This window comes from Chrysemys picta, chromosome 20, assembly GCF_011386835.1.
Source record: "Chrysemys picta bellii isolate R12L10 chromosome 20, ASM1138683v2, whole genome shotgun sequence".
In the NCBI taxonomy this organism is placed as follows: Eukaryota; Metazoa; Chordata; order Testudines; family Emydidae; genus Chrysemys; species Chrysemys picta.
Genome location: NC_088810.1, coordinates 21147399 through 21287832, shown reverse-complemented (window position 1 = coordinate 21287832; position 140434 = coordinate 21147399). Strand labels below are relative to the sequence as shown.

Here is a 140434-nt window from a genome sequence, read left to right as displayed (position 1 = left end):
ACAAGGGAGGAAGATGCCCTGGAAAAAAATTTGCCTTCAAGCTCAGCTGAGTTCCTGACATCCTCCTCATTAAAACTAGAGGCAAAGATACAGGTGGTTGTCTCAGCTGTAGCCTGTATTGTTATCTTGGCCAATACCCAACCACGATTCCTGGAAACATTCTTTCAGACGTAGGATGATTTCTCTCTTGGCTGGTATATTTCACATCTGATGCTGGAAATGGACAAGACAACTCCAGCTCAGAGGAGACCTTCATTGCTCTAAGAGGAGCACTGTTCTAAAAGGACGTCGGGTGGTTCTCCAGACCTGGCGTATAAAAGCAACTTTGCAACTCAGTAACCTTTGCAAGTGCTGTCAGAATGTATTTCGCGGTGGATCGAGGTCATTTTCCCCATTCACAAGCCAATGGGCTGTAGTCATTTAGATTAAAAGCAACAACAACAACAAAAGGCCGTGAAGGTCTTGTAAAGACATCGCATGTCAATTAAATACCTTTGTAAACAAAGCAAACAGACAAACCAGAAGACGGAAATTAAACAATTCTAGAGCCGCCATGAAGGAGGGAAAATGAGCCCGATTCTTATTTACTATAAAGCCTGCTCATGTAATGGGGGCCTTACTACGGATGTGAGTTATAGTTATGCACTGCCAGAGTGGTGTAAAGTGGCCGTAGTATAATTGAGAGTCAGGTCCAATGCGTAATTTGTTGTATGAAAAAAGTAATTAAAAAATCCCTCCCAATCCTAAAAGCCTCCATGTTGCACCTAAAAGGGTGAATTTTCCCAGGTCTGGGAAGGGATACAGCCAATGCATACAGCAATGTAGAGCTTGTGTGTTACTCTCCGTGAACTGTGTACCCCACGGAGACAGGACTGAACCTCAAGCCCCTGATTCTACTTTGCTACATTCTACAGAACACTAGAATTTAATCCTCAAGTGTTTAAAAAGAAAATCCAAACAAGTGTGTTAAAAAAAAATCATTAAAAAATTGGTAAGTGTTACAAGGGTAAATTTCCTAAATGCTGCTTCCGATTGTCAATAGAAAATGGCCTATTTTAAGTTTAGAAGGGGGCCAGCTATTAGAGGAGACAGGTGAAGATACCACATCTGCCCTACAATTACATGGTTTCACTTGAGCAGAAGTAACAGCTGTGATGTGTCTATGGTCAGTGTGTCCCTGGACCCCTTCAGTCATCTTCTGAAGACCACGATTCCTGGTCATCTTTGAGCTGGAATTTCAGAGGCTGGCTGGGTCCCAGGTGAAAGACATCGTCTCCAAAAGGGGATGGGACAGCGATGGTCTGAGCCTCAAGGTCCTGTCTTTGCATGTGAGCACTCTGCATCATGTCAGCGAATTTGCTGTTGTCGGTTTCATCGGAGACCTGGCCTTTCTTGGAGGGTTCTTCTCCAGCTCCACGGCCTTCTTCGTAGTCTGGCGTTTGCAAGGGGCTCCGACTTAGCATCGTTTCCAAGATGGGGAAGGCCTCTGGTTCCTCTCTGTGTAATTCCTGGGTGATGGTGACCTTCCCAAAGAATTCATCCCCAGAAGAGCTCACCTCGTGCCCTCTGGATTTTGCACGGTCGTTCTGATCGGTGAGTGGCTGCAGGTCTGAGATCCCATTCAATATCTGCTCTCCATGCAGCCCATTCATTTCTCCGTTGGCATTGCTCTCCGTCCACATGTGGCTGGACGTCGTCAGTTCCTTGGATTGCGGTGAGGAGTCCAGGACAGTCTCCTGCAGACCCCCTGTCTCACTCATGCCGCCGTCTCTCCCCACCTCCTGGGTCTGGTCTGACACCTCAATCCTGCCTTCAATCTGCTGTTCATCTCCAGCGTGCAGCTCCGAAAGCCTCGCGCCCAGCATCAGCTCTTGGTTAAACTCCAGAGCTTGCTCTACAATCTCCAGGATGTCCGAGTCTTTCATGACATCTGCCGGAATCTTTGCTACCATCTCCATGGAGTGGTCCATGCCACTTTGATTCATCTCTGTAGCATCCTTTGGCTGCCCGGGGTGAAGTCCTCCGCTGACCTCTGGATCAGAACCCGGATGGGATTGGGTGACATTGGGTGACTCATCCTCCGAGGAGAGAGGACTGCTAGAATCTGGGCTTCCTTTCTGGCTAAGAGGCAGTTGCCCTTCCAACAGGATCTCTCCTAGGTCAGCCATGCTGGTCAACGGAAAAGCCTTCTGAGCATCTTCATGGTGTACGTCACCAGGCTCGGGAACATCCAACGTTCCATCGCTCTCTATTTGAGCACCACCTGCAATGCTGCCGCAGTCGCTTGCTTTGGTTGGGAAACCATCCTCCTTTTCTGGCTCCCAGGTGAAATCCGAGCAGTGGGGCTTGCTCTCCTCTGGAGGAAACTCTCTACCCTCGCTTTCTTTGCCCGCATTGCTCTCCTGTTCCACCTCCTCCTCCGATTCAGCCTCCAAGAGTCTCTCATCCCTTGGCACTTCAGACAGCGCCATGAGCATTTCTGGATCTTCTCCGGTGAGATTTGATGTTTCGACCTTGATTTCTTCGAAGTCCTCCAAAACCTCAGTTTCCTCCAGACAGGGTGTCTCTCGGCTGGGTGCCGAAACCATGAAATAACCTCCTTCTTCCTCTGCGCGCTCTGATGTTCTTGCCAACACCGGGCCAGATTCATCCTCCTCATTGCTTTCCTTCTTTTGGGAGCTTGATGGTGCGGCCCTGCTCTCTAGCTGTCCTACGTCATCTGGGAAAACTGCAGTGCTTTCAGGGGCTGGTGGTGAATCTCCACCGTCATCACTTACTGGAGGTGGTTGGTTGGACATGGCATCAGCCAGCACCTCCTTTTCATAGAAGCGCAGGGGTGTGCTATCTGGCAGCGTTTCCTCCAACATAATCCTCTTGCTGCTTTCCAATTCCTCCTCCTCCATCCCTTCCATTTTCTGGGAGGCATTGGGGGAGACATCCTCCAGGGATCCCAGGGAGTCCTCAGATTCTGAAAAGTCACCTGGTGCCTGGGAGGCCATGTCTATGTTCTCTGGCCTCTTAGGTTCTTCACAGAGTTCTCCCTCAGCTTCACCCACAACGTCTACCTTCTCCCAAGGCTCCTCCAGCACCTCGGTCCGTTCATCGCTGATTTCATGGCTTGGGGAGTCTCCAAGCTGTGGGGCAGGTTGGCTCTGGATGTCCTCGTGCTCTCTTTCACTGCTGTAATGGTCTTCTTCCATCAGCTCTGTGCCGGGGCTGGCCTCCTGCTCCGCTTCGTTGCGTGACATTGGATGCTCACTGCCTATAAAGTGACCTGCATCATCATCTTCATCATCATCTCCCATTATTTCTTCCATCTCTGCACCCAAACTGCCCTTTATCTGCTCACGTTCATTTTCTGTTACTCCTGTGCTGGTCATTATAGTGTCCGTCCAGGCTGGTTCTTGCAAAGCAATGTCAGCAGCTTCCCCTATCTCCGGATAGCCCGCTGCATCTTCCTTACTCTCCCCTTCCTGCTCCTTTGGCAGGTGCCTTTGATAGTCTTCTTCCACTTCTTCCTCTCTGCCCAAGGACTCCAGTTTCTGAACATTCTCCAGACCTTCGTTGGCCAGCATAATGTCTTGTTCAAAGCCGTTCTCTTGCAGATCCCCAACCTCCTCCTCCAAGGTATCTTTCTCCTGCTTTAAGTTGTCATGTCTCAAGCCGTTCTCATCTGCGTGGAGATCCTCACGTCCCAAAGTGTCCTCTTCCAGCTTTGCCTTGTGTTCTTCACTGTCCCCTCTTGTTCTGTCCATGGTCTCATCCCCCAGGATGTTTTCTTCAGCCTTTGACACAGTCTCATCCCCAAAGATGGCCTCTCTGATGCTCAAGAGCTCACGGTCGGAGAACATCTCTTTCCTCCCGTCCTCTCCTACTGCGGCATCAGTCTCATGAAGTGACATTTCCTGCTGCTCAAACTTTTCCTGCTCTTCTTGGGGGCTTTCCACAACCAAAGTTGGGTGACTTTCCATGGGAAAAGTTTGAGTTGCTTGTATTTCCGCCTGCAGAAATTCACTTTCCAGCATCTCTGCTTGGAAGTTGTCTTCTTCATTCTCCCTGGAAGGGCTCCAGAACTCTCGCCTTTCCTCGTCTTCTGACAGATGCAACGCTTCTGTGCTCACCACCTCAAGGTCTTCTTCTCCGCGGTCAAACCCTTCCACATTCCCTTCCGTGGCAGGTAGGTGACTGTGGCCACTTATTCCAGCCTCCCAACTCTTTCCCTCTGCTCCTGTTAAAACCAACCCACCTTCATCTAATGGACTTCCCCGCTCTGTGCTCTTGCAAACTGCAGCAGTCTCCCCGCACATGTCTGCGCTCTGTGACCTTGGTGTGTCTTCTTCTTGACTCTCATTCTGCTTCCAAGATCTCACTTCCTCCCGGGTCTCTATTTCAGGCCTTCCCTCAGTGGCTAGAATATCAGGGATGCTTTCTTCATTCTGCTTGGTGGAAGGACCCAGCCCTGACTCTTCTCCGTCCTGCTGAGCAGAACTTTTCACATCCAGGAGCTCCTGGATGGCTGCTTCCCTGGTCTCCTCTTCAAAATGGGGCTCTAGGCCACTGTCCATTTCATCTGTAGCTTCGGTGCCTTTGACTGCCTTGAGCTGCTCTGCTGAATGACTGGCTTCCATCTGGCCTTCAGAGTCAGTCTCCTTTCCTTCTTCCAATACCTCTGCGCTGGGAGAAGCAGCTAGCCCGTAAGCCTCTTCCAGGGGAGCAGAGACATGAGAATGCACGTAATTTGGGGCCTTATCTGCTTGCAGAGGGCCGGAGTCCACAGCTGGTTCGGAGCGATCTATTACTTCCTTCAGGGCATCTTCCAATGCTTCGTTGACCAGTTGCCTGGGACAGAGCGAATCCTTGGGAGACAGCTTCCCGGGTGGTTCTTCGCTGGGATCTTTCTCGACCTCTTTCCTGGCTTCCTCATGACATTCTTCCTCCTGGCCAATGTCACCTGCTTCCACCTGGCTTGCAGGTGGATCTCCACCTTCTGCTGCCGGGCTCCTGCGTTCCGTGTCTGGATCGGACCGTCCCAACAGCCGTGGCTCCGGCACTGCGGCACGCATGGAGTCAAGCTGCTCGAACGGCTCCCGGGAGAAAGAGTGGGCCACCATCTCTGCTTCGGCGGCTTTGATCATCTCCCCGGCGTGGGACGAGCCCAGCGTGACGGGGATTGAATGGCCCGGAGCGGCGATATCCCTCACCGCCGGGGCACTTTTCAGGAGTGGGGACTGAAGGACTGAGTTGATTTTCTGGAACTCTCTAGCAACGGGGCCGTCGCTCTTGAGGAGCACAGCGGCAACTTGCAGCTTGGGGGAATCGATTTGGTTTCTCAGTAGCTGTGTCTTGCTCTCTCCCTTCTGGAAGGTGGTGGGGCTCAGTCGGTGGTCCCAGGAAACCAGTCTCCTGCTCTCGGGCGTCACAGCTTGGAGTTTGCTGTTACTCACTTCCAGCTTGGCATCTGCAAAGAGCACAGAGGAAAACAAGCAGGATCAATATCCAGAAGTGGATCCCCAGGGAGAAAACACCAGCTACTCAATGGGTAAAGAGTTAGCCAAGAGAGGCAGACCGGGAACTGAAGTCTGGAGGCTGAAACCAGACAAATTCCAGTTAGAAGGCACGAAAACGAGGGTGATTAGCTCTTGGAACAAACTACCAAAGGAAGTGGTGTATCCTCCATCTCTCAATGTCTTCAGGTGAAGACTGGTTAGCTTTTTGGAAAGATGCTTCAGTCAAATGCATGACTCCAATAGAGATGCAGCTGCTTATACCACAGGGATTATTTTTATTTAGCGTCTTTCAGAAGCGCCGAGTTTCTGATTTCCCCTGGGGTGCTCGAACCCCGCTCTGTCCCAGACCCCGCCTCCCACTCCACCCCTTCCCCCAAGGCTCCACCCCCACCCCACCTCTTCCCGCCCCCGCTCTGCTGCCCCCACCTCTTCCTGCCCCGTTCCACCCCCTCCCCTGAGCATGCCCCGCCCTTTCTCCACCTCTTCCTGTCCCCCTCCTCTCCTGAACAGCTGATCTGCAGCGGACAGGAGGTACTGGGAGGGAGGGGGGAGGAGCTGATTAGCGGGGCCTGCTGGTGGGAGCTAAGCACCCACTATTTTTTTCCATGGGTGCTCCAATCCCAGAGCACCCACAGAGTTGGCACCTCTGGCATCTTTCCTCCAACCAGCGGGTAAAATTCACCCCACAGCAGTGGGCCAGCACCACCCGAGTCTCAACTATTTTGAAGCCTTAAGTGGGACTTAAGTGGTGCAAAGTACTTGTTCTGGATGCTGGGCACCGGGATGGGTTTCGCCCCGTAGGCATCCAAGAATCGCCCATCTTTGGAATGCAGCCACCTCTGGGGTGGAACGTGACAGCGCACAAGAACGCTTCTCAAGCAATTAGGTATGGGATGGGAGGATTAAGAGCCAAACTCTACCCTCCCTTGCAAGCCTATTGACGTTTAACAAGGTGGTACAGCTGTAACTAAAGCAGAATATATGGATAAAACTTAAAAAAAATCAATTTTTTTTTATACACAAGGAAGATGACTGTCCTATTCCACCTCAGATGGGCATAGTGACAGCTTGTTACTTAACAGTAATTGAAAACAAAAATGCATCAGATCTTTTAAAAATGTGAATGAGGCCTACTCTGAGGGCTTAGAATTACATTGCAGTATCTCCCCTAGACGCTAGCTTCAAAGACTTAATAATCTTTTCATGCAGATTGTTAGATGAATGAATTAGAAACACGGGGCTGATTACCGGGCTCCAGAGGAATCCAAACAATAATACCACCTTGTCTAATATCCTCCACCCGATGCATGTCAGCATTCAACTGACACCTATTACACCTCCCAACACCCTAGGTGTGGTGGTGTTTTTCTTAAAGCCCCAGCTCCAGGAGTCCTGTGATTATCTCAGCTTTCATTTGGGGAAAAAAAAGTTTCTAACCTTCGTAGTGGCAGAGAAAACCTTGGAAACATGAGCCCTAAAGACTCAAAAACCAGAAGGAGAATACAGAGAACCTCAAAAATAGTATTTACAAAAAATAATCATGATTTTGGAGAGGGCTGACTCCTGGTTTTTGAAAGCTTGGGGCTGGCAATGTTACAAATGGGGGGGACGACAACGAAATGAAATAACTAAAGACCCCCTTTCTACTCCCTGTGCCCCCATCCTTCACCGTGGGGGACGTTACAAGGGTGCTCCCCATCGGCTCCTCTGAGAATCCCACAGGCTTGGTTCACACTCCTCGGGGATGAGAAGCTACTGCCCCAGAATAGGAAAGCAGGCGTGTCCACACTGGTCAGCGTGTGCTGTGTGTGTTCCATCTGTGACCGATCCACAGAGGATAAGTAGATGCCACCGATGGACGACGTCTACACTGCAAAGACTGGCGGCATGGGCTACAGGGTTATAAAACTGCAGTAGAGACATCAAGAGCCTAGGCTCTGGGGACCCCGCGAAGGGGGTAGGGCTCAGAGCCTGGGCCCGAACGTCGACAATGCAAGATTTAGCCCGAGCCCCGCGAACCTGAGTCGATCGACCCGGGCTCCGAGATTCGGCGCTGCGGGATTTTCGATTGGAGCGTGGAGGTAGCCACAGAGCCTCGGCTGGCGAGATCAAGCCGCAGCAGCTCATGCGGCTAGCTCTGGAGGCCTCCGGATCACGGCCTGGTGCAGCAGGGCTGGCCTACGTAACAGGCACGGCCCAGACGGCGTACGGGAGCTGGCGGGGAGGGAGGAAACCGTCTTACCTCTGAACCCATTGACCAGTTTGTACTCTGCTGAAGGCATTTGCAGTCTGCTGCTCTCAGCTTCCAGGAGCGTCCTGAAAGGAACAATCAGACGCCGTATTATTCATAGAGTACAGCAGCTCCCTGAAGCCCCACCCGAGACCAGGCCCTGCTGTGCAAGGTGCTGTATGTAGACACCATAGGAGGCTTGTATAAGTTGTGCCCTGACACGCTCCAGTGGGGCAGGTGCTGTCACCTCTCCAGCCATCGCAGGGCTGTGGGGCTGCCACAGGACCCAGCGATGGGCCGAAGCGATCAATAGCCGTAACCTCCCCCAGGTAAATAAATACGGAGCCCGTCCTAAGGCGGAAGAATCATCGGGGGGGTGGGGGGGGAAGAGCGAATCAAACACAAAGAGCTGCTACTGAAATTCAAAGGGACGTGGGGTGAAAGGATCCAGTTTTGCTCCATTTCATCAGGGAGGAAACTGAAGCCCGGAGAGGGAAAGTAACTGGGGGACGGTCACCCCCCTTCCCCGCAGAGAGGTTGTAAAAAGAACAGAGTAAACTCGCTTTGTCTTGTCGTATTGACTGCACGAACACAGCCTCCCAGCGTGGACCTGGCCTTAGACACGTCTGGAAACTCAGAGCAACTCGAAGTCTCACATCCCCCCCCCGCCCCATAGCGAAGCAGGGCAGTGCGACACACGGGGAAACTGAGGCACACAGCAGCTACACGACTCGCCCAAACTCACACGGGGAGTTTGTGGCAGAGCCAGACATAGAACCCAGCGAGTGTTCTGACCACTAGACTATCCTGCCTCTCACGCTGTCTGCTAGTTGGAACGTGCCGGGAGGGGGTCTCTTGCTGTGCCCCCCCCCAGATCTTTGCTGATGGATGCACTGTGACCGCTATCGCACCATCACAACCCCCACATTCAGCATAACCCTGGGGGCCCTTACGCGCTGGGATGTAGGTCATCACGGGACCCTCAACCCGGCAGCTTTGCCCGTGGGACGCGCTTTGCAATGCTATGTGCGCTCCGTCGCTCCCTTTCTCCTTTGCAAAATAGAACCCTCCCCTCCAACCGCCCACCCCCCCGCCCGCTCACCCACCCCCTTTCATCCCCTCACAATACCACCCGTGCACACAACACTACCCCGCTCTGCAGCGCTAGGGGAGAACCACCTATTCTTGAGACCCAGGCCCTCGATGACATAATGACTAGTCCTGGAGGGGCTCCCCCTCTCCACGGAAGACACTATTCTCATGCTAATCCCTCCCCTCCCAACTATACATTTGTCTGGGAGCCATCTGGATGGGGAAGGTGGGGGTAGGAATGCAGCTAGCCAGCAGGTTCCCAGGGAACGTCCTTTGCGGAGGGAGGGAGCAGAGAAACGGACAATAAAGCCAAAGGCGCCTTTTGCACCCGGCCAATAAATGCCACGTTTCATGTATTTATTTATTTCTTAATCCCTTTGCAAAAGGGGCTTTAAAAAAAAAACAAAAAAACAAACCAAACCACCCAAACTCTTGTGAGGTCCGGAGGCTCCGTATCTGCGCACGCTTTATTCTCACCCACAGGGAGCTGCCGGTCCTGGCTTTTTTCACGTCTACACTGTGGGTGCAACCGTGGGTCAGATGCTTGCTACAGCGACGGAAAGGATTTTTCCATCAATGCAGTTAATCTGGCGCTCCGAGAGGCAGTAGCTAGGGCAACAGAAGATTCTTCCATCGATCTAGCCCTGTCTACAGTGGGAAGCAGGTCGGCTTAATTACGGCCCCCAGGCTTAATTACGGCCCCCCTGAGCGTCATTGCAACGTTGACTTTTAGGTACAGAGAAGGCCTGGCAGAGCCCTGTAGTGTAGATGCAGCCTCTGCCGACATAAGGGTTTTTCTGTGGGGACAGGAACACTGTCGAGAGTGTGGTTTTTTTCACACCGATGGAGCCATACCGACCTAACTTTTCTGTGTCGGCCAAGCCTTGGAAGGCTTAATAGGCAGCAGGTTTAAAACAAACAAAAGGATGTACTTTTTCACCCAGCGCACAGTCAACCTGCGGAACTCCTTGCCAGAGGATGCTGTGAAGGCCAACACTATAACAGGGTTAAAAAAAGAACTAGATACATTCACGGAGGATAGGACCATCAATGGCTATTAGCCAGGATGGGCAGGGATGGCGTCCCTAGCTTCTGTTTGAAGCTGGGAATGGGCGACAGGGGATGGATCACTTGATGATTCCTTGTTCTGTTCATTCCCTCTGGGGCACCTGGTACTGGCCATTGTCGGAAGACAGGACACTGGGCTAGATGGACCTTTGGTCTGACCCAGTAGGGCTGTTCTTATGTTCTTATGCTTTGCCAGCATAGCTATATTGCTACCCTGTACCGGCAAAGTGCTCCAATGTGGACGCAGCTTGACCGGCACTGCTGCGTTGCGTTGGTAGAGCTGAAGTGAAATATGCCATGCTGGGAAAAGAACACCTTTGCCAGTATAGCCAGCATCTGTGCTAGGCGGGATCAGACTTCTTCACTCTCCCCCCACCCGGCCGACAGAGCTATGCCGGCAAATATTGGTAGCGTAGGCCTGGCCTATGAGATTTAGGAGCCTAAATCTGCGCTAACTCAGTCCTGGCCTACACTTAAAATGTCGATCTTCAGGGGTGTGATCAATTCATCCCCCTGAGCACCATAGTTATGCCGACCTAGACTAGGGGTCTCAACCTTTTTCTTTCTGAAGGCCCCACAACATGCTATAAAAACTCCCGTGCTACAATAACTGGTGTTCTATATATAAAAGCCAGGGCCTGCGGGGGGGGGGGGGGGTAGTAAGCAGTGCTCCATGCCACAAGGAACACCACGAAGCTACGTTGCTCAGGCTTCTGCTTCAGCCCCAGGTGTCGGGGCCCAGGGCTTCAACCCCATGCGGTGGGACTTCAGCTTTCCTGGTTCTGCTTGGCGGACCTGAAACCGGCTCGCAGCCCTCCAGGGGGCCCCGGACCCCTGGTTGAGAACCATGGTGCTGGACCATGACCACGGGACACACAAGGGTTGGGTGGAAGGAGCAGAGCAGTGGCTGTCATAGAATCATACAATATTAGGGTTGGAAGGGACCTCAGGAGGTCATCTAGTCCAACCCCCTGCTCAAAGCAGGACCAGCACCAACAAAATCATCCCAGCCAGGGCTTTGTCAAGCCTGACCTTAAAAACCTCTAAGGATGGAGATTCCACCACCTCCCTAGGGAACCTATTCCAGTGCTTCACCACCCTCCTAGTGAAATAGTGTTTCCTAATATCCAGCCAAGACATGTCCTACCATCAGCACACCGGAGCCTGTGATCCTCTGCTCCACCATCCTCTCCTTCCTCACCCAACAGATTCCAGAAGCCACCTGATGTGCTCGGTACCAGCTGACTGGCCTGGCCCACTGCAGGAAGGGGTGGAGAGCAGCTGAAAACACTCGCTGCTCCACCTGCATCCTCGCTGAGCCGCCTTGGCCACGTGAGCTCGCTGGCCCGGTCAACGAGCCGTGTCCTCATTAGCAAGTGGCACAGCCCATCATCTGCCTTTCGGCCACACACAAACAAGAGGGAAGCAGGCGCGAAGCAAACCGGCGTTGGCCTGCCCCAGAGACTCTCACCCAGCTACCCCCAACCTGAGCCCAAAACCTCGTGTTTGGCTAAAGCATCTTCCAGAGATGTGAAGATTTCAAGAGGTGGAGAAGCTTCCACTTCCCTAGAAGCTGGGTATTCTGAAGACCCTCTCTGCCCTGGTTGCCCGGCATTGGCTGGGAGACCGTGCGGATGACTGACATGCCAGGGGTGGCTGTGACCTGGGTGAAAGGAGCTGGCATCGCTCCATTTCCTAGTGGGGGGGTCCCTACAGCCACCAGATTGGCAGCCTCACCACGGACTGAGTGGCTGCTGGGGGGGAAAATGCTCCTCCAGCCCCTCGAGTTAGTCTCTGACGCGCAAAGTGTGTGTGGGGGAGACATTGGGGGCCGGTGACAAGAATCAGACCCGGAGCCTTCGGAAGCAAAATGACCTCCCGTGCTGGGGCACTGGGGTCAGTAGAGATTCAGAGGGGAGAGCGCCTCCTACTGACCACCCACCCCGCTCCCTGCAGCACAGCGCCCCCCCAGCGCCATGACTCAGAGGGGAGAGCGCCCCCTACTGACCCACCCACCCCGCTCCCTGCAGCACAGCGCCCCCCCAGCGCCATGACTCAGAGGGGAGAGCGCCCCCTACTGACCACCCACCCCGCTCCCTGCAGCACAGTGCCCCCTAGCGCCATGCTGAGGCACTGCAGACAGCCATGACTCAGAGGGGAGAGTGCTGCCGGTGGCCGAAAGGGGAACAACTCACCTGTAGGTTGCCACCTCCAGACCGAGGGACATCTTCAGGTGCATGAGCTGCTGTCTCTCCTCCAGGACGTGAGCAATCTGGACTCCCAGGGCCTCTTTCTCCTGCTCCAGAGACTCGAGGGCCAGCTAGAAACGACAAGCAGGAGGGAGCAACGGTCAGGGCGCTGGCGGGTGACCCCAGCAGCGCTCTGGGACCGTGCCCACTAGCTCCCAAGACCAAAGCCTCCCACGAATGAAGATCTGCTCGACTGGAATCTAAAAGAAACGAACCCAGCTCCCCTTCCGCCAGTACCCGAGCACCTCCCAGTCTGCAAAGTACGTCCGCCTCTCTGCGAGGCAGGGCCGTGCTGCTATCGCCATTGGGCCGACGGGAATGGAGGTGCACAGAGGCAAAGGGACAATCTCAAGGTCAGGCCGGGAGTCTGTGGCAAAGCAGGGACTTCCACCCAGCTCTCCCGGGTGCTAGGCTAACACCCCACCCGCTGCCCCATCCTCCTTGCCGTGGGGCTCAGCGTTGAGCACCCTCAGGCTTCAGCGCTGGCACTGGGAGGGGGAGCTGCGGTGAAACACGACGGGCACGGCTGCTCTATCAGATGGCAGCTCCTTGGGGGTTAGGTGCTGTCACTTCATCTCTCCCATTTCAGGCGGCCCTCTTCAGGGCTGAACCATGGGCATCTTCCTCCCCACTGCTGGAATCCTGTCCGGTCCCACCACCCAGTCCTAGAGTCCCAGGCCAGAAGGGACCTTCGTCTGGCCCCCTGGCCCTGAGACCTGCCCCAAAGTATTCCCTAGTGCGGGTCTTTGAGAAAAACGTCCCATCTTCAGCTAAACATCACCAGGGATGGAGAACCCACCCCACCCCTGAATAAACGGTTCCCGTGGTTAATTACGGTCATGGCTAGAAACTGACGCCTTATTTCCAGTCTGAATTTGTCTGGCTCCAACTTCCAGCCATTGGCTCGCGTCAGACCTTCCTCTGCTAGATTGAAGAGCCCGTTAATTCCCCGTGTAGGTACCTATAGACCGCAATCAAGTTACCGCTCCCCCTTCTCTGTTACCTAAAGAGACTGACATCTTGCGTCAAGCCCATCCCATTCCAGATATCGAGGGTTCCACCCCCGACTGTGGCCAAGGACATTAAAGGACAGGCTAGACCATTCGGGGCCTGCTCCCGTCACTCGGACAGGAGAGCTCTTAGCACCACCCAGGATTGGGCCATAGATGCCCCGTCACCCCCAAGCCAGAGAAGGGCAGGCAGACATGGGGATCTCCCCACCCCCACCTCCGCCGCCAACCCTACCAAGGAAACAATGTCCTCCAGTAAAGAAGGCATCTGCCTGGGATGTCAAAGAACTGGGATCTAACCATTGCTCTGCTGTGACTTTGCAGTGGGACCCCATCTAAGCCCCTCCACCCCTGCGTGCCTCAGTTTCCCCAGCTGTACAACGGGGGAGGCGAATACTACACCCCCCCACCCCTTGTGTAAAGAGCTTGGAGATCTACAGACACAAGGAGCTCGGGTTTATTATTACACAGGGAGTGCCTAGCTCAAAAGCCACGGGCCGTGGCGGGTGAGGGGTTAAGGCTGGGTCTATTCTCCCAGTCTTGGGGTGCCGGCCGGGCCTCGGAGAACAATGTCTGGGGGGTGGGCGGGCGGGCAGGGCTGGCACCGTCTTTTGTAGCCACCAAGCGTTGATTAGCATCTAAATCAGAAGCCGGAAAGTGAAAGGATCAAAAGGTCACTTCGGCTCCTCGCATGCCTCAGTGGGCCGCCCGGCGTGCGGCGACGCTGATGGGAGACCGCAGCGGAACAGGAGGGAGGAGTACGGAGAAACACCAAGGCCTGAGTCCCAGGCGCCCCCATCCCAGGGTGGGGCTCCCCCAGCTCCGATCTCCGTTGTGGGGGGGTCATCCCCCTCTCAGGTCATTTACCCAGTCTCCGTCTACGATCATGAGTGAATTCATCCCTCTGCAGCGGGGAAGTGCTTTTCTCTCATTTCATAGATGGGAGGCTGAAGTGCAGAGAGCCAGATTTCCAAAGTGACTTCGGTGAGGGAAGATAACAATAAGCCCTGGCTCCTAATTAGAGCGTCTCCATCCCTAGATCTCAAAGCACTTTACAAAGCAGGTCAGTGTCACAATCCCCGTTTCACGGATGGGGAAACTGAGGCACGGAGCAGGGACATGACTTGCCCCAGCAATGACAGGAATCGGACCCAGGCATGACGCTTTCTCGAAGTGCCCCAAACCACAGGGCGCCACGTAAGCCCCCCGCCTCAGCGGGAAAGAGATTTGCTGATGCTCAACTGGGGGACCACTCCCGGCCACCCCGGGAGTGCTTCTCAGCCCTGTGCCAGCCCTTACTTTGCCTTGCAGGTAACATTCAGTGCGCCCCAATTCCTGAACCCCACAAAAGAGCATTCCCCCGGAGCATCCAGCCCCCCGTCACTGGACGCTCCCAGCAATTACCAACCTCGCTGTCTTCAAAGACACAGCGCCCACACTGGCTTGTTCGATTCAACTAAGAATTCACACAAGGCTTCGCATTACGGCACTGAGATCTACTTATGAGCAAACAAAGAAGCCTATTAACAAAGAGAGTTTTAAGGGATACGGAGAAAGGCCACTGGAAACAGAACTGGTGACAATAGAACAAAAGTAAAACAAGCTTCTAAGAGGATAAACATAACGTTAGGAAGCTACAAAAGGACTTTGAGGGCGAGAAAACTACTCTAGATTTTCCATGAATCACTCCCCTCCGCCTGGAGTGTTCCTCGGGGAAATGGAGAGCCAAATGCCTTTTTGCTTCTCCTTCTCTTTCCCCCAAACTCACCGTTTTGACCCAGAGACGAGACAACCCCAATGTGGGTTTAGTCTCCAATGTCTTCCCATGCTAATTTCACATCCCTTCCCCCAGCCAGCCTGGCTTTTTCGGTTGACTTACGTGCAAATGGTGTTTGCTTTGTGTTGGTTTCCCGATGCTTAACTTAGAGTAGAGTCAACCCCATGCTCCAGGTGTCGCTACACCTCCCACTAGCAGACGCTGGGTCTGGATGACAGGGGATGGATCACTCAAAATTACCCTGTTCTGTTCACTCCCTCTGAAGCACCTGGCATTGGCTACTGTCAGAAGACAGGATGCTGGTCTGGATGGACCATTGGTCTGATACAGCATGGTCGTTCTTATGTTCTTATGAGAGAACTATCTTCCCTCTTGTCTGGAAAAAAACCCTCTTTTTCTCTGTGTTTGGCAACAGACTTCAAAGCATAATATCAATGAGTATCCATAATTCCTCATACAGCATTCATACATACATTTCACAATGATATTCGTGACCAGTGTGTCAGCGGCTTTCACTGGATACCTTACAAGACACTTTCTGGATAAACACTGTGACAGCAATATACTGGGCCTCTGTGTCCCACCAGATCTCCTGGGTCCCAGTCCAATGCACCATCCCCCAAGCCCCGCATTTCAGTGGGACCGTATCTGCTTAGACACATCTGCAAATCCCACAAGGCACCTAAATACCTTAGAACGCCCAACCCACCGAGACTAAGTGACTTACCCAAGGTCACACTGGAAAACTGTAGCAGAGCAGGGAGGTGAAACCGGCTTTCTCCAGTGGCAGGTTAGGACACCAGCTACTGCACCATCCTTTCACCCTGTGCTGGGCTCTCTTCTTTCTCTCTGGAGGTTTTCACACTTTCCCTTCCCTGCTATCCCGAGGCCCGACCCCCAGTCAGAACCACTGAGGCAGCTGTCCTTGTAAAGCAAGGCCGTACCGTAGGAAGGCGGAACTGCTGCCAAGCCAGAGTTTGCAGCAGTGCAGTATATGCTGGTATCAAGCACGGGGGAGGCTGCGCCAGCAGATCTCAAAGGAGGCTGGTGTCATTATCCCCATTTGTCAGATGGGGAAACTGAGGCACAGGAGGAGGGAGTGACTTGCCTGAGGTCAGGTTGGTTAGTGGCAGATCTGGGAATACAACCCAGGAGTCCTGGCACCCAGTCCTCTAGTGGGATGGGTCCTTTGGAATACATGATCCTGCCACTCCCCTCCCCCTGTTCCACTGACAAGTCACAGGATCTCACTGGAAAAATTTGTTGGGAGAGGGAATAAATTTTTTCCCCTTTCGAACCCTGCAAAATGGAAACAACTTCAAAGTGTGGACCAGCTCTGGGTTATACACACAGTGTGAGACACAGTCCCTGCCCCAAAGAGCTCTCAGTGGTCAAGGGGTGGGGAAACTGAGGCACGGAGCGGTGCAATGATGTAGCAGGCCAGTGACAGAGCTGGGTGTAGAATCCAGGTGTCTCGGTGCCAATTGTAGCTGGCCCTCGAGGCCCCAGGGACCGTAGCTGCCAGAGCCAGCTGCTGCATAGAGTGACCAGATGTCCCGATTTTATAGGGACAGGCCCGATATTTGGGGCTTTTTCTTACATGGGTGCCTATTACCCGCCCCGATTTTTCACACTTGCTGTCTGGAGTCCCACGCCCGGAAACACCTCCAGCGAGCCCTCTCCCCAGCTCAGATCACAGCTCCTCTGTCTCGAATGGCTCTTTCCCATGTGCCTCTTCGCTTGTGGTTTGCAGGCAAGCCACTGGTCCCAAGCCAAGTTCTCCTATCAGATTTCTCACCGCCCTTTCCCCATACAGGAAATAATCACTCACCCTTCCTTCCCGAGGGATAGGAATGAGGGGCTCATAAGTCATCACTAATGATCTCTTCCTCCCCAATCCAATGGGGTGAGGGAGGGAGGGGAAAGAGACATGCTGCCTGGCATAATCACCTTCTGCCCAAAATGCGAAACCGACAAGGCTGCCAGAACCCCTGATCCAGTGACACCAACATCTTGTTGAGAGTGACAGCTTTCCCCCATGGGCACAGGGCAAAACACAGAGCCTGTGGTTTCCTGCTCAGAGGCATTAGAAAATACTATGGCAGTAGGTTTAAAAGCACCTAAAATCGATTCTTCCATGCATGGATTAGGGACAGAAGGAAGAGAAGGATGAATGAGAAAAAAGCAGAAGAGAAGAATGAGAAAGAAGAAAAAAAAGGAGAGAGGGAGGAAGGAGAAAGAGAAAAGAAAGATCCTAAAAAAGAAAAAGGAAGAAGATAGAAGAAGATGAGTGAGAGTGAAAAACGAGGAAGAGAAAAGAAAGGCGGAAGAGAAGAGTGAGAAAAGAAAGAGAAGAGAAAGAACTGGATTGGAGTGCTAGGTTGCTGATGAAGCCAGGCTGTGGGGGTTCAGGCATGTTTTTGGGGAGCCAGCGATCCCAGAGGGGAGGGGAGGGTGAGTAGGGTAGAAATCTGCTACTACAAACCCAGCAGGAGGAAGTCTATAAAAAAAAAAAAAAACCCTGCACTGTTCTAACCCCATTCCTCAGTCATGAAACAGCCTCCCACCCAAGAGCCTTTTTTTATTCCTCTAACACACCAGGCTGAGGGCCGCGGGGTGGGGGGGAATTCCTGGCTGTTCAGATTAGCGGCCCCTAGTAAAATTTAGCCCTGAACTTTCACAGCATTCCTTGACCCTTTTCCATGCTGATAAAAACCCAGCGACATCCCTTCTCCACTGAATTATTTTTGCAGCTGTTCCGCTGTACAAAGCCAGGCGAGATTTCTTCCCCTCCTTCGTCCAATTTTCTGACCACAGTTACCTGAACCAAACAGCTGCTAGGACAACTGGGACTAGAAGATGATGGGGGCATATGGAGGCCACGGGCAACTCGATCTCTTTTCCAAATGAGGTCTGGTCTCTTTCGACGGGGGTTCATTTTGCAGCATTCTCCATGGGGGTGCAGGAGAGATCAGAGAATCAAAGAGCTGACTCTGTGAGACTGGCCCAGTCAGCAAGTTGTGAGCCAGATGCCGATCGCGTGAATCTGGAGAAACTCCATTACAGTCAATAGGGTTACTCTGGATTTACACCAGTGTATCTGAGATGAAAAATCTGGCCCTAGTCCCGTTAGCGAATAGTTACTCCAGATTTACTCGGATGTGACCAAGATCAGAATCTGGCCCTAACGCCATCAAAGGTAGTAGAATTCCTCCAGATTTAGACAAGTGTATTTGCGATCAGAATTTGGCCCTTGGACTTCCAAACCAGAAATGAATCCACCCGAAATCCTCGTGGACCAATCACACCTCTGAACGCTGGGGCCAATTTCAAACACCCTCAAGATCTGAATTTTGGAAACAGCCCCAGACCTCATCCAACCTCCTGGATCCCAAACCTGATGTGCCGGGCCCGGTTCTGATCCTAGTTACACTGGTATAAACGCAATGGCGTTACTCCTGCTTTCCAAGCAGCCAGATTCTCGCTCCTGCTCAAAATATCCCAGAAACCTAAGATGCTCACTGCAGCCGCCTTTGTTCCACCGAGATTTTGCGGTGGGAGGAATTTTTTTTCTAGACAGCAACACTAAGCAATCGAAGCATCTCTCATTTCAGAAAGCTTGGGGAGGGGAGAGTGCTGGCATGCCCGGTCCCTGACGGTTGTATCCTCTCTCTCGTTCTGAAAGGGATGAACCCAATAACTGGGGCCATGTTGGATCCAGAGTGTGAGAACCTAACTTGCATACTGTGGTGACGAGGGATAGACGGATGGGTGAACTGATCATCTACGACTGTGAACAAAGCAGAAGCTGTGTCCATAAACTCATCAGTGACGCTGATTTGTACAGGAGTTCGAAGGGACTCATTTATGGCCCAACTCCCTGTGAGCGCAGGTGATCCAAGATTTTAAAGCAGGATGCACCTGTCAGTTTGGTAGTTAAGGTAAACATCCCCATATGCTCCATACCCGGAGATTGGCAAAACCAGGGCTAGGCTGGGGGCTTGCCACACGCTTTTGTTTCTGATTCCAGGAGTTGCTGAGAGTTTCCCCTCACCCCCACATCGGACAGTCCCACGTTCACACGCTAAGAAAGCCCCAATTCCAGGCCGCATTAGTCGCTTGTTGTTGTTCGCAGAGCTCGACTGACGTCCAGTTCACGGACTGCGTCCCATTCCCAGCCCCATAAATGCTACCCTGTGAATGTTAATTGGACTCTCATGGACCGAGGGAGGTAAGTGTCCTTGTCCCACTGTTAGGGAGGGAGAAGTGGAAGCACAGAGAGGGAGTGACCTAGAGGTCTGGGCCTCCAGGCTTGTACCTTAGCCACTGACCCACCCACAGATTGGTGCAAGGCTCCGATCCACAGGGGCCGGTTTTACTGCTGAGGCACACAGAGGTGGGGATAGAACCCAGGAGTCCTGCCTCCTGCTTCCTCCTGGATGTAACCATTAAATCACACTCCCTGGCATAGAACCCAGGAGTCCTGGCTCCCAGTCCCCCCAGGCTCTAACCACTACAGCACATCCCCTTTCCCTACCAGAGATAGGAATAGAACCCAGGAGTCCTGCCTCCCACTGCCCCTGGATCTAAACCATTGGAGAACATTCCCACCCAGAGATGGGGATAGAACCCAGGAGTCCTGCCTCCCACTGCCCCGGGATCTAACCATTGGAGAACACTCCCACCCAGAGATGGGGATAGGACCCAGGAGTCCTGCCTCCCACAGCCCCTGGATCTAACCATTGGAGAACATTCCCACCCAGAGATGGGGATAGGACCCAGGAGTCCTGCCTCCCACAGCCCCGGGATCTAACCATTGGAGAACATTCCCACCCAGAGATGGGGATAGGACCCAGGAGTCCTGACCCGCAGGCTCCCTGATTCTAACCCTCCAGCTCACGCCAGGAGTCCTGTGTAGGGAGCGAATGGCTCCGTAAGCGCACGGTGTTCGCTCTCCCTTCTCCCACCCCCACGCCCGCCTGCAAGAAGAACCCTGACCCACCTGGAACTTCTCGGCCTCCCCTCTCTGGTCCTGCCACTGCCTGGAAAGACTCTCTTCCAGCATCCCCTTCCGTGCCTTCAGCCCAGCCAGCTCCTTCTCCAGTTGCTGCAGATGCAGCTGGTTTTGCCGGTTGCCTTCCACCGCCTTCCAGAGGTTCTCCTTGGCCTGGCACAAGGAGCTCTCCAGCTGGGAGACCTCACTCTTGTAGGTCTCCACCGCTCCCCTCCAGATCTCCGAGAGCCTCTTGGAATAGTCCTCCACCTCCACGGGCTGGAAAGCCACCGGCACGGCACGGAAGTTCTCTAGGCTCTGGGAGAAGCTCGCCATCTCCTGCTCCAGCCCGGCTTTCTCCTCCTCGTGAACGTCCACCAGCACCTCCACTTCCTTCTCCAGCTGGGTGGCTTTTTCCCTCAGCCAGATCTGAGCCCGTCTCTCCTCCTCCAGCTCCTTCTTGCTCAGGGCCAGTTGCTTCTTGGCTTCTTCCTGGGCCGCCCGCTCCTTCTGGCAGCGGCTTTTCACATGCTGGATCTCCTCGGAGAGGTTGTCTCTGGTCAGCTCCGCCGCGTGCTTCTCCCTGAAGGCATCATCCAAAGTCGCCCTCAAGGCGCTCAGCTCCTCCTCATATTTGCACCGCCAGGAGCTCTCCGCCGGCCTGTCCTTCGCGCTCTGGATCTCGGCTCTCAGCAGCTCATTCTCCTCTTCCAGGAACTTGACCCGGGCCAAGTAGGCTTCCAGACGCTTGTTGAGGTCCCACATCTGGAGAGATTCCTCCCCTAGGGCTCGGGCTGCTAGGAAGCCCTCCATGCTCTGGTCCACTCCCGGCGCGGCTTGCCAAGAACGGGATCTGCTGGACGGAGAGGAAACAGAAGGGAGCAAGTGGCTGGGAAGGGAACAGAGCTGAGCTATTCATACTCCCGGGCGGCGGAGTGGGAGGCCCCTGAAAGTCAGCGAGAGCATGCAGTGGGCTTTAACCCTTTGCTGCCTGGGATGTCTTCAGCCCAGGCACATTTCTGAGAAGCAAGTTGGCCAGTGCTGGCTGGGGAGGGCGCAACATCTCTTCGGTGCCCCCGACGCATGACTCCGCTTTGGAGCGAGACACTTTAACCGCTGATGGAGAGGCTTAAGCATGCCCCAAGCAGGGGCTCTGCTTAAACTGCCAGGGTGTCCCAGGCAGGAGAGACGGCTCGGGAAAGCGGGGGGGGGGGGAAATAGATATGAAAAGAGGCAGCGCACAAGGCAACGGGCTGGGAATCAGGACGCCTGGGCTCTGCTATCTTCCTGCTGTGTACCCATGCGCAAGTCCTCTCTCTCTGCCTGTTTTCCCTTCCGCCCTTTGCCTGGCTTGTCTGTTTAGACGGCAAGTTATCTGGGGCAGGGGCGGTCGCTCATTATATGTCTGTACAGCGCCTGGCGCAATGGAGCCCTGATTGGAGACGCTACAGTAATGCTAATAATCATAATAAGCAACTCACGGCTTTGTCACTTTCCTTAGTCCATTGTTCCCTAGAGGCCAGGAGCTACTGAAACTCACCCATCTGCAGAGGGGACACCCCCCGAATCCCCACTTAAGCCCCAGGGCTTGATTCTAGTGGTCTCGTGTTCCCCAGGCCTGGACTGGCCCTTGGCACATCGATTCATTTCACTGTAACAACCTGGGGATTTAAAGGGGGAAAACATCATGGGAGACGTTCTCCGTGGAAGTATTAGCATTAAGGTGGCACCTACGTCTCAACATCCTTAAGGCTGAAGACTGGGCTGAGAATCCACCAAACTCATTTCACACAGGGCACTGGAAATGGAGGGGAAAGAACAGTAGATCGTGTGTGTATACCTAGAGAGAGAGACAAAATACCCATTAAGTAGAGCAGGGCAAAACAAGGGGGGAGGAAATTATAAGATGTTTTCCAAGTTGTTCCCTTTTTTAAAAAAAAGAATGTTTCAATTAATTCCTAAACGTTGACTTTTTTTGAAATTAAAAAAAAAAAAAAATTGCCAGGGGAAAACTTCATCGATGATTTTCCTGATTTTTTTTTTTTTTCAAATTTCTGTCTCATATTTCAACCAGCCCACCCATTAATCCAGTCATCTCTCCATTTCAGCCACTTATCTGGCCCTCGTTGCCACAACGCTGAAGGTGTTTATCCGCACAACACCACTCTGAGGCAGGGCACTGCTGTTATCCCCATGGCATAGATGGGGAAACTGAGGCACAGGAAGACTAAGTGCCTTGCCCAAGCTCCTCCAGGCAGTGCACTAGCTCCTAGGGATCTAAGCACAGGATCATCCTTGTTAATTTGGTTCCAGTCAATACTCTTATGGAGGCAGTGGTGCTTAGTGGCTCGAGCACGGTTCTGGTTTCAATTCCTGGTTTTGCTACTCGTTTACTGGCCTCTCTGTGCCTCAGTTTCCCCCTCTGTACAAGGAGGACGGTGTGTGCTGTTAGAAAAGCTAGCGCGCATTTGCAAAGCTCTTTGGAAACACAAATCCCTAAGTAGCCTAATTACTTTTCACATTATTTTCCTCCCCAAACTCAGAAAAATCCTTCTAGCCAAAAAAAAAAAAGCGCCCGGCTTGCAAACGACACAGGGAATTCATCTCAGGAGTCTACGGAGCTGGATCCCTGGGTACTACTCTCTTTAGCACCTTCCCCTTCGAACTTCGAGTCGGCCTCAGCCCTGCGCTTCCACCTCTCTTCGCGCCACGCCGGCTGGGAACCGCTCCCCTGAGCCTTTGAAACTCCCCCATTTGCAGCATTGCCTGCGCTCCCTGAGGCCTCTGGAGTGGAGAGCCCCTCCCCCCCGCCAGCCCCCCACTTCCCAAGGTGACAGAGGCCTCTTCCAACAGGGAATGGGGGCACATGTCTGAGCCGTCAGGATCCTAGAGCGTTTGCCTGTCTCTGGGCTCAAGAAGATCAAAAGGGGTTGCTTGGAAACAGCCACTGGGAGTGGCGGGGAGAGTTACGGGGGGCCGGGGGGAAGAAAGAAAGGAGAGAGAGAGAAAAAGTTTCCCCAACGATGGCTGCAGAATCCCCACTCTGCTCTTCTGGGCCAGGCAGGATTAAGGCCGTTCCCAGATCACACCCTGGGCTGACAAGGCCGTCACGCCGCGCTCTCCCTCCCAGCCGCCACCTGCTTCTTCGAAGCCTTTCTCCTCGGCCGTGGTGCCCCCGGGGAAGCAGAGAGCCGTCGAAGCCCCGAGGCTGGGCACGTGCCATAAAGCTTGGCACACTGATCTTGGGAGCACCGGACGTTGGCACTAATAGCGCCCAGGCGGATGCCCCAACGGCACCGTGAGCTGGGGCGGCCGACCGGACGGTGTTCCCTAGGGAAGGGAGGTGGCTGCCGCTGGGAAAGTTGCAGGGCCGTACACCGGGGGGGGCGGGGGGGCATAGATCAGTGTTCTTCATTGCAAGGCCCACGAGCCGGGGGCAGCTCCCATCGACCCCAAGCGCAGCTCAAGTTCCCTGCCGCGCAGCAGCTGTAAAGGGCCTCACAGCAGGGACCTGGAGAGGAGAGAGGTGGGGGGTGGGTGGGAACTGGGGAGGGGAGCAACTGGGGCTTGCAAGGCTGCTGTGGGCCTCTCCCCCAGCCCCGGAGCCCCTGGGCGGGCTGCCTGCCGGCAGGGGGGAGAAAGAGGCCTCTGCCCCCGGAGCTAGCTGCTGCCGGCAGGGAGAGGGCTGGGGGGAGTCCTCTGGCCCCAGCCCTAGGGCAGCCTGAATGCACCCCAAACCCCTCATCCCCGGCCCCATCCCAGAGCCCTCACCCCCCCGCATCCCAACCCCCTGCCCCAGCCCTGAGCCTCTCCCACACCCCAAACCCCTCATCCCCGGCCCCATCCCAGAGCCCGTACCCCCAGCCAGAGCCCTCACCCCCCCTCCACATCCCAACCCTCTGCCTCAGCTTTGAGCCCCCTCCTGCACCTGAACCCCTCATCCCTGGCCCTACCCCAGAGCTTGCACCCCCAGCCAGAGCCCTCACCCCCCCCCTCGCAGCCCAACCCTCTGCCCCAGCCCTGAGCCCCTTCCTGCACTTGAACCCCTCATCCCTGGCCCCACCCCACAGCTCACACCCCCACATCCCAACTCTCTGCCCCAGCCCTGAGCCCCTCCCACACCCCAAGCCCCTCATCCCTGGCCCCACCCCAAAGCCCACACCCCCCGCACCCCAACCCTCTGCCCCAGCCCTGAGCCCCCTCTCGCACCCCAAACCCCTCATCCCCGGCCCCACCCCAAAGCCCTCACTCCCAGCCAGAGCCCTCAACCCTGCACCCCGCCCTACCCTGGGCCACCTCCCACACTCTGAATCCCTTGGCCCCACCCCGCGTGGCTCTCACATGGAAGGTTTTTTGTCAAAGTGTCCCCCACTTCAAAAATAGCAAAGAGCCAAGCTGGAGAGCCAAGCGAGCCCCAGGGCAGCGGAAAGGGTCAATGCAAGCCACGACCCGCAGCGATGCGGCCACCTTCAATCCGCAGCTGTGGTCCATTGTGCAGCTGGGATCAAAATAGTCCCTTGTGTCTTGGGACCTGCAGCCACTGCAAGCGACTTGCGCCGGGACTTATGGGGAGGTCTCTGCGCAGGAGCCTCCCAGCCAGTGGCCAGCATGGCTCTAGGTTGCAAACTTTGGGTGCCCCTGCAGCAAAAGAGAGAGATCCATCATCCCTAGTAATGTCCCCCCATACTGTGCATCCCAGCTGCAAATTCCTCTCCTTCCAGATGTTCCAATGCTGATAGCACCAAGACAGAGACTTCTAGCGCTAGTCAGGAAATTAAACGAGTCTATAAATCTTTTCAGGTTTCCACTGAAAACCTGGAAGAAATTTTGGTTTTGGGCAGTCCCAAACTGCAAAAAGTCAGCCCCAAACATTTCGTTTTACTCCAAATTTTCTCAAAATATTTCATTTGCCAAAAACCAAAAGCATTTTTGTTTTTCAAACGGTTCATTTTGGGAGGGAATTTTCATTTTTTGTTGGCTGAAAACAGAAAAATGTTCAGTGTTGACAATAAAACCGGGAAGATTTCGTTACAATTTCCCACAGACATTTCCACGTGAACCAAACAACCAAAATCCGCTCCCACATCTAACAGGGACCATGGCACATTTCACACCAGTGTACGGCTTTCAGAAGGGGGATCATGTGATCAAAACACTTTGGGAGGTGTATCTCCTACAGTCAGGTGTATCCTGAATCTGCTAATCCCTCAAAGTGAAAATCCAAGAACACAGCAATTCGCACATGGAAACAGAAGCATAACTGGGCATTGAATGGTTGCTTTCCCATAGGTAATCAACACTGCCCTCTGCTGGGAATGATAAGGCAGAGCACCGTACGGGAAAACTGGAGGTACCCACCCATCAATGAAAACCCTGTTCCCCTCCTTTAATTACATTTTGTAGACCTCATGGACATTTTGTCTCATCAAGGGTTTGCCCCAGAAAAATTAGAGAAAGAAGAGGAAAAACAACAACTCTTGTTGGATCAAGGGATGGGGCCCAAGCCCATCCCCGGCCTCCTGGGCTGTTCAAACATCTGGATTTGTGCCCTGGTCTCCGATTAGGTCACCTCTATAGGCCATTATTTATTGATGTGCATTACAATTCGACTAGAGGCTTCAGCTGCAATCAGGGCCCCCTTATGCCAGGCGCTGCACATACACGTACTGAGAGACAGTCCCTGACTCAAACAGCCTGCGTAGACACAAGGTGGGAGGGGAAACCGAGGCCCGGGGAGGGGAAGCAGCAAGCAGAATCAGTGATTTCTTATGGTGTATTGCCCAGTCCAATTTTTAAATGCTCTAAACCCAGGAAGCTTTGCCACTTCCCTTGGGAGTTGATAGCAGATGCTAAGAGCTAAGGTTGCCTAATGTGATAAATACATTCAAAGATCATGAAGCACTTTGAGATCTACTGATGAACAGTGCCATATAAAAGAGCTAGGGATTATTATTAACATTTAGTCGTTGGTTAATTTCACCCAACGCGCCTCGTTCTATCCATCCTGTGTCATTCTACCCACCTGTCTCCCTCCTTGGCTTTTGCACCCCACAGGTACTTGGGGGCTGGCCTCATCGCTCTCTGGTTCCTCCATCTTCCCCCCCCCCCCCCGTCTTGTTCCTCCATCCTGTTCCCCCCCCCCAACTTCACAGCAGCCTTCTATCAAGTTGTCTGAAGAGATCGGCCTGGGAAGAGAACAGAATTTCAGGAAACCAGCAGAGAAAAGTTTGACTTTTCCTCCTGGCTTGAAGAGGACGACGTACAGGCATTTAGTGATATTTCCCAAAAGGCTTGGGGGGTGGGAGGGAAATAGCAATCCCATGGGGGACATTGTCCCTCTCATGTATGTCAGTCCACTGGGCTTGATTTATTTTCTAGTCTGACCTCCTGTCTAACAGGCCAGAGAACGTCCCCGAATTCATTCCTGTTTGAACCAGCGCAGACCTTCCAGAAAATCCTGGTTTTAAAATTGCTGGTGAGGGAGAATCCACCATAGCCCCTTAACTGTCTCTGCGTTACACTAAACAGACAGAGCTCCTTGAGTCTGTCACGGTCAGGCCAAGCTTTTAATCATTCGCGGAGCTCTTCTCTGAGCCCCCTGCCATTTATCAACATCCTTGTCCTGGTTATCTGACGGGGACGTCCCTTGAGGCCGATCAAGGGGCCTTAAAGTGGGTTGAAACAATCCCCCCCCCCAGAGTCTCCTCACTGGCTGGTGCAGAGCGCTGCATCCACCCACCCCCCAGCGTAGGGGGGAGGGAGATAGGGGTGGGGCTGGAATGCACTGCATTGGGGCTACTCTCTTCCTAGGAGCCATCTCTGAAATATACAAAGCCAGCCCCTGGGAGATTGGGCTCCCTTCTTCCTTGGCTTTGGGCCTGCTTGGGCAGTGCCGCGTAAAGATCCTCTGCTTTAAATGCAGCAAAAGCTGCTCCCCTCAACCCTCCCTCCACCGCTTTCTTCACTCGATAAGGAGGCTTCTCTGGGCATCCCCTGCTCCCTCACCGAGCTCCTTCCAGCGGCTTGAATTTCCACCAAATCTCTGCCAGACTTCCTGTCTGGCTGCCCGGCTCCCCCCGCTCTCTGGTTTATTTCAGTGAGTCGGTATTGAAATGCCATTAAGCGATACGGATGGCGCTGACCGGCCCAAAGGGCTTGTAATTCATCTCCGGCGCTCCAGACGTCGAGAGGTGGGTCCGTGAAGAGGAGGAGGAGGCGGCTATCGCTGGGAAAGACGTGGCTGAGGAATTGGGGTCGATAGAGGTGGAAGTGGGGGACGGGACTGTGGAAGCAAATTGCGAGAAGCTAGCACGAGCTGAGAGATGAGCTGGTCCAGGTGACGTGCCACCAGGGGACCATATCTTTTGCTGCTGGTTCAAGTCCAGGCCAAGGCAATGTAGGAGCCCCAGTCCTGACTCAGGACCCCGTCGGGCTGGCTGCTGCACAGAAACAACCACCACACTCCCCAGCTCTTCTCCTCCATAGATCTCAAAGTACTTTCCAAAGGAGGGCAAGTATCATTGGCCTCATTTTACAGATGGGGAAACTGAGGCACCGAGCAGGGGCCTGACTCGCCCCAGGTCACCCAGCGGCAGAGTTGGAAAGAGAACCCAGATTTCCCAGCTCCCCCACCAGCGCGCTATCCCCTCAGCCCACGGATTGCACGCTCTGCCGAAGACAAGAGACAACAGGTGGATAAAAGTATCCGAGGGGTGGCCGTGTTAGTCTGGATCTGTAAAAAACAACAGAGTCTCCTGTGGCACCTTTAAGACTAACAGATGTATTGGAGCATAAGCTTTCGCGGGTGAATACCCATTTTGTCAGACGCATGCTTATGCGCCAATACATCTGTTAGTTTTAAAAGTGCCACAGGATTCTCTGTTGCTTTTTACAGGTGGATAAAGTCAGCGTCTCAATGACTTATAGGAGTCATTCCCAGCTAAGGCACAGGGCAGATGAAGTGTCTTGTCCAAGGTCATGCCAGGAGTCTGTTGCGAAGGTGGGATCTGAACCCGGCTCTCCTGAGTCCCAGTGGTAGAAGCGGGCAAATAATCCTTCCTTCCTCTGTCCTGTCTATTCAGATTGTAATCTCATGCGGTGTCAGTGACACTGGGGCCCCGACAGCAGTCAGGGCTTCCGGGTACTAGTGTCGTGCAAGTAACAACAGTTCCGGGCCCGACGTCAATCAGAACGGAGTGACTCCCGTTTACACGCGCCGAGGCTCCCGCTTGCCTTGTTTGGGAGTAGGACAGACTCCGGAATATGGCAGCGAGCGGGTGCAGAGAAAAAGTCCTGGTTGCTCTATGAAGTATTCAGCAAGGAATGCAATCCAGAGGCCAGCCGCCTCTGCCCCGTCTGGGGCCGACATCATGTGGCTTTATTGGAAAGGCGAGCGGAGCTTTGGTTGCTGATCCCAAGGACCGGGGCAAACACAGACAGGCCTTCTGAGGCAACGGCAGCAATTCACGCAGACAGTTGAAAGAGAGGAGCTGATCGCTGCGGTAACTGTGGGCCAGATTGTCCAAGGTATTTAGGCACGTAGCTCCCAGGGGAGTTCGGCACCTAAGTACGTTTGAGGATCCAGGCCTGAGCGCCTTGTTTCATACGGAGTCAACGGAGTGATCAGTGTCTCTTAGCAAGACAGGGCCTTACCAAAAACAGGGCCCCATTTTGCTAGCACGCATATTGAAACACAGCAACTCGGCCCTAAAAAGCGTACAGTCTAAGCCAACAAGAAGGGGAAACTGAGTCAAGGAAGGCCAGCAGGGCAGTGGCAGAGCCAAGATGGGAACCGAGGTCTCAGGCCAGTAAGTGCTCTTTCCACTAGACCGCACTACTGGTCCCGCCTAGTCAATTAACGACTCCCAGTTTACACCAGCACTGGGGACAGCGCAACGAGGCCCTTGTGGTTCTTCAGATCCAAACTTTTGCTGTCGGTCAGAGCTCTTGGGTTTGGAGTCCCCCTGCCCTGCAGCTTAAGAGGTCAGTTACCCTTGTGCTAAGCCACTCCCGACCGGTGTCACGGAAGCCAAGGTGCGGGGCAGGGCCCTGCTAGAAGGCAGATATTACCCACAGTTCACAGATGCTGCTGATGTGCCCTGGGGGTTGCTGCCAGAGATGCGACGGTGGACTCAGAGCTGCCCTGTCTACCAGACCTCCTGCAGAAACTCCAAAGCACTGGCACGCGGTGATTCTGTTCCTGCACGTGGGGACTTCAGCCACCTTTGCCCTCCCTATATTCTTGGCTGTGCAGGGGCCCTGCCTCGTGAAGGGACTCTGGACCATGTGCTACCAGCGTAGTAGGTTGTTATCTTCCATGGGCCAGCAATGGGGGACACAGCCGGCTTTGTGAGCATGCTACACGTGTGAGTGTGTAACCCCTTGCTACTCTTTGCCTCCCTCTAGTGGCGGGGCCACGTAAGAGGTTCAGGAATCTCATCATCGTATTTTAGTTCTTCAGTGCAAGTGGGACAAGCTTGTGCTTTCCTTGCAGAAGGGCCTGGGGTTCAAATCCTGACGTGGATCCAAACGGAGACAGTTACACAAGCAGTTCCCGGAAGGGGCAACACTTTATATTTAAAGCCGGGATTTGGATGGGGGCAATTTTGGTTTTGACACAAACCAGGCTCGGCGGCTCAGAGACACGCTGCCATTTAAATCTGTGCAACGCGACACAAACCATGGCACATTCTTAGTCCTTTACTGAACCATTCCAGGGGACTGTCGCCAGCTCCGGCGGGGTGAGGGGCAGAGTTAAGGTTGCATTGAGAGGCTGGGGATACAAATAACTTGGTTTTCGGAGATTTAAGCTGGTGTTATCTTAACTTTTCATTTCCTGGCTTTCAGTGGGTTCCATTTAGACGCTCTCCACATTCCAGCAGGGCAGCACCGGGCAACCTGCGTTAAAGAAGTTTTGGGGGCAGTTAATTTTTATCGGGGCAGCATTATTTCTATATATATTTTTTCACATGATATGGGATAATCGGCTCTCCCAGTCCTGGCCAGCTCTGTTTTTACCCAAGTATTTTTCAACCAACAAACTCCCATCTTCCCCCTCTCTAGCGCCACATCCGGGGGTGCTTTCAGGTAGCTCACGCCTCAGCAGCAGCTGTACCGACGCCTGCAGGTGGGCATCTTGGTTAGGATGGAGGAACCAGGAGACTAACGATGCTCCCGAACGGAGCGGAGAGTCGCAACACATTTCTCAGCGGATGTCACAGGGCTGGCCCAGAGGGACATCTGGGCAGAAAGGCCCAGAGCCTCAAAGGTTTTTAGGAGCCTAAATACCTTTGCAGATCCAGACTCACTAGCTATTGGCCTCTGTGTGTTGTGTTGATATTGCTTAGGAATGACTGTGTGCACGCGCACACACACACACACACACACCATGCAGCGGAGCGTCACACCCTCATTGTGCTGGCATAAATGACAGCACAAGGCAGAAGGCGATGGGGAAATTGGGCCTTAAATATTCCTTTCTGCCACCAGGAGGCCCTAGACTCTCACAGCTGAGTTAGCAGAGCCGCAGCAGGGCTGGATCCATCTCCGCCTAGGGGCTGGATCCCGTCTCTCCAGCCTCTCCCACGCTCCTCCTCCTTTGCCGCTTTCCTAGGCCCTTTCTTCTTGTTTCTCTCTCCTTTGCTTTCTGTGATTCCCCTGCCGGAGAACTGCCCAGGATCTTGCCAGCCGGAGAGTTAAACAGAGGTTCAAATCCCCATTTGGGATAGAGGGCAAGAGAGACCAGCTGATTCCAAAATCCTGCCAGTAAAGGAAGACTAACAAATGCCCCACCAGCTGAAAAGACCTCCCGGCTTTCCCCGCCTGGAGGGGACATGGACCCACAGGCTGGGTATGGCAGGGGAAGCTGAGAGCAAGGGATACTTCATGGGAGGCTAGGAGCCTGTCAGTGCCGGATACAGATGCACTGGGGAGAGGACATGCACTTAGATGCTGTGTTTATCATAGAAACCCAGGGCCAGCTCCAGCCACTGGGGGCCAATGCCCCTGCTTACCCCAGGGCTGGATTTGGTCCCTTGGGACTGGTTCTCCATCAGCCTGCACCTTGGTTACACCAGTGCAAGGCGGGTGTAACGCTTTTTACACCCACTGTGGTAGCTGGCCTGATTCTCTTACATGCGGCTCTGCAGCGTAAAGGGGCCTTAAAGAATCCCCTCCACGCAAAGGGTTTCCCTGGTGGGCAAGGAGCTGTCTAAGGGCCTGTGACAGTGCAGGACTCATCCCTGCAGCGCCTCCTGCTGGTTGTCCATGGGAATTAGCTCTCCAGCCATTAGAGCACCCTCTACAGGCCGGTGTCCCACTACCGCTTGGCCCCCATGTCCTTCCCGGACCCAGTGCCCTGTTATCTGGGGCACTGCCCCCTGGCAGTAACCCCTCCCAGCTCTGGGTCTCCCCCTCCCAGGGGACCCACTATCCCCACTTCACCTCAGTCTCAGCTACTGCCCAGTCTCCATCTAGCCCCCGTTCCCTGGGGCAGACTGCAGTATCAGCCACTCATCACAGGCAAAGGGGTTTGGACCTGCTGCTTCTGCCTACCCACGGGCTGCCCCCTGGAACCCAGTACTTAATAGGCCTTAAGCCTGGGGCTTTCCTAGGCCAGAGCTCCCCAGCTCCCTTGGCCTTTCCCCAGCCCTGCTCCACTCCAGGTACTTGGTTAAGCTCCCTGCAGCCAGGCCCTTCTCTCTCTGAACGCAGAGAGAGACTGTCTGCTTGAGCTCCTGGCTCAAGCCTTTATAGGGCCGGCTGGGCCCCAATTGGGGCGTGGCCCCAGCTGAACCTGCTTCCTCCCAATCAACCCAGGCCCCTTGCCCTTCCACAGCCCTCCTCCAGGGCTGTTTTAAACCCCTCAGGGCAGGAGCGGGTAACCACCCCGCTACGGGGCCCTGCTCCCAGCCCCTGGCGTGAGGCAGATCGGGGGTATGGCTGGAACGCACGGCCCTAGGGAGAGTCACTGCTGCCCAAGGGCCAGAAAGGGAAGCAGAACGTAAATCAGAGCAGCCCTGAGGCTGCTCTACTTTACCCCACCGACCCAGGAAGGACCCTGTGGAGCTGCAGAATACAGGAGGCCCGGTTCTCAGTTACATCAAGGCTCCTTTACAGGGGTTAACGCCCCGGGTGGGGTAAAAGGGTCAGTCCCTTTACATGGCCAGAATGGAGAAACAGGGCCCAGGGAATGCTCAGACGGCTTAAAGCTCCAGTCACGCACCCCCATCCCCATCCCAAGGGCAGGAACAGAGACGCACGACACCCGGCCCAAGGTGACTCAGGCCCCCAGTTCCACCTACCAAGGATTTGCTGAGAGGCCGGGCGTCTGGGCTGACCCAGGCGGGGGCTGGGATCTGGGATCTCCAGAGTGCTGGTTTCATGTTGGGGCTCAGCAAGGCATTGGGAGCGTGTTCCGCTCTGGGGCGGGGAGGTCTGATTTAAAGCCCCCTCCTGCAGCCGGCAGCGAAGTTAATCAGCCTGCCCGCGTTCCCATCAGACACAGAGCTGCCTCCAGCCCCCTTTGACCACGGCTGTGCACTGATCCAGGCTGCTTATCCTCCTCGGTGGGGCTGGCAGGGCACGGCTCTGCCGTGGGCTCGCAGCCCGAACCTGCCGCAGGTGGAAGCGAGTCCACCTCTCCCTCGACTAGCACTCCAGGCTCTTACCTGCCCCCTGGATCAAAGCACCTCGCAGTCATTGCGGAGCTGAGCCAGTGAGGTGGGTCAGAATCCTAACCGCCCCTTTTTCTATGTGGGGAAACTGAGGCACAAAGACTTGCCTGCGCTCACCTAGGGAGCCTGTGGCCAAGCCAGGCGCCTGAATCCAGACATTCAATGGCGCAAGATCCCCAGCTGGTGCAAATCAGCGTTACTGGATGGGCGCCCATGTACCAGGTCCCCATCTGGGGCAAGGGAGCGCCGCCCCATCGTGAAGCCAATGCAGCTGCTCTGAGTGATGCCAGCCGAGGATCTGGCCCGGAGTTTCCAGCGGCCACGCTTGGCATGGGCGCCGGAAGCGGGTGCTGCCTACGTGGGGCTTAGCAGGGGCCGAATGAACAAAGAGGAAGGGCTCCTGCGCCAGGCATCTTGGCGCAGTGGGGGGAGGGGGGCTTTCAGCTGCTCTGTGAATGCTCCAATTCAGTCGTGAGCTGAGGGAGCATGGGACAGACCCTGCCCATCTGCAAGAGAACAGCTCTGGGGCAGCCCTGGGCAGGGGGTTGCGGTTACCGGAGAGGGCTTCTGGTGGCACCGCATCTCTGCAGCGCCTTTCCCCGCACCAGGGGCTCTGCACAGCCCTGAGTCCCAGCCAGGATCGCAGCGGGGTCCGGAGTCACACAGCCCCATACTGCGGAGACGTTTGCTTCTCAGAGGAAGCCTCGTTGCACGGGGTCGGCTGGGCAGGGCGCCGGGGGCACAGACATGGCGGGAACCCCAGAGGGAACGGAGGCAGCTTCCCTGAAACATCTGCTTCAGGGCTTCCCTGATGTGAGGCCTTGTCAATAGCAAAATGTCTTTGCCCATCTCGGGCACTTCCCAGCCCAGGTCTCCAAGCCCTCTGCAGACAAACACACGACACCCGAGAGAAGGAAACTGAGGCACGGAGTACACAGAATTACTTTAAAAATAGTCCAAACCCAAGCTACTGCATTGCTCATGCAATTCTCCCCCAGGGATCAGCTGCCCTCAGTGTATCATACACCCTACTCACATACACCCCCCACCCCCCAGCCGTGTCTTGCACCCAGCCCCGAGGCATTCCCACCTTGCAAACAGGAGACGGGGGCTGGACTCCCTGGTGGGGGCCTGCATTTACCTGGGGGCGTGGTGGATTCTCCATCACTCGCAATGTTTCAATCAAGACTGGACGGATGTTGTTCTAAAAGATCTGCCTTGGGAGTATTCCAGGGCAGTTCTCTGCCCTGTGCTATCCAGGCCGTCGGACTAGATGACAAAGCCCTGGCCGGGATGATTTTGTTGGGGTTGGTCCTGCTCTGAGCAGGGGGTTGGACTAGATGCCTCCTGAGATCCCTTCCAACCCTGATATTCTGTGATTCTGTGATTCTATGCTAGATGATCACAGTGGTTCCTTCTGGGCTGGGAATCTCGGAGTCTGTCGATCACAGAGCCGGGCTGACGCTGCCGGAGAACGGGCCGGGCACAACGGAGAGGGAGCTGGAGCAGCCGGAAGAGACCAAGGACGCAGAGGGAAAGAGACGGACGTAACTCATGGCCTGCGAGGTGGAGCCTGCCATCGTTCTTTTCCCTCCCGGTCCAATGCTGTCCAGATTCCCGGCAGCCCCACAAAGGGGACACAAAGGGGGCTTAAACCCACTTCCCCTGCCCCTTCCCCCCGCAGTCCTCGCCCTAAGCACAGAATCAAGAGGAACTGAGAATCAGTTCAAAGGGGGCCAGGGCTCTACCGACCCTATTTTGAAAGCCTGGTGAATTCTCCTGTCGAACCAGAACCTCGTGGGCCTTCTCACCGGAGAGCCAGCTGACCATCCTGAATGCAGGAGGCCGGGATTTCTCCCCCTGCTGCAGGGCAAGGATCAGTAATACCAGGGTCACGAGCTTCCGAGCCGCTACGGACCCCCAGAGTGGCATAAGATGGGCCTGGATTTCGGAGGCCCAGGAGATCAGCCTCGGGTCCCTCAGCCTGCTCCCGCCCCACCGCCACCTCTCTCCAGTGCGATGCGTTGATTTCAGCAGCGATGCTTCGGAGCTGTGCGCTGCCAGCAGAGAATCGGATGGGGCTCCCTCTGTTGCAAGGTCTGGCCCTGGTGGAGGGGCTGGATTTGTTCCGGAGGGGGGAGCCCTATCAATCATGCCAGGGAAGGGGGAGCTGGAGGGCCCCGTAAAGGAGAAACTAAGGAACGCGGCAGGCAGAGCGGGCATGGAGGGGGAGAGACGTCTAATGGGACAAGCTAATTGGAAACAGCAGGATGAGATGATCCCGTGATGAGACAAAGGGACGAGCGGCGCAGCCAGGCGGCCGGGGTAGAGAGGGTGGAGAATTGGATGGGAAAGACGTTAGAGGGCAGAGGAAGATAGAGACAAACGGTTGTGATACAGGGCCAAATCCTGAGCTCCCTACCCCGGTGGCGGCTGAGCGAGGGCATCAGGGTTTGGTCTATGGAAAGGAAGGGGGACAATGGGGCTCAGCAGGGCCTGCTTCCCAGTTACTCCATTCTCCTGCCTGGCGTTATAAGCCCCCTTTGCGCTCCCTGGGTTCCAGAGCCGTGCAGGAGCCTGGCTGGCCACTAGTGTCAGTTAGAGCAGCCTTGGGGCTGCTCTGACTTTACAGTCTGCTCCTTATGGGCCCTGGGGAACTGGGAATAGCCACAGTACAGTGCGCTGCAGCCACACCCCCGATCCACTCCCCTGCACCAGGGTCTGGGAGCAGAGCCCTTACTCCAGCTTCACACTGGCCAGGGAGGCTCTCCCCCGAGAAAGGGGGATTGCCACCCACTTTGCTTGACCTTTGAGCTGCTCTCAGCACAGGGGTGAATTTCACCCCTGGAGGAGCAAAAAAACCAGGAGGCCGATAGCGGCGCACAGGCCAAGCAGGGAACATTTGCTACCAATTATGGTTTAACGTCTCTTGCTGAACATGCAGTTCAGGTTTCCCCTCTTTGAGCGTTTTGCCACAAATGTACCGACTCAGGATGTGATCTCATGAGCGGAGCAGAGACTGGCTGGGTCAGGGCTTGGATGGGAGACCTGCCGGTCATTGCTGATTCAGGAGATGGCAGAGAATCGGTGCAGAATGAATGGGCCATTGTGGAGTTTGGGGGGGCGCCTGGATGTCAGGTGAGATGCAAGCCCAAGTCTCTGCCCACTTGTGGTCATGGCACCTGTTGGCATGATGGGACTGTGAGATGTGGCGTCCTGGCTCTGTTGCATTAGGGGAATCACATTCCGCAAACGCCCTGTCTGGTTCCAGTTGGACACAGTATTTTCCTCCCTCACTTCCTGTCCTAAAATCTTGTGCAGTGTTGCTGCGGGATGTTAAACAGCTACCACCCTCCACTCCAGAGGTGGCTGCATTTCAGTGCTTTTGGAGTGATCCCTGTGCGGTGCTGGGAAACAGTTGCCACATCCCTACACAGAGAGGAGAGAAGTGACCCCCTGTATAGATATATCCCTTGCCTACCTGTCTGGGGTGTTTAATGCTTGTCAAGCGCTTTGAGATCAGCAGCTCTTGCAGGAACCCAGAGTACAATTAGCATCAGATGAAAATGAAGGCCAACAATTAAGTTATACGGTAGGAAAACCCTTCCAACTCTGGGGGGAAAACCAGAGCTGCCAAAGGAGCTTGTAGAATTGCTGGCCTAGCAAATAATCCAGGCCGGAATAGACATCCGTCTATTTCAGATGGTTTAGGAAAAAATTAAGTCGCTTGTGCTATGACTCAGGGTGGGGACGGGCTTAGGTTTAAAATGTGCTGGGTTAGCTAGGCTCACACACCGAGCACCCCGGCCCTAAAGGAGAGGGGCTGCAGGAGAAACGGGTCATTTGTGTCGGGCAAGGGGAAGGGTGAGATGTCAAGGAAAGATGGCAGCATCTTCCAGACTCCATCCACTCTGGGATAGAGTATTTTCTAGTGCCTTCTCTATTCGGAACAGGGGAAAAGGTACAGCCACATTAGATTGACTGGACATTTCTAAGGGATACAAATCGGACTCAGTGACGTTTTTGGGGCTGAAATTGTTTTCGGCATAAAGTACGGATTTGACGACACAAAAAAGACGTTGCGAGTTTGTGTCAGTTTTGCTGAATTGTTCGGGTTAAAAAGAGCCTCCTCCCCATCCATTGGAAAAAATCTAAATGTTTTGTTTGGACATTTTCTGAATGAAATGTTTTGATTTTTTGGCTCAAAGCAACTTTTTGTTTCAACATTTCCTTTCATCTTATTTTTTAAACCCAAATACAATAGTTGAAATCAAAACAAAACATTTCATTTGACCTGAAACAGGGTTGGGTTGGTTTTTTTTTTTTTTACTTTTTGATTAATCAAACATTTTGAAAAAATTTGTTTTCTGTTTGACCTGAAACAATATTTTCCCGGAATTGCCAGAGAAGCAAAAAATCCATTATTTGCACAGATCTATATGCAAACCCTCATGCTTCAGGGCAAAACCCTAGAAGGGGTCAGGAAGATACATCCCCTATGGGCTAACTATTGTCCAGGCTAGTGGTTTTTCAGCTTTCCCTCAAGGAAGATCGCATTGGAGACAGGACCCCAGACAAGACAGACTATTGGTCTGATCCAATAGATTGAATCCTTGGCCCTTATGCTGCTATTTATTTTGGTCCAAGACACATGTTTGCTGGAAATTGGGCTTCTGTGCAGCTCTGGATGCAAATCTCACTCCTGAACTTCTTTTTAGGGCTGGTTAAAAATGGAATTTCCATCCCATGGGCAATTCCAAGATTTCAAAATCTGTTTGAGCCCCGAATCGGGTTGAAATCTCAGAATATTTCGCAAAGTGAAATATGCCAAAAATGTGTGTATATGCTACATATAACATCAATGTAAATTCATAATATAGTCTAACATATAATATAAATACGGCAGAAGATGGTAAACGTAAATGCGAGATACAGGCCACATTGGGGAGCGCTGGAAGAGTGCAGGATAACATCTCAAGGGAGCGCATGATGAGTGCACGCCACTGACACTAAAAAGTCCAACTATATAGCACAACGGGCCCCCACAACGCTGTACGGCACAGAAACACGGGCGACAGAGAAAGCGAGTTCAACGCCTGCCGGTGTTTGAGAGGAGATGTCTTCACAGCATACGACAAGATACACAAAGGGACAGATTTCAAAATGGGAGTATGAGGATGTGGCTGAGAAAATCCAGCAGGCGGGGCTAGGCTGGTTTGGGGGCCGGGGGAGGATGAACACAGGGGAGCTGGCGAAGACGGCCTGGCAGAAGAGGGTGGGAGGAGAGAGCCCGAGGAAGACCAAGGAAGCAGTGGCCGGCCTGCATCAAAGGTGGTCAGCAGGTGGACCGTAGCGCTGCCTGGGACAAAGGTGCTCGATACTTGCACAACGCCCCGACCCCAGTTGATGGGAAAAGGGGAAGAAGAAAACAGAACATATTCTAACCTATAATATAACCCAAAAGTCCAAATAACAAAGTCAAAACCCAACGAGTTCTGGAAGGAAGAGGTTTTGATCGTTTCCTGCAGAAGTGTCCGTGAAATCGACATGTTCCCATGCAAAGTTCTGATTTTGTCGAATGAGCATTGTCCGACAGAAAACTTCCAACCACCTCGGCGTATTTTACTCGAAGGTTTTTGAACCCAGGCCTCTGATCACGACAGCTGCTGCTGGAACGCTGCTTTGAGTCCAGAGCTGGCCTCTCTGTGGGTTTACACTCTCACACAAGACTTGCTAGCAGACTCTTCCACCTTGGTACCCACGGATCTTTCTAGTGGTGAAGACATGGCTCTTTGCCTCTCCCCCACCCCACATCCGAGGAAGCAATAGCACCAGGCAGTTCATTAAATGGGAAAACGAACGAATGAAATTCCAGCATCAGTCAATGACAGCCCAGTTACTTCTTTGGAAATATAACGTCTAGCTCTTATACACTGAGATCTACGGGGGCAAAAATACCCCCAAGTTCTTTACAAAGAAGATTGGTATTATTTCCCTTTTACAGACAGGCAAACGGAGGCACAAAGGGGTGAAAGGACTTGCCTGAGGTCACCAAGCAGGCAGTGCTGATAATAGAATCCAAATCTCCCGAGTCCCAGTGCAGTGTTCTACCCACTAGGTCACACTGCCTCCTGAGATCATTGCCTGCCCGGGGATGGGCATTAGGACAGTCTCTCGACTCTGCTAGTGGAACCCAGTGTTTTTATTGGTGAAGCAGATTTTTCTTTCTTGTTTATTTTTTACTCTGTAGGGAAATCTCCATCTCCCCTCTCCTTTAGCCTTCAAGCCCGGGCTACCCTATTGGACTGGAGTCTCTCTTCTCCTGTCCGTTTGCCTGCAGTCTCAGCGCAGATGGTTTTTTCACAGTCGCAGGAGCGTCGACAGACAGCTCTGCTCTCTCTGGAGGGTAATGTTGATTCATGCCCTACGTGTTTGGATTGGACTCCGGCAAATCACAGGTCCTCCATCAAGTCAAGCTATGGCTGCTTAATGTCCCATCCCGTCTGCTAACCTTCTTAAAACAAGGTCACCTCTCTCCAGGCTCTGTATGCTTCCACCTAGCCAAAGCGTGATCTCGTGGTTAGCTTGTGGGCTCAGACCCTGCTTCCGAACACACTTCCTTGGTGACCTCGGGCAGGTCACGTACTCTCTTTGCCTCAGTTTCCCCACCTGTAAAATGGTGATGCGGGCACTGTGCTACCTTTCAGACATCACTCCAAGGTACTGATATGGCCTGCACAGGGGTCACTCACCCAGCACTGAAATGCTGCCACTCTGGGGCAGGACGCAACAGCTAACAGAGCACAGCAACACTGCACAAAGATCATTCACCCAGCACCAAAATGCCACCACCTCTGGGATGGAACCTGGCAGCTGCTTCACAGTGTTCAACCAGCACCGCTAACTAGATCTTAATTCTAGTGATAAGTGATTAATCCCTGTCAGGTGCTGCTGCTCTCTGTAAACTCAATGGAGCAGTTATCCAACAGGCCCCTCTCCTGCTGCCCTCTGGTAAGGGATGTTTGAGAGAGATCTAGTTATAAAATACGGAGTTCTACTCTGGAGCCTACTTGCAGGATATAAGACCTTTCAGAGTAACTTTTATCCTCCAAAGAGAGCCCAAGGCCGTCCCAAACGAAGCGCACAATTTATGCCTGTAGTTACTTCCATGAAATCCAATTAACTTCTAAAGACGGGGTGGCCCAGTGACTAGGACACTAAACCAGGACAGCTCGGTTCTGTTCCTGGCTCTGCCACTGACCTGCATGTGGTACGTACAGCCCCTAGCAAAATGCGTCTTGATCCCAGCTGGGGCCTGTAGGTGCTACCGTAATCATAAAAGAAGATGCCTTTGTATAAACCATGGCAGAATTTGGCTCTACCGTTGCTGACATGCAGCCAGCTCTGGGGTGGAAGTCTGCAGCCAGTTGGCACGGAGCACCAACATTGTGGCTTAGGAGAGATTCCCGCCAAGCATAACGAAGGCAAAACTCCACTCTTAGGAGAAACGCCCTGAAATACTTAATGGCCATGTAGGGCAGACAGACAGGAGCTTGATTTTTAAAATGCTCATTCAGTGAGTATCCAGCAAACACCAAACAATTTGCCTGAAATAGATTGATTACTCTGCCTTGCCAGGATTTGAACCTGTGGCTGCCGGGAGGACAGAGTCTTTACTCACCAGCACAACCAAACCACACAGATTCTAACGGAGCAACTCCTGATTTACCCCTGGAGTCAGTTCAGAATCAGGCTCCACTGAACTGACAATGTAGTCCCAATACTTAGCCCCTGCATGGCCTTATCCAGGATTTCCAAGCACTTAAACAGGACCCCTTTGTGATTTCATTAGGCCCTTATTCTCCTCCTCCTTTTCCAGATGGGTAAACTGAGGCACGGAGGGTTCCACTCAAGGCCTGGAAGGAAGCGGGTTCTCATGGGGGAAAAGCTACCTAGTCTTTTCTGCAACTGAAGCCATCCAGGAGGCCTCATGGAACGTACTGCACTTGGGAACAGCGAGGCTGACAGACGTTGTTCCATTGTATTTCCCTGTCGGGCTCTCTGTGCCATCGGTTGTCTCTTATACTTCGGGCACATCTACATTTGAGCCGGCAGCTGTGATTCCCAGCTCTTGTGGACGTACCTGCGCCATCTCTGCTTGCGTATCCACAACAGGATAGGCAGCTTAGGGTGACCAGATGTCCTGGTTTTATAGGGACAGTCCCGATTTTTGGGTCTTTTTCTTGTATATGAGGTTCCTATTACCCCCCACCCCTGTCCCGATTTTTCACACTTGCTGTCTGGTCACCCTAAGGTAGCTGCTCAGACTAGCTGCCCCAAATACAATCCTGCCGGACCCAGTGGTCCACTGGCCCAAGCCATATAGAGACATATGGACAGATACATTTATCGGCGCTGGGAATTACACCTCCCAGCTCAAATGCAGATGTGCGCTTAGACTGGAACCTCTTTGGGGGAGGGACTGTCTTTCCGTTCTGTGTCTGTACAGCACCGAGCGCCCTGGGGTCCTGGGCCATGACCGGGACTCCCAGGCGATATGGTAAGAAGGATAATAAAGTGAACAGGATTTCCTTCCCCACCCTGCACCACTGATGCCAGGTGCGCATCGGAGCTGAACACCCGCTATTAAAGCAGGAAAAAAACCATCCCAGGTTCTCGACTGTCGCAAACTTTGCTGGCGCGAACTTCAGCCAAATGTGTCGCTGGAGCCGTGTGGGTCCCAGGATATTGGAGAGACGAGGCGGGTGAGGTCATATCTTTTATTGGACCAACTTCTATTGGGGAGAGAGAGAGAGAGAGAGAGAGACGAGTTTTTGAGCCACTCGGATCCATCCGGGCTCCCCCAACGCTCACAAAGACTCCGGGTAATTTACATTACAAAGCAGCAGCCCTCCATCCTGCCCCTTTGTGCCTTCCGCCAAAGGCTGAAAATAACTCAGTCCGGGGTCCAAACTGCCCCCCCCCCCCCCGAAAAATAGGGATAGGGCAGGGCGGGTTTGTGCATTTCTGCTTGCAATCTGAAATGATGCATAAAGGTATCGACTAACATCCATGCTGCTGGCTACGGCAGGTAGCCACGCGTGTGTCTATTTAAACCCCTGTGTGTGCAATGAGGAGACGAGCAGGATAAGGGGACTAGACAGGGAAAAAGAAAACCTGCATTTCTCCAGAGCAGAAGCAGAGGCAACTCAGGGGCATCAGCAAGTTTTGGTGCATTGGATTAAAAATCTACCCTGCTTCAATTTCCCCCTCTCTTCTTGGGATATTCTGCTGGGCTTTGCCAGTTGCAAAGGGGTGGGGGGGGGGGCGGATTTTGCCAGCACAGCGTTGAATTAGAAATACGTTTGTCAAGCTGTGTAATTTCTTGGCACTCTTTTTTTAAAGGGGGGGGGAATAAAAGAAGGAGGGGGGAAGGTTTTGTGTGTGTGTCTGTGCATCAGGGAGCTTGTTTCAAACTGGGTCCTGCCTCGCCTGCTGTCTGAGCTCCTGGCTGTATATGTGATCTGTGCTCTCTCTTGGAATAACTGCAGTTCACCTCTGCATTGGCCCACTGCAAGATCCAGCCCAGCTCCGGAGGAAAAGTTCTCACTCTCCGTCTCCCTTCGCAAGATCAGCACCCGCACGCCTCGAGTGAATTTCCACCCTGCCAGCCGGCTGCCTTCTCAGGAGAGGTGAGTGAATGACTTTGATTCAGCTGTTTCCTCCTTGGGAACAGGGGGGACAGAAAATTGCTGCACTTGGATCAAGGTTGGGCTCTTTGGTTTCTTCTGGATTCTTTTGGGGGCTGGGTTGTGAATCCTTTCCCAGCCTCGCCAAGGAGCAGGCAGCTACCCCCATGAGTGTTCCCCTTGATGTAATGGGGCGACGGGGCTCACCCATAATAAAGGACTCACGATTTGGCCCTTGGGTTTGTTTTTCCAAGTGCGAATAGATTTATTGTTCAGTCTCTTCTCTTTTTTTGAATGACAGAAAGTCAGAGGAAAGCTCAGACAGGGAATGAGCTCTCAGTCTATTGCAGAGTTTGACATGCAGATCCATTTTCCAGTGCAAACAATTTTTTGTTAAGGGGGGGGGCGTGTGTGTTGCAATTGATGCACGAGAGGACATGCTGTAAATATGCCACTTGCAACATTCAGCTATGTGCAGCAGGCAGGGAATCAAGGAGGGACGCTCGTCACTTCAGCCTCGGCCCCTCACGTGGCTACTTCGGGGATTTGTCCTTGGATCTGCGATGTTCCAGGGTTTCTCTCTCCGCACTGAACAATTTTATTTGTGGGCGAGCAAGCCTTTTAATAGACTGCCTCCTCCTTTGTGTTACGTGTGCAAACTCCCTCGTCCTCTCACTCCTTCCCGGCTCCAGCCCTGGGTTTTCATTATTTTTATTTCCCTTTTTTTTTTTTAAAGTGGCACGTAAGAGAGAATTTACCACTGGCCCGTGTTCCGTCTACATTAACAGCCCTGGAGCTGGCACCTGCTGTTCGTACCTAGAGGGCTGGCACAGTCTAGGCATTGGCAGGGCAAGCCTGTGCTAAACTTCTGCTAATGCTCCTCTGAGCTCTGCCCCGGCCAGACTGTCTATAATGGAGCAGGTTCAATGTAACTCGCTCCGTGGGCTTTCTGCTGAGACCGCCAATTGTGTGTGTGTGTGTGTGTGTGTGTGTGTGTGCGTGCGCGCTAAGGGCTAGTGGCTCCGGCACTGGGCTGGGATCCAGAAGACCTGGGTTCTTGCTGTGTGTGACCTTGGACAATCCACTCCATCCACCTTGTGCCTCAGTTCCCCCCCTCTAAAATGGGGGATGCGGCTGCTCTCTTCCCCAGGGGTGCGGTGAGGCTAAATGCACCCATGCTGGAGAGGTGATTGTCTACTGTGGTGAAGAGGCCAGCTAAGCGGCTGGAGAGCTTGCTTGGAATCAGCTCTCAGGTGTTGGGTTTGATGCAGAGGTTCTTCTCCCTGCGTTATGCAGCTGGAAGGAGCATAGCGGCCTGGACATCAACAAGACACCCTTTGCAGCCCTTCTGCGGCAGAAGCCTAGTATGTTTCCTGGAGGAAGGTTTTGCAGGGAAATGGGGGGGAAGGGAGGGAGGGGGGGGCTGGGCTTACTCAGTTTCATGAGTTTGCAAAACAAAACCCAGCATTGCAGATTCCCTAGTGGGTCCACGGAGAAGCACGGAAGGCCAGCCGCATCCAACCCCATGTACCTGGTCAGTTGCAATGACCCCCCAGAAACTCCACCTGCTAGCTCACAACTAACCTGCCCCATGCAAGGCAACGGCACGTTTATTGTCTGTGATACAACGAGCCGGAACCAACCTGCAAATACACCCTATGCCCTGCGAGCCCCATCGTGCAGCCTGTGTGGAGCTAACGGACCCAGCCCAGAGTGGATGTGATTTAAATCGCTAGTCAAGAAGACTCGATTTGATTGTGGATTTCTACACAAAAGTGCATTCTGGAATATGCTGCTCAAACAGTTTCACTTTTGTTTCTACTGCCTGTCCCTCCCGTCTCACATTTATCTCCAGACTTCTTCTCCTTGTCCAGTTCTATTCCGCCTCCAACAATCTTCTAGTCATTGAACTTTTTGAAACTTTGCACTTTTAGAGAGAGGTAAGGGATTGACTCCGCGTACACAAATTTGCAGAGGGACAATAGGGTTGAGGTCTCATTTCTCACCTCTCTCATTTATTTATTTATTTAAAAACAATATTGCTGTTAACAAGCATGTTATCTCTGGAGAGACAAATCCACAGTTTGAGAACTGCAAAACCAAGCGTCTCTGATGGTATCTTCTAGACTGAGCACCGAAACGTCTCTGTACCACAAAAAAAAAAAATCTACTTAGAAAACTGACTTCAGCCAATGCTGATGTTACGCAGAAGACTGGCTGTGTTAAGGCAGTTAGCGCTCTAGAGATCTGGGTTTAATTCTCACTGGTGCTACAGTCTTACTATGTGATGTAGAGTAAGAGACCTCTTCCCTCTGCACTTCAGCTTCCCACATATCAGCGGCGGCTCCAGGCACCAGCTGAGAAGAGGCAGCTGTTTAACCACACATGGTCCATCACGATTTGGAGCAGGAAGTGATGAAGAATACTGTACCCTCTGAAATGGCAGGGGGGGGGGGAATTTGTGGTGATCTAAGTGACTCACTCCAGAAGTGGCTGCATGTACAGCCATATACCTTACAGTAACACTCAGGACTCTGCTGCCAATACCCTAACTCTTATGAAAAACAGCGACAGGGTCGTTAGTAATCACAGGCGGTCGCAATGGGGGAGATTCTTGCTGGGCAACACAGAACTCAGAGCTCATAAGCCAACGTTCCACCTTAGTTCAGTTGTTCTCAGCCTTTGCCATGCCAGGTCCCACCTTCCATCTGGCTGGGGATTCTCCCTGCCTCCACTCCCTTCTGTTGAGGGATACGGGGAGGGGAGGGTTGTTAATAATAATAATTGGTATTGCAGTAACCTCTAGGAGCCCCAGTCACGGTGCTAGGTGCTGTACAGCCATAGAATAGGGGACTCCTAGCCCCAAGATGAAGCCATGTGAACTCTCCACTGATCTAAGATATTGTAGCCTGGCTTTAAATCCCCCATGAACATTGTTCAGCATAGGGTGACCAGACAGCAAATGTGAAACATCAGGATGGGGGTGGGGGGTAATAGGAGCCTATATAAGAAAAAAACCCCAAAATCGGGACTGTCCCTATAAAATCAGGACATCTGGTCACCCTAGTTCAGCAGGGGAAGAGGTGGCCCCGGGTTAGCCTTGCCACATGTGCCCCACCTCTAAGAAACTTGTCTAAGAAGAACATAAGAACGGCCATACTGGGTCAGACCAAAGGTCCATCTAGCCCAGTATCCTGTCTGCCAACAGTGCCCAATGCCAGGTGCCCCAGAGGGAGTGAACCTAACAGGTAATGATCAAGTGATCTCTCTCCTGCCATCCATCTCCACCCTCTGACAAACAGAGGCTTTACACATCCTGGCTAATAGCCATTAATGGACTTAACTTCCATGAATTTATCTAGTTCTCTTTTAAACCGTGTTATAGTCCTAGCCTTCACAACCTCCTCAGGCAAGGAGTTCCACAGGTTGACTGCACTGTGCGAAGAACTTCCTTTTATTTGTTTTAAACCTGCTGCCCATTAATTTCATTTGGTGGCCCCTAGTTCTTATATTATGGAACAAGTAAATAACTTTTCCTTATCCACTTTCTCCACATCACTCATGATTTTACAGACCTCTATCATATCCTCCTCTGAGCACCTCACAATCTGCAGTGTATTTATCCTCACAACAGCCCTGTGAGGTGTAGTAAGAGGAGGCCCTGAAACATAAACCCTTGTTTCAGAGGCCAAGTATGAGGCCTAAGGCCTGAACTAAAGTAATGGTCAAGACTTTGTTAACATAAAGCAAAGTTAAGCTGTGAGCAAGAGGCAGGCCTTGTTCAGAGTCTGGCAAGGACAGGGCTGATGTTGCAAAAAAACACAGGGCTGATGTGGCTAAAAGATACTGGACACTAGAGATATAAACATGTGCCAGGATGGTACCGAAAACTCCGATACGTGCACATTCCACACAGATAACAAGGAACAGGCTGATCCATCCTAAAGACATGAGCAAAAGGGTAATATGATGGATGGGGTACAAGGTGGCACCTTACTACATAGAGGGGTTGTATCTCAATACGTCAGGAGTGATGTGTAACTTGCTTGTATCTGTGTATAAGAATGCACCCCTGAGGGGTTGTCTTTGTCTGGCCTAGGGGGCAGTGGTAAATCCCGCCACTGACTGAGCTGTGTCCAGTGTCAGGGAGCACATCTGTACTAGCAGAACTGTAGACATCTGATCCGGGAAGCTAGAGACTTGCTTCATTTGACAATAAACCTGGCCGGGTGCCTTCGTACCTTATCGGAGTCTGTGGTCATTGGGGGTTCTCTCGGGTTTGCTGTGCCAGCGATCTGCGCAGAGCCGGGGCCGCACACAGCGGGAACACGCGCACGCCGCCGACCGTTATCAACTTGGAGCAGAGCACCACACCGGTGACATCGGACGACATTGCTGACCCTCACTGCTGATCTGGTGAGTAAGCGAGGAATCGCGATGACAGAAAACCATGAGCTAGGGAACCCCCTTATCCCCCTCCCTTCAAATCCCCAGAGTTTGATAACTCGGGGACCCGCTGGATTGCCAGTAAAGGGGGTCCATATGAATTTAAAAAAGAAAGTGGGGAAACGTGGACTGGCATATGTAAAGCAATGGTAGAAACAGAAGCTTTAAAAAATAATAATAAAAGCAATAAAAGTCCATAGCAATACGATGGCTTAAACAACACGCCACCATCCTGGCCAGGCAAGTAATGGAGAAAACCAGGTAAGTAGAAGAGAGAACTAAAGCCCTGGAGGAAGCAACCCAGGCAGTCGAGCACTGGAAAACCCAAGATCTTCTAACAGGGCAACAGGCAGTCCAGACCCATGATACGCTCGAACAGGTAAAGCAGGAAAACAAAAAATAGGAGACAGCTGTGGAAAACCTGCCGAAGAAAAAGGTACCGTCCCCTGTTGCTGAGCAGGCTTCGAGTGCTCTGACAGTACCTGCAGGATAGGGGCATCCTTGGCTAAATTCAAAGATGGAAGACGGGACAACTGGAATGGAGATTGCACTGGGGACATGTGGAATGACCTAGCTGGATCATCCTCTCTTGACCCGCAGTTGTTAAAAGCAGCGGGAATTGACATGTTACAGGAGCCAGTTCTAGTACAAACCCCCTGGGGACCACTGACTTGGTTTTGATGATGATGTTACGCAAACGGTTAAACGTGTGGCTCGAAAGCATGTTAAGTTATCCAGTGGATTAGCTGCACTTAAAGGAATTACAGGAATGCCAGGAGAGGCTCCGGCCAAACTGGCTGACTGACTATAAATGTATGTTAGGCTAACAGCACGGGATACCGGTCTCGAGGGTTTGAAGCAACTTGTGTTGGAGGTGATAGAACGGAGGCATGCTTGGCGTGAGAATGGAGGCAGACACGTGCCTTGGAACGAATGGATTGAAAAAGTGGAGACGGCAGTTAAACGGCAGGAAGGAACTCTGTCAGTGAGCTGCGAACACGGTTAGGACAGTGGAAAACAGAGGGTCCTGGAGACTCTCCCCGTGGCCGTGGTTGGAGAGGTCCTGGAATGATCAGAGGTAGAGGAGTAGATAGAGAGAGCGAATGGGTGTCGCCTGAAACGCTGAAACAGGAGAATCTAGATCTCAAAGGAGAGAATGAGAAGCTGTGGGCACAGCTACAGGCACGTCTGATTGGCAAGGAGGCTCAAAAGCAGGCATAAAAGGCAGTGATGAAGGTGGCCGAGGGGCCTGTTTTGGCGTCTGGATTGATTGACCCGATTGCTACTAATTCGGTAGCATAGGCCAGCCCTCCCTGCAACTCGGAATGCATTTTCCAGCAACCCATAACAATAGATGTCTGGGGGCGCCCCCATTTAAGCATCCGAGTCGGGAATGGGCTTGCAGATTTTCTACTGGACACGGGGGCTGGAATTCCTATAGTAAAAGAGGTATTTAATGTACAGGACTCCTAGGTTCTCTTCCCAGCCGTGGGAGGAGAATGTTGTCTAGTGGTTAGAGCAGACGGAGAGTCAGGATTCCATCGTACCTCTGCTACTGTGTGAGCGTGGGCAACTCACATCCCCAGCAACACCACGCTTTGTGCCTCAGTTTCCCCCACTGTCAAATGAGAATTTGTAAAATGCTTTGAGATGAGTAAAAGCAAGAAGATAGGAGTATAGTTTGAGGGCTCTCCTGAGCGGCTGGGTTGATACCAAGGACCACACACTGCAGGGGGTAAGCTGCACTTTTTCATTCCCAAAGGAGACAGGCAGGGGAAGCACTTTAATATGTTTTTAAACACGAGCCCGGATATCTGGCCACGTTCCAGTCTGGGTAATTATGTTCGGCCTGCTTAAATGTCGCCAGGGGCTTTAATGGGATGTGGTTTCCTTCTTCACTTCCTACCTTAAATGGTTTAGCTGGTGCTGTTATATGCGGCCACAGTGACCCATCCCAGAGGTGGCTGCATTTCAGCAATCTCTATTTGCAGATCGCTCTGCCCAGCACCCAGACGCTTGTGAGACCCAACAGTGATGACCGTTGTGACCTTAAGCTTCCTATGTTGCTGCTGGTCTGATGCAATCCCTGCTTTTATCCCAGCATGCCCCAAGCCCCCTTCTAAAAAACATGTATGAGAAGAGCTACGCCCTGTGCCGTATGCTCCCTCATCTTATTGAGTTAAAACAACAAACTCCTGTTGCTCTCTGCCTGAGGTTAGCACAGGGGTCCTGGACTCCTGGGTTCTATTCCTGGTTTGGTCACTCTGTGACCATAGGTAAGTCACATTCCCTTCCCGTGCCCCAGTTTCCTCATCTGCAAAATGGAGCTAATACTCCTTCAACTCCCCGGGGTGCTGTGGGGATGTCCTCGCAAGTCCTTGGAAGATGCTAAATGCATATTAATGGACTGAGGTGGGAGATTGTTTTAATAGGCATTTCCCCCTGGCAGGAAGAAGACCCATTTCTGCTGTGAGTGGGTAGCGCTCCGGGGCTCTTAGAAAGGGAAGCCAGGGCTCGTGGGTGAAGCCAGGGCTCGTGGGTGAAGGCCCCCCCCCCCGCACCCCCACTCCACCCCTTCCATGAGGCCCTGCCTCTTCCCACCCCTTCCCCGCCCCCATTCCAACCCCTTCCCCAAAGTCCCCGCCCCAACTCCGCCCCCTCCCTGCCCCTATTCCAACCCCTTCCCCAAATCCCCACCCCAGCCCCGCCTCTTCTCCGCCTCCTTCTCTGAGCATGCCGTGTACCCACTCTTCCCGCCTCCCTCCTGGAAAGTCCTAAGCGCCAGGAGGTAGGCGGAGGAGCGGGGATGTGGCATGCTGGTGGGGGGAAATGGGGAGAGGGGAGTTTGGCTGCTGGTGGAGTTGGAGCCTATGGGGAGGCCGCATGAAATAACCGCGGGTTTGAGACCCCTGAACTAAAGGATCAATGCAAAAAGAAAAAGAAAAGAAAAATCGCTCCAAGATTTCTGGAACGAGGTCTAAGGCACTGGCTGGGGGCGCAGAAGCCTGGCATAGCGGGAAACCCGTACAGTAATAATCATCATCCCTAACTCTTCTAGAGCATTTCTCATGTGTAGATCTCAAAGTGCTTTACAAAGGAGGTCAGTATCTACCCCCACTGTACAGACAGGGAAACCGAGGCACGGGGCGATGATGTGACTTGCCCGAGGTCATCCAACAGGCCAGTAGCAGAGCCAGGATTCGAACCCAGGTCCCCTGCTGTACCCCCTAGGCAAGATGATATAAGAGAGCAGGATCTTACCCTGTGTGTACATATGTCTGTATAAGTGTGTGTATCTCTGTGTCCATATGTATCTACGGGTGCACTTGTATGTCCGTAGGTATATACATGGATGTGTATGTGCTTGGTTGTGTGTTTATATGCATATGTAAGCATTTGTACGTGTGTGTGTGCATACTGAAGTATGTGGGTGCATGCATATAGCTGTACGGGGTGTGGGGGGGCCATGCTCGTGTTTGTACAGGTCTGTGTGCATCAGTGTGTACATGCCTGTGAGGGGGATCTTCCCACGCTGCTGTTAGATGCCACCTTCCCGCAGATTGTGTTCTGACCTTCCCCCCTTCCTTGGCTCTCCGCACAGCCCTCTGCCACGCTGACTCTCTGCCCTTCACCCAGCGCTCCCAGCCGCGCTGACTCAGCACGGGTGAGAGCCAGGTGAGGGGGAAGGCGAGCCCAGGATGCCGACAGCAGCCTGCCCTCTCTAGCAAACGGACCCTTTCCAGGCCGGAGATCTCACAAATCCCCAGGAAATCTGGACTCTATTAGGATCTGCAATATGATAGCACCTAGGGGCCCCCAACTGAGATCGGGACTCCATTGTACCAGGAGCTGTGCATGAACACAAGAAAGCTGCTGCCCTGAAGGGCTTTCAAGCTAAAGACGACAGTCAGAGGATGGGAGGGGAAGCTGAGGCCGAGAAGGAATGGGACTTGCCCAACATCGCCTGGGTGCTAACCACTGGACCACCGCTACCTGCCTGACTCCATTTCAGAATGGAAAACTCATTCGAGTGCCCGCTTCCCGCACCCGCCTCGGATTTATTCCTCTTCCATAAACTGTCCGTCTACCCGGCCCGGGCGGCTGGCTGCCAGCCACAGAGGAGACATCCCTGCTGGTGGCATGACAAGCCGTCAAGGGGAGCGGGGGCAAAATCCTCCAGCTGGACCAGGTGCTGCTGGAAAAGGCTCTTTCTTCTAAATTGACGCTTTCCGGGGGAAACAGGCTGATTGGGGGGGGAGGGGGGGAGAATCACCGCAAAAACAAAATTTAAATACGAAAGCATCTTGATGAGGCCGGAATGGAACTTTTTGATTTTTCCTGTCGAGAGGCTCATAGAATATCAGGGTTGGAAGGGACCTCAGGAGGTCATCTAGTCCAACCCCCTGCTCAAAGCAGGACCAACCCCAACGAAATCATCCCAGCCAGGGCTTTGTCAAGCTGGGCCGTAAAAACCTCTAAGGATGGAGATTCCAGCACCTCCCTAGGGAACCCATTCCAGTGCTTCACCACCCGCCTAGTGAAACAGTTTTTCCTAATATCCAACCTAAACCTCCCCCACTGCAACTTGAGACCGTTACTCCTTGTTCTGTCATCTGGTACCGCTGAGAACAGTCTAGATCCATCCTCTTTGGAACCCCCCTTCAGGTAGTTGAAAGCAGCTATCAAATCCCCTCTCACTCTTTTCTTCTGCAGACTAAATAACCCCAGTTCCCTCAGCCTCTCCTCATAAGTCATGTGCTCCAGACCCCTAATCATTTTTGTTGCCCTCCGCTGGATTTTCCAATTTTTCCACATCCTTCTTGCATTATGGGGCCCAAAACTGGACACAGTACTCCAGATGAGGCCTCACCAATGCCGGATAGAGGGGAATGATCAGATCCCTCGATCTGCTGGCAATGCCCCTACTTATACAGCCCAAAATGCCGTTAGCCTTCTTGGCAACAAGGGCCCATTGTTGACTCATATCCAGCTTCTCGCCCACTGTCACCCCTGGGTCCTTTTCTGCAGAACTGCTGCCTAGCCGCTCAGTCCCTATTTTCAAAAACGGTATTTTACTGCCTATTCTGCGGACAGGCGTGAGGCCAGGGAGTGGCTCTTGGGGGTGGCTTTGTATAAAAAAAATTAAAAGAGGCCCCCCACCCCCTTTGCACGGGGCGGTTGGAATTCGAAGGCGGCAGGTAGAGAGAAGGTGGGAGACGTGCTTGGAAAATACCATGGGAGCGCTCAGCAGGTAGCGTGGAAATGACGGGCTGGTCGTTGCAAAGCAGAGCGGCGCTTTTCCTTTGCAAGAGCATTCTACAGCGGTCCTGGGAAAGCACATTCGGGCAAGCATATGCACGTGGGATTGCATGCGTGTGGGTGCGTGTGGCAAGCGTGTGAGCATTGGTGGTGTGCAGGAAAGTAGATGCATGCCGTTGCCTGTGTTTATACGCGGGCACAAGCCCGGGGGAGATTAGCCGTGTGTCTGCGTGTGCAGGGACATGCCTGTGGGGAATGTGCACGCATGCACGGTTTTGCACATGCACGTGCGTGTGGGGCACGTAGGCATGCAGGTGCAGATGTGTGCAAACACAGGCATGCACATCAAAAGCAGGACTTTACAGGAAGGATTTCTTCTCTTCCCTTGCTCCTGGGAAACGTGCCAGGGCCGAGGATGTGCGGCTGCTGACTCATCCTGCAGCCAAAAAAGCCACCTCTCGGTGTATCTCCTTTGCCTCCTGCCGGCTGACAGTGACTAATCATCACATGGTGTGGCGGGCTGGGGGAGCCGGTGAGAAGGCCTTGAATGGGGATCAGAGCAGGTGACCCTCCAACAAGGAGACACGCTGCTGGGAAGGTGGAGCCGGCTTGGGGGGCAGGGGAGGGGCCGCGCAAATGGGGGTCTCAGAGGAGATGGCAAAGCTGAGGACAAGCCAAGCAGCCACCAGACTTCTCTGCTTCTGGCCAGGGGCCCTGGCATCTCATCACGGCCTCGGCTAGAAGCGCCGGGGGGAGAAGGGGGGGGGGAAATGGGAACAGGGACTCAGCTGCTCCAGCCAGCTCCCTCAAACTTCCCCACACAGCTGCTAATACAGCCAGCCCGGAGCGCTGCTGCTGGCTCTGGGGGTTCCCATGAGCCCCACCATCACCGCCTGGGGATGGGGGAGGTGGGCCCCCAAGGCTGAAACGCTGGGTCCAATCCTCCAGCGCCCAGGGGGTGCACAAGCATCCGGGTCCCCCATTCCCGCAGTGTCCCAGCACCTTTAGACTCTCAGCGTTAGAAGGGACTGCAGGGGTCATCTAGGCCAGTGGTTCTCAACCAGGGCCCTGGGGGTGGGGGGGCATGAGCAGGAGCACTGGTGCAGGCTGCAAGACGCCGTCTCCCCCTCAGCCAGCCCCGCCCCCGGCCAGACCAGAGCGGCAAATTTTGAATTCAAGTATCAGAGGGGTCGCTGTGTTAGTCTGGATCTGTGAAAAGCAACAGAGGGTCCTGTGGCACCTTTAAGACTAACAGATGCATTGGGAGCATAAACTTTCGTGGGTGAATGCCCACTGCGTCGGATGCATCCGACGAAGTGGGCATTCACCCACGAAAGCTTATGCTCCAACACATCTGTTACATTTTGAATTGTTTTTTAAACACACAGCTGGGCCGCAGGTTGAGAACGGCTGCTTGAAACCTTTCCCAAGCCCTCTCGTGGTGCTCCCGGCGGTGCACGGTTTGCCAGGCGGCCACACCGCTCTGGGATTTGCCCCGGGGAGGATGGCTTAGGGTTGCCAACAGCCCCTTATTACGAGAGACATCCCTTATTTTTTCCCCCTTCTCTGTAAATTGCTGAAATGCCCCTGGTAAACGTAGGGCGAGTGCGGCTTCGTATGATTCTTAATCAGAACGATAATGTCAGGAATGGGGGTAGGGCGGGGGTGTTAAGAAAACAGTCCCTTATTTTTGAAATACAATGCTGGCAAGCCTAGATAACGCGCCTGCGTGGAGAGCCGCCTGGCCAACGCTAAATGTTCAAGAAGCAGGAACCAACCCTCCTGATTTAGGTCTCTAAAAAAAATCCTCATGATTTTTAAGCTGATTTGGGGACGTCTTTCGTTTGCTTTCTGATTGCCGGGCCGTTGGGTGCATGGGGGGTCACACGTTTCAAGGTTCTCTTTGCAAATATGACCCTTACTACAAAACACCCAGCTGAGTTTCTCCCATGGTCACGTTCTCCCAGGAGCTGGGACTTTAAGGAAAACCCTGACTCTAGCGAGCCTCAGAATTGGCAACGCCAATAAGATGCAACACTAACGTGGCCCAGGGCACTGAGATGGGAAAGGGGCCAAATCCCTTGTGGTCCTGATGTGAGGATGGGTGGCGGGGAGAGGGGAAAAAAGAAAAAAAAAAACCTCAACTCGGCACCAGTGCTTTTTGTCACTCCCTTTCTGGGGCTGAAGCTGTCTCGAGAGCAAATCACTCAAGCTGCGATGGCGCCTTGGGAACGGGGGGAAAAAAAATCAACAAAAGCTTTCTAGTTTCACAGGCTAAAGGCAAACCAGCCCTGGTGGGGTTGGACTGATCCCATGAGCGGCCGGCTGCTGGGGTTGAATCCCAGCCATGGCTACAGAGCGATGGGCTTTGTATTTTTATTCCTTCTCTCCCCAGAGTTGTGATCTTGAATTCCAATTGATCCGGAGAGAACAACAAAAGCCCCAACTTGGCTCCGGCACCGTTAAGTTTGGAAAGCAGCAAGAAAGCTGGGGAGGGGCGTGTGGTGCTCAGAGATCTCTCCCTGCTCACAAGAAATCTGGATTATTCTCTGTCTGGGTCCAACTGCCTCTGTAACGAGACCCGCACCGTGTATGGCCCAGTCTCTGTCTGGGGAACCCAACCTTTAAAGGCCATCTCCAGTATCATCCGTTTGTGTGTGCGTACAATGAAATCGACACCTACCGGCATTTGCCTATAAAAATCTAACCCTGCCAACCAAATTCAAATGATAAAACCGCATTGAGTTACAGCCATCCGCCCTTGTTCCACCCAACAGATTGGCTTTAGAAAGGGAAAGGGAGTCACTTCTAAGCCTAAAGACCTAAAGTGTTTAAACGGTGCAAGCATCCCCAGATGCTAAACTCCTCTCAAGGCAAGCGTGACCGATAACAAACCAATATACTTGGCAGGCAAAGGTGGACTTCTTCCTTTGTATCTGATTGGATGCTAAAAATAGAAGTGTTGGTGATTTCATCGGGGGCTCTTCCCTTCAGCTCTTAGGGTACGTCTACACTGCAATTGGAAGTGCAACTGCAGCATGTGTAGACGTACCTGAGGGAGCTTTAAGCTAGCTAGCTCAGATACCAATAGCAGGGCGTGGCTGCATGGTTAGGGTTGTTAATAATAATTGGTATTGCAGTAACCCCTAGGAGCCCCAGTCACGGTGCTAGGCGCTGTACAGCCACAGAATAGGTGACTCCTACCCCCAAGATGAAGCCATGTGAACTCTCCACTGATCTAAGTCACTGTAGCCTGGCTTTAAACCCCCATTATTCAGCAGGGGAAGAGGCGGCCCCGGGTTAGCCTTTCCATATGTGCCCCACCTCTAAGAAACTTATCTGAGCACCTCGCAATCTGCAGTGTATTTATCCTCACAACAGTGCTGTGAGGTAGGGCAGGGCTGTTATTCCCATTGTACCGCTTCCTCAGGGAGACTAAGTAACCTACCCAAGGTCACGGAGGGAGTCCGTGGCAGAGCAGGGAATGGAATCCAAGGCTCCCAAGCCCCAGGCTAGCGCTCTAACCGCTGCACCAGGCTCCCTCTCCCTGCAGAGAGAGCTGCAGCTCGACTCACACTGGCGGTCAGCAGAGAGGGGGAAAAAAAATCACCCGGCACAGCCAGCATCAGGCCTCGAAAAACTTCTTCGAGATTTATTCATTGGGAGCAGTGGGAGAGATGGGAAAGTCTCTTTGTGCCAAGCAGCACTGAGAAAAGGCCGGGGATATAATAAGGTCTTTGGTCAGCGCTCGGCATTCACAGCCTGTGAGCAGCGAACCCCCAGCGTGAGCGGAATTTCAAAGGAAGGCCATCTTGGGCCTCCCACATCACTGAGACGTCCTTTAACTAATCCATGCCCTCTCCCGCACCAGCTCCCACCCCGGTGGTTCTCGTAGACTGTCTGGGGCAAACAGGACCTTGCAAAACACACATTAACAACATGCATCTCGGGTTCGTAACCACGCCGTCGCCCACAATAACGCCCGGCCACCCCGTTCTCACTACATTAGGGTTTTTTTTCAGCGTCCCATGAAGCCGGGAGCTTTCCGGTTGTCGCCAAAGGCCAGGCATCCTGGGGCAGGGGTGCATGAGGCTTGGGCCAGAACCAAATCCCTAGATCCAAATGCCCTCCCGCCCACCGTGCCCGCCAGCTTCGGGACAGTTTCAGAACCTGGCAAGCGCCAATGCCAGTTTTACGGCAGCATCGCCAGTTTTATGCGGGGATAAGAATTTCTCCCTTAAGATTTGGATCATGCCTACAGACCCAGATTCTCATTTACCCTACGGACCCTTGAACTCCAACTGATGTCCTCTTAAGGCCCCTCTACTCTGCCAGAGTTGGGTACAGAGGTTCAAATTAGAACCCATTTATTTCCCTACAAGACCCTTGCTTCATTCAGCGTCCAGGAATGAATCGGGGCTTGGTAGCAAAGGTTCGTAACGACAGCCCCGAGCAATGAATTTCTTAGCCGCTCTGAAACTCTTTAGTTAGACATGGAAGGAAGGTAACTGAAGTGAATAGCTTCATTTCTGCAGAACAATCTCACCCAAGCAGAGAGAAAGAAAAACCCGACCAACCCCGTGTTTCTTTCAGGGGTGACATTTCTCCCCACCGCGGGTGACTTGCAGAGACACTGCGGTTACCCCTCGGCAGCTATCGCACAGTATGAAAAAAATCCAGAGACTAATTGTGTCTCCTCTCCGGGTGCACTGGGCGCTGTTAGCTGGTGTGATGAAGTGTGGTGAAGTGATGGCAAGTTACTGCCACAGGGAGCAAGGAGGGAGGGGCGTTTGGATATGCGAATGAGGGGTAGAAATCTCTCTCTTTGCATCTCTTTCCAGCCATAAGATCGATCAGTGAGGGCAGGGGAAGTGTCAAGATGGGATCTAACTAGTCATCTTTCTCTCTCTCCTCCCCTCTACCTGTCTCTAGCCCGCTTGGTTTTCCTACCTACGCTGGTCTCTGTCCATAGATAGACCCTTATCTCTAGATCTATTTAACCTCTCCTCAATCTATCCATCTCTTTCCCTGTCCTTGTGGCTGGTATTGTCTCTCTTGTTCCTCTGTATCCTGCGCCTCTAGCACTAAACACCCGTCATGGGTAAATGCAAATCTTTTCAGGCCCCTTGGGGTTTTTCAAATGGGGGGAGTGGAAGGGTTGGGTTTTCTTTAACCCTACTGCACAGCTTTAACTCATCTTTATGGCCCTTCAGCTTCAGTTTTTAGTTTATTTCATTCCCCCCTGGGAATTTATCAGTGTTTATTACCACCACAATAAAAACAGGCGAAAAATCCGTGCAAAACACGATTCATAATTTTTCTGGGTAAATATCGGGATTTTGTTGGATGGAAAGACAGGGGGAAAAAGTCTTAATTAATGCTTTGAATTCCGTTCATCGATGTGGATTGCTGCAGAGCTAACACAGAACTCAGAACACAAGGCCACCACTGAGTTTAAGAAAACAATCCCTCTCTAATCCCCAAATAAAACTTCTCATTTGAATAAAGCGTTTACTGTTGTAGACTCGGAACTATTAGCCTATAAATATTTACATTTAATAATTGGGCCGCACCATTTGCATACATTCAACTTCATCTTTTTTTTTTTTTTTTTTAAACTTTCCGATACCTCCTTGTGTTCTGAACCGTCTTCCGGTATAGATTTTTGTTTTCTTCCCATTTTAGCGGGTCAGCTCTTTAAACCGTTTTCTGCTAACAGCTTGAAATGTGTACGTGGTGAGCGTGAGATTCATCAGTTCGTTCAGATGCGCCCGCACTTCAGAGCTCGTGTGCGTGCCTGTGTTTATTGCAGGGGTAGGCAAGCTATGGCACGCGTGCCAAAGGCGGCACGCGAGCGGATTTTCAGTGGCACTCACACTGCCCGGGTCCTGGCCACTGATCCAGGTGGCTCTGCATTTTAATTTAATTTTAAATGAAGCTTCTTCAACATTTCAAAAACCTTATTTACTTTACATACAACAATAGTTTAGTTCTATATTACAGACTTATAGAAAGAGACCTTCTAAAAGCATTAAAATGTATTACTGGCATGCAAACCTTAAATGAGAGTGAATAAATGAAGTCTCGGCCCACCACTTCTGAAAGGTTACCGATCCCTGGTGTATTGTGTGTAGCTTCTAGACTAAATACATATAGCCTTGCTTCATAAACAGGGAACTTTGCATATCCACACAGACTAATGTATGATCAGAATACAGATCTCATGCAATGTATTGTATTTTCCTAATAAAACAAGTTATTTTTTACATATTTGAATTATACAAAAGTAGGGTGAAAAAAAAATCAGAAAAAAACGGAATTGCAAAACCCGGGAATTTTTCGGTACAAATTGGTTTAAACTGAAAACGAAGGGGCTTGCTCAGCTTGTCTATTTCCTCCCTCCCAGGTGGAGTGATGACGGACATGCTACTGCTGTTTTGGGTATTTGCCCGCCTTGCTTTTACAGACGCATTTATCTTCGGGGACAGTGCAGGTAAGTCGGACACCCTCCGAGCCGGTCAACAGGCAGCTTTGCGATGGCTGCAGCCAAAATCCATTCAAAGCGGATTTGACAGGCAATAGGATCTAGTGCATTAGGGCACTGGGCTGCCCCTCCAGAGACCTGAGGTCTAGTCCCGACTCTGCCTCTGACCTTGGGCCAGTAACTTCTCCTGGGTCTGTCTTGTCTAGCTGGATTCAAGGCAGGGACCGTCTCCTGCTATGGGTACGTGCAGAATGAAGCCCTGATCCTGGCTTGGGCCTCTAGGCCTTATTGTAATGCTATTACAGGCAAGGCTGGTAGTACCGCCTCTTATTAAGGTTGCCCAACACTTTCCATTATAAGACCCTGTTTTCAGTTGCTTTTAACTTTGCCAAACTTAAACCACCTGGGCTGCAAATTTTCCATGCCTGGTGTTTGTCTTAGGCTGAATTTTTTTTTGGGGTGGCGGGGGGGATTTTTGCTGAAATAGATCAACCAGTTCTGAAAGCAAGGTCAGGAATAGAGACGTTCTTTGGCCCATGTTACAGAAGTCAGGCGACCTTTCTTTGACAAGCTTTAACACCCCCTCCCCCCTGCTTTGGAGCAGGGACATGAAATGTGGTAGGGGGGCGGCCTTTGTATCCGGGAACTGCCTTTTGCAGCCCCTGTGAAAATCCACTTGAATTTGACCAAGTCTTTGGTGAGAGAGGAGGGGAAGTTTGCACATGCCACGCAGAGACTTAGAAAAGATGGGCTGGAAGGGACCTCAAGAGGTCACCAAGCCCAGCCCCCTGCGCTGAGGCAGGACCAAATAAACCTAGACCAGCTCTGACGGGGGTTGTTAAAAACCTCCAATGATGGGAGATTCCACAAGCCTGCTCCAGCGCTTACCTGCCCTAGAGTTAGAAAGTTCTTCCTAATATCTCACTTCAATCTCCCTTGCTACAGATTAAGCCCCTTACTTCTTGCCCTGCCTTCCACGGACACAGAGAACAACGGATCCCCATCCTCTTTATAACAACCCTTCATTTATTTGAAGACTTATCCGCCCCCACTTCCCAGTCTGCTTTTCTCAAGACTAAACATGCCCAAGGCTTTTTTTTTAAGTCTTTCCTCCTAGGTCCGGTTTTCTAAACCTTTGATCACTTGGGTTGCTCTCCTCTGGACTCTGTCCACATCTTTCCTAAGTACACCCAGTATGCCCGCTGGGGTCTCACCAGTGCCGGGTAGAGCGGGACAGGTACTGCCTCTCTTTTACGGACGACACCTGTTCCTACACCCCCTAAACGATATTTGCCTTTTCCAGGACTCTGTCCCATTGTCCGCTCATTCAGCTAGCGATCCGCTAGAATCCCCCGCTCCTTTTAGCAGTATGCCCCTTAGTCCCCTTTTGTAGGTGGTCTTAGATTTTAGCGTTAAATTCCCTGAAGATTCTGCCTGCACCGAACGAGAACTTGGGGCCAAGCAGGAATTTTCGTGCCATTACAGCGCTGGGCTGCTACAGGGGGCAGGCCCCTGAGCTGAGAGCAGGCAACCTTGTGCTCTCAACGACCTCCCTGCTGGGCCCATGCTAAGCTTGCAATGTCAAGCCCTCGAGAGTTAGGAAATGCCAGAAAATGCCCCCCTTGGTCATCTTTATTATGAGACAATCTTTAATTACATGATCATATACTCCATTGTCATTATCATATATCATTACATATATGACAGAACAAGGAGTAATGGTCTCAAGTTGCAGTGGGGGAGGTTTAGATTGGATATTGTGAAAAACTTTTTCACTAGGAGGGCGGTGAAGCAGTGGAATGAGTTACCTAGGGAGGTGGTGGAATCTCCTTCCTTAGAGGTTTTTAAGGTCAGGCTTGACAAAGCCCTGGCTGGGATGATTTAGTTGGGGTTGGTCCTGCTTTGAGCAGGGGGTTGGACTAGATGACCTCCTGAAGTCCCTTCCAATCCTGATATTCTATGATTCCCCCATCCCAGGGCCCCTGCCTCAATAGAGGGATAGAGGGTGCTCTGGGGACGTATCAGAGGGTCTGTAGGACCCCTGTTGGTGCAAAGCTGGCTTCAACCAAAGGTCGCTAATTGGTGTTCCTCATTTTCTGGATGCCTGACTCAAGGCCCTCGGGCGCGACCAGCAGACGTGCCAGGCGCTCACAGCGACAATAGGCGTCAGTGGGAGCTAGGCTTTGAGCCTATGAAGCTACACGATGCTAGGTCACATGAAAAAACAACACCAGGTGCCTCAAGTCGGGCACCCAACATTAGCAGCTGCTGCTGAACTTCGTCTCTGTGCGCCTCAGTTCCCCCTCTGTAAAATGGGGATAATCGCACCCTGCCCCCACACGGGGGGCTTGTGAAAATAAAGTCATTAACATCTGCCAAGTGCCCCGATACCACAGTGATGGAGCACCAGGGAAAAGACCCCGAGCAATGTCACAGGTTCCTTCAGGGCTTGGCAGGCCACCTCTGGGCTGGGCACAGCTCCTCTGTCTCCAGCACCTCCCATCAGCCTCTCAGTGGGTGGGGTCTGTTCCAGCTTGCCACCCACTCCCCCAGCCGGCCAAACCCCAATCCAGGTCAACAGGAGAGTCCAGATACAAACTCTGTGGTCCAATGTCTTATACCGGGTCTTCAGTCTGGATGCACCCCGTTCGTGCCAAAGCTCTACACGGCCCATCCTACAAGGGGCTGTATGCATGGGGAAGGGTAATAAGGGAACCCCCCCTCAGGGTGCCAGCCCACAGCCCTTGTGTTAAGCAGCTAGGGTCTGTCATTTCTTACAATCCCTCACCTGGACTATGTCCTACCTTGGCCTGTCTGCAGGCGTCTCTCTCCCAGTGCTGCATTCTCCAAACCTTTCTTTCCTTGGTGCTTCGGGGCTTTGTGTAATTTCCTCTGTTGCTGACGAGCTTTCTCCCAGCAACACTAGTGTCTCTGGCACCTAGCCTCCCCTGCCAGAGCTGCAGCCTTCCCCCCCCCCCGCACCCACAGCTGTGGTTAATGGGCCAGTGAGTACCAGCTGGAGAGGTAACTGGCCCATCTATTAACCCCTTCCTGGCTGCCACAGCGTGAGCTCTGTACCTCCCAGCACAAGGCAATCAGCCCTTCTGTCTTCAGAGCAGGGGCTGAGCGGCATTGGGTAAATTAGGGCCTGGGGCCGTGCAGTGAACAACAAGCAGAAAGCAAAGCACCCAATAGCGGCTGGCTGAGTGAGCCCTGGCATTGAATAAAGCAGGGGTCCTGCAGGGAGGGGTGTCAAACCCACGCATGAAGGCTGTGGGGTTACCCCCAGGGTGAATTTGCCCCACAGGGAGGTTTCCTGAGCTGTCCCTGGGCATGTTTTAGTTAGTCTCTCCGGGTACCTCTACACTGCAGCCTCTACAAGGCACGGTCTGAACGTGGGTTAGTTAACTCGGGTTAAAACAGCAGCGGAGACACAACAACTCAGCTCCCAACGTGGGTTTGTACAGCACCGAGCACATGGCGTCCTGGTCAATGACTATGTGCTAAGGTAATACAAATAATAATATAAGGGAACCTGGAGTTGAACTTGGAGCTGCTAATCCGACTGTCCATGTTTTCATTGCTCGTTTAACCCTACCTGGGAGCTAACCCAGCGCCCCACATACACGCAGGGCATTCCAGTCAGGGCTCTGCGCTCAGCCCCGTTGTCAGTGCGACTTTAAACGGAGCAAGGTCCAAGCAGACAGATGTCACACTGAAATCCGGGTCCAGAGGGGGAATCACAGGCAGTTAAAATGACTGAGGGATCAGACGGGGAGCAAAGACAGCAAAGCAGCACTTGATGCACGGGGTGGCGTAAGTGTGTTTGTGTCCATGTGCGGGTATGTTACCAGTGACCTGTGATGGATGGAATCATTACTGCTCAATTGTGTCATGGACCCTATACTGCACAAAGCGAATGAGGCTTCTCCTGGGCGACTGCTGACCTTTTATTTCCTCCCTCTCCCGGGCAGATGACCTCAAGGCGCTGAGAGTCTCCATCGCCAAACACCCGCCTGTCCGGGCAGTGCTGTCGGGCACCCTCACCATTCCCTGCCACGTCACCTACCTGCGTCCCCAGGCCACCACTACCACCGGGGGGCGCCGGGCGGCGCTGGGGGCGCCCCGGGTCAAATGGACCTTCATCTCTGAGGGGAAGGAGGCTGAGATCCTGGTGGCCCGGGGGCAGAAGGTGAAGGTGAGCAAAGGCTACTGCAACCGCGTCTCCTTGCCCTTCTACTCAGCCTCGTTCACCGACGCCTCTTTGGCGCTGAGCGAGCTCCGGTCCAACGACTCTGGGATCTACCGCTGCAACGTGCAACACGGCATTGAGGACGGGCATGACCAGCTGGAGGTGAAGGTCAAAGGTAACAACCCCCTAACCCTAACATCTGTCGCGGGGCTGGGGGTGGGGCAGGATTCAGGGCTGGCACAAGCCCCAGAGGGATCGTAATTGTCTGACTGCATGTATAAGCCACGCCCACGGCCATCTCCCTCTATCGGTGGCTGGGCCAGTACAGAGGCTGACAGCCTTGGGTCTTTTAACTCAGGGCTGGATGTGTCATGCCACACCCCTGGGTGAACGGTCAGTGGCGGGGATTGAACTGGGGACGTCTGGTTGTAAGCGCACGAGCCTCTAGTGCCCGAGCTAAAAGGCCTGTCTCTATTCGCTAATGCTATAATAGCGTTATTATATTGTATTATTATTGTATTACTACATCTTGTTATTCCCTGTTTGACTTAGCTTTCGGCAGCTCGTGACTCTACATGGAGGGGTTAACCCTTGCGTCAAGATGTGTAAACAGAACCCCGCCACTAACACAGCGTGTACTCTGTCGTCCTCTAGTGGCTGATCTACTAAAGGATAACAGCCTACTACAGCTGTCACTTCTTGTTCAACACAGCACAGATAGCCAGTGCTTGCAGAAGGGCCAGCGTTCAATAATTGCTGACAACTCTCGCTGATCATACGTTATTGCCAGGACTGCGGAGAAGTTACTATTTATTTCACTGTGATCGATTTTCCTGGCAAAACCAAACAATTTCCTTAATGCACTCGGCAGGCTATTTCTCCCAGTTTCAATTAACTCTAACACTTGAATATTAGAAGTGTGCAATCTCATAAGATTCCCCGTTTCCTCCCTCCCTCCCCGGAGGCAGGTTGTATTGCTTATGGCAAAAGCCCCTTGCAAAGTTCAGCTGGCAAGGCACCCTCTCCTCTCCTGCCTCCCTATCCTTTCTCATTGTTTTCAGCCTTTCTTCAAAACCGGCGAGAAGCCCAAGTTCGCCCATTCATTTTAGAAAAATTTCCGGCTGCTCCGATTCCTCGCTTGACATTGCCAGACATGCAATTTACCCCGGAGTGATGGGCAGCCCTTAAAGGATGATTTCCTCTGCAGTTTAGCCGTGGCTCGTTAGTGGCGGGAAAGCACGGTCTTGTGGTTAAAGTTTAGAAGCAGGAGTCAGGACTCTTGTGTTCTGTTACTAACTTGCTGGGTGACCCAGAGCAAATCATGTCCCTTCTTTGTGCCTCAGTTTCCCTATCTGTAAGGGGGGGACGGGACACTAATGATTCTTGTGCAGCTCAGAGGGAAACAGAGTGCTAGTTTACATCACGAGCATTGCACAAAAGGGCAAAACTATGACTAGTAGTTAGCACTTACACAGCATGCTGCATGTATATATCTCGGATTTCCTAAAGATGGGTGTTTTCATCTCCCTTTGACAGACGGGGAAACTGAGGCACGTAAAGACGGGAAATGAGGTGGCCGAGGCCACAAAGGAAGTCGGTGGGCAGAACCGGACGTAGAACCCCCCCTCTCTGGCTTCTTTGCTCTAACCCCCATCCCACACTGAGTGGATGGCCGTGTTTTCAGAACAGTCCAGGACCCAACGGCCGGAAAATGAAGAGATTCAGGCTAGAAATAAGGTGCAAATGTTTAACAGCGAGGGGCAATCAGCCATCGGAACAACTGACCTCCGGGGAGGTGGGGATGAAGTTCTCAGGCTTGTGTTATGCAGAAGATCAGACCAGATGATCAAAATGGTCCTTTCTGGCCTTAAGATTTTGCGTAAGATCCTATGATGGGTCATAGCAGGATACTGCTGCATGCAGCAAGCGAATGGACCGCTAGGGCTCAGACTCAGGGCGTACAAGGCCTAGGCTAGGGGTTCTCAAACTTCATTGCACCACGCCCTCCCTTCTGACAACAAAAATTACTACACGAGCCCCGGAGGGGGGACCGAAGCCTGACCCCACCCGAGCGCCACCGCCGCGGGCAAGGGGGCCAAAACCAAAAGCCTGAGCCCCGTCATCCAGGGCTGACACCTCCCTAATCCCCTTGGATTAATGGCCCGCAGGACATTTGCCAGGATAGTTAGATGCTGTTTCACACTCTGTCCTCTAGGGGTGGTGTTCCTTTATCGGAAGGGCTCCACGCGCTACGCCTTCACCTTTGCCAAGGCTCAGGAGGCCTGCGCCAGGATCGGGGCACAGATCGCCACCCCCGAACAGCTGTACGCTGCCTATTTCAGCGGCTACGAGCAATGCGACGCGGGCTGGATCGCGGACCAGACGGTCAGGTGGGCAACTCACGCAGAGGCTAGATTGAGGTGGATGCGGAACTCACATGACACATTGTTCACCTGTGGAACTCACCGCCACTGGATATTAAAGAGATGAATCATGATGAGTTCAAATACGGGGCAATCCACTTCCCCAGTACCAAAATGGAATTCTTCCTATGCCATTGTATAGTGATGATGATATGTATTACAACAGTGCCTTGAGACCCCAGTACTGGACTGGGACCCCATTGCCCCTCGGCACTGCACACACCCATAACGAAAAGATGGCCCACGCGCCAAAGAGCTTGCTGTCTAAGACAACGTACGTGGCTTTGATGAACTTTTCTCCAAATTAAACACTGATTAGAGCAGGCTGAAATTTTCCACCTGCAACAATTCCAAAGGAGATTGCAAACTGTAGCTTTTGGGCACAGTTTGCAATCTCCGTAACCTGGAGATTGCAAGCAAGCGGTCACGACCACCTTGCCCTTCCCACGTAGCTACATGGGACAGCTGACTGGCTTGGAGGAGACTCCCGAAAAGGGAAACGTTGAAAACCACTGCGCTAGGAGCTTCATTGAACCCCATGGTTGTCAAAGGAAAGGCTCCCATTGATTTCAGTGAACTTCAGAGCACAGTTGCTGATCACCTAATCAACGGGCCCTAAATGGGCAAACATTTCCAAATGGGGCCACTGACTTTGAATGCGGGGGTTTGGGTTGCCTCACTTGGATTTTTAGAAAGGGCTGGCTCCCCCCAAGGTCAGCTGGAGCTGCAAGTGCTTCTGGAAATCAAGCCCCCCCGGCTGGTCTCCAAGGGGGTGTCCCAAAAACCAGTGGCCACTTGGGTAGCTCCCAGCAGAGGGGTTAGGTGACCCTGGTAGCCCTACCCCAAGGGTTTAGCAGCAGCATCTGACCGGCTGGCTCCAGCCGTCCTTTTCTCTCTGTGGAAAATCACTACTTGTGTTTCCTCATTCCAGGTACCCCATCCACACCCCTCGTGAGGGCTGTTATGGAGACATGGATGGGTTGCCGGGGGTCCGTAACTATGGAGTAGTGGACCCAGAAGACATGTACGATGTCTACTGTTACGTTGAAGATCTGCACGGTAATTATGACGCCAGAGTGCATTGTGTTCTTATCTGCCTTAATGGCCCATGCTGGATCAATCCAGTCCAGTTTCCGGTCTTGGACAGCAGCCAGTACAGGGTCCAATAAACCCCATAATGGGCAATAGAGGAACAAACTACCCACGTGGTTTGGTGCAGGTTCCGGCTGGGGGTGCAGGCTCTGGGGTAGGGATGAGAGGTTTGGGGTGCAGGAGGGTGCTCCGGGCTGGGATTGAGAGGTTTGGAGAGCGGGAGGGGGATCAGGGCAGGGGGTTGGGGTGTGGGGAGAGGCTCAGGGGGTGCCGGCTCCAAGCGGCGCTTACCTCAAGTGGCTCCTGGAAGCAGTGGCATGTCCCTTCTCCGGCTCCTACACGGAGGCGCGGCCAGGTTGCTTTGCATGCTGCCCCATCCGCAGGCACCGCCCCTGCAGCTCCCATTAGAGCGCGTAGGAGCCGGAGGGGGCCATGCCGTGGCTTCCGGGAGCCGTGTGCTGCGGCCCTGATCCAGCGACCAGGCCGAAGCGGGGCCGAGCCGCGTGGTGCAGCTCACGGGCCGGATATGGCCCGCGGGTCATAGTTTGCCCACCCCGTCTTAGATAGTGCTCAGAGATAGATGGCAGCTAATGGATCCACTGGGAGTTTGTTCGATATTGTAATTTGAAGGGTGGGGTGGGTCATGCGGCCGTAGGAAGCCATAAGAAAGGGTGGGGGGAGGCTGAAAGAGCCTCTTTCCTGGACTGGCCGAGACCCTCTTGGCTCTGATTCCTCCCCCCTTCATCTGTGTTTGCAGGAAAACTCATCTTGGGGACCGCCCCAGACAAATTCACCCTGGAAGAGGCCAAAGCCCACTGTAAGAAGCTGGGAGCGGAGATCGCGACCCCGGGCCAGATGTACGCGGCCTGGAACGAAGGGTTGGACCACTGCAGCTCGGGCTGGCTGGCTGACGGCAGCGTCCGCTACCCCATTGTCACCCCGCGGGAACGGTGCGGAGGGAGCCAGCCGGGAGTCAAAACCGTCTTCCAGTTCCGTAACCAGACTGGATTCCCCGACGCCCAGAGCAGATACAACGTGTACTGCTTTCGAGGTAAAGGACCCGGCTCCGGGGCCACAGACAGATTCGCCTGCAGGCTGCCGCCTGAAGCCCGTGTTGCTGCACCATAGGGTGAAATGTTCCCCCATGCTGAGGGGCCAGCGTTAGGCCTCGGTGCAAGAGGGGCCTTGTGCTGCTCCTCAGAGTAGAGGAGAATTTAATCCCGTCGTGCAGGTCGCCTGCAGGCTGCCAGTGCTAGATGCTAACGCACCGGGATAAAGTAGGGATGCCCTGCCTGGTACAGATGCCCACCTCTCTGGCTTTTTATTTTCAGCAGTCTGCCCGGAAAATGGCGCTTGAAGGTACAGATCCCACGTACATTGCTAAAAGTATCTGGGCAGACATTTCCTTCGCCGCCGAGGGCCTGATTTTTCGGAGGTGCTGAGCTCTCTCCGCTGCCATTGCCTCCCACTGAAGTTTTGGGTGCTGAGCACGTCTGATGCCCCGGGGACAGGCCGAGGCAGTAATCTCCCGCTTTCTTTTTGCCCACAGAAGAGACAGAGGCTTTCACGGAGTCTCCAGAAAAATACCGAGCCACTGAGCCCGAGGGGACCAAGGAGATTGTTACAGTGACAGAAAAGATGGAGGAGCTTCAGCTGTCCAAAGCGGAAGTGGAGAATGAGTCGAGAGGGGCCATATACACCGTCCCTCTTTTTCAGGACATGAGTGACACTGAGCAGCCAAAGCCAAGCAGTGCCCCTGAAGAGGCAACAATTCCTGTCTCCTGGGAACCCCCGCTAGATAACTCCGTCTCCTCAGATCTAGGACTTCACCCACCATCACGTTCCCCCGAGAGCCCAGCCAGTCCCGAGGCAGGTCTGATTAGCAGAGATGTAAAACCAGGGAGCCCTGCCCGTCCAGCTGAGGAAGGGGAAACGGGGAGAATTGGAAATTGCACAGAGACAGCCAGGAATGGTAGGTAGAGAATCCTCTTTAGTGTGATCAGGGAACGTTTTTAAGGCGATGGCTAGAATGGGGTCACGAACGCAGCTTTGAGGGCATGTGCCCAAAGCTTCAAGGTCCATAGGGCTGGTATTTTCAAAGAAGCCAAAGGGATTTAGATGCCCATGTTACAATGAGAGTTGGGCACCTTTGACAATCGCAGGCTGATCCAGTCTCTCCTACAGGTGGCCCATTGTCAGGATCTCTCCAAATACTTTCCCTGGCAATATTTATGGGGAGACTGGTTGAAGAACCAGTAAAACAAAACGGAATGAACATTTTTGGATTTTTTTAACTGTTTCTTTGAAACCTTGACAAAATGTTTCAACATTTTTCTATCCAGGGGATCAAAAAACTGAAAAACATTTGTCAGACACATTCAGCTTCGTTTTCCCCCAACTGAAATTAAATGAAAAAATCAACATTTGCAAAAGTCCCATTAGCTCAAACTAGCGTTGGGCTTGGTGCTGAAATCCCCTGAAATTCATGGCAGGTTCAGAACCTGGATCCAGAACCCCAATTTGGCTGCTGGCTCCTTCATTCCACTTTTAATAGAATAAAAGGGGTGAAAAGAGAGGGAAATTCATATATTTATGAAAAGTAAAACGTGCACAGAGCCAGTTCATTTTGTAGTTCTGGCAACAAAGGACTTGGAACCAGCTCTTCACCTTGTGTAAACGGCCTCACTCAATTCGTTTAAATGGGAGTTCACACCAGCTGAGGAATCTGGTTTATAGTTCCCAGACAAAACACTGTTAAAATGGAGTTAAGGTTGATGTTAAGTTCGCAAAACAAGGAGGATGGATAGTCTAGTGGTTAGGGCACTAGCCTGGGATACAGGAGACCTGCATTAAATTCTCTTTTCTGCACAGACTTCCTGTGTAAACTTGGCCAAGTCAGTTAGCCACTTGTGCCTCAGTTTCCCATCTGTAAACTGGGGATAATAGCTTCGCCCTATCTCACAGGATTGTTGTAAGGATAAAAACATTGAAGATTGTGAGGTGCTTGAGATATAATGGTAAGAGGGCCATATAAATACCTAAGATAGATATAATATGGATGATCAACTTAAGAGCAAATGTTAGAGAGATGTTGTGATGATCAATGACAATATTTTTGGTTTGAAATGTTGGTTTGAAATGAAAAATATGGTTTCGTCACGTTGAATCATTTCATTTTGATTGAAAATGCTGAAATATTTAGCTCGGACATTTCCGCTTAGAAACTTTTCGTATCGCGAGAAGTTTCGATGTTTCAACTTTTGCGGAACGGGAACTTCATTTGAGATGTCGACTTTTCCCTGGGGAACGAAAACCCCCTTTTCCAGGCAGCTCTGGTTGTTCATCCTGAAGGAGGCAGGAGGTAGTTTGATCACTGTCTTTTTCATTTGAATTTTGCAGAGGAAGAACATGGAACTAGCCCGGAACAAACCTTGAGCTCTTCGTTGGAGGGAGAGAACGTGAGGACTGCTAAAGAGAAGCAGCCACCGGGCAGCAGCCACCAGGGATCAGATGGGGTGCAGAATCCAGTTCATCCCACTGAGATGGCTCCAGGAGAGCCCCAATCCATGGTCCCCCACGCAGCGGTAGACATGACCACCAGCCCTACAAATGCGCCAGCGGAAATCTCACCGAAACTAGCCGGAGCTGGTGATGCAATCAAACCCGACGTATCTCATGTTCCCGTCAGTTCCCACCAAGAACACGGAGAGGACCCCGCAGAAGAAGGCAGCTCTGCCGATGTCTTAGAGGCGGATTTCATCCGTGGTTCCAAGCACCCAGAGGTCATTGCCGCGAAGAAGGCAGATGCTCACAACACCAGCTCCAGGGGCATCGAGGAGGACTCTGGGGTGCAAAAGCACTCTCCTACCGTCGCTGCTTCTGCTGCCCCAACTGCAGGGTGGAAGGCAGAAGATCTCAAAGAACCAGGTCAGGAGCTCTCTGTGGAAGGTGCCCAGACCTATGCCACCCCGCCAAGTGGGCTTGTTTCCGGGTTGAGCAGCACCCGCTTCCCTGACCCGGGTGCTTCTGAAGATGCAGAGCCATCTGGAGACGGGGCTCTTGGCCCAGCGTGGCCAGAAGCCACCCCAGCGATTCAGGATACCCTGCTGTCCATATCCCCTGGTATGGGACAGTCCAGCCTCCAGGAGAACGAGGAGCGTTCCGGTTCTACCTGGCTTCTGCTGCCGGCTGCCACCCGCTCCCAGGCGGAGGACGTCCGCTCTGCCTCCCCACCGGAGGCGACGATGGTTGCCCTCACTGTTTCGCCCACGGAAGTAGGCCAGGTCCATACCGTGCTGCCGCCCATTGGAAAATCTCCAGCAGAGAGCGACAGCCACTTGATGGGACGCAAGCGAGTGGAGCTGCCTGACTCCGACGCAAGTGGCCTGTTGATAGGTGAATCATCTGAGGAGGAGAAAACTGTTCCCTTTGCTACCCCGGCACCAGCGGCCATCTCCCCCACGGGTACTCCTGGAGAACCAGAAGGGGACAGATGCTCATCCACCGCCAAGCACGACCTCACCTCCACCACTGCAGATGTCTCCAAAGAAGCATCGGGCTCAGCGTTGGAGGGGATCCCTTTCACAGACACCCCTTTGACCGCCACCCACCCTCTCCCCGTCCTGCCAACAGACAGCGCCAGCCTGGGAGCAGGGGTGAACATTTCAGGTAACCCATATGGCTGTGCTGCCTTGGCCCTCTGGGCAGCCATATTCACTGGCCTCTCGCACTAAAAACCTCCCTTTCACACTATGCTTTCCTCTGTCTGTCCATTTGTCTGTCTGTCTTTCTCTCCCCCCCTCCCCCTTCAGCTGGATCAGGGAAGTTTAACGTTCCGGAGAAGCACATATTTGTCAAACAAATTGGTCTCAACCGCGCATGCACTTTAAATCTCTTGCTACTTCTATGAAGTGTTTTTAACAACTGTTTCAATGAAAAAAAAAAGTACTATGACTAAACACGGTACTAATAAAGGGAATTAAAAGCTTTCTAGAACAAAACCACCTTGGCTAGATCTGTGCTTCCCTTTGTCCTTATTGGTCCATTGCCTTGTGTCTTATTGCAATTTTCCTCATATGTGTGTGTGTGTGTGTGTGTCTCCCACTGATGAACTAATTCTCTTTACACCTGGCCTAAGCACTATGGGCCAAATTATAAACCCCTTATATATAGTGGGCCTGATTCTCATTTATCCTGAGGCCCCTTTGCACAGCTCTGCCGCTGTACCGTGTTATTGTTTGCATTGTGATCGTGTCTTGAAAAATTCTGCAAACTGACAAACCAAAAAAAAAAAAAAATCAGTTTGGGTAAATGGAAACATTTTGAGCATTTTGAAATATTTCATTTGGATTCTGACTATATACCCCCCCTTTTCCAACCTTTTTAAAGTATAAATTAAATTACATTTTGAAACAAAAAATTGTTTGAACTGAAAACCCCCCCCCCCAAAAACGGCTCATTTAGAAAATGCTGAAACAGAACGTTTCTTTTTCCACTTTGGTTTGGGCCAGGAAATTCGTTGAAATTGACCCTTTCCCATGAACAGTTTCAGTTTTGATGAAATCGGCATGTTTTGGTGAAAAAAACATTTAGTCAAAAATTCCTGACTAGTTCTAGCTGCTATCGCTTGGGCTAAGGTTGTCTAGCTGGGGCTGTAACAGATTTATCTCCTCTATGAATTGGCAAAGAAGGTGACCTGGAACCTATGCTTACCGGCGGGCTAGAGTTATGTCTAGGGAGCCCCAGTCAGGGATCAGGAACAAACAGAGTGAAAATTTTCATCCAAAACTTTTTTTCGCTGAAGAGTGCAGGTACAGCAACACCAAAATGTTGGCGAATTCATGTCAAAAAGAAAACCAAAACCAAAAATGCAAAAAAAACCAAGTCCAACTGTTCCATTCTGAGAATTTCAAAATGAAATGTTTTGATTTTTTGGTTCAAAATGACTTTTTGTTTAAATTATTTAAATTTTTAAATATATTTCAATTTAAAAAAAAACATTTTTAAAAATGCTCAAAATTCAAGCGAATCATTTTGCTCCAGGTTGAACAAAGTGTTTCATGTGACCCAAACCTACGTTTTTTCAAACTTTTCAATTTGCCCAACATTTTGAAAAATTTCATGTTCAGTTTAATTCGAACCAACTTTTTCCTCGATTTTTCTGAATTGCCAGAGAACCAAAAAAATGTCATTTGCCCAACTCTGATCGGGCCTCTGGTGCTAGGAGCTGTACAAACTCACAGAAGAGACAGTCCCTTACCAGAGAGCTTCCAATCCAACAAATAGGGCAACTCTTAATTAAACCAACAAAAGTCTAGTATATTGAAAATAATGGCCCAAACCATTGGAGTAGTGAAGTAAGAATTAAATATAATTATGACCACCAATAGGATAGGCTCTCATGTTACATTTCAGATGAAAGAGAATGCCTCTGGCAGCAGGGCATTGTGGGTAAGTGCTGAATCATAGGGTAGAGCGCCCTCTGCTGTCACAGAAACACAACCTCCTGCAGCAACGTCAGACATCTCCCATCTATCTACTCACCCACCTAGCCTGATCCACGCCAGCTCATCAGCTGATATGGCCCAGTTCATTCAGATCGCAGGTGGAGTGAGGGAGATAAGGAGACAGCACTGTGCTTCCAAGGAGAAGGATGTGTCCTTATCCCTTAGGCTGTCGAAGGGCGTGCCGATTCTGGGATTGTAGCCGCTGGTGAAGCTGTGGTAGAGTCAGACGCACGATTAAAGCCATGCAACACACTCTGTGTTGGCCTGGGTTTCCAGGGTCCGATCAATTGTGCATCTGAGTGCAGATGCCACGTACCCCGAGAGAAGGGGATCTTCTGCCGACCTAGGAATACCACCTCCCCGGACAACGTTAGCTCTGCTGACGGCAACATTTGCAGGGTAGACCAGGAGCAACTGGAGAGAGGGATTGTTTAGGGTGGCTTTAAGGAAGCCGCACCAGGCACAAAGAAAAATTTGGGCTGCAGACCAAGACATGTTTCCTGTTGCTCAGAGCAGAACAGTCTCCGTAAGGGAGGTATCCATCACAAGGGGGGCATTTTAGGTGGGACCAGATGTCCCGATTTTATAGGGACAGTCCCGATTTTGGGGTCTTTTTCTTATATAGGCTCCTATTACCTCCCACCCCCCATTCCAATTTTTCACACTTGCTGTCTGGTCACCGTGGGTGGGACCAGACAAAGCACTTGGAGATTAGAATGGGGAAATGATCCTTAGACATGGTCTGGGGTAGGGTGGGACTGGATGACCTCCTGAGTCCTTTCCCTCTTTAAGAAGCTCGCAGAGGCCCTGATCTCCTCACTCAGAAACTCCCACGAATCCAAAATCTTGCGATGCTCCCAGCAGAAAGCATGGGCTGACTCCGACGTGAACCAGTCTGGTCCCCACAAGCCCTGCAGCCGTTCTCGGTCTGATGAAAGCAAACGCTGCTGTGATTATCAATACTGTATGCACTGCGCGTTCCCCTGTTTAATCCCTAACCCAAGGGCAAAGGCAGAGCACATTGATTTTAGTGGGAGTTAGGCAGCAAAATCCCTTGGAGAATCTGAGCTAAGATCACACATCAAGTCTGCAGCAGGGGATGAAACTCCGGACGCCTGGGTCCCCGCCTAGCAGCCTATAACCACGGGGCCATCGTTCAGTACTTCATGCAGCACCCTGTCCCCAGTATTGGTCACTAGAGGTGCTTCAGAGGAAGATACAGAAGAACCCCTGCAGTAGCTAGATTCAGGATAGGCAGCCGGCCCTGCCTAGCAGAGACGCTCTTAAGCCTTGAGGAGGTTTTTGCTTTATATCTATTGCTAGCCTCTGGGCTTTTTTAGCATTTACTATTCTACGCCTGGCTCTTCTTGTTATCCGCATCAACCTCCCGAACCTCTTTGACTCCTGCTCCGTTCTCAGCCTCAATGACTTCCTGTGGCGAGGAGCGCCTCAGTCTGGTTTGAATGCCTGGTGCGTCTGGACCACGTAGGAAAGATGGTGCTGTGGTAAGGGCCCTCGCCTATCGCTTGGGAGACCTGTATTCAAGTCCCTGCTCTCTCATGGACTTCCACTGTGAGCTTGGGCGTCTCACTTAGCCTCTCTGGGGCCCAGTTCCCCCTCTGTCTAAGGGCTGGTCTTCACTACCCGCCCAGATCGGCGGTAGAAAAATCGATCTCTCAGGGATCGATTTATCGCGTTTCGTCGGGACGCGATACTCAATCCCCGAATCGACGCGCGTACTCCACCAGCCCAGGTAGGAGTAAGCGCCGTCGACGGGGGAGTCGCGGCGGTCGATTTGCCGCTGTCCTCACAGCGGGGTAAGTCGGATCAGATACGTCGAATTCAGCTACGCTATTTGCGTAGCTGAATTTGCGTATCTGAAATCGACCCCCCCTGTAGTGTAGACGTAGCCTAAGGGAGAAAACAGCACTGCCCTGCCTCCCAGGGGGCAGTGAGGATAAGTACATTAAAGATTAGCGAGATGCTTGGATGCTATAGGGATGGGACACAGCTAAGTACCTATTTGTATCATGGACCAAAACTCTGTGGTGCTGTGCAAACACAGACCAAAATTACAGTCCTTCCTCCAAAGAGCTTGCAGTCTATGTATGAGACAACAGACGGGGTGGGGGGGAGAGCGTACAAGGAAACTGACAAGAGTGATCAGCACGATAGGTCTCAGGTCACTTGCAGCCTAACTAAGAGAGAGAATCGTGTCTCGTAATTTAAGCGGCTAGCAATAACTTCGAGATCACAGGGGCTTCAGAGGCCCAGCTAGAGAAAAGCTACAGGACAAGATGTTGAAGCGTCATCTGCAGGGCAGTTCATCCAGTCAATCTAACGGCAAGCGTCCGGCCTTGCCTTGCGAAGGCAGTTACCAGAGGCCATTCGCTTACCGTGTCCGGATTCTTGCTCGGCTGAATGGGTCAGAAGGGGTTGGAAGCATCCAACCGGTTTGCAAAGCCTTAAGGGTGGGAACGCTCTTCTGATGCATGGTCTAAAGGAGGCATTTGCTTTCTAAGGCCCAGTGAGCACAAGTAGAGCCAGTCCCAAGCCTGGGAGTGACCCACAGTAAAAACAAAGCGCGCACAGCTACAAATAAAGACATTAAATTAGTGAACTAAGGATGGGTGAGGGGCAGGAACTATTCGGTTCAACGCTCGCTTCTGGCAGGAAGTGTGGTCTAGTGGGTAGAACAAAACTTTAGGCATCAAGACAGCTGAGCCTTGAGGTTCAAATATATTCAAGCTAAAGAGCTTCCTTGTAGGTAGCAGCAATGGGAGGCAGTTTTGCCTAGTGGATAGGACAGTAGCTGGAGACCTGGGTTCTAGGCTTGGCTCTACTGGTGACATTGCTCAAGTTCCTGTCTCTCTCTCTTTCCCTCTATGTCAGTTTCATCATCCATGAAACAGGGATGCGGACAGATCTGCAAATGAAAAGCTCAGTAGTGGAGCTCAGGGACAATGCCGCCTGCTGATGTTCGTTAGGGGGTGAAATTTTCAAAGCCAAATAAAAGATTTGGACGCCCATTTGCCACTCAAATTAAAATCTTAGCCTGCATGTTTAGAATGCTGTGACCACTCTAATCTCAGGGGGGAGCCGGGTTAGTCTGTATCCACAAAAACAACGAGGAGTCCGGTGGCACCTTAAAGACTAACAGATTTATTTGGGCAGAAGCTTTCGTGGGCTAAAACCCACTTCTTCAGATGCAACACTCTAAGTAACCCTCAAAAGACACCCCTGTCAATAGCCTTGGAGGAACTTGATTTTAATTTTTTTTATATAATATTGATGTTTATTTTTAAGCATTTTTTCAATTTTTAATCGATTTAAATTTTCCCGGTGACTTAAGCCCCATAATTTTGTGCATTTCCCCCCCAATTTTTACTGATTTACATTTTCACAGTTGCAGGAAATTATGGGAAGGGCAGGCAATGTGGGGGAAGGGGAGAGATCAGGCAATGATTACGGCAAGAGATGTTCAGATTAAAAAAGTTAATGCTTTATAACCGTTAGAACACAAATTGTCACCATCACATGCCAAAATATACAAAGGGCATATCCTTAAACTGAACTCTAAGAAGTTCTCAAGCCGCAGTTTGCTTCCTTTGCCTAGCTGTACATTTCAATTGTAATTGAGGGAAGTATTTTTCCCTGGGTTTGTGTGTGCGTATGGCGCAATTGACGCTTATCGACATTCGCCAATAAAAATCGCATCCTTCCAAGTCCGTTAGTGAGATCACTGTAATTCTTCCTTGTTTTATAAATGGGGAAACTGACACACAGAAAACTTTAACTAATACAAGGCGACAGAGCCTGGGAATGGGACTCGGATTTACTGGGGGCGAGTGCTTGATCATTAGCCCCGGCCGCCATCCCCCGAGGGTATTTCCCAGCTAACGTGATTCTCTATCCCCGGATGAGTCTGACTCTTAGCTCAGTCCAATCTAGCAGGAGGGGCCCCCACCACCAGAATTCATTCCTATTCCTGGGGAGACAGCAATCCCTTCTTGAGATGCATGTCTCCACCCCCGCCCCCTCATGGCTTCTCAGACCGTCCTCCCAGTGCGAACAGAACGGGCGGGAGATCCTCTTGCTCTGAAAGAATCCACCTTCTCCCTAGCGTCCACTCCATCCCCGGTGCCCACCAATCCAACGGCCGCCACTGAGCTCACTCAAAGACAATGTTTTATGTTTGGTTGTAGAATTATTGAATGTCCCTCCTCACCCCCTGCCCAGCACTTACCTTTTCTACGGATCATTTGAAAGGTCAAACGGCCCCCACCACTCAGGTCTGTCCCGTCGTTCTGCGGGATGGAACTAAGTTTGTAACCGTGTCCGAGAGCGCTCACCACGTCTGCGGTGGGGGCTGCTCTAAGCGGGTCTCCCAACATGACTGAGGTTCCCGCGCAGATGGAAACTTAAACGCCGGTGCTGCCTCTTTACCCGCAGCGGAGCCCCCGACATGGGGGTGTCCGGTCACACTCAGATCTCCAAGAGGCTTGGGGCATTCAGTTCCTGGTCTACACTAACCCCCCAATTCGAACTAAGGTATGCAACTTCAGCTACGTGAATAACGTAGCTGAAGTCGACGTACCTTAGTTCGAACTTACCGCGGTCCAGACGTGGCAGGCAGGCTCCCCCGTCGACTCCGCGTACTCCTCGCGCCGAGCAGGATTCCCGGCGTCGACGGGAAGCACTTCTGGGTTCGATTTATCGCGTCCAGACAAGTCGCGATAAATCGAACCCAGAAGTTCGATTGCCTGCCGCCGAACCAGCGCGTAAGTAGAGACAAGCCCCATGATGCCACGAGGCTGGCTCGTTGCTCTGCCTCTCTTGTGAGCCTTAGGCCTGGACAAAATAGGCCTCCTTCTGGTGTAAGATCTGACACAGAGCCAGAACTTTAGGGGGCATGCTCAGGTCTTGCAGGGGGAGTGTGTGTGTGTGTGTGTGTGTGGGGGGGGGGGGGTTGAATCCTGCCCTCTCCCAACACTTGAGAGGGAACTGGGGGGTGGCAGACTGGAGGCGTTACACTGCATTCTGGGCATCCCATCTCCAAAGATTTGGCATCAGCAGGAGAGAGGCCTGAGACCCCGTCGCTGGCTCCTGGAGAAGTCTGGAACAGTTGCAGCCAAGCCCGTTCTCTCGGGGTGCTGCTCACCTCAGATTTGCTCCCAGTATTAATGCCACTTGGGATCCCAGGGCTCAGCTGCCCGCTTCACTCTTTGCATGTGCTTTCAGATGACTGCATCCCAAACCCTTGCATGAACGGAGGGACCTGCAGCGAAGAAGGAGACCGCATCAGCTGTATATGTCTGCCAGGCTATGGAGGAGATAGCTGTGAAACAGGTGAGTCTGGGCGCGAACCACAGACACAGCCTGAAATGCTGTTGTGTTTTGAGGAAACATAACAAACCCACAGCCCGCTTGGGCTGCTAATTGTGCTGCGTGCCACGGGCCATTTCAGGGCAGCAGCCGGGATAGAACCCAGATCCGCCGGCTCTAACAGCCACCTGAGCTCAAGTGGTGGAGGGGCCTATGATGCAGTTCCGATTCTGTCCAGGAATGGGCAGTGGCACGCACACACCAGTTTAATAAGAAGAAGTCATCCCTGGTCTTCAAACCAACCATGGGACCTTGCTGGTTTTTAATTTCAAGGGAGTTCAGTGGCAGAACCGGTGGACGCTAACTCTGTAGTGCATAAAACATAGCCCTTGTGTAACCCCGGAGCTGCAGGGACCCCATGCTAGCAGTGAGAGAGGACCTCAGGTCTACCTGACCCCATCTGTCCAAGGCCTCTCTACTAAGATAGCCAAGAAGGGGGCAAATTTAATGCCAACCAAGAAGGTGCTTTTGTTATGTGGACACGTCTTCAACTGGATCATGACCCAACGATTCAATTCACGTAGGCCTCCACCCGTTTTGTGGGGCTTCAACTCAAAGATCTAAAGATGACTGGCTACATAGAGCCCCCTAAGCCCTCCTGCTGACTACAGGGCTTCACTGCTGAATAACACAGCTAGAGAATAATCAGGATAAAAAGTGTCCTGAGCTCACGCCCTGGGACAAATGACTAAGTTCCGTTTTGCGAAGGATTCCAAGATTTTGAAATTGATCAAGTATTATTTTACCAACTACAATTGGTTAATAACAGTAAAAGCATCCTGATTGGTTAATAATTAAATTACACAATGCTTTAATATCACGTGCTGCCATGAGCCACAGGAGACACCTTGAAGAGCCACTTGCGGCTCGCGAGCGTTAATCTGAGTATCACTGACATAGTCCAATGGAATATGGATCCACCAGAGTTTCTCCAACGAACTCTATATAGGACCCACATTTCTCAAAGAGACACACAACCACAATCCTAGGGAACGTCTACACTACCTGCCGGATCGGCGGGTAGAGATCGATCTATCCGGGATCGATTTATCGCGTGTAGTCTAGACGCAATAAATCGATCCCCGATTGCTCTCCGGTCGACTGCTGGACTCCAGCTTGGCGAGAGGCGGAAGCAAAGTCGACGGGGGAGCCGCGGGCGTCGATCCCGCGCCGCGAGGACGCGAAGTAAGTAATTCTAAGTCGATCTAAGATACGTCGACTTCAGCTACGCTATTCTCGTAGCTGAAGTTGTGTATCTTAGATCGATCCTCCGCCCCCAGTGTAGACCAGGCACTAATTACAAACACTCAAAGTGGAACAAGCCTGTTAAAAGAATGTTAAGGTGTCTATGCACCGGGGCAAAACATACCCAGAAATGACACGCTGGAATAAGCTATTTGAATAATTAAGGCTCACCAGACCTGTTAAAGGTTAAAGAAAATCCAATAAATAAATCATGAAAGACCCAAGGTTGGAGGGAAGCAGGACGGGAAGACAATGAACGAATAAGATCTAGCACGCCTGCATCTCCATTGCTTGCTACCTTGGGCGGTCATTTAAACCAGTGCAATGCGAGTGCGAAACATTCTGATGTGGTGTAAACGGCTGAGCGAGGCGCAAAGCAATGGAGAATCAGGCCTATAAAATGCAATAGGAGAATTGTTCTGTTCAGAGAGGACTCTGGAATTCATGTGCATTTACATTAACATCCCTTTGCCCTGTTCTGGCAGAGAAGTACAGTTGTGCTCACTTTAAATCCTCTTTATGCTGCCCCAGCAGGGTAAAGGACGCAGAGCGCAACGGAGAGAACCAGGTCTTTGGACTCGAGGGGAACTGTAAAATAGCCATTGATGGAGATGGGGGATCCACCAGACCCCCCGGGGTGTATGTCTGGAGGATCCAGAGTCACACCAGGTGCGAATCTGACTCTACCCAAAATATAGGGCCAGATCCTCCGCTGTATAAACCGGCTCCATTGACTTCATCCGGTTTACATCAGCTGAGCATTGGGCCCAGAAGTCATAATATGGTGACCACAGAGCAAGGGTGAAAAATCAGGACAGGGGGTGGGGGGTAATTGGCACCTATATAAGACAAAGCCCCAAATATCAGGACTGTCCCTGTAAAATTGGGACATCTGGTCACCCTATGCAAAGCCCGTATCAACCAAAGCACGTTACGGGAAGAGGATTTTTGTGGAACATGGTTCTCTCTTGATTTTTCTTTTGAAATGAGCATCTGACAGTTGCAGGGTGTAGCCAGGGCCGGCTCCAGGGTTTTAGCCGCCCCGAGCAGCCCAAAAAAAAAAAGCCGCGATCGCGATCTGCGGTGGCAAGTCGGCGGAAGGTCCTTCGCTCTGAGCGGGAGTGAGGGACCGTCCGCCGAATTGCCGCCGAATAGCTGGACATGCTGCCCCTCTCCAGAGTGGCCGCCCCAGCACCTGCTTGCCAAGCTGGTGCCTGGAGCCGGCCCTGGGTGTAGCTCAGGATTTCTCAAACAGGGGTTGCCGCTTGTGTAGGGAAAGCCCCTGGAGGGCCGGGTCGGTTTGTTTACCTGCCCCGTCCGCAGGTCCGGCCGATCGCGGCTCCCACGGGCTGCAGTTCGCTGCTCCGGGCCAATGGGAGCTGCTGGAAGTGGCGGCCAGTATGTCCCTCAGCCCGCGCTGCTTCCAGCAGCTCCCATTGGCCCGGAGCAGCGATCTGCAGCCCGTGGGAGCTGCGATCGGCCGGACCTGCAGAGGGGCAGGTAAACACACTGGCCCGGCCCGCCGGGGACTTTCCCTACACAAGCGGCGGCCCCTGTTTGAGAAACCCTGGTGTAGCAGATCCGTCTCTGTACAGACACGCTTGTTTCCCTCGCTTCTCCAGGCATCTCGTCTCTTTCTCCTCTCATGGGCTCTCTTGTTTGTCCTCTTTCCTTCCCTCCAGATCTGGAGAAATGCAGGCCAGGCTGGAACAGCTTCCAGGGGTCCTGCTATAAACATTTCGCCATCCGAAGGAGCTGGGAGGATGCAGAAACCCAGTGCCGGGGTTATGGCGGCCACTTGGCCAACATCATGACCCCCGAAGAGCAGAACTTCATCAACAGTAAGCAGCATTGCCTTCAAATATCGGGAGCAAGGCCTCCCTAGAATCATGGGCTAGGGGCTTCAAAATCCTGAGAGTTAAAAAAAACAAACACCAAAAACATTTGAGCTCCTTTTTATTTGCCTTCAGGTTCCAGAGGCTAAGGAACATGCCTACACTGCATTGCAAACGGTTGTCTCTAGCTATGTGCAGACAGCCACACACGTTTGTGTGTGTAAGTTTGTTCCTAGGTAGTTGCTGTAGCCTTGGGTCCAGGAACTACAATTCCCAGGATGCACTGCAGAGAGGGTGAGGGCACTGGGGAAGGAGAGAGAGAGAGCAGGAGAAGTGAGAATATGAGCTGCGTGAAGGAGCGAGGGGAATAAACCTTACCCTTGCGGTTATCTAGCTTCCCGAGTCTTCCTCACAGCGGTTGAGGTACAAAAATTGGTGACGAGCACCAAAAAAACCCCCCAGCGAAACAGAAATCTAACTGTCTTAGGGTTATCCAAGTGCCTTATCATTCCTGCTGTTGCTGCTCCCAGGGAAACGCCATCCTAAAAGCCTGCTGCTGCCGGCAACTGCAGCTTGCTGAGAAGAGAAATTTGAAGGAGCCGTATCTATTTTTCAAAGTGCTTCTTTTCCCCAGCTGGCACGTTCCCTGCAGTTCCAAGTACCCAGCTGCACTGCGAACAGAGTTTTACAGGGCCAGTCAGCAAACCAGAAAATCTTCCCAGCGGATTGTTCTCCACCTTTCTTGCTGACGCCTCCAACTTGCTTCCACACTTATTACCATGACGCATGTCCTGCTTCCACTGTTCTTCATGCCTCCCCCAGGAGATCCATCACTCCCATGGGAACAGTGGAGGTCTTACTTCAGCAACTATGTGCTTGCTGTAGATACTTCTCCATATACTCCAGAAAAGCAGAAAGACTTACTGCTTCATTGCCTTGGTCCCGAAGGACAACGAATCTTCAGACATCTTCCTCCTTGTCCTGACATACTGTAAAATGTGACTCTCTCAGCCCTGGAAGATCATTTTAATCCTTTACTCAATGTTATTGCTGGATGCTTCAAGTTCTGTTCCCGTGTATAGATGCCACCTGAGCCCATTGACTACTACATGGCTGCCTTACGTGAGTTGAGGTCAACCTGTGAATTTGCCATTTTCACAGATGAAATGATCAGGGATCAAATTGTCATGAAGACAGACAGTTCCAAGACTGTCTGAAACTATGCTAAGTAGACATCATTGAACCGGTTGACTCATCTGAGTAGGTTTCTCCTATCATTCTCGCAAGGAAGCCTAATGGTGCCCACTGCACGTGTGGACTTGAGAGCTCTAAATTCCAACATAGTGGTGGATTGTCATCCTCTAACCAACATCAGTGAAAAGTTGCTCACCTTGAAGGAAGCAAGAATTCTTATCACCCTTGATTTATCCTCAGTGTACCCCAAGATCCCCTTAATGGAAGTATCCCACATGTACACAGCTTTCTTCACTCCAGAAGGCTTATTCAAACGGATGCCATTTGGGTTAGCCTCTGCAGCATCTGTATTCCAGAGAATGATGCACGTGATCTTTAGAGAGATAAGGGCGTCCTTTCAAGAGGCCAGTCTGGTGTACGGCAAAGATGATTCTGAACATGATGTCATCCTAACCAGGGTTCTAGAAAAACTCCAACAACATGGACTTACTATCAGCAAAAAAAAAAAAAAAAAAGGGCAATTCTGTACTGACTCAGTGACATATCTAGGTCCTATTAGCTCTTGGAATGCCATACAATCAAAACCAGACTTAGTGAAAGCCATTTGCAAAGCACCAGAGCTGGACAATAAGGACAAACTTTGATACTTCTTGGGCAGGGGTTCTCAAACTGGGGGTCGGGACCCCTCAGGGGGTCGCGAGGTTATTACATGGGGGGTTCGTGAGCTGTCAGCCTCCATCCCAAACCCCGCTTTTCCTCCAGCATTAATAATGGTGTTAAATACATTAAAAAGTGTTTTAATATGGAGGGGTCACACTCACAGGCTTGCTATGTGAAAGGGGTCATCAGTACAAAAGTTTGAGAAACATTGTTCTTGGGACTGTGAGAATACTATTCAAAGTTTGTACAGCAGTTTGCTCTGAAAGTAATTCCTTTTTGTCATCTCCTAAAAAAGAACGTGCGGCTTGAATGGGATGAAGCGCGCAAGAACAGCTTTAACGACATAAAACATGCAATTTCCACCAGCCCGACTCTTAGCTCGTTTGCGTCTGAGATGCAAATGATTGTCACCACAGATGCTTGTGAGGATGGTCTTGGTGCTGTCTTGACTCAGCTAAAAAATGGATGAGAAGTCACTATTGCATTTGCCTCCAGAGCCCTGAGTGCTCCAGAAAAAAAACGGATCATGTCATCGAGAAAGGTCTGGCATGTTTCTGGGCAGTAAGACACTTCAGAACCTACCTGTGGGTAGGAGATTTATCTTGAGATCAGACCACAAATCTCTTTCAATTCTATTCACCATGCCAGGTTCTGGTCGACCAACTCTGGTCAAGCATTTGAGCGCTGTGAAGGAGTGAGGGAATAAAACTCACCTTTGCTGTTCTCTAGCTTCCCAAGTCTTCCTCACAGGGGTTCAGGTACAAAATAAACCAACGTCTGTGGGACCCGGGTTTGTACACTCGGTGTTTCCAAGACTGTGCTTGAGCGTCCTCACTGCATTGTAAACCTGGATGTACAATTGCTGGGCCTGGGACTCACAGCTGGGCTAACGCGTCCACACTGCACTACACCGACCTTCTGCCTCAGATCTGTGGCTTGAGCTGCATCCACACTGATAGGGCTTGGCCCCAAGTCACAGCGGGACTCAGGCTCTGCCCCCCCACCCCCAGCAGGATCCTAGGATTTGGGCCCCCAGTGTTCACTGACATGAGTCAACTGATTTGTGTGTGGACAGAAGGGGCTGGGCTCAAACCTGAGTCAGAGCCCAGCCTTGGCGTGCAGTGTAGACAGACCCTACACATTTTGGAGCTTTTCTCTGCAACCACGATGGTTCGAAACTTACTTTTGTTTTTCAGTGAAAGCTGAGGGCTTGTCTAGAGGAACAAGTTAATTCATGATAAAGCGGGGTATAAATCTACATTGCGCTCGCCTGCCGTGCACCATGTCCGTCTGATCCTGCTGCCGTGCACTGAACATTCCCTAGTGCACTTTAATCTACTCCTGTTTCAAAGCAGGGAACGCCCTCGGCAGCCTGTGAGCTCTTCTTCCCTCCCCAGGGCAGCATTCCCTGCTTGTTGTTGTAGCCGGGAACGCAGCTCCCTTGCCTTCCTCCCCTCATGCATTAGCTAAGCCAGGGTGATGGCAGCAACAACCTAGAGAGTGCTGCTGTGTGTGTGCGCGCGCGCATCACGTGTGCACACATGTCTGAGGTGTGCACGAACATGCACACGTGTGTGAAGGGAGGCTCGTCGCACTGAAAGTAGTGAGAGACACAGAGATCAATGATCATGGAAAACTCAAGGATAGATAGATAGATAGATAGATAGAGGGGGTGTATAGGGATAGACAGACAGACATACAGAGGGGGTGTATGGGGATAGATAGATAGAGGGGATGTGTGGGGATAGATAGATAGATAGATAGATAGATAGATGGGGTGGCTGGGGATAGATAGATAGATAGATAGATAGACAGAGGGGGTGGATGGGGATAGATAGATAGATAGAGGGGGTGGATGGGGATAGATAGATAGATAGAGGGGGTGGATGGGGATAGATAGATAGATAGATAGATAGATAGATAGATAGATAGAGGGGGTGGATGGGGATAGATAGATAGATAGATCGATAGATAGAAACTAAGGTTTAAAGAAAAGCAATGAGCAATCATGAAAAACCCAGGGAGGGCAGGGAAGACGCACAGTGGGACACGCTGAGAAAGGGACAGAGGAGCGGAGAGAAAGCGGATGCTGTCGTGGGGTAAAGGAGCAGGCCAGGGCAGGAGGAAGGGAAGGAGTGACAGGGGAGGGAAAGGGGGATTATGGGCCGAAGGCTGCCGCCCTGTCTGGCAGGGCTGTTCTTGCAGTGTGAGCAGTGGGCCTGTAGAGAGAAGCTGGGGAGCGGCTGCAGCTTGGAGTGCGGGATGGGAGGATGGGGAAATGGATGGACTCTGCTGCCCTCTCCTGGAAGGACCCAAGAATGAGCCCCGTTTAAACGAAATACCTTGAGCTCGACTGTAGGCCGCCCCGCACTTCGTGCCTTCACCTCAATGCACAGGGGTTACCCAACGCTACCAAATCACAACGACCGCCTCGGACCGTAGAGCTGGTCGCAGCTGCTTGCGAGTTTTCCTGTTTCGTCTAAATCCCACGGGAAGTCAGTCAGCCTCCCCTACATGACCTTGAAAATCCCAGGCTGAAAATATAACCAGCTGTCTTGGCAGGGAAGTCAGGTCTCCTGCATCAGGGCACAGACCAGCCCCTAAAGGATGAGAGTCAGGGACCCTGTGTCCAGGTAGTTCCCTCTTGCCCCTTCCGCTGACGTGAGACAGGATACTGACCCAGATGGGCCAGGGTTCTGATCCAGTCTGGGGATTCCTGTTGGTTTAATTCGCCCGGCACTAACCGCAACCCCCCTTTGGGTTCCAGATCAATACAAGGAATATCAGTGGATTGGCTTGAATGATCGAACCATCGAAGGAGATTTTCAGTGGTCTGATGGGAGCCCCGTGGTAAGTCACAAGGGGTCAGCGCTCTACTCTTCAGTGCAAAGGCCCCTTTAAGTCAGCGTGAGAGCTCAGTTAACTAGACACAGCGTTACCAGGCAAACAGACACTGGCTTAGCATGGCCATTTCAAATCAGACACAGTAAAGAGGGGAAAAAAAACCCCTGTCAATGGCCTTTTGTTCTTCACAATCCCTCGGAAAATATTCTGCAGCTGTGAGTATGAATCAGACACTTCAATCATACTTTGCATTGATAGTCTGCTGGTTACGCGGCATCACTACCCTGGAAGGCAGGCTGTAAACTCAGGCCAAACCACCTTGAGCTTGGACACGCTGAGCCTGATTTGGCTGGGAGGCCGCTGATGAAAACCGAAGCACTGGTTTCAGTGATTCAGTCATAGGCATTCTTCTTCTCCGAGTCAGTGCCGGGCTACTGCCGAGGCATTGGGCACTGGGCTACTTCAGGGATCTTTGCAGGAAAGCCCCCCCCCCGTTGTTGTTAAGGGCCAGGACCCAGGATATTAATAGGCACTTAGGGCGTCACTGCATTCAGCACTTCAGTGATTTAGGAACCAATACCTGATTTTCAAAAGTGATTTGGGCACTTATGAGCCTTAATCCCATTGACTATCAAAGTATCCAGGCCTGGACGGTCAAGTGCTCAACACCCACACTTGGGATCAGATTCAACCTACCGGTGTGTGTGTGTGTGTGTGTGTGTGTGTGTGTGTGTGTGTGTGTGTGTGTGTGTGTGTGTGTGTGTGTGTGTGTGTGTGTGTGTGTGTGTGTGTGTGTGTGTGTGTGTGTGTGTGTGTGTGTGTGAGAGAGAGAGAGAGAGAGATTACTCACTGCTCTCAATGGGAGCTAAGACAGGCTGAAAGCCTGCTCTCAATTACAAGTGCTGAAACCTTGCAAGAATTCTTGGCCTTAAGCCCTCATGGTATTTTTTCCAAAGCAGAGGGAGGGGGGAGCTAATTCAGATTAAATTCCCTTTTGCTGCACCTCTCAATTCCCTGTGCAGTTTCAGGGGGGATGTAGTATTCTTCCCTTTCTATTGCTGTGGGCAGTTAAACCCACCACCCCGAGGTGACGGCATCTAAGGGGAGGGTGTAGAGACTTTCAGGGTTACTGTCTGACATCCTGAAGGTTTTCCATGGTAACCTTGGGTTGGTCCTACTAGCCCTTCCAGAGCAGGCCTGCAGGTTATCAACCTTTAGAGTTGCTACTGATGCGACGACTAGCGAAACCCAACCCAGCGAGTGCAATGGACTTTGGCACAGCGGCTGCGCCATCCCTTGGGGTCTTGAGTTAAAGACTCGCTGCCTCTTGCTAAAACACACCGTCTAACTCAGTCACAAGTTATGCATCCAACACAAGATGAAATTCTCTGGCCTGTGCAACATAGGAGGTCAGACTTGATCACAATGGACCCTTCTGGCCTTAAAAATAAATAAATCGATGCATCTCCCCGGGCCTGGTCCTGTCTCCTACATCTAATGGTATCCAGGTGACTCTTTTGTGTTGGAGTCCTGGCTTTTTATGCAGTGTATTCCCCGCTGTAGAGTTCACTCACGCTCCTTTTCTTGGCAGCTCTATGAGAACTGGCACCACGGGCAGCCCGACAGCTATTTCCTGTCTGGAGAAGACTGCGTGGTCATCGCGTGGCATAACGGGGGGCAGTGGAGCGACGTGCCTTGCAACTACCACCTGTCCTACACCTGTAAAATGGGCCTAGGTAAGCCTCAGTTGTACCACTTCTTCCACCAGTGCCGGCTTCTGCTCTGAGACCCAGACATTAGCGGGGGGAGGGGAGGGGGGAGGGGAGACGACGGGGAGGGAGACAGTTTGCCATTGAAAAGGTTTTTTCAATGGAAAACGGGCCTCGTGTCCAAAACAGACATTGGAATTGTCCACTTTAGATGAAACTTTGGAGGTGTTCATCAAAAAACCCTAAATTGACGTTTCGTTGGTTTTTAGTAACTTAAAAACAAAAACAAAACCACCAAGCATTTTGGCCAGTCGGGCAATCGATTTGATTTGACCGATCATTTTTGCCCAAACGGCAGGAGGGTTTTGGTTTTCGGTTGCCGAAAACTCAGCATCTTTCAAAAAAAAAAAAAAAACGTTGGTTGCTGAAAACGAACATTTTCAGGTTTGGGTTTATCAGTGTGGCGGGGGAGGGGAGACCCCAAATGGTGTAAAAACATTTTGACAAAAACGGAACCAAAACTTTTCATGTAACTTTTTCACAAAACATCCCCAACTGCCTCTACGAGACATGCCTGAAGCACTATACAAAAGCAACACTAACCAACTTCTAATTCAGCTGCCTGATTCTCCGTTGCGCTGCACCTTCTTCTGGAGGTATTTCCATCCATACAACGTGTTACGAGTCGGCCTGGGAGCATTTTACACCCATTTTGCACTGGGGTTGATCACTGCACAAGGTGCAGGGGAGCAGAGAATCAAGCCAGTCTCTTTGGGGTGGGGACCGGCTTTTTGTTCTGTGTTTGTACAGCCAGGAGGTCCCGGGGCCATGACTGGAGCTGCTAGGCTCTACCGCAACATAAGTCATAATAATAAACATAAGCCGGTCATCTAAATAAATAATAGATGTATAAATTGACCATGAACTGACCATGAATAAATTTAGTCTGGAAACCAGAAGCTTCCTAACCATCCGAGGTGACAGATTCTGGAACATTGTCCCAAGCAAGCAGTAGTGGGGGCAGACAAGCTAACTAGTTGGAAGACGGGGCTCCATCGGTTTATGAATGGGACGATATGACGGGGTTCCCTGTGATAGCAGGGACTGGACTTGCTGAACCTACAGGGGGTCCCTTCCTATCTACTCAGGTTGCGTAAAAGCAAGTTGGCCATAGTGTTTCCCTTTCCATTTTTTTTTGCCCCTGTGAAGGTACAATGACACTCCCATGCACAGGTCTGAAGGAGAGTCTGAACCATGGATCTTCCACGTCCCTTTATGCCCCTTGAGCGACTGCTAGCAGGCAGCAGTAGCGGGCCGTTATCCTCTATGTGGACTGACCATGAGAAGAAAGCATATGAGACACATTTCCCCAAGTATACCACCAAGAGAACTGGGTGGAAATGATGCAAACCCTAAATCAGATTGAAAAATAGAAGGGGATAAGAAAAAATTGCCAAAAATTTAGACTAAAATCCTGGCGTCCTCCCCTCCCCCCCACACACCTTTTTTTGGGTAGAAATGAGACATGTTGGTGAAAAGTTTCAGTGAAATTTTGAATTTTGAAAGGTTCCTCCCCCCACCTCTAATGTCTCTGGGTTCCCTGAGGCAATGGAGGGGGGAATCGTCTGGCAGAGGGGCTACTTATCGGGGGGGGGGGCATCTTGCTAGAATGTATTTGTGGGGATGACATCATGTCTACCATGGCCAAGACAGTGTCACATCCTGCATGACCTTTAACCCTTTGTCTCCCTTTCCCTCGTCCCCCAGTATCTTGCGCCTCCCCGCCTGAGATAACAAATGCCCACCGGTTTGGCAAACCAAAGCAGCGCTATGAGATCAACTCCATTGTCCTGTACCGATGTCTGGACGGCTTCACCCAGCGCCACTCGCCCGTGGTTCGGTGCCAGGAGGACGGCCGGTGGGAGCGGCCGCAGCTCAGCTGCGTTCCGAGTGAGTGCTTGGTAAACGCAGGGCTGAGTCCCTAGCCGCGTCGCGCCTTTGATGTCAATGAAATGATGCTGACTCACACCAGCAGGGGATCTGGCCCCTGGACGCCAATGGATCTGTGCCCGTTTGCACAAGTTCAGGATGTGGCCCCTAGTATCTCAGTAAAGAGCAGCCCAGGTGCTAGTTCCGCAGAGGCTAGAACACGGGCTCCTTTCACCAGTGCTGGTGGAGGGCGGGTTTTTGGGTTGCTTGTGCCCCCAAAGGTCAGGTGATTTCAATAGGTGCACAAGCAATACAGAATCATAGAATATCAGGGGTGGAAGGGACCTCAGGAGGTCATCTAGTGCAACCCCCTGCTCAAAGCAGGACCAATCCCCAACTAAGTCCTCAAATCACCCCCTCAAGGATTGAACTCACAACCCTGGTTTTAGCAGGCTAATGCTCAAACCACTGAGCTATCCTTTTGGCTTTATAATATATAAATCCAACCATGCTGGCATTTGACTGATGTTTTTGCTCCTTGTATATTTCTCTCTGAAAAGTTGGACCAAACCCTTGATGACTGAGGATGGACCCAAGATGGAAGACATCCCTTCCCAGGGGCCCTGGGACTAGTTCTGAATGGAAACGGAGCTGGGAATATTTTTTTGTAAAACAGTCTGAAAACCAGCAGGAAAAGCAACGATGCCTTCCTCCCCATCACATTTTTTTATGTATGTATAAAGAAATTCTAATAACTAAATATTCCCTTTAAAAAAAAATTGAGAGCAACATAAAATGTAACTTTTCACTTTGTGCAAGGAGTATTTTGTTATTGAAATTGAAACCGAATTGAAATCAATGTGGGAGCCAGAGACCGTGTGACCTTTGACCTATGGGTGGTGCCACATGATGATGTCACTGTGGGTGTGGTGAACTTTTCTCCTACCATTGGCCAGTGGATTCGTGCCCTCCACCCACACCTTTGTACGAGGAAGTTGTTCCTTAACTGCTCTGTGTTTGTAATCTCTTGCTTAAATAAATGGGGGCCAATGTGGGAAGAAAAGTAGGGGGACATGCCTGGAAAATGAAGTGACCTCATGAAAGGAAGTGACCTCATTTCCTCCGCCAAGGACATGACTATAGGAGACTGGGAGTTTGTCACTACAATAAGTTGCTTGGCCCCAAACTCCATTGCATGCAGGTTCTGGGTGAATTGATGTGAGGGAGTTTAGACGGGTGTGTGTGAAATATTTGCACAAAGAGGCAAAACTCCTTCAGCTTAGGACCTGACTTTGCCACATTCATCTGAAACCCGGCTCCCTTTTCCAGAGAAGAAGGGGCCTGCTTCCAAATGGCTCCAAAATTCCAAACCTTCTCAGGTTCCTTCCGCAAAAAAACCCAGCCCGTTTCATGGGGAAAAAAAAAAAATCTATATCTGGGAGGAGTGACGTCTCTCCAAAATGCACCCCTTTGTATTTCCCCCACCTTGGAAAAGACGTTCCCTGGTTTCACCCAGCTCTAGGAGCTTGTTTGAACTAGGGATGGGCCCCAGATATGACCCGGCCTATGCCTGGAGTTTGAGGAGGTTTGCAATTTGGGTTTCAGCCCCATATGCCGTTGTACTCACCGCCATAGGGTGTGGGGCCTTGCATGGATCTTCAGAGCCCCTTGGTGCTCTCCGTTTCCCCTCACCCTGTGTGATCTTGGGCAAATCACAATCACTCCGGGCCTCAGTTCCCCCACCTGCCAAATGGGGCTAAGAGTCCATCCTCTGCGCGCCTTGTCTGTGGATGCGAAACGGCTCAGAGCAGCAGCGCGTGCCGGTGCAACGGGGCCCTGATCTCACTGGGCACCACCTGCTGCTCCGGTCCGACACGTACGAAAAGATTCTGAGGCTGGGTCTACACTGCAAATGTAAACCGGTGTAACCGTGTGAAAAATCCCCGCCCCCCGAGCGGCGTAGTTATATTGCTCTAACCTGCAGTGTAGACAGAGCGATGACGCTCTCCCGTACACGGAGCTGCCGCCTCTCGGGAAGGTGGTTTAACTACGCCAACAGGAGCGGGTCTTTAGTAGTGTCTTCACTAAAGCGCTACCGTGGTGCAGCTGCCCGGGCGTGAAGACAAGCCCTCGGGGGAGCTGGTGGCTGGGATTGGCTGGCTAACGGGCCTGGTGGTAAGGGCTATGCCAGAACTTTTCAGCTGTAGGCTGCTGGCAAAGGATCAAACCATCCCTAACCGAACTCTGGGTAAGTCTTAGTCCGGGCAACCTCTCGCGCTGCAGGGTAATTTCTCCTAAAAACGTCACAAGGCCTCCGATGGAGCGCGTAAGCTGGATATCACAAGGTACCTGCCACCCACCGCATGGGTAAGTCTGTCCTCTTGCTAGTCCACATACAGAGTCTGTTCCAGAGAAGGGGGCACAGTGCTTCGATTGACACATGAGCAGCGTATGCCTTCTAGCTCTGAACGTCCTTGGCTCGAGGGCTGGACTGTGTCACCCTATGGCTAATACGCAGGGGGGACAAAAACCCCAAAGGTGCTATTTTTGGGGTGGGTTCACCATCATTTTATTAATTTACATGGATAAACTCAATTAGTCAAACTCATTACTTTCCAGCCTTTCACATATTGGCACTGAACGGCTTCTTCACGGGGGGTGTTGGGGTTAAAAGACAGACCTTCATGAGCACAGTGTAGTGAGCCGGCTGGGGGCTTGTGTGCACTGCTGCCCTCTGCTGGACTGGAATCAGAATAGCTCGACTGTGTGTCATAGCCCCTATATTGCTGCTAATTAAGGAGATGCTCCTTTTGCTCAAGTGGCAAGGGACCTGTGCTTTGCAGAGCAGAGGGATCTGAGTTGTGGCCCTGCTATCGCTGTGAATTTCCACAAGCACGAGGAAGCATACGGAGAGTCAGGAAGCTTTTTATCTCCAGGGGCACCCCATCCCCTGTTGGAAATAGGTGAGCAATGGATACAAAATGCCATTTCTTCGTTAGCCTTAAACTAAACCAAAAAAATCTACAGCTACTGGTTATTCCTCTGAGGGGTCCAGCGACCTCACGGGAGCAGGACACTGGATTCTTACTGAGTCCCATGGATTCTGTCTTCTCCTGACGACCCCCCTGCTCCAGAGGGCAGCTAACAAACAGCAGGAACCCAAAACCGAGGAGAGCAAAAGCCCGAAGAAGACCAGAGAAGTTCTGAGGTTGGGGGCTTTGGTGCTTCCATTCTCACTTGCTCTCTGTGTCGAAAGGGTAGAAGTCACCCCTGGGCAGAGGGTCTGAATCCAGCCTGTGCACCACTAAAGCCCTCAAACATCAGCACTTAAGTAGCCCACAGGCCCTTGGCCCAGGGGTTGAATTTTGTGTCATATTCAGGGCTCCAGAGAACAGATTCCTCTGTTCACAGAACAGGGCAGGCAGCCTATCGGCCTCTCCCGGCCAGCGCTCCCGAAGGAGCCACCTCTGGACGGGAGACAGGATTCTGGTCTCCATGGCCCATCCAGTCCTTGGTCTCTCTGCTAAGGCTGACGATGAGCGGATGGGCCAAGCGAGTGTTATGTGCTGCTGGAAACCGGCCTGAGACCCACTGGGGAAGAGAAACATGCAGAGCTCATGACCCTTGACAGGCGCAGGGCGGCTGGAAACCAGCGAAGAGCAGAGCTGCCGTCCCCTCCCCGGCGTCCCATCATCACCCCGTGCCATCCCTATTTCACCGAGAAGCAGTAGGTCCCGTATGTCTGAAGCTCCTTGTTGGGGAAGCCGAAGCTCCGGACGCCGGGGTCCGGAAGGCCCCCGCAGTGGGTGCGAGGGGTGGTGATGGGGTAGCGGACGCTGCCGTCCGCCAGCCAGCCCCCGTCGCAACGGTCCAGCTGGGAGAATTTCCAGGCGGAGTACAGCTGCCCGACGTTGGCGATGGTGGCCCCTTGGTTGCGGCAAGCCTGCCCTGCCTCTTTGAAGCTCAGGTGGCCCTGGATGAAATAGACCTGGCCTGGGGAGAGAGAGAGGGAAGGGGAGGGTGTCAAGGCGAAGGTCACATGGGACGCTGAGTGGTGTGGGGACCTGCCACGGAGATGCCAAGGGTCCCTCTAGCCTGGCTAGAAGACAGCAGGCCTGCCTAGCTCACGGGCAATGCCTACTGGAAGGAATGACCCAGACAGGGAGGAGGGGGATACCACACCAGACGGAACTAGTGAGCTGACCCAGAACAGGAGGGGGTACCAGACGAGACGAGCCTTTGCTCTGATCTTGTCTCCCTACGCTCTGCGGTCGCACGGAGCTGCCGCGTTCCCTCTGGACGTACCCCTCACAGGAGAGGTGAAGCAGAACGCATCGAACCGGTCCTTCTGCTTGTCCTTGGCCCCGTAGGTCCGAACTCCCGGGAGGAGAAGCCGCCCCCCGCAGGGCTCTCGGGGGTTAATAATGGGGTAGTGGACGGTCCCGTCGAGAATCCAGCCTGCATTACACCAGTCCAGCCCTTCGGTCCACGCTGCGGGTTAGCGGGAGAAAAAGGGATGGGCAAGCGTCAGAACCTAGCTACTGGATACCTTAATAATGGCCCCGATTCTCCGTTGGCCCACAGATCGTGCGGAGCAAAGGGGAGTCTATCCCCACCTCTGGGAGAGAGCGTGGTCCAGCGCTTAGAGGAATGGGTTCTAATCCCAGCTCTGGAATGGCAGGGGGTGGCATAGCAGTTTGAAGAGAGGGGGTTGGGGGCCAGGACTCCTGGGTCCTATTCCCAGATCGGATGATCCTACTCTGTAATGCGTCTCTAAACAAAAGCTGGCTGTTGTAACGATTCTGTAACATCCGATGAAGTGGGCTGTAGCCCACGAAAGCTTATGCCCAAATAAATTTGTTAGTCTAAGGTGCCACGAGGACGCCTCGTTGTTTTTGCTGATACAGACTAACAGGGCTACCCCTCTGAAACCTGATATTTACATGCCAATGATCTGTAAACCTATTAAAACATCCTAAATAAATAAAGAGATTAACTTTTTTTTTCCCAAGCATATCTTGAAAACTTGGGGGGGAGGGATAGCTCAGTGGTTTGAGCATTGGCCTACTAAACCCAGGGTTGTGAGTTCAGTCCTTGAGGGGGCCACTTAGGGATCTGGGGTAAAAAATCTGTCTGGGGATTGGTCCTGCTTTGAGCAGGGGGTTGGACTAGATGACCTGCTGAGGTCCCTTCCAACCCTGATATTCTATGATTCTATCTAGAGCAAAGCCTGGGAATTAGCCGCTAGAGGAGGTGGGTGAAACAGACAGAGGCTGGTTACCTTTGTAGAGCTGCTGGTAAGTGGCCAGCCTGGAGTCCTGCTCTTCACAGGCTTGCTTAGCCTCAAAGTAGTTGAATCTGTAGCGCCCCTGGCTGGTCTGGTAGGGGAAGACGACACCTGGGTGATCGGAACAGAAAGGGAGTGAGCTGGTATTCTGGGATCAGAGAGTTGATCGGGAATCTCAGTGCAGGATGCCGGCCTCTGCACCTGCTTAACCATTTTTTGACAGAACCCTTTTCCGGCAGAAAATGTAGTTTTGTCCAAATCAAAATGATTTGTGGGAATTCGTCGACATTTTCCGTGGGGAATAGTGGACACGATTCGCTTCGCGTTTCTCGTTTCGACCCAGTGATTGCTACACACTATTGGATATTTTGTGTTCTATTCGCATGTTTCAATGTTCCCGAAATGTTCTGAAGTTTCTGAATCGAAATCCTTCCGAATTTCGGTTCCACGGGGAATTTCAAAATTTCAACTTCGCTTTCCGGATCCGGAATGAAAACAAAGTTTGAAATGTCGGGATTTCCCGTGGGACAGAAATTCCGCTTCTCGGCCAGATCTGCCGGCCCCCTGTGGAACCCCCATGGTATTATTCTCTTCCAGCAGTGCATCGAAGGCTCACATGAGATCAGAGACACAGAGCAAGAGACAGTCCTTGCCCCGTAGAGCTCACAGTCTGAATAAGCAGACAGAGGGTGGGAGGGGAAACCGAGGCACAGCGAGGGGCAGTGGCTTGCTCAAGATCACAGAGCAGGGATTTGGGGAGCAACGGCTGCAGGGACCCCCTGGACTGAGCGTAGGGATGGCTGGAAGGACCCAACTCACCCCTACGCTCAGAAGGAGCTGGGGGTAGAGGGGAAGTGAGCTAAGATTTTTAAAACCACTTCTCTCATGGGCTCCCACCAGGGGATGCAGGTTCTCCCATCTCCCTCTGGGGACCCACTTCCAGGGGATGCAGCGTCCCCTGCCCCCCCTTGGGGAACCCTGCCAAAGGACATGGCTCCCCCTGCTTCTCTCAGGGGACACGGCTGCTCCTGCCGCTTCTCCCCGGGGGCCCCCTGCCAGGGAACACGGCTCCCCCCGCTTTTCCTCCAGCCCCCCGCCAGGGGACATGGCTGCCCCCAACGCCCGAGGCTCCCATCAGCAGAAGGTCTCTCCCCTGAAGAGGACGGGGCCATTGCTGGCCGGAGGGGGACTGTTCCCAGGCCGCCGTGGGAGCCGGGACTTACCGTCCAGCGTCAGCGTCAGCGACAGGCTCTCATCCTCCAGCCCGTTGACCAGCTGGCAGCGGTAGCGCCCCTCGTCCTCCAGCGTCACCCCGGCGATGGTGAGGGAGGCGTCGTTGCGGTGGCCGCGCCTCAGCCGGGCCCGCCCGCCCAGCTGCCCGTAGGTCTTGTGCTGGAGCCCGTTGGTGACCAGGATGATGTTCTCCGGCAGCTCGGCCGGCTCCACCTTGCTCCATTTCACCTTGTAGTGGGGGGGCCGCGCCCGCAGGACGCAGGGCAGGGTGACCGTGGCGCCGCGCTGGGCGTGCACCACCTCGTGGAGGGGCTCCAGCAGGTACTGCAGGCGCGGGGTGGGGGCTGTGAGGAGACACGGGCAGGGGGAGGCGCGTCGAACCCCTGGCCTTGCTCGGCCTGCGGCCTCCCGAGATGCTCGAGGACCGCGGCTCCGCGGCTCTCCTCCAAGTCCTGCTCTGTTTGCCTGCTGATGCCCTTCAATCCCAAACGGCAACCCCCACCCTGCTATTCCAGCCCTGAGCTCCTCCCCCAGTGCCCCTGATGCCCCCCACTCCCAACTCACAGCCCCACCCTGCTATTCCAGCCCTGAGCTCTCCCCCAGCACCCCCGATGCCCCTCAGTCCCGACCCGCAGCCCCACCCTGCTATTCCAGCCCTGAGCTCTCCCCCAGCGCCCCCGATGCCCCTCACTCCCGACCCACAGCCCCACCCTGCTATTCCAGCCCTGAGCTCCCCCCCAGCGCCCCCAATGCCCCTCAGTCCCGACCCGCAGCCCCACCCTGCTATTCCAGCCCTGAGCTCCCGCCCAGCACCCACAATGCCCCTCACTCCCGACCCACAGCCCCACCCTGCTATTCCAGCCCTGAGCTCCCCCCCGTACCCTCCAATGCCCCTCACTCCCGACCCGCAGCCCCACCCTGCTATTCCAGCCCTGAGCTCCCGCCCAGCACCCACAATGCCCCTCACTCCTAACCCGCAGCCCCACCCTGCTCTCCCAGTCCGGAGTTCCCGCCCAGCACCCACGATGCCCCTCACTCCTGACCCGCAGCCCCACCCTGCTCTCCCAGTCCAGGGTTCCCCTTCCACCTGCACTGCTGCTGCATTGGGGGCCTGATTTGCCTCTTACAGTCCCGGTTCCCTTCCCCTGCGGAGGCCACTCAACCCCAGCGTGTCGCCTCCCTTACTGTTCCAGCCCTGGGCGCCCAGCACACACCTCAAACCGGCCTCCTGCTATTCCCGTCCTCCCCCGGTCTGCGACCACGCACCTCAGCTTTAAACTGCGGCAGGTTGGGGCTCGGAGGTGATGCCGACGGGTGGGGACTAGGGCAAGAGCCAAACTGCCCCATGCTGGAAAGGGGAAGGGGGGATTCGTTGGGAGGAAGAGATCGTGGTTACCCACCTGGACCCCCAGTTGCCTTCTGGTAAATAGTTAAAGCAGCTGGCAGAGAAGAGAGGCAGAGTGAAGCCAGCAGCAGCAGCGGGTGCATACTTAGATGTGGGGCCAGGAACGTGCCTGAAAAAGAAATGATGTTTTGTTCTAGCAAGGCTCACCAGGTGGCGCTGTGCCACATAGTCTCAAGTTATTTTGCTCCCCTTGAGTTTTTGAAGAAATTCCGCATGGTTAGAGGTTTGCGATGAAGTTTCGTTTCGGGGGAGCTGTTGCAAACAGCAGGAGAGTTTGCTCACAGGGAATGCGTGGCAGAACAGGGAACTGTATCCAGCTCTCTGGCTAGCACCCTAACCACTGGACAATCCGGCTTCTCTCCCCACTCATATAATCACAGCAATGTAGGGCTGGAAGGGACCTCGAAAGGTCGTCAAGTCCAGTCCCCCGCGCTGAGGCAGGACCAAGTAAACCTAGACCGTCCCTGACAGGGGTTTGTCCAACCTGTTCTGAAAACCCTCCAGCAACAGGGATTTCACGACCTCCCTTGGATGCCTGTTCCAGAGCCTAACCCCCCTGAGAAAGTTTTTCCTAATATCTCACCTAAATTTCCCTTGCTGCAGATTAAGCTCCTTACTTCCTGTCCTATCTTTAGTGGACAAGGAGAACAACTGATCACCGTCCTCTTTATAACAGCCCTTAACATATTTGAAGACTGTTCTCAGGTCCCCGCTCAGTCTTCTTTTCTCAAGACTAAACATACCCCAAATTTTTTAACCTTTCCTCACAGGTCGGGTTCTCTAAACCTTTTGTCATTTTTGTTGCTCTCTTCTGAACTTTCTCCAACTTATCTCCATCTTTCTTAAAGCATGAGGCCGAGAATTGGACACATACTCCAACTGAGGCCTCACCAATCGGACAATTATCTTCTGTGCCTAACATACGACGCTCTTGTTAATACACCCCAGAAGGATATTAGCCTTTTTTTTGCAACGGTGTCACATTGTTGACTCACATTCAATTTGTCATCCACCCAAATCCCTTCCAACAGTACGGCCGGCTCATGAGTTATTCCCCGTTTCGTGGTCGTGCGTTTGAGTTTTCCTTCCTAAGTGAAGTACTTTGCACATGTCTTTACTGAATTTCAGTGCTGCAGGAGAGCAAGGGGATATCACATGTGTCGTGCTGGGTCGAGTAGAACGGACCATAGTTTGACCCTTCGTGTTATTGGCTGGTACAGCGCCTAGCGCTGTGAGGCTCTGGCTCCCCACAATGGGTCATCGCTGTAATAATAATTGTTAACCCCAGGATTCGGGTTTCTCTCTAATACTCACTTGGTCGAGCTCCCAGGGGGTCTCCGGCCACTTCTGACACCGGTGCTGTGGAGAGAAATGGGATTCAATGCAGCTGGCCCATTGGTTCACCACCCTCCTTCCCATTGGCTTTGCCTATGAAGAGCAAGGGCTGTCAAGGCAGGCTGACCCAGTCCGGGTGAAACAGGAACCAACGCGTACGCCCATCCAAAGCTCAAACCAAACCCAGAATGGGCTTCACCATGATCCCCGTATGCCTGAGGTTCGCCCACTGCCCATCAATGCCAGGTGGCCAGACCAGCCATACAAGGTGTTCATGGTCTGCGTCCACTACCTCCCGGATCCCCAGCTTGTTCTAGGGCCGGACAGAGCTCAGTGGGTTGTTGGATGCTTCCCCGAGCTGTCCCAGACATCTCAGCAGGACCTTGCGAGGAGATTGGTTCCAACTAGAACTGGGGAAAAATTTTCGGCCAACTTTTTTGCGCCAGAAAACGCAGATTTGGGTCAACCAAACCATTTCATAGATTGGTGTTGAATTCGCTGAATTTGTTTTGGTCGTAAGAATTTTTTTTTTTACAAATCTGCGCCATTTGATTTTTTTCAGTTCGAAACAATTTTGTGTGGACATTTATTTATTTAAAAAAAACATTTGAAAAGGCTGGCGGATGAAATGTTTTGTTTGATCCGAATCAATTATGACCAGCCCCAGTTTTTCGACGTGGCCGGAGATCAGTTCTTCACATGGCTCTAGTTCCAACACAGGGTTCATGCAGCGTCCCAAGAGATTTCTGAACCTCGCCCCAAATTCTGCTTCTGCTTCCAGATCCCTCTTTGCCCCAAATTAACCCCAATAATATGGCTACGGATGCTTCCACTAATAAACAAGTACTTTGCACATCTCTAGCATCTTCCCATGCAAAGATGCCAAAGCACTTTACAAACACAAATAAGTTAAGCCTTGTGGCTTTTCAAAGAGGCCAGAGGTGGGCCAATGTCGCTGACTGCCAATGGGATTTAGGCACCTCGTTTTCTTAGGGTCAAAGCTGCCCCTGGTCCCATACTGGGGTATTAGCAGCACCTATTTTACAGACATCAAAACTACAGCACGAAGAGGCTAAGTGACGGCCTAATTTTACACAAGCAGAGGCCGGAGCTGGGGACTGAATCCAGAAGTCCTGGGGGTGAAATCAACAGGGATTTTGCTACCGACTTCAGTGGAGCCAGGATTTCAGTCTGGGCTCTTAGCACTACGGTTTATTGATCATCATCATCATCTGGACGACAGTTGTATGTAGGCGACCCAGTCATGGACCGGAGTCCCACGGTGCAAGGAGCTGTCCTGCTGCCTCCTTCCCCACCCTCCACTTTTTGGCCCCCTCCTCTGACCCCTGGCCCCAATTCTCCTGCACCTTGCGCAGTCATGGAGATCCGTGCAAAGTGGGTGCAAACCGCCAGTGGATCAGTGCACACGTAATTTGCACCCCGTATGGAACGGGTGGGAATGACAGCAGAAGGTGCAAGGCAATGGAGGATTAAAAACACGGTCTCTATAGAGCGTCTCCCTACCCTGCCATACCTCCAGCTCTACACTAACTCTACGAGGTCTGGCTCCCTACAACCCATTGTCTTCTACAAGATGCACTCAATCTGTTTGTCTAGGTCGTTCCTACCAAAGGGTAACACAAATTGCATCGTCCTGTGGCTTTCATATGGGTTGATTCTCTAGGGGATTAATGTTCCTGGAATCCACTAGACCAGGGGTGGCCAAACGTACTGACCCTCTGAGCCACATACGAGAATCTTTAGACATTCGAGAGCCAGGGAGCACCTGCCGGGGCTTGTGGCTTCAGCCCTGTGGGAGATGCCTGCCGGGGCTCGGGGCTTCAGCCCCACTCCTGCTGAAGCCCCAAGCCCCATCAGATGCATCCGACTGGGCAGAAGCCCTGAGACCCTCCTCCCCACTGGGCAGAACCCTCTACCCCACCATGCTGCTGCAAGGCAGAGGTCCTGAGCTTCCCACCCACCAAGTCTGGTAGGTGGAGAATGGGGGGGAAGACTCCAACAAGCCGCATTTTAATGGTAAAAGACTCCCTACCAGTAGAGCCCTGCGCGGACACACAAAATTTGGATCTGCACCCAAACTACATCCACAGTAATGAACTTGTATCTGACCCACCCTCCACCTTTTATATGCATCTGCCCCAGCCCCCTCTCTCACTGTTAGAACCCTGCGTGGATACAAAAATTTGGATCTGCGGCCGATCCCCAAAGGTGGTAAACAACGCGTCCCCATGTCCGGGGATGCAGGCATCCGTGGATATAAAGCAGATAACCGCGGATTTGCAGGGCTCTACGTACCAGCTCCGGGTCCAGTCCCGTACCTTCTACGTTCACAGGGAAATCCTCCGCCAACCCACCGCACCCCTCCAAACCGGGTGGGGAAAAAACAAAGCGATCCTTTGAGAGCTCTCCTCCACCCCCTGCTGCTGCACGCCCACCTGGGCCAGACTGCTGGCCCGGGGGTGACTCAGCACCCCGTTATGCATCTGGCATGACGCACGCTCGCAAAAACCCGGTCCCGGCTCCGTCACAAACGTCCCATTGTTGGACGGGAGAGGAACGGAAAGACCAAACTTGCTGCTCCAGTGCCATTGGGGTTCATTGGAAGAGGCGGCTCCTGGCTCCTTCCATGGCTAGCGGATACGTCCACTGGCATCAGGCATCGGGGACTGCGAGAGGCCTGCCTGTGCTGGGAGAGGAAATCAAATAACCACAGAATGAGTTTTGCTTGGGAGGATCTAGTCTTTGTGCTCTTTGGACAGCATCAGAATTGTCCGGGTGGTGGCTGTATCTCCTTTTCCCTCTCTCTCTCAATCCCTCCCTCCGGCCCAGGACCAGTAAACAGTTGGTGTGTCTGTCTTTTCCCCTTTCACAAGCAAGGAGGATGCACAATTTCCCATTGTGAGCATCTTTCCCTTTATTGTTCTGCTCAGCAGAACAGAGCGGCCCCAGCGAACAAGCCCATCTTTATATGCAGCCGCAGAGTCAGGGGAATTCAGAGTAGATGTCAACACCATTCAGACCCACATCTCCTCCGAACCACAGCCAAAGCCGGTGGAAAGACTCCCATTCACTTCCAGGGGCTTGGGATCAGGTCCTTCGAATATGCTCTAAACTCACTTTCCTCCAGGGAAAGTAGATTTTCCCACAATGCATCAGGCCATAGTCCCTTCCAGCAGCCAAAATCCAATGGCTTCAATTAAAGGAGGAACCTTCCCTATTGCACCAGGTTGACAATGCAGTGTTGTCACATTGGTTGTTGGAATCCCCTTCCTGATCTCTGTACTGATCAGCTGATCCCCTGAAGCATGAGAGCGGATCATCCCCAAAATGCTACTGTAGGCCTGCAAATTAACCGGTCTTCTCCCCGCAACTCCTCCAACCCGCCAAACACGGACCCGCAGTGTTTGCTTGAAAGAGCCCCCACAATCTGTTAGCAAAGGTTGCTCCATATGGGAAAAGGTTAATGGATTCCGATGATTCTCTGGTGCAGGGGGGTGGTTAACCCGACTGGGTATAAAAGAGGTGGGAGTGGGTCTCAGCGATAAGAGGATCTAGGGTGTGGGCTGAGCAGTCCTGAGGAAGGAACCCAACCAGCAGGCAAGCCTGGGAGATCACAGAGCATCTGCCTATCTAGGTTCCTATACAGCGGCAACAGTGCTCCACCTGGATCTACTGCTAGTGGTCCCAGCTTCCCAACTGGTATAAACTGGTACAGCTCCCATTGACTTCACTGGAGCTACACCAGCTGGCGAATTGGCCCGTTGACCTCAAGGCATCTCAAGCCCGGGACTGCTAGAAACACAGCAGGATGTTACATGGCAGCATCCGTACTGGGGAGGACGCTGGAGACTTGATCCAAGACCAGAAGCAGCAGAGACTCAAGGAAAGGGCACTGGGGCCTGTATAGACACAGAACAAAGAGCCGTTCTCTGCCCCCAAGAGCGCCCCATCTTTCCAAGCAAACAGTCGCTCCTAGACTCATAGACTACTTTAAGGTCAGAAGGGACCATTATGATCGTCTAGTCTGACCTCCTGCACAACGCAGGCCACAGAACCTCGCCCGCCCACTCCTGTAACAAACCCCTAACCTATGCCTGAGTTATTGAAGTCCTCAAATCGTGGTTTAAAGGCTTCAAGGTGCAGAGAATCCTCCACCAAGTGACCTCTGTTCCACGCTGCAGAGGAAGACGAAAAAACCCCCAGGGCCTCCGCCAATCTGCCCTGGAGGAAAATTCCTTCCCCACCCCAAATATGGCGAAACCCTGAGCATGTGGGCAAGACTCACTCGCCAGACACCCAGGAAAGAATTCCCTGTAGTAACTCAGATCCCACCCCATCTGACATCCCATCACAAGCCATTGGGCATATTTACCGCTAGTAGTCAAAGATCAATTCATTGCCAAAATTGGGCTATCCCATCATAGTCCTGTGGTTTTGCTCACGGTTTGGGGCGGGGCAGGCGCTGCGTTCTGTTTGGGGTTTGGTTGTTTCCCTCCCCGACCTCCCACTGTGCAGCTTAGTGCCACCGGGAGATGTTGAAAAAAAATTAAGTCTTTTGAAAATCACAAGGTCAAAAGTTTTATTTGACGGGGGAGGGGGGCAAAAAGCCGGATTAGAAAAATGTTCACAAATAATTTTGAAAAATTAAAAAAAAAAAAAAAAAAAAAAGGTTAAATACAGCAGCACAAAACCAGTCTTCCATAACTCCGAAACGTTTGTGTAATTTACAGGACTAAAGTGCTGGTCAGCGCTACAGGCCTTTCCTCGTTCCACCTGCTCCAGGATTTTCAAAGGTGACGAGTGATTTGGGTGGCTCCCTTTTTGGGGACGGCCCAAATAAGACGTCGTGAGGACCCGTACTCTGAAAACCAGGCCTCTTTCGTGTGTCTCAGCGGGGCACTGGAAATCACTAGTGACTTTTGGAAGAACAGGCCAGGGTCTTCTAAAGGCCGAAATCCCGCATTAGCCCAAAAGAGAGATGCTCGGGAATGGGCAGAGCTGGGCGAGGGCAATCCGGGGTCCTAGGCATACTCTGACACAGGTCCCCACTGCGGCACAGCCCCCAGTAGTGCTGCCACCTGGATCGCCCGTTTTTCAAGGCGGCCGTCCTGGGAAATGTGTCAGGGTGGCTCAGTACACGCTGTCACTGCCAGATGTCCGGTTTTACGGGCTCAGGAGCGTCCTGGCTGTCCTGGGTTTTTGTACTTTAGACATGCCAATGCTAGACTCCGTAATCTGGTTCTGGCCCATTACAGCAGCAGCGGCACGCAGCTCCCTGGTCCTCTCCGAAACGGAAGCAGTGGTCCCCCCCTCTCCTCTCTGGAGAGATGGGGGTGGTAGCTGGGGATCCCACCCCCCAAACTGCGTTCACACCCCTCCACACACACACACAGGCCTATAGTCCCAAGGTCTCAAACCAGCCCCGTCTGGGATGCGTAGCTCCGCTTCGGTAACGTACCTGCCTCGTTTTGGCCGGGGCCTGATCCTGAGGTCGCTGAAGGCTCCCCATTCGTTTCTCCAGGCTTGGGATCGGGCCCTTGGTCACGACACCCGCCCCCCCACGCTCTCCTCCGGCTAAGGCTGGGGATGATCGTCTGTCTCTGAAAGGAGATGTGGAAAAAAACAACGGGGACACAATGAGGCTGTGTTCTGGGGACGCGGCACGGAACTGGGCCTTTTCATTCAGCACCTCCCTCTGCCCCCCCTCCGGCCCGGTACCCCTGCCGTGAAGATCCATCACCAGGGAAGAAGGAAATGTACATCTCTGATGAAACACAAGATAAGAGGCAGTTTGTCTCTGGCAGCAGGGGACAAAGCGATCCCGGCCTCTCCGTGACACGCACTCCACCGAAAACAAGCTTCCCCTGCGGCCAGGATGAAAACAAGTCTCCGTGCCTCACTCTCGCTGGCTCGAACGCCCCCTTTACACCGACCAGCCATTGCAATTCACAGTCACGTCCACCTTAAGGCCCCTTCGTGCTGCCAGGCCGTACAAAGGAACCGGATGCCGAAAACTAGGGGAAGAAAAAGCGTTTTTCGGGGTTTTTTTTGAAAAACGTTGGTGAAAATGGAGGCTTCCCTCAGAAATTTCAGTTTCGACAAAACAGCCGTTTTCCTCCAGAAAAATCTAGCTGCTTATCCAGCCCCTAGCCACATAACCCCCCGCAACATCACTGAATGCATCTGCTTGGCACTTCTTTGAGTCGCTGCTAGCCCCATGTTAGGAGTGGGGTACTCAGGGCCGGCTCCAGGCACCAGCCTACCAAGCATGTGCTTGGGGCGGCATCTGGAGGGGGGCGGCGCTCACCCAGGGAGAGCGGAGCCGCAGCGGGCTCGCGGCTCTCCCCCCGGCACTCCGGCCGGTCGGGGAAAGCGGGGCCGCGGTTGGGCTCTCCGCCCTCCTCCTGGCGCTCCGGCTGGCCAGGGAGAGCGGGGCCACGGTCGGGCTCTCCGCCCTCCTCCCGGCGCTCCAGCCGGTCGGGGAAAGCAGGGCCCCGGCTGGGCTCTCCGCCCTCCCGCCGGTGCTCCGGCCGGCCGGCCGGGAAGAGCGGGGCTGCGGCCGGGCTCGCCGTCCTCCCCCTGGCGCTCCGGCCGGCCGGGAAGAGCAGGGCCCCGGCTGGGCTCTCCGCCCTCCTCCCGGCGCTCTGGCTGGCAGGGGAGAGCGGGGCCGCGGCCGGGCTCAGTGCCCTCCCCAGCTGCGCTCCCCACCAGGGGGCGGGGGGCGGCGGGAGGCTTTTTTGCCTGGGGCGGCAAAAAAAGCCAGAGCCGGCCCTGGGGGTACTGAGGCACGGGGAGATGAAATGACTTGCACAACTGAAGTCTGTGGCAGATCAAACCCAGATCTCCTGGTTCCTACTTTTCCACACGAACTCACTTCTTTGCACGCCGGCGCGGTCAGAGCTGGCAATCGGCAGCTAAGCAATGACCCTGATCTTCAGCTGGGATAAACTGGCACGAAACTAAGGGATCTGTGCTGATTTACGCCAGCTGAGGATCTGTCTCCATGAAACCAGGGCCAAAGTTAGTGGTGGGGGGGTGGGTCAGAGTCCGGCCATGTGCTGTCCTAAAAGGGATGGGGGGGGGGGGCAGGTAAATGAGTCCCCTGGATCTGTTTGACCCACACCTGAAGAATGTGACAGCACCATTAACGGCACTCGGGACAGGACAAATGTGCTTTTTAAGGCAGGGGAGAGGAGGGCAAGTCTTGCTGTAACCAGACCGTGCTGAACGGAGCGGCCTCAGATGGTCATGGCTTTGTACCAGAGTGACCCGACTCTGCTGGTTGACCGGAGAGTGGCCGTATTGATGGGCTGATGTATTGATTATTGATTGATCTCTTAGACTGCAGAAGGTCAGCCAAGGATCGGTCAGCTGAGGGCTACAGCATCAGGACTATTATGATCAGTATCATTACAAGGAGAGGCCCTGGGAACGCACAGGGAACAGCTGCAATTTATCACAAGTCCCTGGAGCAAATGGAAATGGACACAAATCAGTCATCGAGAATTATAACATTCAAAAACCAGTAGAACACTTCAACCTCCCTGGTCACAATATTACAGACCTAAAAGTCGCAATTATTCAACAAAAAAACTTCAAAAACAGACTCCAACGAGAAACTGCAGAACTGGAATTAATTTGCAAACTGGACACCATTAAATTAGGCTTGAATAAAGACTGGGAGTGGATGGGTCATTACACAAATGAAACGATTTCCCCATGCTAATTTCCCCCCTACTGTTACTCACGCCTTCTTGTCAACAGTTTGAAATGGGCCACCCTGATTATCACTACGAAAGTTTTTTGTCTCCTGCTAATAGCCCACCTTATTCGATTAGTCTCGTTAGAGTTGGTATGGCAACACCCATTTTTTCATGTTCTCTGTATCTATCTATCTTCCTACTGCATTTTCCACTGCATGCATCTGATGAAGTGGGTTTTAGCCCACGAAAGCTCATGCTCGAATAAATTTGTTAGTCTCTAAGGTGCCACAAGCACTCCTGTTCTTTTCGCTGAAATCCAACAGTAGACATGGAGAGAGTGCAGGGTGTTTAGCCCTGTGACTAGCATCATTCACATCTGCTGGGGCAACCTGGAGCATCAGTCACTATTTTCTTCATCATCATCTTCATCATAATGCTAGTGCCTCCCGATGTGTTTTCCACGGGCAGGCCAACATCTTTATCCTGAGTTCCACTTTCACCTGCTAACGCTCAGACCTACCTGTAAGTATTCCAACCCTTTTCCCCTTGTCCAGACTTCCTCCCCCCACTAAATTAGGGGTGCCCCCTTTTTCATATGCTCCCTCGTTAGTTCCCTTTTCACTCATTGACAGTTGCCATAGCAACGTGTGGCCGAGCTAAAATTCCCCAAGACGTTTCTACCAGTCATCTTTGCCATATTAACAGATACATTGCGACATCTTTTCTAAAACATCAGCAATTAGCACGGCTTGTCCTGTAATCGTGGCAATTTCCGGCTACAGGGTGCACTAGTGATCTTGGTGAACTAGCGGCTTGGTGAACGTGGTGAACCAGTCGTGTCAACCTCGTTCAGGCCTTGTGTGGCTAAGCCGAATATCTTTCAGGCCTGAGACTCTGCGTTACGACATTAATTTATACGTATACGTTATATTTCACCTCTATATCCCAAATAGACTTGATATCTTTTATTCTGGGCTACAAGAGGACCTCAGAGGAGGCCCACTGATTCTAAGCCACTATGGACAAGCTCCCCAAAAGGAATTTAGGCTCCCAACTTGCGTTGATTTCAGCGGAAGTCAGGAACCTAAATACCTTTGAAGCCTCAGCCTCTGTTTCTACACTTGGGGCAAGGATAGCTGCTTTAAGCCACCTTTGTGTTCCCCATATTCTGAGGCCATGCAGAGCCCCGCCTGGCGTAACTTAGAGCAGCGTTGGGGCTGCCCAAACTTATGCTCTGCTCCTCATGGGTCGCTCTGTCTCTTGAGAAGCACAGCTGTAGAGGAGTGTGATCCACCCCCTACGCCAGCATCTGGGAGCAGGGCCCTCTCGCTGCCTCCACACCAGCTGGGGAGGCCCCCAGTGCCGGGGGGGAGTCCTTAAAAGGCCCCTTTTGTGCCCATATTAAGGCTACTTTGTGCTGCCAGAGCGGCCCCTTAGCATTGCTGAGAACTGGGCGCAACTCATCTGCGCAGTGGTTGGGCTACATGGTGATTTGGGTCCAAATATAGGGTCAGATCCTTAGCTGGTGTAAACCAAAATTCAGTGTGGTGCAAATCAGTCAGTGGCGGGACACCGATTTACAGCAGGATCTACCCTCCCCCCTTATTTTTTAAGGGGACAAGAGAAATGGGCGAAGGATCTATCCTCCCACGAGTTTCTCTGAATTCTTTGCATTGAATTGAGCTCTGGTGAATGGGGCAGCCCAGAAAAATGGAGCCTTCTCTTTCCCCAAGAGCAGGTAAAGTTCCTCCCTATACCCCTCATCTTTCCCCTGCAGGGCTCGCCTCGGAGGGCACGGTGCACTCTTCACGACTCATTCAGCCCTTGGTCTCTCCAGGAGCCTGCCAGCCAGGTGATTACTTTTGCAATGCAGACACCTCTCCGCTGGGAACTGGGCCGAGACCCACCTGCTCATTTCCTACGGTCCCACCAGCTCAGGGTGACTTTTACCAGCAGGAAATGAACTGAAACCAGCGACCTAGAACTGAAGGGCTCCTGGTCCCATCACAAGTCTGGTAACGCTCTCCAGCCCTTTCCAGTTTCTTTAAGTTCTAGCCAAACACGGGCATCAGAACCGGACAAAACTCAACTGATTCCTCCCTGCTCAGCTGAAAATAAGCAACCACTTTCGTTCCACGGGCCAGATCCTCAGCTTCAGCACGACACTGATTTACCCCAGTTGAGGATCTGGCCCGATACGTGAGAAGGCAAACGAAGGAGAGGATTTACACTGGGACCCCCTTACACCACTCTGGCGGCCCAAAAACAGCCTTCAAGGAGTGTAAATGTAATTTATGACCGCTTTAAGTCCCCTTTCTGCCACTCAGGCACCTCCGGGTAAATGTGAACCAGGGCCAATGTTTGCATTACATAAGCAGCCCTCTCTAGGGCTAGATCTCATTAAAGAACCCCGTTTGTTGATTGCATGATGTTTTGATTGGCTTAAAAAAAACAGATGAGGCATGAAGATAAAGGGATTGAAATCTTTGGGTTTAATGATTAATTGGGTTATTGCTTTGTTTGAGGTCACTTGAGTTTTATCTGTGTCAACAGGCAGGGGTAAGAAGCCAGATTCTCATTTATGCTTGGGCCCCTTTACGCCTCTCTGGCGGTGTAAAAGGGCCTCCCGCGTTTGAGAGTATCTGGAGCAATGTGACTACATCTGGGAACACATATTTCCTCAACTGGCCAGGTCAAAATGAAATTCTGCCCTGAGCAGCGTGTGGGGTGAACTCAGCTTTAGTTTAACAGCTGCCAGGTAGTTTGTGGAAAAGAGTCTTTAACTCAGGGGTGGGCAAACTATGGCCCACGGGCAACATCCAGCCCTCCAGACGTTTTAATCTGGCCCTTGAGCTCCAGCCAGGGAGTGGGGTCAGGGTCTTGCTCCACTTTACACAGCTCCTAGAAGCAGCGGCACGTCCCCCCTCCGGCTCCTACGTGTAGGGGCAACCAGGGGGCTCCACATGCTGCCCCCACTCCAGGTGCCGCCCCCGCAGCTCCCATTGGCTGGGAACTGTTGCCAATGGGAGCTGCGGGGGCGGTGCCTGTGGACAGGGCAGTGCGCAGAGCCACCTGTCTCCTCCTCCACGTAGGAGCCGGAGGGGGAACATGCCGCTGTTTCTAGGCGATTGCCCCAACCATTGGGCCATCCTAAGACATACACAGGCTAAGGAAAAGTATACAACACCCAAGCAGAGTGACTAATGGGCAAGCAGCAGACATGTTCATTCCACTTCCTTTTGAGAGTCAGATTTCGATCTCTTACACTGCAGAAAACTAGAGTAACTCCCGTTAACTTCAGTGGAATGACACTGGTGTAACGGAGATCAGAATCTGACTCAGTGCCTTTAAAATTAACAAAATTTATCCACGTCACTTTCCAAAAGGCTGTTTTAGTTTATTCAGCGTCAGTTCACTTCTCCTCCTCTGCTTTCTCAAGTCTTGGATTTCGCACTGTCTCTGTATGTTACAAACACCTCTCAGCAAATGCAGATGCAGAGAAAAAAAATGAAATCACACTCTGTTCCCCACACCCACTGCCTGCCCATAGAGATGTGTGAAAGAATTTATAAACAGTACAAGCTTTATTAGGAGCATAGAATTTATAAACAGTACACGCTGACGCAGCTTCTCTGCCCCCAGCTGGGAGACAAAACTTTCTCTCCTTTTCAGCTAACTGACAACCTGGAATTGGGCAAAAATTTTCGGTTCAAACTTTTTTTCGGTGAAAATTGCTGATTCTATGACACCGAAATGTTTTGTGAATTCACATCGAATTCACCAAATCATTTGTTTTTAATAAAAAACAAACAATATTCAGAAAAGATCAAAACATTTTGTTTTGACGACATTTTTGAAAATGAGACTGATTTTTTTTGGTTTGAGATCACTTTCTGTTGAGAAATTTTGTTCAAATTCGCTACTCAAAAGCAAAACTTTTTTAAACCTGTTTAAAAAAAAAAAAACTTTTCAATGCTCTGAAAATTTCAAAATTTTTGTTTTCAGTTTAATCCAAAACATTTTGGGGGGTGGAGGGGGATTTTTCAGAATTGCCAGCAAATCAAAACATTCATTTTTCACCTAGCACTGTTCTACAGTCCAATCCATCTAATCTCATATCTACCCAGATCCATTGAATCTAGAGAAAAAAGTACTTTACAATTGAGTTAAGGTTGAGAGTATGTGTCAGTAATTTAAAAGCTAAAAGGCATTTCAGATATGTTATAAGTATCCCAAAACCACACACTGTAAATCCAGGAAATTCAGAGTTAAAGATACATTTAAAATAAATGTAGATTTTATAGTAAGAAATGTACAATAAAGTTACCCAAACAACCTTAACTCTGCCCTGCCGTGACATCGTGCAATAAACATATGATTACAATTAAGACTTTTAAAATAATTTTGGTCCTAAATTAGATACAACTGATTTTTAAATACACATTTACTTTTTCCTATATTTTGTTCCCTCGTCACATCATTATGGAACGATGTTAAGACTGAGTGCCCTAACTGTGCATGTCAAGCAACCTACCAATGAGAACTCTTGACACAACTGACCGGTCCCATACTGGTGGATCATTACAACCAATAGAGTTGTTGCATGCAAATTAGCTTTTGAGGAAGTGTGGTGATTGGTTGAACTACCTTATCTGACAATGGAACCTCCTTAAGAGTTACCTGATCTGAGCCTGCCCGTAGTCTGTCTAGTCATAAAAATTCGATACAACAATTCAGATGAATTACAAACTAATTTATCCAATTCACCCAGTTAATATACTCAAGTGCCTGTGTTACTCTGTTGTTAACAACATTTGGGCCAAAAAACAGGACCAACAGATACTAAATTTCTTCCAGGATCTAGATTTGGGTCAATTTACACTAATAAACTAACAACTGTATTTATTTGTAAATTCTCAGAAAATTAATTCTGTGCTCAAAGAGTAAGCGCTGTAAATTTGGGGACGGGACGGTTTATTTTTCATACAAAATAAAAAGGTTGAAAGTTCCCTTTAAGGGCAATAAACAATTCAGTTTTGATTGTGGAGTCATGATCGACACCTCCATAATAATAGAAACCAATTTATCACCTGTGTCTGACCTAATCCAGCTAATCTATAATCTAATCCATTGGGTCTATAAAGTTATGCATCTAATCTCTTCAATCTTGAATCACTAGAAATTAGCACACTGTGGACACTAGCACAAATAAATACGTCCAATACCAAATTTAATCAATCTAATCCATAATCTATACCAATCCATTTAATATATAACTAAATACAATCTAATCCATCTCTTTTCTAATCTAATTCAATTAATCTACTCTTTAAAATCAATGGATAGCACAAAGGAGCCCAATTTGGAAAACTGGAGTCGAGTCTTGGGTCTATCATTGGCCTGCTGAGTGATTTGCCCAAGGTTACTTCACCTTTCTGTGCCTCAGTTTCCCTGTCTATAAAATGATGATAAATGCTACAGACCTCCTTTGTAAAGTGCTTTCAGATCTACTGATGAAAAGCATGAGATAACAATATAACCACCCGTTTCTTGTATAATGCTTTTCACCAGCAGGTCTTAAATTGCTTCACAGTCTCTAATGGATTTATCTTCACAGCACTCCTGGGAGGTAGGTACTGTATTATTAATCTAACCCAGTCTATCCGTTCTATAACCTAATCCATCCAATCTAATCTACAGTCTAACGGAATCCATTTCTCCCTAGCCCTATTCCAGTGCTAGGACTTGCATTTAAATGGTCACCCACATGCAACAGTTGTGCTGAACTCATTTAGTTTGTCTCTGAATCACAACAAGCTGACTCAGCTGCTGTCATGATGATGTGACGCAATGGGCCAGATCCTCAGCGGGTGTAAAGCGATTTAGCTCCATTGACCGCCATGGAATTACAACTGATTTACCTCAACCAGGGATTTGGCCCTAGGAATCCATACCTGGTGCCTCAGTCACTGAGCCATTGGCGAAGCCGGATCTCCACATTCCTCTGTTCCTGCCTAAACAGACAGTTGCTTGCAAGCATGCAGCATTGGAGACATGAGCAAATGTTTTCTCATCCTCTGGAGCTGCGCTGTGTTTCAGTGGGTGGGACCCAGCTGGCAACTCATTGACTGGTGGGTGGGGCTTTCTACAAGTAATTAACAAAAGTCCCGGCACAAGGGCCCCAGCTTGCTAACTTCCACCTGCGGCTGGTTGGAAGATTAGTTTCATTTTTCATCTCTCTCCCCGCTTCTTTCTCCTCCACCTCAGCAGCATGTCTGGCCATGCAACCAACCTCCGGCTCAAGCTCCCGGCAATATGCTTCCTCCTCCAGCTCTTCACCATCATCCTCTTCGCTGTTTTCGTCCGCTACGATCGAGAGACCAGCGCCAGGCTCTGGCACGAGGAGCTGAGCCACCACAACAAAAGCAACCGGGACAACGATTTTTACTTTCGCTACCCGAGTGAGTACAGCCCGTCCAGGCACTCAGCTCCTGTTTCATCAGCCTAGGTCCCACCTGCATCACCCATCCCCACGGTCAGGAGGGGAACCCAAGCGTTTACGTGCCCCATAAGTTCCATGGCCTCTCTCTGTGACAGAGGACGCTCATCTCAAGTGCGTGATACTTAGGGTCTCTTAAACCCCAGAGGAGCCCCCATTTATATGACAGCCACCTTCTTGGCTGACCTCTGGGATTGAATCAGAGACCTCCAGTCCTAAACCATGAACCTCTACAGCTGGGTGCGGTATCAGACTCACAGCCTATCTTTGGGGAGGTATAAAACTTCAGCCCATCCCCGTAGTATCGGAGCACTTTCCACGTAAAATCAACAGCAACACTCTTTGTGGCTCAGGTACCGCGGGAAATGAGTCCATTACAGGCCCAGAGGATTTGGGCTACGCTGACTTTCAGGGGGGATTTAAGAACTTAGACGGGCCCCAAGCTGGTGCCCGCTGTTGGCACCATCTTGGTTTTTCTTCTTGGTGCAGAAAGATCGCGCAGAGCGTGGGAGAAGCTGGCGCGGCCGGTGCTGGGCGCGTGGGTTGAAAAGCACTCAGTGTATTACCCTCTCGAGCGTGACGCTCACGGGAGTTGTGGGCAGCACAGCTGCAAGGCAAACGCTGATCCCTTCCCGGGGCCTTGCAATTCAGAGCTGGCCTCCGGGAAGAGTGCGTCTGTGTGCCAGGACATCTTGCAGAGCAGAGGCGGTTGGAGGCTCATTGGGAACCTAAAGCCTGAAAGAGGCGATTGACTTCTGGGGGAGCAAAGGGTGCCCAGCCCCTTGCACCAGGCCGTGCACTGACATTGCTAAACAGCTGCTCTGTGGGGGCCTGCACTTCCGCAGCAAACGGTTGTCAGGGCTGGTGGATGAAGAGTCAAGGGGCTGGAAGGGAGGTCTCAGGGATTCATTCATCCCTCGGTTCAGATCTGTTCTTATTGTGGCAATCGGAGACAGCTTCAATGCCGGGGGTTGCGGGGAACCACACCCAGGCAATTCGCAGCACCACAGGGGAAGTTCGCTCCACTTGGCCTCATCACAGAATAAATTGTGGTTCAGGCAGAGGCCTGGCTTGCGAGAGAACAGAGTTCAAACCCCCGCTCTGCCACAAGATCCTGTGGTCCCATTGCCTATGCTGCAGTCGCGGGGTGACCGCAGAGCGTAAGTAGGTGCCGACCTCAGCCAGCTTGGGTCCCAAAAGCAGTGACACCGTGGCAGCGTGGGCTGGCGGCCTGAGTTAGTTTCTGGGGGATTGCACTGCTATCGGTACCCATGCTAGGTAGATGAATGCTCACACCTCCGCCTGCAGTGTAGACATACCCCAAGGCAGAGAGAGACTGAGGCTCTGTCCACATGGTGATAAAAGACCCGAGGCATGGCTGACACGGGCTAGTGCGGCAATATAACATTGCAGTTTGGGCCGAGGCCGGATCCCGGACTCTGAGACCCTGCCTGGGGTGGGTCTCAGAACCAGAGCTCCAGCCCAAGCCCAAACATCTACCCTGCAATGGTCAGCCCCGCAGCCCAAGCCAGCTGACCTGGACTCCGAGGCTGGGTGCTGTGGGGTTTTTATTGCAGTGACATACGCTTGGTTTCCCTTCTTAAGCTGCAGCTAATCTCCTTTTGTCTAGTTAGAGAGGAGCGGGCTTTGCTTGGCCAAAAGTTTGACAAGCGACGGTTCAAAGCACTGTCGGATGACTGGCCCATTCCCACGGACCATGCTGTAGAAATACTGGCCCACTACTGTTGACACGTTAGACAGGGACCTTCAGAAATACTGGGTCACGACTAGAAACAGCAAGGCCCATACTGAACTTTGGAAATACTCAAAGTGACTGCACAAATCCTGCAGAAATCCTGGGCCGTTCGTTTAGAAGCCATCCGGAGGGGTGTTAATATCCGGGAGAACACCTGCTGCTTGGCCGTGCGTCTCTTGCTTCTTATAATAAAGGAGCAGCGTGCAGTGTGAGGTTATCAACTTAACTAACGCCTAAGCTAATAAAGGAGATCTTTGTACCGAGCTGTGTATGCATTGGATTTATACGTGCTGCTAGGTAGACGGTACATTTTTCTAGCCTGGGATCTCTACTATAGGAGAGCCTGTAGTTTAGTCTGCCAGCAAACTTGTGTCAAAATTACAACCGCCTTGCCTTCGCTAGTTTCCATTGTTGTTTGCAGTATTCTTGTTGCCATGTTGGTCCCAGGATATCAGAGAGAAGATACCTGAAGAAGAGTTCTGGGTAGCTCGAAAGCTTGTCTCTATCGCCAACGGAAGTTGGCCCAATAAAAGATATTACCTCGCCCGCGCTTGTTAAGAGCACACCTTTTTCCCCTGCAGCAAAGACATGCTCATAAGGAAATCTCTCTTGCTATTTGTACACACAGTCTCTAGCACAATTGGCTTCTGATCTTGGTTGAGGGCTCGAGCTGGTAGTAATCACTGCTTGTCAGAGCTATACAAACAATGTTGTCACTCATGAATCAATCTTTCCAGTCCCCTAACCATTTTCATTGCTCTCTGCTGAACTTTGTTCAATGTTCCCACACGCTGGCTTTCATCATGGGCCACTGTGGGATATACGTAGTGGGGGGAAGTAATTCTATTTCATGGGAGATTTCAAAATCAGGTTTCACTCCTGTTTGGAATGAAAACAAAAACTTTCAAAAGTTGTCCATGAAAAGGAGAGGAGCCGGACCCCCGCCTGGCCCGCTGCCCCAGGGAGCCCATTGGAACATCGGTGAAACCAAATTGCGTCCACGGAACCTTTCGACTTCACCGAATTGGCCATTCTGATGAAACATTGTTTGGTTGGAATTTTTTCGACCAGCTCTAATTTATACCCTGTGTGCATTGGTCATAAACTTAACCATAGACACAACCACTTTACGGCTTAGGACCTGGCTTGTGAAAGTCACAGAGAGACTTTCTGGTGGCTTCGGATCAGGTTCTGGTTGAGTAAGGCACATGTTTTGAAATCTCCATTGTGCTCTATTAATTATAATGACAATTTAGTACTATCCTACTATTGTTACTATTTCTTATCTGTATTACGGTGGCACCCAGGAGCCTGTCATGGACCAGGACCCCACAGTGCAAGGTGCTGTATCAATCCAGAACATAGAGCTTCCAATCAAAGTACCATCTAATGCGTCATTTTTCACTGCAGACGCTTCCCTGCTCCAGTACTGACAGCCCCGCACAAGGTTAGAGGTCGCTGCACTGCTGAGGAGCGCTCTTTGGAACGAGCTCGATTGCAAAACACAGGCTGGGACCACTCATGGGGATGGAAAGTCCCGTGACTGTTGTCATGAACCAGGGTCATTAATCCTGATGTCCTGGTCAAATTGCTCAGGGCATCCAGCGAAACTGCCAAGCCTGAAACAGATACGGATCAGACACTTACAGGAATAATGAAAACACGCCCCCCCCCCCTCCGCCCCCGGCTTTACCTTAGCTAGGAGAGCAGCATGACATAGACCGAAACGAACGCTGCAAAGCAAGTGACAGAGAAATTAGGTTTGCCGTCTTATAGCTGTGTCGGTCCCAGGATATTAGTGAGACAAGGTGGGTGAGATCATAGCTTTGATTGGACCAACGTCTACTGGGGAGAGAGACAAGCATTCGGCTGCACAGAGCTCTTCTGCAGGGCTGGGAAAGGGGCTTAGAGCTAGTCTACACTTGAAAGGCTACAGCGGCGTGGCTCTAAACACTATCTTCAGTGTAGACACTACCTATGCCAAAGGGAGTGGTTCTCCCATTGGCGTAGGTAATCCACCTTCCTGAGAAGCGGCAGCTCGGTCGACAGAAGAATTTCTTCTAGCTCTGTCTACATGGGGACTTAGGTCAGCTTACCCACGTCGGTTAGGGTGTGGATTTATGAACACCATTTTCAAGCGTAGACCAGGCCATTGTCTTTATTAAGGCCTGGTCTGCACTAGAAAATTTGCTCAGCGTAACGACGGTACTCAGAGTTCTTCCGTCGATCTAGCCACCGCCTCCTGGGGAGGTGGATTATCTACAGTGGCTCACTGCTGCTGTAGCATTTTAAGTGTAGACAAGTACCTGATTTGTAGAGAAATTTGGGCCCCTTGGACCAGATCTCTAGCTGGTGTAAATCAACATGGCTCCAGTGACTTCAACAGAGAGTTGAGACTCAGCGGTTACTTCTGAAAACGTTGGTTCTGCAATATTGCGTAGGGAGGCAGCGTTGCCTAGTGTACAGATCACTGGCCCGGGACTCAGGATACATGCGTTCAGTTCCTGGCTCTGCCAACTGACCGATGTGAACTGCTCGCCCTGCGCCACGCCTGACTTTCCTCCCCAGTGTGACACCCTCTGCCTGTTCGGTTGGATCAAGACGCCTTCAGCCACATCGGTCATTTTTATTTTGTCCCTCGCCAGGGGAAAGGGCGTTGTGACTGACAGTGCTCCAGGCACCAAACCAAAAGCTCACCGCGAACCCTGCCTCTTCGCAATCTTGGGAACTTCCTGGCTTTCCAGGACTCCCCTGACCATGCGGCTCGGCACGTCACAGCCCACAATCCATGCCGCTTCCTGCGGTCATGGAACCCCTGCACAAGGGGAGGGGTAGGTGGGTGTAGGGCTGAGAACTGCCCTGCTCAGCGTTGGTGAAGGCAGGGCAACCGCACAGCTGGAGCGAGTCAGGCCAGCGGGGCGGACGACCGACAGGTTCTCCCAGTTTCATCTGCCAACTCTTAACTCCACCCAGAGCTGAAAGAGAATTACTCATTCTCTCCCTCAACACAGAGAGACATGTACTTCCTATCAGGAAAGAATGCAGCCTAGGGTAGATCTACGCTACCGCAGAGCTGAAGCTGTGCCGCTGGCGTGTGGCTGCTTCCTGAGTCCAGGGGAGGGGTTTAGATAATCCATCTCTCCGAGAGGCCGTGGCTAGATCGGTGGAAAAATGCTTCCGTCAACTTAGTTGCCTTTACAGCAGGGGTTAAGGAGACCTGCGGGGCACGGAATCTGTCACAGCCCTGAGCGACGGAGCTAGGCCGACATACGTCTTGGGTGTAGACCAGGCCTTAGATAGCTGGAGGTAGACAACTTTTTTTATTAAATCGGGCAGTGGCAGAGTCGTTGCATATTGCTTCTAGGAGTAGCTTGGTACCAGAGCTGAATTTGTCCACTTTTAATAAAGGGAGCTAGACGAACTTCTGGCCCAAGCACGAGGTTTCTTTACTAATGCAAACCCCCATGTTTTTTGGAGGAGGGTAAAGTCCTTCACACCCACAGTTGTCTACACCCACATCTGGGCCTGGTTACCATCGCATCTGAGCTCCTCATAATCGGTAGTGTATTTGTCCTCACACCATCCCTGGGAGGCAGGGCAGGGCTGGGCTGCTATCCCCATCATACAGATGAGAAACTGAGGCAGGGAGAGACTTGCCCCCAGGAAACCTCTGACAGATCAGGGGATTGAAATCAGTCTCCCAACTCTCAGCCTAGCTCTGCGATCACTCAGCCTTCCTCACAGGTGCTTCTGTGCCATCCGAGGTAGGATTCGAACGCATGACCATTTACACACACAGGAGGACACTTTCCACCACGCCACTGAGCTATGAGACCTGGAGTCGCCGGGTATGTCCACACTACAAGCAAAAACACCCCCCAAACCCAACCCCCGCCCCAAACCCCTACAGCAGTGAGGTTCAAAGCCCCGTCAACTGACTCCGGCTCGCGAGGCTCACGTGACGGGGTAAAAATAGCCGTGTAGATGTTTGAGCTCAGACTGGAGCCTGGGCACTGAGACCCTCCCGGCTCACTGGGTTTCAGAGCCTTGGGGGGCCAAATATCCTGCTATGCTTGGCCCCCGAGTCAGCTGACGCAGGATCCCAGACTTGCTGCGTGGGTCTTTTTTTGCAGGGTAGCTGCCCCCTCATTCTCCACTAGGGTTACCATACGTCCGGATTTTCCCGGACATGTCCGGCTTTTGGGGGCTCAAATCCCCGTCCGGGGGGAAATCCCCAAAAGCCGGACATGTCCGGGAAAATCGGGAGGTCAGCCGGGCCGGCGGGGAGCCGGGTCGGCCGGGCCCGCGGGGACCCCGGCCGGCGGGGAGCCGCGGGGACCCCGGCCGGCGGGGAGCCGCGTCCGCCGGGCCGGCGGGGACCCCGGCCGGCGGGGAGCCGCGTCCGCCGGGCCGGCGGGGACCCCGGCCGGCGGGGGGCCGGGTCGGCCGGGCCCGCGGGGACCCCGGCCGGCGGGGGGCCGGGTCGGCCGGGTCCGCGGGGACCCCGGCCGGCGGGGAGCCGGGTCGGCCGGGAGCCGGGCCCGCGGAGCCAGGAGCCGGGGGGTGCGCCGGGCCGCCGGGGGCCGGCAGTGCTGGGCGGGCCGGGGGTGGTCAGCCGGGGCCGGCACCCCAGGGCCCGAGCCGACCCAGGCTGGAAACGCCGGGGGGCCAGCCTGGGCCGCGCCTCCTCCCCCCACGCCCCCCTTACCTGCTTCAGGCTTCCCGCGAATCAAATATTCGCGGGAAGCAGGGGAGGAGGCGGAGACTTTGGGGAGGGGGCGGGGTTGGGCAGGGGTGTGGGCGGGGCCGGGGGCCGTGGAGTGTCCTCCATTTGGAGGCACAAAATATGGTAACCCTATTCTCCACTGCCCTGGACCTTGCGCCCGCGGGCGTCGTATTTACCCTAAGGCCTCTGTATTCTACTCGGGCAGCGCAAAGGGGGGGGCAAGTACCTGTAAGGACGCTGCCGGTGTGGGGTAAAGGCAGCATCGGGCCCCTGGGCTTGTTATTGGCACTGGTACGAAATAAGTGTAAAACGCTACAAAATCATAACGAATCACACCAGGCTCTTAGATAGTTTTGGTCATTGGTAGATCTCCCAAGCGTTTCGCCGTCTTTCATGTACTTCTCCTCCCAGCGGTCGATGCAGAGTGTCCTTTATGCAAGGGGCCTCTTACGCCGCTCTGGCAAGGGAAGCGGGATCTTAACGGGAGTGTAGTGAATCTACTTCCTCTTTAAGCCCTGCCCGAGCAGCGTCAAGGGTCTTGTCCTAAACGAGCATCGGGCAGGTGCCGTTTCACGCCCATCTCACACCAGAGTAAAGGACGCCCCCAGGGCGCAGGGAAAAGCAGAACCAGGCCCTGGCTTTGTTCCTGCATCAGGAGCCTAATACTTGTGCAGCTGCCGAGTCTATATTTAGTTTAAAGAACAGAGGGTCCTGTGGCACCTTTAAGACTAACAGGAGTATATTTAGTTTAGTCACGTTCAGCGCAGAGCACACGAAATCCTGTACCTGTGACTGTCGCAAACGTCGAGTGTGAGCTCCGTGCGCCGGCAGCAGCAAGGTGACGAGACGGAGGGGCGGGCGCTGCCCTGGCGTTAATCGGCGGAGTCCCATTGACTGCAGTGGCGTGACCCCGGTTTACACCCGCTGCGGATCTTAGCACTCAGTGGGCTGTTTTAACGCCTGTGGAACGAGGGGGCGGTGAAGAACCTGGCAGATCTCTGTGCCTGGGGGTGGAGAAGGGGGAAGAGTTTCAGAGAACGCAGCGGACCCTGTACTCGCATAGCTCTCTGGTTCACTGCTGTTCCCGCGATAGACCCCATTTCCGCTGCCCCCCACCCCTGATCCCCCCAGGGCATGTAAGTTACACTCATTTCTATACCTTCCCAGTGCCGATGGCTTGATTCTCATTTACACATAGGCCCCTTGATGCCGCTCTAGCCTAGTAAAAGGGGCTTTCACGCTGTCAGATCCGTGCAATGGGACCTTAAGAGTGGGACTGAGAATCAGGCCCATAGTGCGTTGCACATGCTTCGCATTGGTGCGAATGAAAACAGGAGGTGCTGGACAAGGGAGAAGAAGACCTTTTTACTCCCAGCTACATTTGGCCCGCTGGTTTCAGAGCGAGTCCACAAGTGGATTTACACTGATCTAAACTCCACTGGAGTCAGGGGAGTCACTCTGGATTTACAACTGGTTTAACTGGACAAACAGCCCACTTCAAGGGACTAGGAGTAATGAGAACTTGGTTCCCTTCGCAGCTCTGCCACTAACTTGCTGTATGACCTTTGGCAAACCTCTTCCCCCCCGCCTCAGTTTCCCTGCATGTTAAATGAAGATAATAGCAACAGTGTTGCGAATCCCATATGGGTTAAAAAAAAAAAAATCATGGCTCAGGAACCCAAAGAAATCAGGAAATTGGCTTAAAAGCATAAGATTAAAAAACAAAACAAAACTCTGGGTTCTTTCCATCTTCTGTCTGGTTTCTGAGCCTTCAAGGTGCACTTGATTCACTTGCTTTTCTCTGCAGACATGAGGGCTAGAAGCAGTTTTGAATTCTCCCCCCCCCACCACTTGACTCCCAGAGCTGGGGCTTTACCAAGAACAGTGAAGATCACAAGACTAGTGATAAAAATCACGAGAACCAGCAAGAGTCTGTAACCACTCCCCACTTTTGTAAAGGGAGATCTAGGCAGGAAAGGTGCTATCCAATGGCTAAGAATTATTGTCCATGTTCCCACAGTAACCCAGCATAAGGTTTTGGGTGGAAATGTCGCTCTTACAAGTGCAACGCTGTTCATTATGCTTCTAACCAGGACTTAGGTTTTTGTAGCCCGAGGAATTCCAAAGCGCTTTACAGAACAGGGATCACCTGTTCCCCACGGAAATGCAGCCACCTCTGGAGTGGAGCCCTGCACTTCTGATTCTTCACTTCTGAAAAGTGAGGAGGTGGGAGGTGCAGGGGAGTGGCTCCAGTTGGAATTTGTCCCGGAGACGCCCCAGAGCTCTTGCGAAAGGTGTCATGGGCTCTCTAAGGTCAGGACCTCACTTTTTACATCCCGCCTGAACGGCGGTAGAACAAAGCGGTGAGGTACACTGCCCCAGTATTTACGCAGCAGCCACTCAGCGAGGTCATTGTTCCATGGGCCAGCCCCAGAGAAAGGGGCCATGGGGCATGTCCGTGCGCTCGGGGAATTCTCAAGGTCGCTTGGCCGCTCTCATCCTGGGTGATGGCTTCCTAGAGCCGGCTGGGGGCTGCTCTCTGCTCTGATGAGAGCAGAGGGGAAAGAAACGGTCCTGGGAAACGCTCAGTGCGTTTGTGCCGAGAGGATGATCTTAGCATTGCCGTCTACCTCTATCCTCTGGGGTGGATTCTCCGGCTCTTCCTGACAGGAAGTTCAAAAACATTTTGAAGTTCAAAGGCAGTTTCAAATTCAGATTAAAAAAAAAAAAAGGAAACCAAAAAAAGTCAACATTTTTATGGATTTCCCCCATCCTGGGTTATTTTGCACCAATCCTGGAACATGTCAAAAATCTGTTGACCCTTGAGGTGTGTGTGTGGGGGGGGGGAATAAATATTTCAGAAAATGTGTTGACAAGTTCCCCCTCCCCCACTTGTGATGCTTTCCCCAGGTTTCCAGGATGTCCACACCATGATCTTCATCGGCTTTGGCTTCTTGATGACCTTCCTGAAACGTTACGGGTTTGGCAGCGTCGCCTTCAACTTCCTGATCGCGGCGTTCGCTATCCAGTGGTCTACGCTGATCCAAGGCTTTTTCCACTCTTTTCACGATGGCAAGATTCACATCGGGATAGAGAGGTGAGTGGCCGGAAGCCAGGGGTCAGAGAGGAAGGATGTCAGGTGGCTCATTCCCGGACACTTTGCATGACGGTGGGTAAGTCTCTGTGCTTCAGCTCCCCATTGGTCAAACTGGAAGAAGAGCCCTGCTCCGGCTCCCAGGGGTTGCAAGGATAAAGGTTCTGAGGCTAGATGGTAACAGGGCGTGAAGTCACACATACAGCTTTCCTTTCGGGTCCAGCTCTAAGCCAGGGAGCCGCACAGATGTTCACGTCAGACACGCTTGTGATCAGAACACCACGGTGTTGCCTCAGCCTGATTTGCTCGTTTATCCAGCAGTCAAAAGTGGATTTGGCGGTAGGCATGGGAGGGCCGAGGCTGAAATCCCGTGTCTGCTGCCGACTCCCCGTGTGACCTGGTCTCCCTGGGCCTCGGCTCCCTATCTGACCCATAGGGTTAACAAGAGCTCATTTCTCTCGCCTTCGGGGCAGAGGGCGTCTCTCCCTGTGTGTATGGACAGCTCCTAGCACAACGAACTCTGATCTCAGTTGAGGCCACGGTAATACACGGAATAATAGAAGGGCTTTTTTCACTCATTAGCTTGAGACTAGATAGGACCAATAGATCATCTGGCCTCCTGTAAACCACAACACTGGAGGGATAATTTCACGGACGCGAAACCCTCCAGCCAAGTTCTTAGCCCTTCCGCCCACTCATTAGATGAGCCTAGCATTTCTGTTCCAAAGGCTCCAATCACACCCGCTAACCGATTCTGCCGTTCCTTCTCTGGGTGGCTTTTTTTCTTGGGGCCCCCTTGTGAATTTCCCAGACTGTCGAGTGCACAATCTTCTCCGTTACCCATTAAACTACCTGGAGGCTGAAATTCACCCCGGTGCCAGGGTCCCTGCACCATTTAAATCTAGAGGAAACTGGTCTTGTGTTGGCACTCTGCCCGGGGTAACAGTCTCCTGCAACCTGTTCTACTTTCTTCACTATTCCTGCTAGCATGATCAATGCCGATTTCTGCTCCGGAGCCGTCCTGATCTCCTTCGGAGCAGTGCTGGGCAAGACAAGCCCCATCCAACTGCTGTTGATGGCCTTGTTTGAAGTCACACTCTTTGGTATTAATGAATTCGTCCTGCTCAGCGTCGTTGGGGTAAGTCACACTTTTCATGGCGCGTCCGTTCCCCGGAGGAAGGACTGTTCTAAGCTGGGTGACAATGTGGTCTTCGAGCCGAGCAAATACCCGACTTGTCGGTTCAGTGGCTAAATAAAATTTTAAAAAATTGTTTTGGGTCAAACGAAACATTTAGTTTGACCCAAAACGTAATTATTTTCATTTAGTTTTTTGGGTGTTTTTTATCCCGCACCTTTAAAAAAAAAAAAATCGAACTAGGTTTTTGATTAAAAAAAAAAAACCTTTAAAAAAAAAAAAATCGAACTAGGTTTTTGATTAAAAAAAAAAAAAATTCCAGGAACCTTCCAAATGAAAAATAGTTTTCAAGTCAGATGTTTAGATTTCTACTGATTTTTTAGGGCTCCCTCCCTTCCCCCGCTCAGCAAAGCATTCGGCAAAACCGACATGAATTCGCGAAACATTTCGATGTGGTCGAATCCGCATTTCTTTGCTGAGCGCGTCTGGGCTGAAAACACGCTGCCCATTGGGGGTACAGCCTGGATTACCTCCCGCTCCCTTTTCAGCCCCATCCTTTGCTTCCTGTCCCGACCAGGCAAAAGATGCTGGGGGCTCCATGACCATCCACACCTTCGGGGCTTATTTCGGATTGATGGTTTCGCGGGTCTTGTATCGGCCGCAGCTGGACAAGAGCAGACAGAGGGAAGGCTCCGTGTACCACTCAGATCTCTTTGCTATGATCGGTAAGGACTCAGAACACGCCCTGCTTCGCTCGAGCCCCAGATGGGGCCAAAGTAACATCTGATGCATCAGAAAACTATGTCTGTGGTATTTTTAGGGGGCTTTATCTTGAGACCCGCTTGCTCAGATGATCCCAAATTTGGACCCGTAACCCTGTCCCAGTGGGACATTACCCAGGGTACCAACTGGACCATTGAACAGCTGCTGGGACCAATCCCCACTTAGTTCCGTTGTTTCAGAGTTGATGTCATGAGCAGTGGAGGCCTCTGTCTCTCTCTGATACCAACCTCCCCTCTCTGAGGATTACCCCCGACTGGGGTGCAGGCGACAAGTAGTCTCTTGGCAACGTGAGGGTTGAACCATCTCTCTCGTGACATGTAAATTTCTTGTTTACACTTTCATGTGGCTTGAGCAGCCATTCTTCAGCAAGTGACAGCTCTTTAACACCTGGCTGGGGGCGCTAATGCATCTTTGAAGAACTGGTTTGGACCTGCCTTTTTAGCTCTGGAACACGTTACAGCAATGTTATACGTAGAAACGTATAACTTTCCATACAACGTTGATACACATATTTTACCAGGACAATAATGTTCAGCGGGATATGGGTTTTCAAATGATCTCTCAGAAGGCATGCTTTGTACAAAAGTTATCAGAATCTTGTAAAAGTGGTGACCATAACACTATAGACCATCACTCCCAGACAACGCACATCAAGTTTCAAAACAATCCAAGCAAGCATGTGTATTTTAGGGCACTTAGAAAAGTCCTTTGTTAAAACAGTAAACTACTGTCTCAATAAACAGCTGGGTAAATAGCTGATTTGTCTGCTCAGCAGCAGTTTCGGGGAGGGGAAGGTAGGGGAGGGGAGGGGGGAGTTTGCATCAAACCAAACCTGAAAATCCAATCAGAAACGTCAAATTTTGAGTCGATTCTAGAGTGAGGATTAGAACCCAACAGTTTCCCCTCCGAATTTTCCATTAATTATTCTTTTTTTTTCAGGGGGGGGAGGGGGCTTTTTGTTGAAAAATCAGAAACTGCAAAGTTTTGGTAAAAGTGTTTTGATTTAACTGAAATCCAGCACTTAGTCTTTCATTTTCTGTTTTTTCAATGAGAAAACAGGAAAATTTCAACCCAGAAGAAAAACGTGAATTTTCCATTATGGTCGAAGACCCGTTTTCCGTCTAAACAAGCTGTTTTGACGCCAAGCGGCTTTTGATCAAAGCGAAAACGTTCACAGAACAGTCTCCATCAGCGCTGCGAGCGATTCCCGACCTTCCAAACCTGCCCTCAACTCTCGATTCCTTCCCCCGCAGGAACAATCTATCTATGGCTCTTCTGGCCAAGCTTCAACTCTGCCATTACGGCTCATGGCGACGACCAGCAGCGGACCGTCATGAACACCTACTTCTCCCTGGCCGCTAGCACGCTGGCCACCTTCGCCACGTCAGCCCTCGTCAATGGGGAAGGCAAACTGGACATGGTGAGTCAACTCAGCGGCTGCTCTGTCTTGTTGCTGATGGCCCCCAAGCATGGGCGGTGGGTGAACCCCTGCGTCAGGGAGGCTAGCCCCCAGCCCCACCCCTGCCTCCCAAGGGCACACCTGAGCCCCAAAGCCACCACCCCCATGGTGGCCTAGGAGGAGGGATAGCTCAGTGGTTTGAGCATTGGCCTGCTAAACCCAGGGTTGTGAGTTCAATCCTTGAGGGGGCCACTTGGGGCAAAATCAGTACTTGGTCCTGCTACTGAAGGCAGGGGACTGGACTCCATGACCTTTCAAGGTCCCTTCCAGTTCTAGGAGATGGGATATCTCCATTAATTTCATTTCATGGCTGGCCTGATCCCTGGGCCACTGGCCCGAGCCACCAGTGGCCGTTGGCTGGACCTGAGCCCCTGCCGGCTTCAGGGGAGAGGGGGACCAAGGGAGAGGCCTCAGGGCGGAGCCTGGGTGAGGCCATGGCCTGGGTTAGGGGAGTCTTAGCCTCCCTTTGACACCTGCCACCCATGCCCCCAAGTCTCCTGCCAGCCGCATTTCCCCCTTCCAACAAGAACCTCGGTCTTTTGGCCGTGTGGACTCCGCTACGCACCCCCGAGACTCTGCAGAAGAGGAGCCCTGAGCCTGGCGACCTGCAGAGATGCACAAGAGTGGGGATCCCTTTGTGCAGACCTGCTTCGCCGGGATCATCCTTCCCAAGATGGTGGACAGGAACGGTGGTGAGCAGGTGGGATTCTGGGTGTCACAGTTCAGGACGCCTGTATTTCCCCCATCATGGTCCACCAAGCGCTCCTAGTCTAGGCTCCCGGCTCCCCAGCCCTCACATCTCTTGACGGAGAGTTTTCCAGGCTGCACGGTGGTATTCCCAGCAAGCCAGTCGAGCTGCACAAGCAGCCTCTGGAGAGAAAGCAACGAGCAGCGTAATTGCTCACAGTTATGTTACCACCCAGCAAGCGTATTTATTCGTACGGTAGCAGCATTCCAGGGAAAACCTATTTAAAACAATACAAGAACTTCCCCGCATGCTGAAAGGCTCACTAGAGGCCACCTGAACTCCTGCCTTGGGCTCTGGGAGGGGTCAGTCCTTCAAAACCCCCAATCAGGTTTTCCCCGTGGTTACAAGTTCACACTTGTCTCGGTTCACCGCCGCCATGAACAGTTCAGCCTCTCCTTTATACAGCTTGGGCCTTTCATCTTGGCCTCATGTACCAGGCGGTCAGCAGGTAGTGATGCGATCTTCGGGGTGTAGCTTCAAAAGGCTGGGTTTTGGTGTAACCGGCGGTGGGGAATTTGCATTCATCTCACCCTAGCTATTCCCCGGGAAAAGCACTTAGCACTTTCTGTTCTAAAAGTCCCTTCTTGTCTGGCACATTGGTCATTATAGTCATTTCAAGCCCCATTGAAATGTCACATCTCCCCCCTCCCCATTGAGAGGTTACATATAATCTCAGCCCACAATAACACATAAGCCATTCATTTAATACAAGGGAGCCCAAAGAGACTCAAACTTAATTCAATAAGGTCTCCCAAGGATATTGCCAGAGGCAGCAAGGAAGGATGGTCCAGTATTTAGGACATTAGCCCTATGGCTTGGGAGATCTGGGTTCTATTCCCTCCTCTGCTACAGACTCTCTCTGTGACCTTTGGCAAGTCACTCAGTCTCTGTGCCTCGGTTTCCCTATCTGTACAATGGGGTAATAGCACTGCCCTACCTCATAAGGAGATTGTGAAGATACACTAAAGATTGAGAGGTGCTCTGGTACTGTAGTGATGGACTCACATAAATACCATTGGTAGATAATATGGTGACAGTTCCTCGCCCTCTGGGCCTTCTAAGATCTGTGTGACCAGGCTTCCCCTTTCGAGGGGCTGCCATTTTGAACTGCGCCATCCAGACACAACTTTGAAATTCTTCCCAACTTTCTCACCATCTCTCCTTCCAGCCTTCACTGCACCTGACCAGCGGCAGGTGCGGGAGTCTGCACTGAGCTCCCCCCCCCGTGCCCTCTCTCTCCAGGTCCATATTCAGAACGCAGCCTTAGCCGGCGGGGTCGTGGTCGGGACATCAGGCGAGATGATGCTGACTCCGTTCGGTGCCATGATCGCCGGGTTTCTCGCTGGGCTCGTTTCTACCCTGGGCTTCAAGTTCCTCACAGTAAGTCCCGTCGGTGACGTCTACGCAGCACGCCTCTTGCGGTGTGCAGCTTCACCTGCCAGGGAACGGCTCTGGCGGGAGGAAGTGATGGGCTGTGTAGACAGGGAAAGCCTTGCTTGGGCACGTAGAAAGGCGTATAGGGTCCATACCCACAGAGGCCAGGTGTGTCTTTACTTGCCTACGCTGCAAGTTATACCCATGCTGGGGGCACGTGCATGTACTCTACCAACGACGGACAGGAGCGTGCCATGTAGACGTACCTTTAATGTGGGGCCTGATCCTCATTGGCATTAAGGCCCCTTTTCTCCAGAACACCAGCCAGGGCTGGAGCAGCATAAACAGGCCCTAAAACCCCAGCTGGAGCCAGGGGGTTCATCCAGCGCAGGGATGGTGGAAGACAGACCCTCGCTACCCCCAGCGTAGGGTGTGCCGTGGGGGCCAGGCCCCAGTAACGGCACTGGAGCTGGACTGCTGGAGCTTAAACCATGTCTGTATGACACACCATGGGCGGTGGCACGTAGGGTACGTGTGCCGCAGCGAAAAGCAAACTCCATCCACACTGCAACGTGCAGGGGGCAGCGAACGGCTCTGGCAGGGGGAAGACAGTGGGGACAGGCTCCTCCGGCAGCGGGGACGTTACATTGCACCTTGTGCATGCAGAGAACTGTGTAGGGTTTGTACTGGAAACATACCCACAGGGTTCAGGCGTGTCTTTCCTCTGCCTGCCTAAGTCGTGCCTTACCGTCTACACTGATCTTTGTACCCAGGCAAGGGGGAGGGAGGAAGCCATCTCTGGACTCTCCACACTGCAGTAAGAAGCATCCCGCATAGACATGCCTTTGGACAGGCCCCCAGGGATGTCTTTCCAACCCCGGGGGGGGGGGCAGTCTAGGAAGGTGGCTTAAAGCCCTCCCACCCCCTGCACTGCGCCTCTTAGACGCAAACCGCAGAACCCGTGCCCTGAACGCACCTCTAGCCCTTCATGTCCTCACAACCCCTCCGTGCTCTCCGCAGCCCATCCTGGACTCCAGACTAAAAATACAGGACACATGCGGGGTCCACAACCTCCACGGGATGCCGGGCGTCCTGGGTGCTCTCCTGGGAGCTCTGGTGGCAGCTCTGGCAACGCAAGACGTCTACGGGGACGGGTGAGCACCGCTCGGCGCGCCAGTCTCACTCACGCGTGTGTGTGGGGAGGGGGGAGAGAGAGTCCAACCCTCCCCTCCAATGGATTTCTTGATTTCGATCATAAATTGCACCCCCCCCCAGTGCCAGGGATGGAGCGGGCAGGAGGTGACATCTAGGCAGCTCTATGCAAGCCAGGCTTTGATCACACCCGGTTCATTAACACACCAGCCCGCCCTCTGCTTACTAACGCGATACTGCCACCGAGAGGCCAAGAATCACTGCTCAGCCATTCCCTGGGAGACAGCGTTTCTATAGCAGCCCTTCTCCATCTTTTCAGTACCCAGAACCCCTTCCCGTGTACCAGCACCAGAAGGTCAGCGTGCGTTATGGAAAGGGCAGGGCACTTGCTCTCCTCTCCCCCCAACACCTGTTCACAACCCTGCTCGGGGCGGGGGGAACCCACACATCTAAGACTCAGCCTTTACAGCGAGACTTAGCAACATGCGACTCTTTTTGAATATTGTCGATGGATCACACAGAGGTTTATTTTAAAGCATTTTTTTTCAGTTATCTATTTACATGTTCACAGTTGTGGGGAAGTTCTGGGGGGTGGACAGACCACAGAGGCCGTCAGACAGTCATTAGGTAACGAGAGTAGACGCTGAGATGCAGGAAGTTAAAGCTTTATAACTCGAAGGCGCAAAGAGTCAGCGTCACGTGGCAAAATATACAAGTCAATATCCTGAAATCAAGTTCTTAAGCCGCGTTTTTCTTACTTTGCCTAGCTGTGAATTTCAATCATCATAGATGGGAATACACTTTTGGGCTGTGTGCATACGGTGAAATCGACGTTCACCAATATTGACAGATAGGCTTGAAAGGATTCGATTTTTATCAATAGCGCCTTCCAACCCCCGGCACTTTACTAACACTAGCTCTGCCTCGTAACGCAACCCCTGGGAGAAGGACATTATTGCATTCATAATGACGGGAAAACCGGAGCATGGAGAGATGAAGGGAATTGCTTCTCAGTGGCAGGACCGGGAATAAAACCAATTTCACGAGCTCCCGTCACTCACTCCCTAGGGATGAGTGAACTGTTTCGGGCTTGAACCTCTCCTCTGTGCTCACAACCTGACATCACAAATCTGTTGGGAGGTTTGTTTGAGAAAAGGTCTGGCTCGCATCCCCAGTACTTTCCATCTACCTGCTCCTCTGTCATCTACTGGGACTAACAAGGGCAAGATGACGTGATTGGAGCCTCTGCACTTTTTGATCTGTGACTATTTAAGGGCCTGGGGGGGCGAATGCTTTCCCTGCACCAGTCTGGAGCTGTGGAGTTGCTTCTGTAAGGCCTCCTTCTTCTCTGGCACCCCACTGCCGTGGACAGTAAGCTCCCCCTCCAGCAATAGATGTGTCTGATCCACCCCCCAAAAGCCCGTCAGGGGACAAGCAGAGAGTTCCAGCAGAGGTGAGCTGCAGCGGTCTAGGACTGTCCACAGCTCCCCAAATCTTCTATGCCCCTAGCACTGCACCCTTTCCACTGCCTCTGAACCCTTCTGTATCTAGGCAGTCCTCCATGGTTACATCTCTACGGCTTCATTAGTTCCACAGCAGCAAAACATCAGTCCGTGGAGCCTCACTGAGCCCCCACAACTCGGCTCTGATGCTGGCCCATCGGCAGGGTTTGAACAGGTGACCTTCAGCACTAGGAGTAGACGGGCTACAGCTCAAGCTAATGGAGGAGTTCCATTGACTTCCAGCAGTAGTAGATTCTTATCCTCTTAAATGACTCAGGCACGCGGTGGGGACAAGGCCCCACCTCGGTCAGCATGAGTTACAGGAGCTCCCAACACCTACCTGGCTCTTGCCGGTCTTGCAGGATGGCCGATGTGTTCCCTTTAATCGCTGACGGAAGCCGGACGGCAACGTACCAGGGAACCTGCCAGTTCTTCGCATTACTCATCACGCTGGGGTTCGCTGTTGTCGGAGGAAGCCTCGTGGGTGAGCTTTGTGTCTGTTGATGGGGCATGATTTCACGGGCAGAGGGGCAGACTTTCATTTTTCCCCGGCAATGCTCCGCCCCTGCTCCATTCAAGGCCCCGCCCCCCACTCCGGCCCCTCTCCTGAGGCCCCGCCCTCCCCCAAGCCCCTTCCCCAGCTGCCAAACAGCTGATTGGCGATGCCCCTCAGTGACTTGACTGAGGTCACACATGGAGTCTGTGGCAGAGGCAAGAACGGAACCCAGGTCTCCGGAGTCTCAGTCCAGTACTTTCCTATTATTAATTATTTGTGTTGTGGTAGCATTTCGGTGTTCCAGTCACGGACAGACCCTCGGGGCGCTAGGCACTGTACAGACACAGAACATAAAGGAACTTATAATCCTCTCAAGTAATGTCTACACTACCGAAATTAGGTCTCTTTGGGTACGTCTTCACTACCCGCTGTATCGGCGGGTAGCAATCGATTTATCCGGGATTGATATATCGCGTCTCGTTAAGATGCGATATATCGATCCCCGAACGCGCTCACCGTCGACTCCGGAACTCCACCAGAGCGAGCGGCGGTAGCGCAGTTGACGGGGGAGCCGCGGCCATCGATCCCGCGCCGTCTGGACCCCAGGTAATTCGATCCAAGATACTTCGACTTTGGCTACGCTATTCGCGTAGCTGAAGTTGCGTATCTTGGATCGATCCCCGCCCCCCAGTGTAGACCAGCCCTATAAGTCTCTATTAAATACGATAACCACTGAGTGCCAAACCTCTGTCCAGCCACTAGAGGTCAGCATAAACCAAGGCATCGGGAAATCAACATCTGTTCCAGCTCTTTTAAGTTTTTCAAAGTTGGGTAGTTGAAGTTAGACATCCAAAATACAAGCAAGAAAATAAGTGGGCCTGATTTTCAGAGGTGCTGGGCCCTGACTGCTCCCCCTGAATACAAGAGGAGCTGCAAGTCATCAGCACCTCTGAAAAGTGAACGCAGAATGGGACAAACTTTTCCCCTCACCCCTCCTTTTATGTTCCCAGGAGCTACCTTGAAAATCAGGTCGTTGGGGTCCCCTCCAGACACACAATGCTTCGAGGATCAGATCTACTGGGAGGTAAATCCTTGATTTTGTTTTCTTTCGCCAAGGTGCCCCAAGCAACAGAAGCTGTTCCCTGGGGTTCGTTTGAAGAGCTGAAGCAGACTGGGCACCACATATGATTTATTTCACCGTAGCAACTTCTGCCAGGATCGGGGCCCCACGTACACATGGCGAGACCTAGGTCCTGCCCGGATGAGCTTTACCACCTAACTAGGCAAAAAAATGATCCGCTTCATTTTACAGATGTGGACCGAGATGCCGAGGGGAAAAAGGCCCGGTTTTCCCCAAACGCTCAACAGTTGCCTTTGCTTTGTAAAGTCGTCAATGGGAGCGCTGGAAAATGTAGCCCCGGGGGATTTGCCCAGAGTCACGGGGGAAATCTGGAGCAGAACTGGGAATTGAGTCCCAGGCCAGAGACTTAAACAAAAGAATCAGTTGTGACAGAGATGGTGGCTGGGACCAGAAACCGTTAAGTGGGTCCCCTCCCGGGACCATAGGGGGCTGGGGATAGGTGCATTTGCCCTGAAACTGTCACCGACAGCCTAACACTCACCTAGTCCATAATAGGAAAAGAGTTTCCCAATTACGGTGTCTAACGCTAACACACGCTCTCAGTTGGTGCCACTTTCTGTATTATAGTCACCATCAATACCTGGGCTCATGGCTCACAGTCAGTGTCTCTCTGATTATCCCCAATTGGTCTGAGCAGGGAAATACCCAGTGTCACCCGGTGTCTCTGGTTTCCTCCAGGTCCCTGAGGATCATCAGGGCGGATACTTGACGGCTGCGAACTCCGAGGACCCCGAAAGGAGTGCAAGCGTCTAATGGGATTTCCCTCTGCGTCGGCACACCTCAGCCTGCTAGCCACGTGGTTCAAGCCATCCAGTATAGGGGGAGATTTCCCGAGCATCTGCCGACTGCAAGGGGTCTTAGCATGGACTTAGTCTGAAAGAGCCTCATTTAGCCTGAGTTGTGGACAGAGGCGTAGCAGCTTGTGATGGGAAGCCAGGCCACGGTCTCCACCCCATCCCACCTCCTCTTGCAAGGATCCACTTGGTGCATTACAGCTACATTCCCATGCGGGTTCTGCCCGCGACAGGACTGTCCCTGCCCATCTGCCCCAGGCCTGGAATGTGAAGCGAATGGAAGCCAGGATCAACATTCCCACGGGGCTAACGCCCTCTTCACCCCCATTCAGTCTCACTCGCTGTCCAGGCTCCTTTCGAGAGAAGACGACGCGTGGCAGTTTAGAGGCTAGACGGAGAGATCTAGGTTCAGTTCCCAGCTCGGTCAGACACCCGGTGTGAGATCAGGCCAGTCCTTTAGGCCCGGTGTACACACCGGCTTCATTGAACTCATGCAAACTGGGTGGATTCTCTTATTTCAGTTTAACAGTGGCTGGTCTTAAACCTGTTCCTCGTTGACTTCGGTTAAACCAAAATAAAACGCTCCGACTGAAATGATCACCTCCATCCAGTCTTGGGCACCGGTATAAAAAAAACACACCTTTGGTTTAACCAGTGCAGCTCTGCATGCAGGCATGCCCTTAATCCCTCTGGGCCTCAGTTTCCCCTCTCTGTATTCAAAACTAAACCTTTCTGAGCTGTTTAGATCTTCGGGCAGGGACTGTCTCTCACTATGTGTCTGTGTAGTACTCAGTGCAGTGAGGCCCTGATCTCCGGTAGCACCTGGAGATGCTACCGTGAAAGTAACTAATCATTCAAGAAGTCTTGAAAGACAGGTCAAAAGCCTTCTCAGCTGGTCCATCAACCCAAGTCAGAGGTGCATAGATGTGTCCATTTGAAGCACCATGGAGGCAACAGGATTCTGTTTTAACCGCAGCCTTTTTACACACCGTTGTCCCGTTTTCTTGCCTTGACAATGGGATTTAGGCCGGCTCGACGTACAGATTTTTCTACCAGCTTTGCAGAAACTGTCGGCTAAGGGTGGATGTGACGGAGCAGGGAGCGGGGCGGATTTGACCTGGGAATGTTGCAGGGAAGTTGCATTGGGGATGGGGGACTTCCCTTGAAGGAAGCTATCTGAGCCAGGAGGGGGGGTGGGAGAAGTGACACCTGCCCAGGAGACTGAACAAAGGAGAGGGGAGGGGGGAGAAAGCGGCTGGAGAAGTTTTTTAGTTTCAGTTTGGGGCTGGGTGGTGCAACACAGGGAACCCCAAGCTGGGGTCTAAGCTCCCTAAACCCCCCAGAAGGACTTGATTGAGGGGTTCTGGTTGTACCTACACACTCTGCTTGGGACTGTGTTCCTATCATCTAATAAACCTTCTGTTTTACTGGCTGTCTGAGAGTCACGGTGAATCCCAGGAAGAGGGGTGCAAGGCCCTGACTCCCCCACTCTCCGAACCAAAACTCGCGTGCGTTTTCTGACTTTCCCCCTCTTTCAGCCTTTTCCAGTGGGGGGGGCGGGGGGAGAAGGGGGGAAGAAAATCCACACACACCACAAAAATGTAGCCACACCTCACACACCAGATTTCGATTAAATGAAACTACATTCCGTTTTCAACTTTGCTCCCTTTTGTCAAATAATTCAGTAGAGAAGGGAAGGTTTCTTGGGGGAGGAGGGAATTTTCCACGGCTTCTAGGACGCACCGGGAATGTGTGTTTTATTTCTGAGCCACTGAGCACCAGAGGGCGCTGTAGCCCCGGACACATGGAGCACGTCTATAGTGCAACAAATGGTTTGTGGCAGTGAGTCCCAGAGGCTGGGTCAACGTCCAGTTTGTGCTTTGGGGCTCAAAATAGCAGTGTGGGTATTGCTGCTCGGGCTTGTAACCTGGGGTTACAAGTGCTGGGCTCCCATGGGAGTTGGGCACCTAAAGATCTTTGAGGGTCCGGGCCTCGATGGCACAAGCTAGAGGTGGAACATGTGTGTGTGTGTGTGTGTGTGAGAGTCACAAAGCAGCATGTGAACCTAGAGAGGAGTCCGGAGCAGCCAGTGAGACAGATTTTTCTACTGCCGTATCCTGAGTACGTGAGAGAAAGAGATTTCCACAGATCACCAGGAATCGTAACAGAAGTCTCACGGAAAAGTGACCTGGAACAACACCGCCCGGCCCTGGCGGCGAATGACGGCCCTGTGAGACGTAGCAACCTCAGGTGAAACACAAAGGATCAAACCCCATTCTGGGTGGGGCGAACTTGTCCCTATTGTAGCCGGAAGCCGGTCACGTTTCCTCTTCCTCCGGCCCCTCCCCGTTTTTCACTGAAAAACGGAACCCCCAAAGCCTGGAATATTTTTGCCCCAAACTAATTTTTTTCCCCAGCGTTTCAATTTTCCAACACACCTGCCGCCATGTTCCCACAGGAAACAGACATGTGCCAGGAAAGTTTTCATTTGGCCTCAAACCCAATTTCCCATAAAAAGCAATAGGATGGAAAGGTTTTCACCCAGCCCCCTTGCGGGCAGGTCTGCCTTCTTACACCGTGGGTACGTCTACACTGCGAAGGAAAAGCCATGGCGTCGAGCCTTGGAGCTCCGCACAATCGCAGGGCTAAAAATAATGGTGAGGACATAGCCACCGGGGCTGGTCCCCGGGCTCTGAAACTCGGCCCTACCCCTTTTTCAGTACCGTGTAAACGTGCCCTTTGGCACCACTTTGTCTGGCTTCTCCTGCTCAGTCAACTGGAATCACACAAGATTAGGGTTGGAAGAGACCTCAGGAGGTGTCTAGTCCAACCCCCTGCTCAAAGCAGGACCAACCCCAACTAAATCATCCCAGCCAGGGCTTTGTCAAGCCTGACCTTAAAAACCTCGAAGGAAGGAGATTCCACCACCTCCCTAGGGAGCCCATTCCAGTGCTTCACCACCCTCCTAGGGAAATAGTGTTTCCTAACAGCCAACCTAGACCTCCCACACTGCAACTTGAGACCATTACTCCTTGTTCTGTCATCTGCCACCACCGAGAACAGCCAAGCTCCATCCTTTTTGGAACCCCCCTTCAGGTAGTTGAAGGCTGCTATCAAATCCCCCCTCACTCTTTTCTTCTGCAGACTAAATAACTCCAGTTCCCTCAGCCTCTCCTCGTAAGTCATGTGCTCCAGCCCCCTAATCATTTTCGTTGCCCTCCGCTGGACTCTCTCCAATTTGTCCACATCCCTTCTGTAGTGGGGGGACCAAAACTGGACGCAATACAGGTGTGTCCTCACCAGTGCCGAATAGAGGGGAATCATCACTTCCCTCGATCTGCTGGCAATGCTCCTACTAATACAGCCCAATATGCCGTTGGCCTTCTTGGCAACGAGGGCACACTGCTGACTCATATCCAGCTTCTCGTCCACTGTAATCCCCTGGTCCTTTTCTGCAGAATCCAGAGTCTTCTTCCAGCAGAGGGTGCTCCTTGTCCATCAAGGCTGCAGGGAATGGGTGCTGTGGGTGGAGCAGGGCTATACTGCATTCCCCTCTCTCATCAATGGGGACTTTGTTTCTTAGCAGTCTCATCTCCTCCCTCCAGTATGCAGAACTGATGTCTGGCTAGGGACATCCCTGCAGCTAATCGCTGGCTGTTCACCCTGTTCTCTCCAGCTAGAGAGGCGTCAAGCTCCCATCTAGGTTCTTCCAATGCCTCCAACCCTGCCAGTACCATAACTGCTCATCTGGACGAATGTCGCTTCTCTCCTCTCTCTCTGGCCTCCCCGCAACATACCTCACACGTACTCCAGCCTGGCCAAAGGCGTTCTCCCCACCGACCTCTCCCGGCCACGTCCCTTCAGGAGCCCTGCTCCGGCTCCGCATTGCTGTCAAACCTGACACCCTGGTGGCCACGGCCCCTGTCCGAGTCTCATCTCTGACACCCAGTCAGGTCTGCCTCCCACGGTCACCACCTGGCCCCCTTCTCTTGTTAAGTGTCTCCGTTCCTTGTCCTTGCTGGCCACCATGCCAGAGAGTTCCTCTGATCCCGCTGACCATGCATCCTCCGGCTTGACCTCTCCTCTCTCTGTACATCTCTTGTCCTTTACCAGCCTCCTCAAAATGCATCAAATCCGAACTCCGGCTCCAGCGATGTGGCTGGGCAAGAACCCAGCAGACTAGGAATACAAACAACACAGGAAACTTGAGCAGATTAGCCCAGGAACCTGTCTGCAACACTAGCCAGCCCCAGCTGCTATAGAGGAAGGTGCAAGAACCCCTGCAGTGATGGCATAACCTGCCTCCGGGGATGTTTCCTCCTGACCTCCATCCATTAGAGCTTGATTCAGACCCTGAAGCATGAGGTTTTGAGCCCTTCCTTCAGTTATTTGTATTTGATTGGTCGTTCTTTGCTAAGATAAGTCCGGATGTTCTCATTAGCTGTATACATGAGGCAAGTCCATTTTGCAAAGCCCACTAAGCTTAATGCTTTCTTGTGGCAATGAGTTCCGCAGGTGAACGTGTGCGTCAAATGAAAAAGTAGCTAGAAAATAATAGCCAGCGCAGCTTTTCCTTGCATTTCAAGGGTATCTCCACTTTAGAACCCGAATATCTTTCCTCTCTTTACGGCCTCAAATCCTGTCAACAGATCTGTACGCAACCTACTGGAGAGGCAGCCTGGTTGGGGTAGTGGAGGCAGAGATCCAAAGAGCTCAGCCTGCCTGGGGGGAGGGGGGGGGGGCAAAATTGGAAATTTTTCCTGGGGGAAATTCTGATTTTCCAAAGACAGGATCTTTTCAGCCATAATCATTCTACCAGCAGATTCCCGACCGGCTGTAATACGCTGTAAAAAGGCAGAGAGAGCAATCCCATATCCCGGCTGTGACAGAGTTGTGGGCAGGCATTAATTACAACACCTCCAACTGGTCTCATTTACTGCCAATTAAACACCAGGAGGTAGAAGGGGCAGAAAGGGGAAAGATCAATATATTGATGACAGCCGGGGCAGACCTTTTTTCACTCCCCTTCCTGCTCCGGAAGGCCAGCTCTGCTTCTCTCGCGCAGGCAACAACGCGAGTGTTAATTAAGGCCTGTGGGTTAATGAGGATGGGCTAGAGACGGAGCCCAGAGAGCTGGCTGGGATTGGAAAACCAGTGGATAGGGTGTGTGTGTGTGTGGGGGGGGGGGGGGAATGCTTGACACCAACACACCTCAGACCTTGCAGGAGCCTGTTACGGGAGCCTAGATGACAAACAATAGCGGAGTGGGGAAGATAGAGGGGCGGGGAGGGGGTCATTCCCTGCTTTTGTCATGCTGCATATCTGAGCCCTTCTCTGAACTGATTTAAATCTTTGCTCTGGGACTGGTGGAAGAGAAGTGGAACCAGCGGGAAGAGGGCCAGGTTTCAGGAGGGCCCTTACTGGGTGCAACAGGCCTCTCGGGATGTAGTACCACTGGTCTCTATGCATGCAGGCTGCCAATGAAGGGGTCAGGGCCTCGTTGCACTTGGAGCTGTACATACACCTAGTAGGAGATAGCCCCTGTCCTGCACAGCTGACAACCGAAATCGACAAGACAGGCAAAGAAAACATCATGAGCCCCATATTACAGATGGGGAACTGAGGCCAGAAAGACTTGGGCCAGATCCTCAAAGGTATTTAGGCACCTAACTCTCATGGGTTTCAATGTGAGCTGAGGACCTAAATACACCCCAAAGGCCCCTCCTGTAATCTGAATTTACGTGACTTGCCCCATTTTCAAAAGGAATATTCCCACAGGTCAGAGTGGCAGAGACCTTGGGGTTTTTTTTGCTTTCCTCTGCAGTGTGGGGCATGGGTCACTTGCAGGTTTGACTAAATGGTAGATTCTCTGTCACTTGAAGTCTCTAAATCAAGTTCTGAGGATGTCAGTAACTCAGCCAGAGGTTACAGGCCTGGGACAGGAGCGGGCCGATGGGGCTCTGTGGCCTGCCACGTGCAGGAGGACAGACCGGATGAACTTGATGGTTCCTTCTCGGCCTTAAAGTCTCGGAGTCTGAGAGATTGTCAATTCCGTGCTGCACCCAGTCCCGGGCGGCCCTGCTCTCCGTGGACGGCTCTAGGACCGGAACGACTTTGTCCTTTCTCCCGCGCTGCCTCTAATGCTTGGGAGGAGCACCCCATAACCATCCACAAAGCTATTTCCTTCCCACCCCTGCTTAAAACTCGCCTCGGACACCTTCATAAACCACAACCTGCCAGGCGGCTGTTTCCTTGTTTCCCCTGCCTGTCTGCCTGTATCCACCTGTTGTGTCTTCGCTTGTACCTAGCTTGTACACTCCTTGGGGCGGGGACTCTCTTTGTTCAGTCTGTGCAGTGCTTAGCACCCTGGGCCCCGGCCCTGGCGGGCTGTGGCGACCGACATAATTCATGGTAATGGCTACAAATGCTAGAGGTGCCAGTTATGGCCCCAGAGTTAAGGCGGGGTTGAATTTTGCAGCTTACTAACAAGGGTTTAGGAAGTGAGAGGGATAAGGGCTGGGAGGAGGAGAAAAGAAATCACAGGCGTTTCAAGAGAGGCTCAGATCCCCCCCATCCGAGCATTTCCCCAGTGCTAGACAGGTTTGTCTTCCGAGCCGATTCTCCCCGACTCACAAACCGGGCCCGACTCTCCGTTCCCTTACGCCAGTCTCCAATCAGCCTCGCTCCCGACTCACCGACGCACAAGGGAGAAAAGAGTCGGGCCCGCAGACTTTACACGGAGCCGGGGGTCCTGATTTGCAAGGCTGCTGCTAGGAACGGGCCCCGGAGGAGGCAAAGCACCTGCCTCTGCTGTTAGTCGCTTGCTTCCGTGAGCTTTCAATTCACTTGCACATGAAGGCAGAAACCCTTGGCTATAACCGAGGACTAATTGCTAATTAGCGCGGGATCGGCTCCCCCAGCGAAGGGGCCCGGGCTGTGAATTCCTCAGCTGCTGCTTGTAAATTACAGGAGGATCTCGCTAACCAGCCCTGGCTAACACCTGCAGCCGGAGGCTCATCAACAACCGCTTGATTAAATGGGGCCTCACAGCACAGGCTCTTCCACACGGCTTGGCATGTTACACCTAATGCGGGGGGAAGGCAGGCCAGCTGGGCTCCCCACTCACCCCACGCTCCTGCCCCAAGAGATTAGCCGGGATACCTTAGCTCAGTACAAGTATATTGCCCCGGCCCCCAGTAGATGGAACCCAAACACACTCTGGTCCAGGGATCGGCAACCTTTGGCACCCTGGCGGGCCGGGCCGGTTTGTTTACCTGCCGCGTCCGCAGGTTCGGCCGA

General features: G+C 52.3%; 4 protein-coding genes across 9 annotated transcripts in view; 2 read left to right on the top strand and 2 right to left on the bottom strand.

The window, feature by feature from the left end:
• Positions 1-20857, bottom strand: part of NES (nestin) — a 21624-nt gene extending 767 nt beyond the window's left edge. The window contains exons 1-4 of the mRNA XM_005310946.4: positions 19936-20857; positions 12093-12217; positions 7750-7823; positions 1-5458 (exon numbers count right to left, since the gene is read on the bottom strand). The exon at positions 1-5458 is cut by the window's left edge and continues 767 nt beyond it. Coding sequence (XP_005311003.2) covers positions 1188-5458; positions 7750-7823; positions 12093-12217; positions 19936-20739 — 5274 coding nt within the window. The 5' untranslated portion in view covers positions 20740-20857 and the 3' untranslated portion in view covers positions 1-1187. The remainder of the gene's footprint in view (positions 5459-7749; positions 7824-12092; positions 12218-19935) is intronic.
• A 21172-nt stretch (positions 20858-42029) lies between these two features.
• BCAN (brevican) lies at positions 42030-90305 on the top strand. 2 transcript variants are annotated; one of them, XM_005310947.5, is made up of 14 exons: positions 42030-42292; positions 58401-58487; positions 62453-62845; positions 64886-65060; positions 66025-66152; positions 66943-67236; positions 67735-68157; positions 69585-70853; positions 77933-78040; positions 81004-81162; positions 85778-85860; positions 87446-87590; positions 89331-89513; positions 90053-90305. In XM_005310947.5, the coding sequence occupies exons 2-14, from the start codon at positions 58409-58411 to the stop codon at positions 90067-90069; spliced, it is 3456 nt and encodes a 1151-aa protein (XP_005311004.2). In that variant the 5' UTR covers positions 42030-42292; positions 58401-58408; the 3' UTR covers positions 90070-90305. The 2 variants fall into 2 exon arrangements, with proteins under 2 accessions (XP_005311004.2, XP_065430210.1); XM_065574138.1 differs by lacking the exon at positions 42030-42292 and adding an exon at positions 46373-46705.
• A 1731-nt stretch (positions 90306-92036) lies between these two features.
• HAPLN2 (hyaluronan and proteoglycan link protein 2) lies at positions 92037-112583 on the bottom strand. Of its 5 annotated transcripts, XR_010594063.1 has the most exons (10): positions 112431-112583; positions 104232-104373; positions 101069-101459; positions 98732-98776; positions 97413-97526; positions 96003-96356; positions 94774-94890; positions 93798-93983; positions 92829-93485; positions 92037-92786 (listed from the first exon to the last, which is right to left on the bottom strand). XR_010594063.1 is itself a non-coding variant. In XM_042843276.2 (9 exons), the coding sequence occupies exons 5-9, from the start codon at positions 97498-97500 to the stop codon at positions 93202-93204; spliced, it is 1029 nt and encodes a 342-aa protein (XP_042699210.2). In that variant the 5' UTR covers positions 97501-97526; positions 98732-98776; positions 101069-101459; positions 104232-104373; positions 112431-112583; the 3' UTR covers positions 92037-93201. The 5 variants fall into 5 exon arrangements, 4 of the variants coding, with proteins under 4 accessions (XP_042699210.2, XP_065430212.1, XP_042699212.2 ...); XM_042843276.2 differs by having other exon boundaries at positions 92037-93485; XM_065574140.1 differs by having other exon boundaries at positions 92037-93485; positions 101209-101459.
• A 58-nt stretch (positions 112584-112641) lies between these two features.
• Positions 112642-134563, top strand: RHBG (Rh family B glycoprotein). Its single transcript, XM_005310949.4, has 10 exons — positions 112642-112937; positions 122368-122554; positions 123539-123689; positions 124264-124411; positions 125723-125889; positions 127919-128056; positions 129071-129204; positions 131067-131188; positions 132211-132284; positions 133020-134563. Exons 1-10 carry the CDS (start codon positions 112748-112750, stop codon positions 133092-133094), a joined length of 1386 nt encoding a protein of 461 aa, XP_005311006.1. The 5' UTR covers positions 112642-112747; the 3' UTR covers positions 133095-134563.
• Positions 134564-140434: the final 5871 nt, after the last annotated feature.

What these genes read in the sequence shown, in the direction of transcription:
- HAPLN2 (XM_042843276.2), bottom strand. Translation starts at nt 97,500, where the DNA reads ATGCACCCGCTGCTGCTGCTGGCTTCACTCTGCCTCTCTTCTCTGCCA. An exon ending in GAAGGCAACTGGGGGTCCAG is followed by an intron (nt 96,357 to 97,412) that starts GTGGGTAACCAC and finishes GTCTCCTCACAG; the next exon opens with CCCCCACCCCGCGCCTGCAG. An exon ending in TTACCAGCAGCTCTACAAAG is followed by an intron (nt 93,984 to 94,773) that starts GTAACCAGCCTC and finishes GCTAACCCGCAG; the next exon opens with CGTGGACCGAAGGGCTGGAC.
- RHBG (XM_005310949.4), top strand. Translation starts at nt 112,748, where the DNA reads ATGTCTGGCCATGCAACCAACCTCCGGCTCAAGCTCCCGGCAATATGC. An exon ending in AGATCTCTTTGCTATGATCG is followed by an intron (nt 124,412 to 125,722) that starts GTAAGGACTCAG and finishes CTTCCCCCGCAG; the next exon opens with GAACAATCTATCTATGGCTC. An exon ending in TGGGCTTCAAGTTCCTCACA is followed by an intron (nt 128,057 to 129,070) that starts GTAAGTCCCGTC and finishes TGCTCTCCGCAG; the next exon opens with CCCATCCTGGACTCCAGACT.
- BCAN (XM_005310947.5), top strand. Translation starts at nt 58,409, where the DNA reads ATGACGGACATGCTACTGCTGTTTTGGGTATTTGCCCGCCTTGCTTTT. An exon ending in TTACGTTGAAGATCTGCACG is followed by an intron (nt 66,153 to 66,942) that starts GTAATTATGACG and finishes CTGTGTTTGCAG; the next exon opens with GAAAACTCATCTTGGGGACC. An exon ending in CACAGAGACAGCCAGGAATG is followed by an intron (nt 68,158 to 69,584) that starts GTAGGTAGAGAA and finishes TGAATTTTGCAG; the next exon opens with AGGAAGAACATGGAACTAGC.